Source organism: Cibotium barometz, chromosome 4, assembly GCF_041138505.1.
Source record: "Cibotium barometz isolate CiBa-2024 chromosome 4, ASM4113850v1, whole genome shotgun sequence".
NCBI classification, from domain to species: Eukaryota; Viridiplantae; Streptophyta; class Polypodiopsida; order Cyatheales; family Cibotiaceae; genus Cibotium; species Cibotium barometz.
In genome coordinates, this window is record NC_141049.1 from 44448912 (window position 1) to 44593090 (window position 144179).

General features: G+C 44.5%; 1 protein-coding gene across 3 annotated transcripts; it reads left to right on the forward strand.

Moving 5' to 3' along the window:
- The first annotated feature begins 6792 nt into the window (after positions 1-6792).
- Positions 6793-83369, forward strand: ATXR2 (histone-lysine N-methyltransferase ATXR2). 3 transcript variants are annotated; one of them, XR_015264581.1, is made up of 16 exons: positions 6793-6994; positions 53671-53749; positions 53905-53990; positions 55299-55681; positions 55788-55900; positions 65018-65049; positions 65483-65628; positions 65821-65908; positions 73416-73464; positions 73629-73683; positions 80071-80140; positions 80239-80308; positions 80608-80684; positions 80907-80963; positions 82525-83115; positions 83226-83369. XR_015264581.1 is itself a non-coding variant. In XM_086789807.1 (15 exons), exons 1-15 carry the CDS (start codon positions 6896-6898, stop codon positions 82645-82647), a joined length of 1527 nt encoding a protein of 508 aa, XP_086645933.1. In that variant the 5' UTR covers positions 6793-6895; the 3' UTR covers positions 82648-83369. The 3 variants fall into 3 exon arrangements, 1 of the variants encoding a protein (XP_086645933.1); XR_015264582.1 differs by having other exon boundaries at positions 6793-6985; XM_086789807.1 differs by having other exon boundaries at positions 82525-83369.
- The last annotated feature ends 60810 nt before the right edge of the window (positions 83370-144179 follow it).

Consider the following 144179-nt stretch of genomic DNA (forward strand, 5'->3'; position numbering starts at 1 on the left):
CGGATCAAGCTTATACGCAAATTTCAGTCATTTTAGTTAAAAAGCGACGACCTTTAAACCTTAATAAATGCACGACCGGGCGTCCGATTGACGAATGGTCTGAACCCCAACGACCGTGAGAACCTCCCGAAAAAAAAAAATTACCCCCATGGCGGTCCGGCACGCAAATCGAGACGGGCGTCCCAAATTTGGATACCCCACCCCAAAATTTAGGCCGTACACACTTACTAGGGTGCCCGTACCATGGCTGCCCAAGAACCAAAGGACGGCCGCCCACTGTGCGGTCCACACGTACCCCTACGTGGACACCCATGCTGCCCCAGACCAGATAAGGTACCACTCCTTTTCTTGGCAAACCGACACCGTACCTTTCCCCTAGACCCATGCAGGCCACTGATGGTACACCGTCCTTTCGTCCTTGCTTTGCGCAGTGCCCGTATTCGTATCCCACAGCTATATAAACCCTTGGGGTGTTCCATAGGCTACACGCATTTCTGCACAGCGTATGTCCTGTACTTGCTGTAGTACAGCTGCCCCTTGCAGCCACCCCTCTCACACCCCCTCATTTGCCTCTTTTCAGATAAGCCAATTTTCCTCCATCCCCCTCTTGCTAGGAGGCAGTGTCCTTAACTCTTCTCCCCCCCCGTGTGAAGAGACTTATAGCAGTCCTCACAGCCCTCTCCACGTTTTTGCTCTTAAGGACATCTCACAATCCCCCCCATTTGCGTAGACTTTAATAAGGGTTTTTTGCCTTAAGAAAGGGTTCGTGCACCGTAATCTTTTGCTCATACAGTGAGCAAACGATCTCAGAATTGAGATCCGACTAAAGCGTTTCGATCGCGACAGCGAGCTCTACAAGGCGACACCCAAGATGGCCTCTTCTCGGAGACTTCAAAATATTACCTCAAGAGGAGTGCGCAACAACGAGATTAGGGACGATGCTCCCAATGCGACTCCAACCCTCCCTTTTCAAGCTCCTCAAGGAAATGGTGGCGAGGTTAGCTTGGTTATTTTTTTAAAGAAGAGTTTTTCCTTAAATTAGTGTTAATAGATGTGTATCTTTTCCTTTTAAAATAACGACATAAAATTGTATGAAGTTACGAATTATGTGATGCTGTATTCAATAAATTGCATTGAAATTGTTATCTTTAAAGAGTGCAAGTTTTTTTTTTCTGGCTTCAATGCTAACACCATTCCGTGCTTGTGTAGCCGGGCGGCGTCGTTAGCAAAGCCCGGGAATGGCCCAAGGTATCCCTCATACCATTGGGAGAATAAGGATCGTCGATTGAGGCAAGAGATTATGATGCTGCCTAGTTCTGAGGGCCTAGGCTACTGCAGTGAATAAGCCCACCCTAGTGTGCAGACATCCCTTTGAGGGGCGGGAGGATCGAGCGATGGAGCCTGAGAGGGCGACAGGCCGGCTTGAGTCCTCGCCAGCGGCCGACGATGAGGTGTATGGTCCCGTAGGATTTTGCCCATCATGTAGAGGCTGGAAGGCCGAATTCTAGATCATCGGCAGTATAAGAATAAGAGAGCCGGTTTGGCTTGTATGGAATTGATTCATGTATAAACTTTTTATATATTTATCTTGTCTTTGGCATGATTGTATTGTGTAAAAAGGCTGTTTTAACAAACCTTGTGAAAAAGGGCCTTAATTAAGGAACATGTTTATTTATGTCAAACAATGTGGTAGAATTAATTAGAAAATAAATTGACGCGTGAGTAGGGTGGAAAGTGAGAGGATGGAATGCCCCGACGGCACTATCCTATGGTGGACAGGTGGACCCGATTAGTCGGGTAGCTTTCCGACAGATTAAGTGAAAGCCCTACGCTAGATAAATAGGTTCTTGGGCAACTCTATTCTAGAAGACTAGGCCAGCGGGCGGCTGTGCCTTGCATAGATGAGGAAAAAAGCGTTGCCTCTAGAAATCAAGTCTAGTAGTTGCCCAATTTATGATCAATTACCCTATGGGTGATTTGATGTTTAGAAGATCACGCTCCCCCTGCGGGATAGAACTAGGTCTTACCTATGAATCGTATCCTTGAATCTTTACATGGTCAAAGTGTCGATGAATAGGAAATTTTCTCCAAGTTAAGACTTAGTGGACTATCTTACGTGTTTCCCCCATTTTAGAAGGGGAGAACCTTACAAATACAAACGAACGTAGACAGATGTAACAATCTAGGGACATAGATCAATGTAGACAATCCAAAGATATAGATGAATGAAACCGATCATAGACGATCCAGAATCATCCAATTTAGCTCTCCGATTTGTAGACAGTCTATCATTAGACGACCTATACAATATCTCCAATTGCACATGATCCAACATTAGACGATCCAATTTCACTCTTCAGTTATTTGGAGGATAATCCAGCATTAGATAATCCATTATGTCTCAGAGATCCAACATCAGAGCATTCGATTTGTCTCTTCGAACAGATGATCCAGCATCAAATGATCCAATTGGGCTCTCTGAGCAATCCAGCATCACTATCCGATTTAACTCTTTGTAGACAATCTGTTTGGGATCTCCGATCACGAATGATCCAATAAGTTCGGCTCTCAAACCGCAAATGATCCATCATTTTGATGATCTGACGATCTAGCATTCCAACGATCCAACTATTCAACATTCCAACAATCGGACCATTCAACATTCCAATGATCCGACGATCCAACATTCCAACTATCCGACGATCAAGCTCTCAGATCACAAACAATCCAATGTTCCAACGATTTGACGATCTCGTGTTCCAACGATCCGATAGTTTGATTCAAATCTCACATCGTATAATAACGATCCCAGAATGTAGACCATCCAACATTCCAATGATTTGACTAGCTAGTGTTCTAACGATTCTAACATCCTAATATTTTGTTCGAGTTCTTAGGTCTCATACAAGAACATGAGCTTGCAACTAAGAGGAAGGAGAGCTTCCTTTTTCAACATTGACTTATCCTTCACATGAGATTGATAAAAGCTTTAGCATTAGTTCATGTACTTCATTGTAAGAGAACCACATCTCAACACTTGTGTATTACATGTTTTTTTGTCACATTTTAATTTAGTATGATGCAAGGGTAGGCTAGAGAAGAGGTGCCAAGTTAGAGAGTTTACTTGAATCTTCCTTGCCGCCGTAAGTGTGGTAAGTAAGAGGATTAGGTATCTTGAATGAGGAGACATTGAAGAGATGCACGGCATTAAAATACTTCAAGTCATTGGTTACATGATACTTGCCTTACCAATCAATATGGACAAGGAATGATGACAATATCAATTGCAATGCAAAAGAAATGGTTTGCACATCTATGAGCTATGTTTATATGCATGATGCCTTGGAAGCCAATGTTGATGCACATTTTTTGCCAAAGCACACTTAAGGTGATTATGGATGAGAAGGACTATTGAGATCAATGCACTTTTGTGGGTTTAGGTGTCGGTACAAGCTAAGGTGATGGAGAAAATGCATTCATCTCGTATTTTGGACATTTGAGTCTTTTTATGACCTATGATAAGGTAAGAAAGATCTTTTATTCGGAAGGGATGTGGAAGGATATGCATATGTGTCAAAGTGCATACCTTATCAACTCAACAAGGATCCAACACATAAGCCTTGGGGTTTACTTTAGCCCTTGCCTATTCCTCCCTAAGGGAGGGGACTCACATTTCATCATGGGACTTTGTCATACAAAGAAGAGATGGGAGAGCTTGTATGCAATTATTGATAGATTAACAAAGGTGGCACATTTCATCCCTATAAAGGTCAAGTACATATCATCTATGGTTGCAAAGCAATTTGTGGAGTATGTGTTCAAATTGCATGATATGCCGTAGCAAATTATAAGTAATTGAGCTATCAAATTCATGAGCTTATTTTGTAAAACTCTATTTGAGACCATGGGAACCACGCTGATTCCTAGTACCGCTTACCACCCCGAGTCCGATGGTCAAACAAAGAGACCGAATAAGTGGATGAAGACATATTTGAGACACTAGTGCTATGAGACTCAACATGCATGGGATGATTGGTTGGCTCTTGCCAAGTTTTCTTACAATAGTACTCATCATGTGAGTATTGGCATGTCATCATTTGAAGCATTATATGGGTAAAAGATCAATGTACCAATGATGGTCAAGAAAGAGAGTGTTACCCCAAATGCAAAAGAAGAAGCGAAAAAGATGCAAGCATTGCTTCAACAATGCAAGAGTAATATCAAGAGGTCACAAGAAAGGATGAAGCACTACGAAGATAAGAATATGAGGCCATTGGAGTTCCAACAAAGGGGAAGATATAGTTCTCTCAAGGACAACACTAATACCAAGTTGACTCATCGCTTATTATGGTCTATACAAAGTTTTTAGGCGAGTTGGAGAGGTTGTATACCAACTATTGTTTCCACTGACTACTGAGATACATCATGTATTCCACGTGTCACATTTGAAGGGTTATGTTGGACTAGAGGTGCTACCAAATGATGAAGAAGGAAAGTTTGAATATGTGCTAGAGAGAATAGTGGTAAGCGAGAAAGAGTGAGTGCTTCACAACCATACTACTATTGTTTCCACTGACTACTGAGATACATCATGTATTCCACGTGTCACATTTGAAGGGTTATGTTGGACTGGAGGTGCTACCAAATGATGAGGAAGGAAAGTTTGAATATGTGCTAGAGAGAATAGTGGTAAGCGAGAAAGAGTGAGTGCTTCACAACCATACTATAGCTGAGTATTTGACCAAATGCCATGGATTACTTTTGAAGAAGCTTCATGGCAACCCAATTCTACATTGGAAGGATTTGAAGTACTTTTGGATAAATATCATGAGTGATATTGATGCTGAATTTGCTTGCTAGAAATTAATGTTATGAGAGTTTGGAGGCCCCATAAGTAGAAGATTTTAGGTCTCATGCAAGAAATCTTTCATGGAACTTACATATGGATATGGGGAGCCATTTAGGAGTAGATTTGAGAGCATATAATGCAGTTTTTGGAGGTGTGGGAGACATTTTGCTCTCGTGGACAGATTTTGGAGCCATGTACATTAAGCTACTACATGTTATATAGGGCTTACATGGTAATAAAGTTGCGTTCCATGTTGTGGGTTGAATATTCATGGTTTCAAGGTTGAAACCAATGGGAGGGGATGGTTTGTAACTTGATTAATCTTGATTTATATATATTTATATAGGCCAAAGGCCATGTGACATTAATTATGGATGTTGACCTAGGGCTAAGGCCCAAGACAACAAGGGTGGACAATAGTGTAGTGTGTAATGAGGGCTCAAGTATAAAAGGCAACTGCGAGCCTAATGAGATATCATTTAACCAATCAAGATTATACATCTTCTTTCTTCTTGAAAACTTCAATGGTGTCCTTCTCCCATATGAGATTGCACATGTGTGTACTCTATGTTAATGTGCATATTCCTTTTCTTTGCAGAGGGGTTGCCACAAACATATTACATAGGGGCTCAGAGTAGGCCAAAATAAATCCAATCCACATCTCAAGGACGATGACCAAATTTGATGAATCTGGGGATCCCATTCATTACAAGTTTGATCAAATTTACGATGCCATAGGAAGGATTGATGATCCCACCAAGCTCTGTTTATTCAGACTTTTCCTTGAAGGAAAAGCAGGCCAATGGTTTAGGTCTTTAAACCCAATTAAAAAAAGCCAACTACAAGGTCTTGAGACGCAACATGGGATTCTCACCCACCAGTGGAGTATTGCATGGATTTATAACCTCAAGAAAGAGGAGGGTGAAACAAAGTGGGACTACATTGCTAGGACTAAGTATCTCCAAATAAGATGCAACCCCCCCCTCGGGCCGCGAAAGACTAGACAACTTGTCGCTTATGATCGATTTATGATTGATCTCAAGAGTAAGAGAGGCTTCATAACCATCTCTACATGAGATTGGGGGTGGAGAAAGGCATGGTTTTTTTGCAGTGGCAAGTGGAGTTGTGGGAGGAGAGGGCTTTTGCTTCAGGGCCTTGCACAAGAAGGCCAGTCTTACATGCACTCCCCCACAGCAACACACATGATCTCCATTCTTATGAAGTAGTACATTTGCACATAGAATGTCAGTAATCTTTGGGTGTCTCTCAGATAGACATCTTTTGCACTCAGAGGGGGGCTTGGTGTAGGACATTAATATGAAGTGGGGATTGTTGGCAAGCTATTCTCTCCAACAATAGAGGGAATCCTAAATAGTAAGTTGTATTGTAAATCACATACTCTAAATCTGATGGTAGAAAGTATGTAAGTGTGCTTGCACTGTTGATTTCTGTAAATCCAGCTTCTATAATTCGATTGGTTGCCTGAAGCATGTTTGGATATTAAATGAGAGAATATTTGAAGTATCAAAATGGTTGTTGTTGTTGTTGTGTGTGTGTGTGGAGTAAATAGGGTCGTTAAGGAGGCTGAATGCTGACAACCTAGCGCCTGTATTTTGTTGCAGGTGGGATTGGAAGATATGCAGGGGTGGCTCCAGTCGTGAAGTATGCGCATGCCAATCTCAATGGCAGGGAGCCCAATAACGTGACGCCCCGTCACTTTTCAGTTTACAGATTTATGTGGAAATATGGAACAGCTAATTTGGCATTAATATGGGTAGTCTGTTTCTTTTTTGGGCGCTCACTAGTGCCCAAAATGTATAACGCCACTGTCCCGTCATTTTATTGGCTCCGTTACCCTACAGGAGGGTCTAGCTCATTGTCCGTGTAATCATGAGGGTTAAATCCTACTTAGCTTGTATCCGCCCCATGTCCGGCCTCCCAAGAGCGTAGGTACTTTGCGTTGAGGAAGAAGGGCCATTTAGTGTGTAAACATAGTTTGTAAAACCCAAAGGGCTTAGTGTGATAGCACAGCAGAGCGGGGTAAACATGCCTCCAACGGAGGTACCCAGCCATGAGGCTATCGATGAGATGCACGGCCTCACCATCTCCCGTATGCTTGCGGAACCCAGCGCAGAGGCAATCCGGGTTAGTTTTTTAAATACTCTGCATGCGTGCATGTGTGTGTGAGAGAGAGAGAGAGAGAGAGAGAGAGAGAGAGAGAGATTTGCTGAAGGCCAACGTGGCCAAATCTGTGCAATAGGAGATGCAATGAAATCCCCTAGAGTTATCCATATATAATGGAAAATGAAATGTGAGTTTTGAGTTAGTGATTCCGGCTGAATTACTCTCTTGCAATGGTTGCAAGTTCACATTGTATATAGACCTTGGATTTGCAGAGGCAGGTTAGAACCTCGTCCTTTGTGAGGGGCTATGTTCATGCATCCATGGAGCATGTCCAAGGTAACCCTGCAGGCTCCCTGTGGTCTCGTCTCGGTACTGGATGAGGTTCCATAAACCCTGGGCCTATGAGATGCTGTGGATCTCTGAGATGCCCTAAGACAAATCCATGGTTGTCTAGATGTAGCTAACCGTCTGGAGGTTGTAATGAGAACTCCTTAGGGTGGGGGTCTCTCAAGGCATCTTTCATGAACATCGCCACACACATTTGTAGGCAATTGGGCTACTCATGATAATTCACATAATGACATATCACATACGTATATATATTTGGGGGTTTTTCAAGCAACATTGATCACACACAATGATTTTTCTTTGATCACACACAATGATTTTTCTTCTGACATATCACTAACCCATTAGCAAATCACAACAAGAGGCTACTCTGATGCTTCACAATTGCTTGAATCATGGAGCATTGGCCTTATCCACACTTAGGGTTTGGAATATCCTGGACCATATCTTTGCCTTTTTGGAAGGCCGTGTTATTGCCAAAGGCCGTGGGGAGGCCCTGGCAGTTGGCAGTCCTAGTGGATTTGGAGAAGGTGAGGGTTGGTTAAACCTTCCAGATGTGCATGGTGGGGCTTTGCCTACCTTTGAGGAGGTGCTATTTTTAGAGGTTTTTAATCGGTATAGACTCTAGAGTTGCACAAAAAATCCAAAACATTTGAAAAGCAAAGGTCTTGAACTGAATCTTGAATGTATTGATCTTGGAGCGGGAGGTCCCTCTTACGCCTCTACCGAACGACTACAACTCTTTAAATCTGGCAAGGACTTGCAAGAGCTGGCCATTGAAGGCTGTACTTCCCCTCCTCTCTCTCTCTCTCTCTCTCTCTCTCTCTCTCGTTTTCAGATATCTACTCCTTAAACAAATGACCTTCTCTCCTCTCACATGTGTCAGTAGGTGTGCATAATATTTTATAAGAGCTGAGAGGTAGGGTTCATTAGGTGTAGATGGAAGGAGGTTTGTGAGAAACCTTAGTAAAAGTTTAGAAATCTCAAATGGTAGAGTTTAGAAACTTAAAAGGAGAAGTGTTTTTCTTACTCTCTAGAGTGTCCTCTAGTGCGCTAAGAAGCCCTGAGTGTAGAAATGTTTGATTTAAATATGGGTTGAAGGCCCATTTATAGCAAATACCGTGGTCTAGTTGGCCAGCCTTTTGCAAGCCCTAAAAACATGTCATAAAAATTATTTAGCGCTATTCTTGTAAAAAAAGCCACGAAATTATGGCTTTTAGAGACTTTTGTAAAAAATTCATCTCGCTTTAAGTATAATATTTCAAAGAAATATCTACTAGGGAAATTCTCTCAACACAAGGTTATCAAATGCTAAAAGAGTATTAAAAACATAGTCTTTCATGGTAATCATTAGATATTTTTCGTGAAAAAGTTCTAGTTTGAAGATGTTTTTAAAATTTTTTTAAGCACACTAGAAATGCAATATAAAAATTCTTATGAGTTCAGACCATTGGCATGTACCTTCTACAAACTAAAGACACTTTTTATTCAGTCTCCTTGAAGATAAGGCTATTACAATCATTTTATGCTATTTTTAGTAATTTTAAAAACTATAAATTTTCCTAATACATGATTTTTTCCAAAACTTTTAGCATAGGTAGATGCATGTTAATCAAGTTGTTTCATGGGATTTTGAGTTGATTCATTTAAAAAAAAATTAATAAATTAGTCTTAAGCCACTTTTGTGGCTCAATTACAAGACTATTGTTAACGTGTTCACATTGTTGTAAAAAGCTATCCAATCCTTGGCTCCATGGGGAGGTTGGTGTGCAAATGCCAAGGCTACCCAAAATTGGTCTAGAATCGCCTTGAGGAGCCTTGAATGTGCTTGGCTACGGGCTGTCCACATTAGCCTTGGTTGTTGTCCACCTTGTAGTTATAGGTGGGTCATATTCTCCTCCACTAAAACTAAAACTACAGCTGCCCCGCAGGCTGCCAATGAGGTGATAGTCCAAAAGGTGAAGGCGTGTAACATGCGGAAGCTTACAAACAGGATTATACTTTGATAATGAATATTCAGCACCTTGGTTGCACAATGTAGCGGAGATAAGAGTACAAGAGAAAGAAAGAAAGAAAGAAAGAAAGAAAGAAAGAAAGATATATTAACGTTTATAAGAGACCAAAGTGGCCTATGAGACCAAAGTACCAGTACTTTTCTGAATTTCTTTCTTTGAATATTCACTTAACTGATTTTTAAATTAGTTAAGAATTCCAATGAGGAATAAATTAATCATTTATCTGAATATTTCGATCTCGATAGATTTCCTGAAATTTTTTTTTTACAATCCTTAATTTCTCTCTTAGATTATTTAATTATTCATTTATCAAATACTCATAGAATTTAAACACAGAATTTAAGAGAATTCTATTGGGTTTGCATAGACTTCAATGGTATATTCACATGACTAATGCACTTGTGCCATATGTCAATTTGCAATGATACCTATTCCATGCGTAAACATGGTTGCATTTACCTTATGCATGTTCACATGCAAAGTAGACATCCTGCCATTTTTGTTACCCATTGAAACCAAGCGACATTGATATTTATAGTCTTCCACAAAACATGCTTTAGGATTAAACCTTACTTGCATATCTTGCTCAACCATGTGTCTAGCAGAAACCACGTTCTTTGTGATATTTGGAACATGAAGTACATTTACCAAGTACTTCATTTTGCCATTCTCCATAGACAATGACACTTTACCAATAGGCGCAATGGGATGCACAATATCATCACTTGTTTCTAAATAACTTGGTACCTTATCTAAAGCATACCGTTATTAGAAGGTGTTATGGCTCATCCTAACCCTTCTTGAAACACATCCAAAAAGAGCTTACCTGGTGAACCGTAACTGTCATGAGGATCTTTCCAATGGCCGAGCTTGTAACCCTTGAGGTCTCCAAGCTCTACAACTCCTTGAGAAGCAATTCCACCGCGTCTCCCACGAGCGTTGTCACATCGCCGCGTTGCACTACGGATCCTCGTCCCTCCTCTCACCTCACTTCACTCACACATACTCACTAGCATGCATCAGGGAGAGAGATTAGCAAGAGCAAGACTCAATTGCACAATGGGAGAGTATGTTATATTATGAGAGAAATAGTCAAGTTTGACAGACACAAGACACCCAGTTTGCTTCAACCCTTACCCATTCCACAGGAACCATGGGAAAGCATTGCTATGGATTTCATTATGGATCTGCCAAAATCGGCACATGGAAATGATGCTATATGGACTATTATAGATCGTTTTAGCAAACAGGCACACTTCATTCCTGTGAGGAAAACAATCAAGCCAGAGCACATGGCAAAGTTGTTCTTAGCTCAGATTTTCAAACATCATGGCATGCCTAAGTCTATTGTGGGGGATAGAGATCCTTGGACTACCAGTTTATTTTGGCGGACATTGTTTGATAATATGGGCACAAAGTTGAGTTTTTCATCAGCCTATCATCCTCAGACGGATGGTCAGAGTGAAATAGCAAATTCAGTTGTGCTTGACTTGCTCAAATGTTATGTATCTGAGCAGAGAAGTCAGATTGGAAAAAGTATTTGCCATTGGTTGAATTTGCATACAATAACACAGTGCATTCTTCAACTAATAAGGCTCTATTTGAGATAGTCTATGGCAAGGTGGTGCTTTCACCTATCTTACGAACAAAAGATGAAATCTTTGCAGCAGATGAGTATGTCCGTGATTTGGATACTGCGTTTGCACAGGTTTGGACAGCCATAGAAAGATCTCAAGCTAAGCAAAAAAAAGCAGCTGACAAACATAGGCGAGAGGTGGTTTTCAAGGAAGGTGATTGGGTATTACTAAAGTTTGAGAAAGCACGTCTTCGGAAGCGGCCAGGTAAGGAAGGCCGATTTTCTAAGCTTTCAAACAGGTATTCTGGGCCATTCCAAATTTTGCAGAAAATAAATGAAGTGGCATATAGATTGGTATTGCCCGATCACTGGAAAATCCACAATGCCTTTTATGTCAGTTTGTTAAGGCCTTATGTGGGACCACCTCCTATGGAACCAGTTTTGGAAGATCCACCTGAAGTGGATGAACTTGAGGAGGTATTGCAACTTGAGCAGATAGTTTTTCATAAAGAGCGCAAGCATGTAGGTGGCAAGCTAGTGCGCAGGTATCTTGTGAAGTTTAAAAACTATTTGGCTATGGATGCAAAATGGATGGACGAGGATTATTTTGCGGATTATCCTGAACTTCTGAAGGCCTACTTGGAAGCTTTTCAGTTGCGGTGAACTGCTTAGAAGTAGGGGGGAATGTCACAAAATTCCTTACAACTTCTATTTTTCTACTGTTCATGTGTGGCATGTGGAGCCTGACATGACATACATGTATGGTTGGTGTAGCTTGACATGGTGTGTCTGTGTGGCATATGGAGCCTGACATGACAGTACAAGTATAGCTGGTGTAGCGTGACATGATAGTACATGTGTGGCTTGTGGGGCCTGACATGGTGTACATCTATGGCCATGGAGCTTGACATGATGAAAGTCTCTGGGTGAAACCGGCCTCTGGTAGAAACCAAAGTGCGGTAGACTAGCAGTCACCCGTCCACTTGTAGTCTAGATATGAAAACAAAATAGATTGGAGCTAGAGTGCCCCAAATCTGAAAATAGAACGACACCTGTTGGCCCCAAAGCTTGGCACCCCTTGCGGTATTTCTTTATTCAATTTCAAAAATGTGAGGCTGAGTACAACAAAATCAGCCAAGAGAGTACACCTGTATGTCCAATCTGACAGCCCACAATACCTCTTAGCACAGAGGATTCACACACAGATCTGTGTCTCAAAACAACACTCTGTGCCTCCCTCTGATCAGCCAAGATCTTTTAGCAGGGCAGCCATGAGCATACATCTGGCATATCTCATGCACATGATTCAACATCCCAGCACAAACATACATTCACTGTTCAATCTCTGTCTCCACCCTTTTCAATCTGCCATACCCCTCCTCTCACAAGGGGCCAGATAGCTCAAATCTGCAAACAGACATAAGCCAATGGAAAGAGAGAGAGATGAACAAATTCAGAGCTTACCAAAATCAGCTCGTGGATCTGCACCGGAAGAAGTGATTGTACCAGTCTGTACTTGCACACTTGTTTCAACAACTTTGCTTCACACGTGTGGGTGTACCTGCCTGTACCTTCCTCTCTTGCATCCACTTCAGTGCTGTATCTGCAGCTCTCTGATGCTGCGCCGACTGTTCCAAGAAAAACTCCGCCTGTACCAAGAAGAGCGTCGCCTGCAGCTGTACGGCTCTGTCTGTACCAGAAAAAGCGCCACCTGCACAGCTGTACTAGTGCGCCTGCTCCTGTTGTACCCGACTGTACTTGATGGTATAGTTTTGTACCTGCAGCACAACCACCTGTCAGCAGTCGTACAGGTAACTGTACCTGCTGTCCGTACAGTTTCCAAAAGTGGAGTTGCCCCTTCTCCAAACTTGTCCTAGGGCCCCAACTTTAATAATTATTAAAGTTCCCTAGGGGCCACTAAGGCCTAGGGGCAACCATACATATAACATTAAAAATATTAATGTTCTAGTTCCCCCCTTCACACCTAGGGATGTCCACACATCATTATCTCTGTCCGGGCACCCCACATGTGAATCCTTTAATATTTTGACTCAGCAACCACCATGCCCACACTTGTGCTGTTCCATTTTCACAGGGCCATGACATACCCCCCTCTTGAAAAATGGCAAGCGTCCTCGATTGCATTCTGGTGATACAGCAAAATATCGAAAGTGAAATATACAATATGGCAAGATCAGCGTCCCAATCTCTCTATGCCAAGCACATGTAACATCATTCACTGCAAACCAATGGCGTAGTAGTAGTCCAAGTTGTATACCACTGTGAACCATACACAACCACAATATCCCATGTGACTAGTACACATATATCATAGAAGTCCCATAAACAGATGTACTGTCAGCCATCAGTACCTTCGGGTGAGATAAAAACTGCACCAAGCGACCTCTAGATGTCATCTGACCCTGTCTGTATCAAGGGAGTGGAGGTGCTACCCCCCTCTTGAGCATCAGGTAATGCTCCAGACCCATGCTCTGCTGAACCTGAATGAGCCACAACAAGAGTCGGCTCTAACTCAAAGGCATCGAGATAAAGCTGCAAAACCTGAGGTGAATCTGTTAAGTCACCTTCCTCCATCCACTTTGCATCCATCGGTGAATAGTTCTTGAACTTCGCAAGATAGCGTCGGGAAACTTTACCTCGTACCTTTCTTTCCTTATGTGCCAGTATCTGCTCTGGAATAAGAACCTCATCAAGTTCTTCAACTTCCGGCTGAGCCTCATCTGATACATCCTCAGGCACATCCCCACGGAAAGGTCTAAGGAGACTCACGTGAAAAGCATTGTGAATCCTCCAGTGATCTGGTAGCTTCAAACGATAGGCTACCTCACCAATCTTTTCCAATACCTGAAAAGGCCCATAATAACGCATGCTCAACTTAGGGAATAAGCGCTCTTTACCCTTCATCTTCTTGAGTCTAGCCTTTTCAAAGCGCAAAAGAACCCAATCATCCAATGCAAACTCTAAAACACGTCTGTGACGGTCTGCGGCTTTCTTTTACTTCTGCTGAGTTTTCTGGAGTGCCAACTTAACTCTCCGATAAGCTTCATCCATATTTTCCACATACTGATCAGCCTCAAAGATCTTATCCTTTGTATGCAAAATGGGTGGTACCTTCTTCCCTCCTTCCACAATCTCAAAAGGCGCCTTGCCCGCACATAACACTTGAGAAGATCCAACAGTGTAGAGTTAGCCTCTTCTGACTGACCATCTGTTTGTGGATGAAATGACGATGAAAACTTGAGAGTTGTACCCATGTTGTCAAATAACCCTCTCCAAAACAAACTCGTCATCCGTGGATCACGGTCACTAATGATAGACGTAGGCAAGCCATGATACTTGAAGATGTTCGCCATGAACAACTTCACCATATGATCCACTTTGATCGTCTTACGCACTGGAATGAAATGAGCCTGCTTACTGAACCTGCATATGATAGTCCAAATGCCATCATTGCCCGTTTGTGTCCGTGGAAGATCAAATATAAAATCCATGGCAATGCTCTCCCAAGGTCTATCTGGAATAGGTAAAGGCTGTAATAACCCTGGTGTCTTCTGACGGTCAAACTTTACCTTCTGACATACGATGCATTGCCTCACAAAGGCATCAACATCTCTTCTCAGGGTTGGCCAATAAAAGAAAGTCTCCACTGCTTTTACGGTGGTGTCAATACCTCGATGACTTGCATACGGTGGAGCATGACTTTCAATCATAACCTTGAGTCGCAATGGCCTGGTAACACACAGTCTGCCATGCATCAATAAAAACCCATCTCTCAGAGTATAGTGCTCATGCCGCTGACCCTCAGACATCTGATCATACACCCTGCCAAAGTCCTCATCATGGGCATACTGCTCTTTCATTTCATCAAGCTCATGATGATAAGCAAGTGAAACTGTAGAGACCTGTGGCTTGCGTGACAAAGCATCTGCCACTACATTCTTTTTGCCTTCCACATGCACAATCTGAAAGTGAAACATAGACAAAAAGTTTGCCCATCGCATATGCTTCTCTGAAAGCTTAGTCTGTCACGTGCATCCCGCACTTGGATGCCACGTAGACATTTCTGTACAGTAGGTGCAGGACCTGGGATGGTGAACTGGTCCCATGTGAGCCCAGTCCGGGACGAGTCAGCCAGGGATCCATCTCAGTCGTCCGAGGTCAGGTGTGCATCGTCCTGCACATGAGTCCAAGGTCAGGTGTGCATTGTCCTGCACATGAAGCAGTGCCAGTCCGCGCTGTGAGTCTCCCTCTGGAATGATGTCAGATGTGCTGTGTATCTGGTTTGCAACTGGATGCCAGGCCTCTGTAGGCATGTAGTTTGCATGTAGAGATGGGGCCAGCCCATAGGGCTACCCCAGTGCAAGGATTTGCAGCTTGCATACTTAGTCTGGGCATGGGGGAGGTGTAGAACCACCCCCAAGGGGCCAGGAGGGCCCAAGCCTTGCCCACCAGCCAAGGCAAGGGCTGGGAGGGGCTGTCGGCCAGATGTACTACTGCTGGACAGGCAGTCGTCTGGGTCCAAAGCCCTAAACAGCAGGCGGCCAGGTGTAGGGAACTGTCCCACACCTCTGCGCAGCATGCCCAGCAGCCAGGGTGCTGCCCAGAAGCATGCGCAGGCTGGACAGGGTCTAATATAGTGTGAAAACAGCATTATTTAAAGTGTGTGAGTATTTTATTAAAATACTCAGTCGTGGGCTGTCTTGAAGCCAGCCGACTGCATGAAGGGAGGGGTATAAAAGCCCAGCCAAGATCTCATTCATCCCATCTCATAATTCACCAAGTGCTCCAAGCAACCAAGGGCCAGGACAGCCAAGAACATTGCTAAAGCTAAGGGGTGAAGGACTGAAGGTCAAGGGCAGATTTTCCAGCCAAGAAAAGGTCAAGTACTTTGTATTTGTTTCAAATTTACATCATTCTAATAAAGCAAATACACCATCCGTGGTGGGGGCCCTACAGAGGGTAATTGGGACCCAATACTGTGTCCTTCTCCATCTCCCCCTTCTCTCTCTATTTTTCTGCACATCGTCTTTCAGTTTTGTGCGTTAATTCCGTCGCGAAAAGAGTGCTGTTTTCTGAGTTTTGAAGTACCGATCCTTCTCCGAAGCTTCCGCATATTACAGTGGTATCAGAGCCTACTTCAAGGACAAAGATTTAGCAAAGAAAACCAGAAAATTTTTTCGCTCGTGTGGTTGGTTTTTAGACGCCGGTGGACTACCCTTTTCGGAGTGACTCCTGTCCCTCGAAGGACGGTTGGTTTTTAGCCTCCGGAAGCCTCCGGAAGTCTCCCACACAGATAGTGGATGGTCAGATTGCGTTCCGGAAAGGAATTGCATATTCCCGCTATGGCGAGCTTTGGCGACGAGAGAGAACCAGAACCATGGGACCAGAGTGCACCAGGCAGCCCAGCTAGGGCACCCGGCTTGAGTGTACAAGACATGTTCCAGCAGATGATGCGAGCAATCGCAGACCAGACAACCAAGTTGGATGAGCAGAAGGCGCGGATTTTGGCTCTGGAGGAGCGTTCTCGCTCTCCAGCATCGCGTTTTCCATCTCCTCCTCCCTCTCCTTCCGTACCTCAGATACCAGATCCTCGTCACAGGGACCCTCTCGAGGGGTCACAGCTGCAGCCAAGCTCCTTGCTTGAGATGCAGATGCGTGCATTGGAGATTCGACAACGAGAAGACGAAGCCATGCGACGAGTGGAACACGAGCGTTACCTCCGAGCTTTGGACGCCAGATTGACACCGGCGGCGCCCTCGAATCATTTTCCCGAGAAAATGAATTTCAGTAAGTATAATGGTAAACTCGATCCCACTACTCTGTATTCATGGTTACATCAATTTGAAGCTTACTTTGCCGCAGTTAGGAAATCAGATATTGACAAAGTGATCTTAGCCAGTTGGTATTTGGAAGGTGAGGCCATTCCTTGGTGGACTCAGTGGGCTCATGCCCACACCAGATCAGGTATGGCAGCTTATGGGTGGGACGAGTTCGTCCGTGACCTTAAGCAGCGGTTTTTACCGCCCCACTACCTTGAGCGACTCGAAGACGAGTTCAGGGGTGCGCGTCAGAATGTGCAACCAGTCCTTCAGTTTGCCAATTTCGACCTTGTGTCTACAATTAGGCTTATCTGATGCGGACAAGAAAGGGCAGTTTTTGTATGGCCTGGACACGCAAATCCAATGGGAGGTGCGTATGTTTAGGCCAGCCACCTTTGAGGACGCACTCTCGCTTGCGCAGAGTGCAGAAATGAAACACAATGGTGGCAAGCCCAAGACTTCCCAGCCGGCTTCTCCCAAGGCTAACGCCTCGGGGGGCAAAAGCCAGAACCAGACGGGGTCTTCCCCAGGACAGAGCCCGGGAGCCTTTGGCTCCAAGAACTCGAACAATGCGTCTAAGCTTACTCCAGACCAGAAAGCGGAGGCAGGCAAGACAGTGGCAAGTTGAGTGCTGAGGAGCTTGCTCAGTACAGGAAGGAGGGTAGATGTTACTTTTGTCACACAAAAGGACATACTTCTCGGGATTGCCCGAAGAAGCCTCCAAAGGCCGCCGCCGCCTCCACAGCTTCCGTGGTGAGCACAGCTCCCACTCAGACCCCAGTGGCTACCCCTAGTTCTTCAACCCCCGGTGCTTCAGTTGGAGCAATTATTAGCCGGGAGCTCGAAGATAAGCAGAAGGGCGCCCATGACCAGGAGTATGAGCGCAACGAATTGCTCAAGTCCTTTAGCTACATAGGTGGCCAGAGAGTCGTTGTCTTGCTTGACAGCGGCAGTACGGAGGATGTGATCACGGAAGAGGCCGCTAGGCGTGCCCGTTTCGAGCTAACTCCGGTGGACAAACAAGTTGAGGGTTTTAGCACAGGTATGACAACGAGCGTCAAGTATGAAGCTCTAGGTGCTAAATTAGTGATTCAGGGCATAGAGTTTGTGCGTGACTTTATGGTTGCCCCTCTTGTAGGAGCAGACATAATTTTGGGTATCCAGTGGTTTCACAAGTTTCTTCCTGATGTCAAGTGGGACAAGCACACATTCCAGATCGATCGGAATGTGTCAAACACCCCGGTGACCATTAAGTGTGAGCTAGGTATTCCAAACTTTCCGCTCATAAGCCACTTGCAGGCTAAGCGAGCAGTCAGGAAAGGCGCACAGTGTGCGATGATTTACATCCAGACAGCCCAGACGGTGGCCAGTGCTTCCGAGAAGTACTCGGTTCTCCATGAAAAGTTCCAGAAGATTTTTCTTCGGGACAGTCTCCCTCCCCAGCTTCCCCCGTCCAGACCGGAGGATCACAAGATTGACCTCCTCCCTGGCTCGGAACCCCCGAGCAAGTTTCCGTATCGCCTTTCTAAGGCAATGGAATCGGAGTTGGACCGCCAACTCCAAGAATTGTTGTAAGCTAGCTTCATCCGCCCCAGCGTGTCGCCATTTGCAGCACCGATCTTATTTGTCAAGAAGAAAGATGGGTCTTCTCGGTTGTGTGTCGATTATCGTGCACTCAACAAGCTGACTATCAAGAGCAGATTCCCGATGCCTCGAATTGACTATATTCTCGAGAGGCTGAATGGAGCTAAGGTGTCCTCTAAATTGGATTTAAAGAGTGGGTACCACCAGGTTCGGATTGTTGAGGGGGACATCCCCAAGACAGCTTTCCGTACAGAATGGGCCCACTATGAATTTGTGGTCATGCCATTTGGTTTGACGAACGCCCCAGCTACATTTAACCGCATGATGATGCGTATTTTCCGGGAGTTGATTGGAGTGTGTGTGTTCATATTTTTGGACGACATACTCATATTTTCAGCTACAGTTGAGCAGCATGACATTGATGTGGAGAAAGTCCTTAATTTGCTGGAAAGCAACGAGCTCTATATCAATGAAAAGAAGTCAGAATTTTATCTATTCCAGGTACATTACTTGGGATATATAATCAGTGCCGAAGGCATTCGACTTGATCCGGCTAAAGTGGCCGAGATTGTTAGCTGGGAAGTACCTCAGACTGCTTATGACATTAGATCATTTGTGGGTATATGCCAGGCATATTCCACCCACATTGACAAGTTTTCCGATCTCTCGGCAGACCTCACCGATCTGCTAAAGGGAGTGAAAACAAGGAGGCAAAAGATTCGAATGACTCCACGAGCGTTGGAGGCATTCGAGAACCTCAAGGTGGCTTTTTCAGAAGCGCCTTGTTTAGCCCTTGCCTCATGGGACGAACCATTTCAGGTGATCACCGATGCGAGTAACATCGCAATTGGAGGTGTATTACAACAGAATGGTCATCCAGTAGCTTACATGTCTCGTAAGTTACTGCCCGCCGAAAAGAACTACTCAGTCTATGATCGTGAACTTCTAGCAGTAATACAGGCCTTGAAACATTGGAAACATTTCCTGTATGGTCGTGACTTCGAGGTTCGTACTGACCATCAGGCATTGCGCTGGATTCAGACGATGCCAAGTGCACAGTGGAGTGATCGACAGCACCGCTGGAGTCAGATATTCCAGCAGTTTGGTGGCATGATTGAGTACCTTCCAGGAAATGCGATTCAGACCACTCGACTTGACCTTGTTGGTACTGGACTAGAAAACATGAAGCACACGTACGCGGATTCCGAGGAATTCGGTACTCAGTGGGAACAGGCATTGGATGCCACAGGACCATGCCATTTTCTGATACGCGATGGTTGGCTTTACTACAAAGGCCGATTGTGTGTCATGAAATCATTCCGGGCAGCTCTTCTCCATGATGCCCATGACGCCATTACAGGTGGTCATAGGGGCATGAATTCGACTCTGGAGAAGTTAGAACGGCAATACTATTGGCCAAAGATGAGGCGTGATGTGTTTACATATGTACAACGCTGTGACATTTGTCAAAAGGTGAAAGCTTCTCGTGGAAAGAAGATAGGGTTGTTACAGCCTTTGCCAATTCCTGAGGGTCCTTTCCAAGACATTTCGATGGACTTTGTCACAAATCTGCCTCCCAGTCCGAGTAAGCGTAATACACAGTGTTTGACTATTGTTGACAGGTTCAGCAAATTTGTGATGCTTATTCCTTGCAGTGCCAATGTGACCGCCGAGGATGTTGCCCAGCTATTCATTCGGCATTGGTATCCGATTGGTGGGATTCCTAGGACCATAGTGTCAGACCGAGATGCCAAGTTTACCAGTCATTTTTGTTTGATAATTTTGGTACTAAGTTGAATTTTTCCAGTGCATTCCACCCACAGACAGATGGCCAGACAGAGATATACAACCAGTTGGCCTTTGATGTGCTGAAGTGTTATGTCCACGATCAGCAAGGTAAGTGGGAATCGTTTTTGCCTTTAGTTCAAGCTGTTTTAAATGATTCTTTTTCTTCAGCTATTGGCAGGACTCCATATGAGGCAGCGTTTGGAAGGCCTTTCCAGTCGTTGTTAACCAGGACGTCGTCTTCAGTACCGGAGGCGAACAGAGTGACGGAGTCTTACCAGGAGATTCTAGAGTCCGTTAAAGACAGATTGGCTAAAGCACAAGAGGCCTACACTCGACAGGCCAATAAAGACCGAAGGGACATGAAGTTTTCGGAAGGAGATTGGGTATATCTTCGGATTATGAAGCAAAGATTAAAGCAGGTGGGCAAGCGATGCCCAAAGTTGTCTTTCAGGAGCTTCGGACCATTCTCCATCCGGAAAAAGATTAATGAGGTGTCTATGCAGTTAAAGCTACCTCCGAGTTGGACTATGCACGATGTATTTCATGTCAGTTGGTTGAAGCCATATGCAGGTCCACCCCCTTCAGAGGTCAAAGACGAAGCGGAACCAGACATCATTGATGAAGCAGAAGTAATGGTTCCAGAACAGATCCTTCTGCACCGTTTCACGCATGGCTCAGGCCGAAGACTACGACAGTTCCTCACGAAGTTTCAGGACCGAGGAACTCATGAAGCGGTATGGCTCGACAAAGAATTTTTCGACGACTATCCGGCATTATTGACGGATTATTTGGAGGCTATGCAGCTTCCGTCAAGTTAAGCAGAAGGGGATGTCACGTGCATCCCGCACTTGGATGCCACGTAGACATTTTTGTACAGTAGGTGCAGGACCTGGGATGGTGAACTGGTCCCATGTGAGCCCAGTCCGGGACGAGTCAGCCAGGGATCCATCTCAGTCGTCCGAGGTCAGGTGTGCATCGTCCTGCACATGAGTCCAAGGTCAGGTGTGCATTGTCCTACACATGAAGCAGTGCCAGTCCGCGCTGTGAGTCTCCCTCTGGAATGATGTCAGATGTGCTGTGTATCTGGTTTGCAACTGGATGCCAGGCCTCTGTAGGCATGTAGTTTGCATGTAGAGATGGGGCCAGCCCATAGGGCTACCCCAGTGCAAGGATTTGCAGCTTGCATACTTAGTCTGGGCATGGGGGAGGTGTAGAACCACCCCCAAGGGGCCAGGAGGGCCCAAGCCTTGCCCACCAGCCAAGGCAAGGGCTGGGAGGGGCTGTCGGCCAGATGTACTACTGCTGGACAGGCAGTCGTCTGGGTTCAAAGCCCTAAACAGCAGGCGGCCAGGTGTAGGGAACTGTCCCACACCTCTGCGCAGCATGCCCAGCAGCCAGGGTGCTGCCCAGAAGCATGCGCAGGCTGGACAGGGTCTAATATAGTGTGAAAACAGCATTATTTAAAGTGTGTGAGTATTTTATTAAAATACTCAGTCGTGGGCTGTCCTGAAGCCAGCCGACTGCATGAAGGGAGGGGTATAAAAGCCCAGCCAAGATCTCATTCATCCCATCTCATAATTCACCAAGTGCTCCAAGCAACCAAGGGCCAGGACAGCCAAGAACATTGCTAAAGCTAAGGGGTGAAGGACTGAAGGTCAAGGGCAGGTTTTCCAGCCAAGAAAAGGTCAAGTACTTTGTATTTGTTTCAGATTTACATCATTCTAATAAAGCAAATACACCATCCGTGGTGGGGGCCCTACAGAGGGTAATTGGGACCCAATACTGTGTCCTTCTCCATCTCCCCCTTCTCTCTCTATTTTTCTGCACATCGTCTTTCAGTTTTGTGCGTTAATTCCGTCGCGAAAAGAGTGCTGTTTTCTGAGTTTTGAAGTACCGATCCTTCTCCGAAGCTTCCGCATATTACATAGTCTGCGTGAGGAAATAACGCAAAGTCTGATGATCTGTTTGTACAGTGAAATCAGCCCCAAGCAAGTAGTGTTTCCATGTAGAAAGAGTGTGAATTACAGCCAACATCTCTTTCTCATAAACCTGTAAATGCTTCTCGGCATCTTGCAATATTCTACTCTCATAGGCGATCACATGTCCCTCTTGCATTAGAACTGCACCAATGCTACTTCCGCATGCATCACACTGGACAACAAAAGCCTTTCGGAGGTCCGGTAACACCAATACTGGATCCGAAGTAAGCTTTTCTTTGAGCTTTTTGAATGCTGTAATTTCCCGATCAGCCCATCTAAACGGAGTTGCCTTCTTTGTCAAGGCGAAGCAATTTCAGCAAAGTACCGTATGTACCGCCTGTAATAGGAGCACAATCCTAGAAAGCTGCGTACATCATGCACGGTCCTCAAATCTAGCCAATTAAGAATTGCTTCCACCTTTGCCGGATCCATACGGACTCCATGCTTAGACACAATATGCCCCAAGAAATGTATCTCTTGCAAAAAGAACTCACTCTTTTTGCCATTAACAACCAGCCTATGGTTCCTGAGTTCTGCAAACACAATGGCCAAATGCCTTCTATGCTCTTCCGTTTGTGAATGCACAATCATATCATCAAAGAAAGTATCCACAAACGCTCTATGAGGCCTGAAAATCCTGTCCATCATTCTGTTAAATGTGGCAGGCGCATTTGTCAAACCAAAGGACATAACCAAGAATTCATACAACCCAAACGTGGTTCGGAATGCTGTCTTATGCACATCCTCGGGTCTAATACGTATCTGATGATACCCGCTTTTTAAGTCAATACGACTAAAGACTGTGGAGCCCTGTAAGCGGTCCAAAATGTCATCGATCCTCGGTATGGGAAATCGATTCTTGATGGTATTCTTGTTCAGCGCCCTGTAATCAATACACATGCGCCAAGAACCATCCTTCTTTTGCACCAAGAGTACAGGTGAGCAAAAGGGTGATGAGCTAGGCTGTATCAACCCTTTATTCAAAAGCTCCTGCACCTGACTCATAATCTCTTCCTGTTGGGCTGCACTAACACAGTACGGCGGTCTATTCGGTGGAGTACTACCAGGAATTAGATCAATGGCATGATCTTCTGGCCTCTCAGGAGGAAGTTCTCCTGGCAATGACTCGGAAAAACAATCTTGGAACCCACATAAGAAATCAGTCCTGTCCTTATCTAACATAGACAAATTAGACTTAGACTCATCATCTTGTGCATCCTTTACATAAATCAAGTACGCAGAAAGATGCTTTTTCATTACTGATGAAATTGCCGAAGCAGATACAATAGGAACAGATTCCCCTTTGAGTTTTACATCCAATACATGTTCTTTCCCTCTATGAGTCAGAGTGATTTTCCTATTGTATGTGTCCACCACCGCATGTACTCTGTGGCACCATGGCATCCCCAACAAAACATCACAGCCATCCAAAGGCATAATGAAGAACTCTTCGCTGTCCACATAACCGTGCAAATGAAGCCGAAGCTTCCCAATGATAGGAGTAATGGGTTCTGCATACCCTGGACAAGCCATGTTAGCCTCATATAACGGCCCCATCTCCTCTGCACGAATCCCCAATCGGCCAGCCAAATCTGGTGAAATGAAGTTGGCTCTAGCACCTGTGTCAAAGAATATCAAGGCATTCTGATCTCTCACTTTGCCCCATGCCTTGCACAACTCTGTCTCTTCACCACCTGGCTGTTCCCCAACTAGATCTGGAACTAACCCTGCAGAAGGTTTTGGTTTCTTTGACTTGGGCTCTCCTTTATTGTCAGAGTCCTTTTGGGACTTTCTCTTGGGACAATTAAATGACATATGTCCCTCTTTTGTATAGTAAAAACACTTCCGAGCATCCCTCAAAACTGGTCTTTCCTCAGAAGTTCTCTTGGGCATTGGCAACTTCTTGTATCTCGTCTCTGAAGACCCTTTAGCATCACGAGAAGCATGCCCAGATTTTTCAGCTTTCTTGCTCAAGTTCTTACTGCCTTTAAACCCAGATGATCCTCCAGTGAGTAACGCATTAGCTGTCATAGCATTCTCTATCATCTGTGACATGTTCGTTACTCGAGTCTTGATACAATAATCTCGCACCTCTTTGGGCAGCCCACAACAATACTTCTCCACCTGCTTAGATAAAGGCACTGCACGGTAAGAAGTCACTGGGAGTAAAGCTTCCCAAAACTTCTTGTTATAATCTTCCAAATTTTCACATTTTGAAGCATCCAACTTGTGCCATGCAGTCATAACATCCACCTCAAATGTAGATGTGAGCCATACGGAAGAGAAAACCTGTTTAAATTGTACCCAAGTAGTGGGTGCTATGCCCTGCAGAAGAAGAGTAGACCACCATTGCAAAGCATTGCCTTTGAGAAAAGTGGCAGCTTTCCTCACTTTAGAGGACTTTGTGTAATTCCCACCAGAAAAAGCAGCATCAAATTGCTGTAAAAAGGTGCAGTGGCAGCTTTCCTCACTTTAGAGGACTTTGTGTAATTCCCACCAGAAAAAGCAGCATCAAATTGCTGTAAAAAGGTAAGTGCTTTTAATTTATCTTTGGCTCCACTGAATGTATCAAACTTCACAGTAGCTCCCCCTTCCTTATAATCTTTCGCCTTACCCATAGGCGTTAGATTATCATATGGAAGTGGCTTCGCAAGATTGCTGCCCCCAACATTCATGCCCATCATAGGGTCAACATTACCCATTCCCACACTTGGCATGCCATACATTCCAGCCATGTTTCCAAACATTCCGTTATGCATACCTGGTTGCATACCACCATACATATTCGCTTGCATTCCAGGTTGCATGCTCCCAAACATATTGCCTTGCATTCCGGACTGCATACCACCATACATATTCCCCTGCATACCAGGCTGAAAATTAGCTCCAAAAGGCCCTGGCATACCCATGCCTCCCTGAGGATAACCCCCAGTCATAGATTGAAACACAGAGCCACCACCAAAATAACTTGGATGCATAGTCTGCTGAGGAATAGATGGCTGTCCAAAGAAGGAACTCTGAGAGTTAGCACCATAAGCATGCTGCATGTTCGAAAACTGTCCAAAAGATGGATCCTGTGGGATGGCACCACTATGACCCTGAGGAGGGTTCTTAGAACGAACCTTCTTCTTCTTCTTTTCGGGCTCTGTACGGGATCTCATAAATTCAGCAAACTTCTCACTTTGTGTGAGCTGCATAAATACATCCATAACACTAGCCAAACGATCTTTAAACCGAGCATCATCATCCTCTTTACCAAGTACATCTTCTAGCTGTGTTACATCCTCATATTGCTCAACATCTGCAGCCTGTTCTCCTGCAAGATTATCCTCGCATTCATTTCTCTCAGGAGAGGTCTATTTCTCTTTCTCTTCATGATAAAAGTACTCGTCTTCTGTATCAGACATGTTGCTGAATTTTTCAGCGATGACTTTCCTCGAGTCAACCACGAGCTCATCCCCTTAAGAAAGTTGATGATTGGTCCCGGCAACGGAACCTTGAAACCGGCCTTTGGTAGAAACCAAAGTGCGGTAGACTAGCAGTCACCCGTCCACTTGTAGTCTAGATATGAAAACAAAATAGATTGGAGCTAGAGTGCCCCAAATCTGAAAATAGAACGACACCTGTTGGCCCCAAAGCTTGGTGCCCCTTGCGGTATTTCTTTATTCAATTTCAAAAATATGTGAGGCTGAGTACAACAAAATCAGCCAAGAGAGTACACCTGTATGTCCAATCTGACAGCCCACAATACCTCTTAGCACAGAGGATTCACACACACAGATCTGTGTCTCAAAACAACACTCTGTGCCTCCCTCTGATCAGCCAAGATCTTTTAGCAGGGCAGCCATGAGCATACATCTGGCATATCTCATGCACATGATTCAACATCCTAGCACAAACATACATTCACTGTTCAATCTTTGTCTCCACCCTTTTCAATCTGCCATACCCCTCCTCTCACAAGGGGCCAGATAGCTCAAATCTGCAACAGACATAAGCCAATGGAAAGAGAGAGAGATGAACAAATTCAGAGCTTACCAAAATCAGCTCGTGGATCTGCACCGGAAGAAGTGATTGTACCAGTCTGTACTTGCACACTTGTTTCAACAACTTTGCTTCACACGTGTGGGTGTACCTGCCTGTACCTTCCTCTCTTGCATCCACCTCAGTGCTGTATCTGCAGCTCTCTGATGTTGCGCCGACTGTTCCAAGAAAAACTCCGCCTGTACCAAGAAGAGCGCCGCCTGCAGCTGTACGGCTCTGTGTGTACCAGAAAAAGCGCCGCCTGCAGCTGTACTAGTGCGCCTGCTCCTGCTGTGCCCGACTGTACTTGATGGTACAGTTCTGTACCTGCAGTACAGCCACCTGTCAGCAGTCATACATGTAACTGTACCTGCTGTCCATACAGTTGTACAGCGCCGCCTGAACCTGCTCAAACCCTTGTCTATGCCGCCTGTATCAGCAAGTCATGCAGCAGAGAAGACAGTTGTACTGTACTTGCAGTTGTACAGGGCTGTACGGGCTGCACATGTGGACTGTACGGCTGGTTTGCACAGAAAAACAGCAGCAAAAAACAGCAAAACAGTAGTCCCACGTTGCTTCTCCTCTCCTCCACGCCTAGACTTGCACGATTGCCCAAAAGCTAGAGAGAGAGAGTGAAGAGAGAGAGGCATGCACTCCAAAAGTGGAGTTGCCCCTTCTCCAAACTTGTCCTAGGGCCCCAACTTTAATAATTATTAAAGTTCCCTAGGGGCCACTAAGGCCTAGGGGCAACCATACATATAACATTAAAATATTACTGTTCTAGTTCCCCCCTTCACACCTAGGGATGTCCACACATCATTATCTCTGTCCAGGCACCCCACATGTGAATCCTTTAATATTTTGACTCAGCAACCACCATGCCCACACTTGTGCTGTTCCATTTTCACAGGGCCATGACACTGGGACTAGCTATCTTGGAGATCTTGTGCATTTATGTTCTGGGAAGGTTCCGGAAGGATCATGAGCCCTGTACATTTTATCGGATACAACTGAGCAGATGGGTGTTTCTTCCAATATATTTGCACTCATGTGTATGCATGACTTTGATTTTTTCTTTGGATGACTTGTCTTGTTTGCCTAGACAATGCTTGAGATTTCTGCCTGTGTTGTCCATGGGGCCGGGGACGCCTGGGCACCCTGTGGACGTGTATGTGCACACCTATTTGGGACCGACAGGTGGTCTACATGTGTTTTGCAGGTGGTAAGTATTCCCAAAAACTCAATTTACAGCTTTATGAGTTCACATGTTAATAATTATGGGCAGGTTCACACTCACTTATAAGTGACCGGACAACTTATAAGTGAGTACACATTGAGCAGGACTTATTTAATACACGTGGCGGCCAAAGACAGGGCACTGGACATTATTTGGACCTCCTTCATGTAGGCGCCCCTTTTTGGACCAAAAAAGCACATGTGTGGGCTATTTTCAGTGGGGAACCCTCTATTATTGAAAAAAAACTCCAGATTGGAGGGGGGTGCATGCTTTTCAGGGTGCATGAGGGCTGGTCGGCTGGTTTTCAGCCGGTTGGCAAGTTTCTACAGTCATCCATCGCGATTGAAGTTCACTGGATGCATGGGAGAACTAGCCGACTCCTTCTGCATGTTCTCCACTACCGGCCGGCTGATTTACAGTTGGAATAGAGGCTGGACAGAGGTCAAAAAACAGGGAGGAAGAGCTAGTCGTGGGCTTCTAGACAGTTTTCCTGCCGACCGGGGGTTTGCAGGCTTGTGCACAACTGTTGGACGCTTTCTTCTGTGGTTACTGAGGGCTGGTCGACTGCTGAAAACAGCCTTTGAGGGCTGGTCGACTTGCTCTATGAGCCAGACAGGAGGAAGATGATGATGGAGTTGTCCCAGGCTGATGTGGGAGTGCTATGGGCTGTCCATAGTTGTCCTGCATGTGCTTGATGTCGGGAATGCTCACTTGTGCTGAGAATTGTCAGCAAATTCAGATTATGTGATGTTTTCTTGTTTTCATATTGTATTGGAAGAAACAGGTGTAGCCAGTGGTGAACCATAAAGGGGGGGGGGTTCAGCCCATATTCGGGCCCCTAGTGTGGTGTATTGTGCAGATTTGTCATCTTGTTTTATCTCGCATGCTTATGTGTATTTTCAGATTCCATGATTGATTAGATTTTCCGTGTTTAGTTGCCCCTTCCGTTTACAGGGAGGGTGGTAGATGCAAACTATACCCGTCTCTGTCCAGCACCTTGTACCCGACTGCATCTGCTGTACCCGCCTCTGTCCAGCATCTTGTAACTGATTGTATCTGCTTGTACCTGTCTCTGTCCAGCATGTACTTGATTGTACCTGCTGTATCCGGTTGTACTGACTGTACTTGGCTATACTTGCTATATCCGACTGCACCTGTTGCACACAGCTGTACCTGTTGTATTAGCCTGTATCCGATTGTAAGTGTTGATGTACTTGCTGCTGGGGTAGCCAATTGTACCTGCAGTTGTACCAGTTGTTGTCCAGCATCTACTGTTGCCAGGACCTTCCTACAATTTGGGAGTGCAATAAAAAGGGAATGAGCTTGTCTCCTGAGAATTGAATTTGAATATTTATTAGGTATTTATCTTTGTATTTCAGATTCGGTAATTATTAAAATTAAATATTGTTTGTACAAGTCTTGTCGGGCAAAATATCACACCATGTTGCCTTCATTAGTAAGGCCATCAGGACGGTGACTTTTTCCCATGATTACCCTGACAACGCCCTCACATTTTGGAGGAGCCAGTGAAGGTCATTTGGGATATGAGGAAAACTGGGAGCAAAGCTGATTCAGGAGCACCAGGTTTTGCTTCCTCTGCGGTGTTTCACCTTGCCAGGCGTTAGTACGGGCGTGCTTGTTGGTGAACGGTCCCGGAAGACTAGTGAGGGCAAGTGTTCACCCAGTGAAGGTGGGAGATTACCTGTTACTTGGTCTACTCCGACAACTGATTCTTCACCGACAACATCTTATTGTTTACCAGTTGTATTCACTCCTTGTTATGGAGAAATTTGGCCTAGGGCCCGTGAACACTTGTACATATAAATACTCCAATAAATACAACAGTATTGGGGGGGGGTGGGGGGCGCTTTCCGGCCCCAGTGATGGTGTCAAGTGTTCTTTGTTATTTTCAGTTTTAAGGTTGTTAGTGTTGTCTATTGCTTGAATTAGTTAAGTGAACTAAAATATGTGTATTTTATCTTCCGATTTGTCAGGCCTCCTGTAGGGAGCGGTTATATGGACAGCAACAAAACAGTCCCAGAACCACCGGAACCTCCTACCGGAAGGGTAGGGACTCGTGGAGGAGGAAGAAGATGTAGAGCCACTTGTCTGGCACCACCACATGCAAGAAACTCACCACCAACTGATGCTGAAGCAGAAAATGCAGCTAAAACACTTCACAACCTACCTCTGTAGAGCAAAACGCAGCCTTGAGGGCTGGCAGACAAGAAGCAGATGGTGGCTAGACCAGAAAACGCAGCAAGGTACAGAAACACAGCCATTGTAGGTGACTGATTTGCAGCTGGAGAAGCTATGGAAGCAAAACGCACAGCAAAGTTGAAGACGATGAGCAATTTGCAAAAGGATGGACCAGCCTGAACCTAAGCGAGTGATACCATGTTGGAGAATGCACATGTGGAAGCATAAACTGAACAAGAGAGAGAGTAGAGAGAGCTTGTGGACAAGATCACCTTTTATGATAGCAATAGGCTTTACAATGGCAATAGCTAGCAAGAGATGTTGAACTATGTGCGAGGGAATGGATGATGAAGTGTACAATGGGAGACCTTCTTTTATAGTGCAGTGTGGGAGCTGGCCGACAGCTCCACGACTCCTAAAATAGGAGAAAATGAATTAAATACCCAAAAATGGGTAGATCCCATAAATACACAATACACAGAGATGCACTAATTCTAACAATTATGATACTCCGGCCCTAGTGATGGTGTCAAGTGTTCTTGGTTATTTTCAGTTTTAAGGTTGTTAGTGTTGTCTATTGCTTGAATTAGTTAAGTGAACTAAAATATGTGTATTTTATCTTCCGATTTGTTAGGCCTCCTGTAGGGAGCGGTTACATGGACAGCAACAAAACAGTCCTAGAACCACCGGGAACCTCCTACCGGAAGGGCAGGGACTCGTGGAGGAAGAAGAAGATGTAGAGCCACTTGTCTGGCACCACCACATGCAAGAAACTCACCACCAACTGATGCTGAAGCAGAAAATGCAGCTAAAACACTTCACAACCTGCCTCTGTAGAGCAAAACGCAGTCTTGAGGGCTGGCAGACAAGAAGCAGATGGTGGCTGGACCAGAAAACGCAGCAAGGTACAGAAACACAGCCATTGTAGGAAACTGATTTGCAGCCGGAGAAGCTATGGAAGCAAAACGCACAGCAAAGTTGAAGACGACGAGCAATTTGCAAAAGGATGGAGCTGCCTGAACCTAAGCGAGTGATACCATGTTGGAGAATGCACATGCGGAAGCATAAACTGAACAAGAGAGAGAGTAGAGAGAGCTTGTGGACAAGATCACCTTTTATGATAGCAATAGGCTTTACAATGGCAATAGCTAGCAAGAGATGTTGAACTATGTGCGAGGGAATGGATGATGAATTGTACAATGGGAGACCTTCTTTTATAGTGCAGTGTGGGAGCTGGCCGACAGATCCGCGACTCCTAAAATAGGAGAAAATGAATTAAATACCCAAAAATGGGTAGATCCCATAAATACACAATACACAGAGATGCACTAGTTCTAACAATTATGATACTAGGTAATCCACCAGTGGGAATTGTTTTTTCTTGGCAGTTCGTGCATATCTTGGATGAGTAAAAAGCAATCCCTTGTTGCCGCATCTACCTTCGAGGGTGAGTATAGGGCAACCTTCACTGTTACGGTAGATTGTGTGTGGCTGAGGAGATTATTGGGGTTGATTTTTGTGAGTGTCAGCAGACACCTACTACTATTCTCACTAATAGCTAGAGTGTTATGGCCGTGGCACAAAATCCCGTATTTCATGCACACCAAGTACATTGAGATCCATTATCAGTATGTTAGAGAGGGATTACATGCAGGGGAGATCAATTTATCTTACTGCCCTACAAAAGATAATGTTGTGGATCTATTTACAAAGGCTTTGCCTGGAGAGAATTTTGAAGCCTTCCGAAAAGCTTTAGGCTTGCTCTCATATAGAGAGTAATTTGCTACCTTGTACAGGCTCACACTTACACTATAGGGGGGATTTGAATGCAAATGCACACTTGTGGTAGTGCTATGTGTGAATAGCACCTAACCAAGGGCACTTTTCTCCATGTGGTTTTTTCCCTTGGATATCTAGTGTGAAGAGATAGTTTATTGATTGCTTTGTACTTTCATATTATTAGTATGGATGGATATATGTGGAAGGTTGACTCTATTTCTTGCACCAATTCTCACTCTCAACATTTGTGTGCTCTGTCTATCTCCATCTCTCTGTGGCTGTGAGTTGAAACCCTAACTCTCTCTCTCTCTCTCTTTTTTTTTTTTTTTTTCGTGAAATGGTGTTTTATATTATATGTAAAAATGTACATCAACCACATGGCTCACACAGAACCTATGCCCCCCCCCCCCCCCCAAAAAAAAAACCCCCCCCATAGAAGATCCTCTAAAGGATCATGACCATGCAAACCTGTACACTAATAAGAAAGCCTCCTAGCCAAATAAGCATCCCAGATAAAAGCATCAAAGATGAGCCAGCCGAGCCGCCGTAGACCATAACAAAATAACATCTGCATCCAGTAGCTGAACTGAGAGAAGAGAAGAAAACTCCCAAAGCAGCAAACCGCAGATACGTAGAATGTGCCCATGTATTCCAGACAAGGAATCAAAGATGAACCCATTCCGTGTAGTCCAAATATGCCAAAGTCCTGTCCATCTAAGGAAATGGAATATCACAAGGTGACTGTCCGAAGTAATGACTTGAGGACAAATCCCAAATATCCAGTGATGAGCCGAAATAGTAGACCTCTCTACTGCCTCCCAAATGCGAGAGACAAAAGACCAAATTTGACGGGCCACTGGACAACTTATGAACAGATGCATAAGTGTTTCAGTGCATGTCGTGCAGAAGAAGCAAGAGGCCAATGTAATTTTACGACGGCTGAGTTGATCCCGTGTAGGTAACCCAGACTTAGATCCGTACGTCGTACGGATCAGATCGTACGTACGATTCGTACTGTACGGTACTGTACGTATCCGTACGATCAGGTACGATTTTTCCCTGTTTCTGCCTGTTGGAAGTAGCCGTTTTTCTGCCCGTTTTTTGTCCGTTTTTTTGGCTGTTTTCCTTTCATCTCTCTTGAGTCCTTCTATAAAAGCCTCAAGGACCAAGCCTCTTCTCCATCTACTCCAAGCCTCTCCTCCACCACCCTCCATATACTCCAAGCCTCTACTCCAAGCGGCAAGCCTCTCCTCCACCCTCCTCCACCCTCCTCCAAGCTCCTTCCATCCCACTTGAGCCTCTACTCCAAGTTCTCTTCCTCCAAGCTCTTCCCATAGTTCATCTTCTCTACGCTCTCTCCTCTACTCCACGCTTTAGCCCTTCTCTTATCCATCATGCCTCGGGAGAAGCATGAGGCTTTTGATTTGCATTGCCTCAATGTGGAGAAGGACACCAAGAAGTCCAACTCCCATCATTGGACATGCCGATATTGCCGCAAGTCATACACTAGTGGTGCAACAAGGCTTCTCCAGCACCTTTCAAAGATTGGGGGACAAGTTGCCCCATGCAAGGAGATTCCGCAAAGCATTGCCGATGACATTTCGTGGAAGATGAGCGGTGGCTCAAATTCAAGTAGAGGAGCATCATCAACACACGCACCGACACCACCACTAGCACCACCATCGGCACATGATGAAGCGGCCACCGGCTCTTTTATTGGTGTATCCTCCACTGCCACTTCCACGGTTTCACGGTCCACCTCCGCACCGGGCAAAAGGCAAAGGGTGGTGGAGCGTGAAGGGGTGCAACCCTCTCTCCACCAAGTCACGGGTAGTGTGAGAGGTTCGGTTGCATTCCTTAAGAAGCGGCAACGCCTTGCGGAGATAGAGATTGCTCGCACCATTATTGAATGCAATCTTGCCTTCAATGTACTCCAAAAGGAGCAATGGAAGAAGATGGTGACGGCGATTGCGAATGTGGGCCCATGTGAGGGGTGGACGGGGGTCTCTTACACGGCTATGCGCACGAGGAAGATTGATGAAGAGAAGGAGAGAATTGATCGAGCCCTTGACCCGATTCGAGCCGCATGGACGAAGTATGGATGTTCTATTCTCACAGATGGATGGAGTGATCAAAGGAAGCGTGGCATTATCAACATCCTTGTGTCTTGCCCACTTGGCACATACTTCTTGCGTGCGGTTGACACCGGGAGAAGGGGGAGAAAGACTACCGGGAGTTTCATCTACCGCCATATTAGGCAAGCGATCATAGAGGTAAGCATTATTTTACTTAAGTGTGGCTGATTTTGTCATTTGTGCAAAGCCCTCAACTCATATGATTTATCTACCATGTAGGTTGGGGCTCAAAACGTGGTGCAAGTCATCACCGACAATGCATCAAATTGTCGACGCATGGGCCGCTTGCTTGAGGTGGAATTCCCCACCATTGTGTGGACTCCATGTGCGAGTCATTGCATTGACTTACTCATGGAGGATGTGGCGAAGCTCGGGTGGGTGAAGAGGATTGTGCAACAAGCTACATCTATTGTCAACTTCTTCATGCTAAAGGTGAAGGTGCTTGCTATGTTTCGTGAGCATAGCAGGCTTGACTTGAAGAAGCCATCAGCCATCCGCTTTGCCTACATGTGGCTGGTTTTGGAGCGTCTATACGATGTGAGGCCCGCCCTTCGCCAGACAGTTGTTTCCACCATGTGGAACGAATGGGATGAGCACGTCACTGAAGAGGCCAAAGCCATGCAACGCTTTTGCCTAGAGGAGAGATTTTGGACTAGAGTCCGAGCAATTGTCATTGCTATGACTCCATTCTATAGGCTCTTGTGGATGACAGATTGCGAGGGGTCCACCATGGGCCTTCTTGTCCACTTCTTTTTTTTTTTTTTCCGAGAAAAGATCCTTTCATTAGTTAAGTAAAAAACGCCCGTAGGGCTACAAAAGAGATCTCTCCTGCTCCTAACTGAGAGAAGAGCAGTGAATACATCATGGCAGCCCGGGAGACTCTCCCTAGGTGCTGCAAAATACAAGCATCAGTCTAAAGGACTGAGCGGCTAAATCATACAATGGGGGGGGGAAAGAGCCAAACAGGTGGCCTGTAGTGCCAACGGGGGGATCCCGTGTGTAGGGTGTAGAACGGGCCGCAGCGCCAAGTGGTATGAAAGGCCTGGCGCCGTAAAATCGCCTCATCTGAGTCTCCCCTGATGCGGTCGTACTGTCCTCGCAGGGTGTGGATCAACTCCTGCCAAATCCCCCGAACAGTCTCTGCTGGTGGCTCTAATCTCCCCTCAAAGGCCGTGAAGCACCGGGCCCTCCAGGTGAACCAGATGGTGAGGCTGCTGAGGAGCTCCCATCGTAAATCCCTCTCCTGTGTCCAGCTGGCGGACGAGAAATCCGGTGCCGGAACCAGGCGAGGCTGGCCCCTAATAAATCTGATGGCCTGACTGCCCTGCTCCATCTCATAGCCCATCGCAGGCCCTGACGAAGTCGACCAAGCAGCGGAACCCCACGTAAACATACCCTCTCTTCTTCCGAATGCTCAGAAGAAGCGGGGCAATCTGCTGCTCAGGTGACAAATCGAGGCCAATCTGGCATCCCAAATACCGCACTGCTGTGCTGGGAGGAATCCATCTAAAGCCGGGGTCCGGACTCCATGCCGGAGTGGGAGCACTACTGATCCAAAAGGCCACTGTCTTGCGCCAATTGATCAATGCTCCCGAAGCTGCACTAAAAACCTGGAGCGACTGCTCTGCCCGAATAAGATTGGCCTCTTGGCCATGCAAAAATAAGCCCGTGTCGTCTGCAAACTCAGCATCAAGCAAATCCTCCCCCCGGACTGGGAGCTGAAGTCCTCTCAAACCAACCTCCTCTGCCGTCAAATACATACTCATAGCCTCCGCAAAGAAGAGAAAAAGGAAAGGGGCGAGAGGACACCCCTGACGGACTGATCTGGTCAGCTCAAAACTCGGCCCCCGACCTCCTGCAATCAGCACCTGGCTGCGAGCTGTGGAATACAAAGCTGCCACCCCTCTGATCCATCCTGGCTCAAAGCCCAGGCGTAGCATAGTGCCCTCTAAGAATCCCCAATCAACTCTATCGTATGCCTTCTCAAAATCGAGAAGCATCACGACCAAGTCCTCGCCAAGGAACCTAGCTCGGGCCGTCGCCTCCCAGAAAGTAAAGATGTTGTCAAGGATACTGCGCTCCTTGACAAATCCTGTCTGAGTAGCATGAATCAACTCCCCCAGGAAGGGCTGGATCCTCAAACTCAAGGCCTTTGCCAAGACCTTGTATACAGTATTGAGGATCGTAATAGGCCTCCAATTCCGAATGTCATCCGATACTCCCTCCCCCTTGGGGATAAGATAGATCAAGCCCTCTGAAAAGCTCTGCGGCATCACCCCAGTGTCCAAAACATGCTGAAAGCCCCTGCGGAGGCCTGGCCCCAAAAGGTCCCAATAGCGCATAAAAAAGGCCGGCGTCAGTCCGTCCTCCCCTGGGCAACTATGTCGCGGCAGGACCCTCAAGGCCTCGGCAAGCTCAATCTCTGATAGAGGCGCACCTAGAACTGTGCGCATATGGTCTGTGACCCTCCTCTGCACATGGGCCCACACAGTCTGTCTGCATACATCTCGATCCTCAGTGGCTGGCTCCGCTGAAAGCAAGTCACGATAAAAAGCAGTGGCAATGGCTCTGATCTCCCCGAGCTCAGTAGCTATCGATCCATCCGGTCTACCAAGCTGGCGAACCCCTGCTCGCGCATGACGGGGTCCAGTGATCTCAAAAAACTCCCCAGTCACTCTATCACCAAGCTGCGTCCACTGAGAGGCCTGACGACGATAGTAAAACTCATGTCTCTGCTCCTCTGCCTCTCTAACCTCCTGGCGTGCCTGGCTCAGCTGGGACGCCACCCACTCACATGCAGGCTGCTGCTCCTGAAGGCGCTGTAGCGAAGCAAGGCTGCGTCTCAGCCGTTGCTCCCGCTCTCGAATCTCTCCCAGTCGTGTCAAAGCTGCAGCGTGTAGAAAAGAGCTGAGATCAATGAGTCCCTGGGCACACTGGCCCGCTGCATCCTGGCCAGAGCACTGACTATCATGCCAGATCCTCTCAATGTCCTTAGCGAGACTGGGGTCTGCAAGTACCCTCTCTGGGATCCTCAACTGCAAGCTGGGCTCCCGTGTCCCCTCCTCCAAAGTCAGTATAACTGGCGCATGATCTGAAAATGAGGTGCCAGCAAGAATGCCGACGGAGCCCCCTCGCTCCCCCAACCAATCGCCCACATAAAAGCGATCAATCCGAGATAGATTAGTCCCTCCCTGCCGGCGATCCGACCGAGAGAAACTAAGACTGTCCTGAGACCGGGAGAAAGCCCCATGCTGCCATGCATCAGTGATCCTCAGTGTCATACAAAACCGGTCCCAAGCTGCAAGCTCTGTGCCGTGCACTGTAACATGACTGCCTCCCACCCTATCTGCCGGGTCCTCAAGCATGTTGAAGTCTCCCCCAACACACCAATGTGCGGCCTCTGGCAATGCATCTGTAACCTGAGTCCAGAACTCTGCTCTGGCACTAGCATGATTGGGCGCATAGATGTTGAGCACACCCAATAGCTCATCATGCATCCTCAGAATGACATACTGTGCTCTACCAGGCACAATGATCCCTCGATCCACAATGGCCTGCCGCCATGCATCTGCAATAACCATGCATACTCCTCCCTGTCCACCCAAAGGACCAAACCCTGCAGACCAGAAAGTGTCCCATCTACCAGGCATCACCGAACCATATCTCCGGATCCTGCTCTCACCCAAGTGGTGCTCCTGCATCATCAGAATGTCAATGCTGCCACCAACCAGGCATCTCTGTAGCTCCTGCCTCAAGCAGCCTCGATAGCGTATAAAGTGTGCTCCGCCAAGGCCCTGAACATTCCATGAGATGATCCTCATGGATGTCCTACTGAGGTGGATGCTGTCTCAGCCGTGCGGCGGGCCTTCGCAAGCGGCTTGGATGGAGAGTAGTCCCCATCCGAATGGCTGCGAGTCTGCCCACCCGGTGTACTGCAAGAATCCCGGATCAGGCGCCAGTGGCTGTGACCCATGGCGACTGCCTCCTGCTCTGACATAGTAACCTCGTGAATACTCACATATCCTGGGTCGCGTGCCAAATCTGCAACTATGCGCACGACCAAATGCCGAATCCCGGATGTATCCACACCCCCGGGATCCAAGACAAAATGAGCCAACTCCCAAAGTCGGCCTAGCACATCTGTAACCTCCAAATCGCTCATGTGATGAGAAAACTCAACTGCCTGAGTCTTCAACGTGCTGAGAGCGAGCTCTAGAGTCCACTCCCGGTCACAAGGTCCACAAAGAGGGAACGAGAAGGCCACCGCTGAGTCTAGTGCCTCCTCCCCGCGGGCCGGAGGTATCACTACATGCACTCGGATGGGTGCTGGCTCATGGGGGCCCTCTGCTCCAAAGAGCCGTGTGAAGGTATAATCAAACGCCGCCGAGCGCTGTCGAATGCCGAGGCGACTCAGCCGACTGCGGATAGATGAAATCCGTGAGGCCCTAATCGGCATAGGTCTCCTCTGTGATGCTCGAGCGAGGTCAGTGCTCAGCGCCCTCCGGACTGCAGGTGAGCGCCAGGGAGCAGCCAGGACCTCCCGGGAAGGCGAGGCGGGCGGAGGGGGAGGAGGGGGAGGCGAGGGAGGAGGAGAGGGAGCCGCTGCCGAGACCGGAGCGGGGGCGGGAGGCGGCGATGATGGAAGCGAGGCGGTGGGAGGGGATGGGTGTGGGGGAGGTGAAGGAGGGGGAGCTGGCATCTCCTGGTCCTCGGTCGCTGCAGGGGTCTCCTCCTGAAGGGGAGCAAATCTGTTCCTCACGGGAACCCAGTGAGGCTGAGACTGTGGCTGCTGCTGCAGCGGTACCTGGGCGTGCTGCTGTGGCTGTCTCCCTCGACGGCGCCCCTGTCCAGGCTGCCACTCCGAGGTCTCTGTGGCCTGAGCAGGTGTCCCTGAGGCAGCCTGCCGAGCCGAATCTGTGGGCGGGCCATCCGTGGCCTGCTGCTGTGGTGAGGACCGAGGTCTCCTGCGAGGGCAGGCCTTGGCCAAATGACCGACCTGCCTGCAAATGAAGCACTGGTTCGGGAGCCCCGAGAACTCCACTCTCTGATCTATCCACCCCCCCCCTATCCTAGGTAGCTGAATGACCTTAGGAAGGGAGGAGATGTCAGATACCAACACTCTGACCGAAGGTAGCCCAGCTGCTCTGGCCACCACTGAAGCTGCTGAGGGGCCCGTCTCAAGAACCGAGCCCACCAATGCTCCGAGCCTGGAGAGGAGCGGAAGATACTCCCGGCGGAGACCAGGGAAACAGACTGTAATATGGAAGAGGCGCTCTCCCTGCTCCGCCGCAGCTGGATCAAATCCATGCTGCTAAGGCCTGAAGAAAGCCCGAGCACCCCTGATATCCAGAGGACTCATGGCAAGGACCTTGGCAACACTCTGGGCGGCCTCGAACTCGATCTGATAATGTCCCCGGCCCAAGAGCTGTACATCAAGGATCTTGCCCACATCTGCAAGAAGGCGAGCCTGAAGTAGATCCCTGATCTCCCCTCTGCTGGGGCGAGTGCCGACTATACGGCAGATGGTGGAGTGAGCCTGAAGGCGTTCCACCTCTGCGGTGAGGCTCGCTTCCTCTTCCGGCGAAAGAGAAAGCCTGATGGGGATGACCTCGGGGGCGGGCGAGGGGGCTGCGGAAGAGTCCCTCTGAGGCGAGGCGGGAGGAGTCTCCATCAGAGTCTGAAGCTCAAGCGAAGGCGAGGTGAAAGCGGAAAACCTGCAAGAAGCGGGCTGCACACCAAGAGGCGGAAGGACGGATGACGATGAGGGAAAAAAAAACAAAAAACCCCCAAGGGGTGAAAAGCAGCACGACAGAGGAGGGAGGGGGGGGGCGGCGCAAAGGGGGGAGGAGAGGCCCAGAGGGGGGGGGCGGCGGCAATGCGAGAAGGAGGGGGCGGGGCGCTGCTGAATGGAAACGGGCGAGAGGAGGCGAAGAGGCGGGGGGGGGGGCAAACACGCGGCAGCGGGGGGGGATGACGAAAAGGCGGCAGCGGGGGGGAAGGCGACCAGGCGGCAGCGGGGGGGAACAGGCGGCAGCGGGGGGGGGGGATGGCGACCAGGCGGAGCGGGGGGGGATGGCGAAATGGCGAAGAAGGGAGGGGGGCGAAATGGCGAAGAAGGGGGGGAAGGTGAAGCGGCGAGTATGGAGGGGGGGGCGGCGCAGCAGCGAGGAAGGAGAGGGGGGGCGCAGCGACGAGCAGAGGGGAGCAAGCGGGGGGCGGAAGGAAGGCGCGAGGAGGGGGGGGGCGAAGGTGCGCAGAGCAGGGTGGTATCGGGAGCTTCAGCGAGCAGCGAGCTCTTGTCCACTTCGTTAGAGTTGCCCTTGTGGAGTTGAAGGCTTGCACAGACATTACATTTGACGAGCGAGCACAAATCATGGAGATTGCACAGAAGAGATGGAGGTGGATGCACAAACCAATCCACGGGTTTGCAGCATTGGTACATCCAGCCTACAAGTGTCCAGTAGTTTGCACCGATAGGGAGCTTCGACAAGATCGGGATGCATATATGCTTCGAGCTGTGCCAGTTGATGAGCACAATGCCTTTCTAGAGGAGTTGGGCTGCTATGTTGATCAGAGAGGTCAAACCTCCTTTTCGTCTCCCACTTGCTGGAGGAGGGAGTCACTTGTGAAGCCCCTTTTTTGGTGGGACAATTTTGGGTATGGACTAGAGCATCTCCAACCCATAGCCTTAAGGGTCCTAGCCTAGGATTGTTCTACGGGTGCATGTGAGAGGAACTGGAGTTCCTATTCTCTCATACACACGAGGATACGCAATCGACTGAGCACACGATAGTTGGAGCAGTTGGTCTACTGCCGCACTAACTTGCGCATGATGCAGGGCATTCTTAGTATGGGTAGTCCCAAGCAGGTAAGTGACAAGTCTAGACTCTAACTTGTCATGACTCATAACTTTTAAGTTTTGTGTACACTGTACAGACTCTAACTTTTGTGCCTTAATGTGTAGGTCAATGTTGACACTTTCACGTTGACGAGTGAAAACTTTGCAAGTGTCAATCAACAACCTGATGAGGAGGAGGAGGCAATCTTCATGGAGCTCTATAGTGAGCTTGTGGCAGCAGATACTCGCAGCACCAAGAGTCAGCATGGACGGAACCAAGCAGTTGGAGTTCAAAGGCCTCCACCTTCGACATCGGCAGAGGGTGGCCTTTGCACATATGTGAGGCGGGGATCCTCGAGCTCCAATCCCCGCCTTCATGATGATATTCCATTGCCCCCTCATGATGATACCCCACTGCCTAGAGAGCCCTTGTTTGATGACGACGGCAACCTACTTAGCGAGAATGATCCCCAGAGTGTCTCGTCCACCTTCGAAGAGTCCTCTTCAGAGAACTCTCTTGATGGACACTCTAGTAGTGATCATGTTGATGATCATGGAGATGTTGGTGATGATGTAGACTTTTGATATGTTATAGCTCTCTAGGCATTGGGTATCTATCTCCTTCTAGCGCATTGATGATGTATTGTAGTATGTAGTATCATGTATGTACGCATGTTGGCGGTCGCCCATGCCATGAGTTTTTGGCCTATCCTTTTGTAGCAATTTTGTACTCTAATGGCATGATGACATTATGTTCATGGGTCTACTATTTTGTAACTTCTTGTCTACAATTTTTAAGTTTAGGAAGTATTTTTTTTTAAAAACGTACTAATATCGTTCCGTACCTCAAAAAATTTTAAGGTACCAATTAGTACCGTATTTTATCGTACCGTACCATATCGTACCTTTCGTACTAACTAAGCCTGAGGTAACCCTCCCACGAACATCCTCCAAATGAAAACCTTACCTTGGTAAGGGAGTTTAGACTGCCAACCACGCATAAGAGTTTTGTGCCACCATGATTTAGACTTGTGCAATCCCCACACCTTATTAGCCTTGGGTGAAACCCAGTCGTTCTCTGATACGAGCTTATGATAGACCTGGTTAGCTGAAAGTGATATCAAGTCACCAGATTTACATAGTGCCCAATCAAGCCAAGGCTGATCTACAGATGGCCGAGGCAATGGAGTAAAAGGCTCAACTGCATGCATGATGTCAACCCATAGTGGCTGAAATGTCCAAGGAACCCTAAAGTGCTGCCGAATACGACGAAACGAATATGGCTTGTCACGACCAGGTATCACAGCATCTCGGATTCTAACCAAGCCTAACCTGACCATGCGGTTGAGTCGTATGCGTGAAGCATCTCTGTCTGGCCAAACAATGACACGCGACTCCACAAATGTTTCGAACTACAAAGAGTTCAAAAGTAGTCTTTCATGACCAAGATCCCACCGAGCCAATAGTAGAACTTCATGCCAAGAAAGGAGAATATGCGATAAAATGTGAGATGAGCGAATACGGACAGGATAAGCCGCATTCACAATGTCCCACCATGAAGCCTGCACACATGTCCGTCCATGTGACAATCCCTCCAACTCAATCAAGTCACGAGCCATGAATACCCAAGGCTGCTCCTGCAAACACATATCTTGAAAAAGCGCCCACCTACGTGCCACCATATGCAAGCGGACATCCAGTAAAGCAGTCCCACCCATTCTTTTGGGCGTCATAATGTGATTCCAAGCTATCCATGTTTGACCCACCCATAATATTTCCTTGCCTCTTCCACAGCATAAACCGAATGGGAGCAACCAAACGGAGAAGAGATTTGTGCGTCCAAGGTAGCAAAGGCAAAAAATAGGAAATCATGCTAAGCATAATAACATGAGCTACCTTAACCCTCACGTGCATAGGCCACCCTTGAGCTTTCCAATACACAAATTTATTCGAGATCCGAGCAAAAATCTCAGCAAGAAGCGCTTGGGGGTCCACATCCACACCCACCGGATACCCAAGATGACGAACAATGTCTCCTGTATGCACCACATGGCCTTGCCACCCTAATGCCTCAAGATCAAATTCCGTGCATACAATGAGGGCTGATTTTGTTGAATATATTTTCAGCCCAGAAGCCAATGCAAAATTATTCCAAGCTTCCATTGCTCGATCTATATTGGCTTTTTCGGCCTTGAGAAACATAGAAGTGTCATCCACAAGGGCTTGAGCAACCAATTGCTTGCCATGAGGGAGATGCAAACCAACCACTTCACCATGCGATGCCATAGCATCTAGGCGAGATAACATAGGATGAGTGGGAATGGCAAAGAAAAGAGGGCTAAGAGGACAGCCCTGCCGGAGAGAACTGGTGAGAGAAATACCATCCGAAAGTCCTCCATTGAGCATAATCTGCGTGATAGAGCCAGAGCCAAGTAAATGCACCAAATTAGCCATTTTGGGACCAAAGCCCATGGCTGTCATTAACTGCGAAAGGAAAGACCAGCTGACATGAGCAAAAGCTTTTTCAAGATCCAGCTGCACCATCACAATCTCTTGCTTCTTTGCCTTGGCATAATCCACTCCAATTTGAACATTAAGAATATTATGCAAAATATTCCTGCCATGCACAAATCCATATTGATATGGATGAATAAGAGTAGGAAGCACCTTCTGCAAGCGATTGGCAGAAATCTTTGTAAAGATTTTATACATAATACCCATAAGTGAGATCGGGCGCCATTGAGCCAAAGAAGTAGGCGAAGGGACTTTGGGCAACAAACGAAGTATGCCCAACTTCCAATCGGCAGGCATATATCCCTTATCCCAAACCCTTTGACAAATAAGCGTCAAAGGCTCTGCAAGCTGATCAGCATATTTTTGGAAAAACTCATTTGTCAAACCATCCCAACCAGAGCTCTTTCCCATGGGAAGTTTGGAGAGAACAGCATTCACTTCCCCTTGAGTAACAGGAGCATCAAGCTGAACCGCCACATTAGGGTCAACTTGATATCGTACTTCAGCAAACAATGACTCCCTTGCAGCCAGGATAGCCGGCGAGACATCCTCTCGAGGGGCAAGCAAATCTTCATAAAACCTGATGCAATGCTGAATAACCTCAGAAGGTTGAGTAACAAGGTTGCCTTGGGCATCCATCAGCCTAACAATATTCTCACGCATATGTTTTTGATGCAACTTATCATAGAAGCGATGAGATTGATAGTTAGCATCCCGCAAAGCATCAAGACGTGCAAGTAGTTTAAAGCGAACATATTGTGTTTCCTGCATCCTAGATAGCTCCTTTTTCAGCCATTCTATGGCATCCACAACTTCAGCATCCATAGAGTCAGTAAACATGAACGCCTGCAAGCCCTTTAAAAGCTCAAGAAGAGCCACATACTGTTTTTGTATAGAGGCATTAGCAAGACCATAATGCCGCGCTAATTTCCGAGTGTTGGTAAGGAACACTGGCCAAGCATGATAATTAGCCATGGACACTCTTGTGGAGAAATGTCGTATCAACTGACGCATATAAACATCAAAAACTTCATGCTCCAAAAAAGTGTGATTTAAGCGCAAAGGCAAGCGTCCCAACAAGCCTTTATATGCATCCACAGGATGATAGACCATTTCAAACACAAGCGGCCAATGATCCGACAAAACCTGTTGCTGATCAACCATCATAGTAAGAACCTCTGGCAAAAAGAGATCTTGATGTAAAATATACATCCTATCCAATCTAGCATAAGTGTCCCGAAACTGTTGTGAGGCATAAGTGTAACCCCTTTCATCTGGATGCAACCAAGACCACATGTCTTGTTTTAGTGACCTTGCTGCAAAAGCTTCCCACGCCATTCTCTCCGGGTCATCCATTACAGAATGAGGCGACGTGGCTTGCTCCCTGGAGACACACATATTAAAGTCTCCCATCACAAAGCCAGGATGAGAGATTGAAAGAGCACACAAGTCATTCCACAGCAAACGGCGTGCACGAGCATTATTTGGAGCATACACCCCTAACAACCATAAAGGCGTATCATCCCAAACAATCTGTATCACTAGAAATCTTCCATGAACATCTTGAATCACAAGAGAAGGCTGAAACTGCGAACGAACAGCAAACATAACACCTGACTGCGAAGCAGGATGTCCGCTGTAGAAAACATGAAACCCCTTATATACATAGGATTTGCCAGCCAACTTATGCTGCTTATGTTCAACTGCACACAAAACATCCCAACCATGACAAAAAGTTATACGCCAAAGCCTGAACTGCTTTTGGCGCGAAGAAATACCCTTTACATTCCATTGTACAATTTTCATAAGCCTTCCTAGAAAAGGAATCAACAAGGCCGTGTACTAGGCCCAGGACAATCTGCCAAATCACGAATCTTTTGAAGCATTGCATTTTTAGACATGGTATTTGTGATCTCAGACTGCCCTTGGAGTTCCCGAGCACGTGCCGAAGGGTAATGACCATCCCATGGCGAGATGACCTCACCCTTCGAACCAAACACAAGAGGCAATTGTTGTTGTGCTTCTTTTGTTAGGCGACTTCTAATAGGATAGCGTTCTACTCTATCCACCCCAAGAGCCCCTGTACCCTGAGAAAGTTGGCCTCCCGGCCTCTCAATCCTGGTCTGTTGCTGGGCACCTGAACCCAAAGGGCGACGAGCATATGTATGTAAGGGCCCCTGATGAGAACGCAAAGGCTCCCGCCAAACAGCATCTGAGAAATCCCCCCGCGGGGCAATAAATCGTGTCTTTTTACCACGTACTTCCACCCATGGCTGCTCAACCTCATTCTGAACATCCACATGTACATCCATGTAAAGGAGCATCATGCTCATCTTCCACGGGCAAATGCCCATCAACGGTATCCTTGGTAGCAACAACTTGTTCTTTCTTAGGACATTCGGAGACAAAGTGGCCCATCTCACCACATTTGAAACAGTGGCCAGCAAATGTATCCCACCTCAATTCATACATTAAAGGTTGCAGCCCAGCCATATTGACACGCAAATGTGTCGGCCTAGGTCTCCCAGTATCCCACAACATGCATAGACGATTTCGGTTTCTAGATGTCATTCGAGGCACCACCAAGACATCACCGATACCTCGCATGAGACCTGGTAAAACACGCCAAAACATTGGTGGGAATTGTTTCACTTCAACCCAAACTGGGCAAGCCTGGCGCAACATATCTTGGTACTCTGCCATAGGCTTCCACGGAACCACATGAACCAACTGCCCATCCAAAAAGAGTGGCACCTGCTCCAAGACTGCCCTACGGGCTTCCGAAGTGCGAAAAAGTATTTCATAAAAGCCTCTCGGACCATCATAAATCTCCTCAAGTGCCTCAGGTGACACCAAGCGGCCCAACCATGCTCTAAGACGAGGCAACAACGGAATACGCCCAGTAAAGAAGAAGATAGTAGCACGATCATGAAAATCTGCTAGCTGTTGTAGCAACAAAGGAGTCTCCATCCATACATCAGCCACACCACCATTATCTACTGCAGCCATTTGCACGCTATTTGCCTTCACATATTCTTGCAGAAGCTCATCAGTGATCTGCAGCAAATGTGCAAACTCCGGAGAAGGTACCTGAGAACTTTCCTCTGCATTCTCTCCAACATTCACCGGAGTGTAGCTTGCATCAACATCAAGCCTTTGATGTTTTTGTTGCTCTGAGGCATCTGAAGCATAACCCACATCCTTCTCGATCATCTCCTCAATAAGATCCATGTTAAGGCTATTGGCAGCCATGCCACCAACAGCAGCAGCCGGGTCATCCAAATCCATGTACAAAAGCAAAGAAAACCCGTTCTCTCAAACCCTAATTCAGCACCTGAAAACCCTAATTCAGCACCTGCAAACCCTAATTCAGCAGTCGTGAAGGACGACAAAGGGTAGAGACCTACACAGACCCTCTCTCTCTCTCTCTCTCTCTCTCTCACACACACACACACACACACACACACACACACACACTCAGAAAGGGATGTACAGAGAAGAGAAACGAAAGGAAGAAGAAGACGGGAAATGCTGCAGATCACCGGGGTCGCAGGACAGAGGATGCACTGCAGGTCGCACATCTAACGGACAAGTTGCAGCTCGACAGGTCGTAGGTCGCAAGTCATAGGCGTGCAGGTCACACAGGTGCACACAGGCGCATAGGCGAAGGTCACACAGGCAGCAGCTCGCAGAGGGCACATACAGGCCTAATCTCTCTCTCACTCTCTCTCTCTCTCTCTCTCTCTCTCTCTCTCTCTCAAGGGCCTGAGCGAGTGGAGTACTCTTTCACAAGGGCAGTGAAAACTGAGTCTGGGTTGCTCAGCAGATTCTGAGGTCTGTCAAACTCTTTCACCCTTCCTGTATTTCAAAAAAAGTTTGATAAGTAGCAAGCATACCAAGGTTGCGCGTGTGTATGCACACGTGCGTGCTGTCTCTCTCTCTCTCTCCCATTTTGCCTCTCTGCCCCGCCTGCCTTCGCCATCTCTCTCTCTCTCTCCCACGCTTTATCTCTCTTCGCTGCCTGCTCTGCGCCCAGCCTTCCTCACTGTTCCGCCTCTCTGCCTGCCCCCGTTTCCCACCCATTTCGCCTCTCTGCCCCGCCTCTCCCATTTCGCTCGCCTGTCTGCCTCTCCCATTTCGCCTGCCTGCCTTCGCCATCTCTCTCTCTCTCTCCCACGCTTTATCTCTCTTCGCTGCCTGCTCTGTGCCCAGCCTTCCTCACTGTTCCGCCTCTCTGCCCATTTCGCTCGCCTGTCTGCCTCTCCCATTTCGCCTGCCTGCCCCCGTTTCCCACCCATTTCGCCTCTCTGCCCCGCCTCTCCCATTTCGCTCGCCTGTCTGCCTCTCCCATTTCGCCTGCCTGCCTTCGCCATCTCTCTCTCTCTCCCACGCTTTATCTCTCTTCGCTGCCTGCTCTGCGCCCAGCCTTCCTCACTGTTCCGCCTCCCTGTTCCCACCCACCCTTCCTCAGCCCCCAAGGCAGCAACATAATTCTCTCCCCCCCCCTCCCTGTTGCTGCTGTTTCGTGCTGCTGCCATGGATTAATTTTCAGTCCATTGGCTGTGGGAAGTTCTGCAAAAAGTCATGGCCAAGACCGGGTTTAAAGAGGAGCTCGTGAAGGTGGAGGACAAGCTCGGCACAATTATCAAAGAAAACAAGAAGATGGTCGACTCTTCTGTTACCGCAATCATAAACCGCCTCTCCAAACTCGAGAAGGGATTTGACAAAATCCAAGAGCTCGAAGAGAGATCTTCCAAGCAAGAGGCTGAGATTTCAGCCTTAAAAGAGGAACTAGTGGAGGCCAAACTGCATGCTAAAAGTCAAGCGGCTGAAATCTCAGCCCTCAAAAAGGAGTTGGAAGCCACTTCAAAAAGCAAGCTTGAGGATGGAGAATTTCAGCCCTCCTTGATTGAAGAGCTGAATACCATCAAGGAACAAATGAGGATCATTCGAGAGGAGGAGGAGCAACATAAAGAGAAGACATCTTCATGGGTGGAGGTGATCACAAAGACACAAAAGAAGATGGACGAGGCCGAGAAATGGATCGAGGTCGCCAAGAAAGGGAAAGGTAAAGAATCGCCAGCCATCCCCACTCCCACCATCATCAACATGACCCTTGAAGAGGAGCAAAGGAGGAAGACCCGGGCCTTACATGTACGAGTGTCCGGTCTAAAAGACCGTGATGATGCGGAAGGGGAAACCAAGGAGCTCTTCTCTATGATGGGCATTGAAGCCACGCACACAAAGGCATGGAGAGTGGGAAAGAAGAGGGAAGGTAGTGGCGAATCTTCTTCTAAGGAGAGAGCACTTATCATTCGTTTCCCCTCCATGGAAGCGAAGAAGGACTTCTTGAAGAGACGTCCTATACTCAAGCAAATGGGAATATTTCTTGGAGATGACCTCACACTCTCGCAACTTGCCCACATGAAAGAAGTTATGCCCGAGATAAGGGCAGCCCGAGAGAAAGGGAAAGTGGCCTTCTATAGAGATGGTAGAGTGGTGATTATGGAGAGGCGCTCTTCATGACGGCGCGAGACCTATGGGACTACACTCAAAGTTGCTACTTGGAATTGTAATGGATCTGTACGCCTTGATGTAGGGGCTTTTGAGGATAGTTTCACTGGGAGGGACATCATCTTCTACTGTGAGACACATCAGGCTCCTGGACAGTCCATGCCACATGTTAGTGGATACCGATGGGAGACAGCTTGTAGACAGGAGACTCGTTCAGAGCATAGAGGACGGGGCTCAGGAGGAGTGGCAGTATTGTTTAGAGAGGAGCTACAGCCACTGATACATATAGTCCGCAGAGATGAGCAGGCTAGGTACATGTGGGTTAGACTGAGGGCAGAGACCGGCAGATATCTCTACATTGCTATATGCTATTTTGCTCCTAGTACATCAGTGTATGCATCACCTAGCGGGCAGTCTCCCTTTTCTATTTTGGATGATGACATTTGGGAGTTCTCCAGGGATGGTGACATCATTCTCTTGGGGGACTTCAATGCCAGGACCGCCCATAATCAGACAGTATTTTATGATACCTCAGAGGAGATGTTGAGGGAGCTTGATGTTAGGGATATGGGCCTATCTAGACTCTCACAGGATGAGGAACATACAGTGTATGGGCGGTATTTGATAGACATGGGGACTGCACATGGATTGGCCATCCTGAATGGCCTACAGAGATTCCCGACATCGGGCGGTTTCACTAGCTTTCCACATCGGCATGGTGCTAGTACAGTGGACTATGTTATGGCTCAGCCCAGTCTCATTTCCTCTTTTCAAGATTTTATGGTAGGCACTAGGCCGGTTGGAATAGCAGTGGATCATGCTATCTTGTCCTTCACTCTCACATTTCAGTTCAGCACCGCTCCATTGGGACAGGTCTCCACACACATTCGTTATACCTTTACGAGAGAGACTGACACCGTATACACGGATGAGATATACAGACGCCTATGTGCCGAGGAGCCGGGACGGCCATTAGATGAGCTCACTCAGATATTGATAGAGACGCTTCATGCTGCAGCATCAGAGGCATATCCCCATAGTCAGCCTACACAGAGACGATCTGGGAACATGCCCCAGAACAGTTGGTATGATGAGGAGTGCAGAGAGATGAGGATCAGATTACAGAGAGAGGTGCTCATGGGTGTTACCACTCACAGACAGTCACGGATTACCTTCCGGCACCTAGTGCGACGGAAGAAGAGGGCTTATCTTGCTCAGTTAGAGAGGGATTTGTACCAGTTGTTTATGAGTCAGGACTCAGGCGAGGCATGGAGACTATTCCATGAGCATTCACCATCACCAGCCATTACCTCCACAGAGATTTGGGGCGAGTATGCAGCATCCCTGTACACAGCACCAGGACAGCCGCCCCTGCCAGACCCATCGGAGCCATGCCCAGAGACGTGTGCTTTCTTTACTGCTGAGATGGTAAGGAAAGCTATTGACAGGATGAGGACTGGGAGAGCATATGATCATGATGGTTTGGTAGCAGAGCACTTTATTCATGCCAGAGATATGCTTGCAGAGCTTATTGCTATGATGTTTAACCGAGCCATGTGTGAGGGTTTTCCTGAGACTTGGAATATGTCCACGATTGTGCCTATCTTCAAGTCAGGGGATCCTATGCTTCCTGGGAATTATCGTACCATCATGATTGGTCACACATTGGCTAGATTATATGCATCTATTCTTGAGCAGGAGTTGAGTAGATGGGCAGAGAGAGAGGGCATACGTGCATCAGGGCAGGCAGGGTTCAGGAGAGGTTTCTCCACTCTTGACCATATCTTGACACTCAGAGCTATTATTGAGGAGGGTAGATTATATGGCAGGAGGATTTACTGTTGCTTTGTGGATTTCCGCAAAGCTTTTGACACGGTACCGAGAGCCAGACTGATGCGCAGACTACAGGAGATGGGAGTGCCCACAGAGCTGATTTGGGGAATCATGGCTTTATACAGGACAGTTGTGGGGCAGGTACGTACTACCCAGGGTGTATCTGAGATGGTTCACTCCACTATTGGGGTGAAACAGGGCTGCCCCCTTTCCCCCACCTTATTTGGGATGTATGTGGATGAGGTTTCGGACTATGTAGAGCGGGCGGGTGACAGAGGAGCACAGCTAGCAGGGACATGGATTCCGCTGTTATTGTATGCTGATGATATTGTGCTGATCTCAGATTCTCCAGAGGGGATGCAGCGTCATTTGGATGCATTGCACATGTTTGCAGAGGACAGTGGATTGTCTGTTAACCTTGGTAAAACCAAGGTGATGGTGTTTAACACCACAGCACAGTGGGTTAGGAGGTCAATGCCCACCTTTACATATGGTCAGGAGACAGTGGAGTATACAGATGCATATACTTAACTTGGTGTGGTTTTTAGTGGCCCACTATTTTCCTTGAGGAGAGCAGCGGAGACCAGATTGACCACAGCTTATGCAGCATTGGGGAGACTAGAGAGGATGTGTTCGTAGGTTCAGTTTCGGGAACCTCGAACAAAGCTCTGGCTCTTTGACACTTTGGTCACTTCAGCCATGCTGTATGGAGTGGAGATATGGGGACCCTCAGTGGATCACCACAGCCGAGCTGGTAGCACTGATGGATGGAGACGTATGGAGAGGTCCTTGGTTTCTATGATTTCCGGGATGATTAGGGCCAAGGCCTCCGTACCACATGATATTATCCGTGCAGAGATGGCTGCCCCCCCATTGGTAGTAGAGGCACTCACTCGATCAGTTTCCTTTATACATAGCACTTGGGCTCTCCCTAGAGACAGATATGCTCGCTTAGCCCTGGAGTCTTCACGACAGTTGGCATCACAGGGAGACGGATCATGTTGGTATGCACAGATGACAGCTTGGTTCCAACTGCATGGCTTTAGTATGGACAGGCTATCTCCATTTCAGTACTCCCTGGATGCACCCTCCCTCTCTCTCACACGGGCAGAGATTACCAGACTTATCAGGCTAGACTTGACTCAGCTGGACACTAGGAGGACATGGATACAGCCGACACTACTTGGTACGAAGATGGCTTTCTATAGAGATCATCTTCTCCAGCTCACGGAGGATGGGTTTGTGATTAGACCCAGCTACATGGATACTCATCTTTCTCATGGGGTACGGTGTGCTATTGGTCAGATGTGCACATCCTCACACCAGCTAGAGATTGAGACTGGCAGATTCAGAGGAGTACCAGCTGAGGCCAAGATTTGTCAGCTGTGCCAGATGGAGCCAGAGACAGAGTTACATTACATATGTCACTGTCCGGTATATTATGAGATACGAGGCCGTTTTCACTGCCTGTTCAGAGAGGGCTTTGGACCACTTTCTAGAGTCATGAGATACCAGGATCAGAGATGCCTCGGATTGTACTTGCTAGAGCTGCGTAGACATAGAGAGGGTCTCCTGAGAGGGAGGGGATCAGAGAGGGAGAGACACCTACAGAGGCAGATTACAGACTTCTTTCGACCAGAGATTGAGCAGTCAGGTCAGCAGGCATTGCAGCTAGCCCCAGAGTACAGCCGCACCAGAGGTACACTGATTGATCGGGCTATAGAGCTGGGGCGGTCCAGGCGCCCCAAGATGAGAGGTCCATCTCGACACCGGCGGAGACTACAACAGAGGATCAGGACCATACTAGCACGGCATGGGAGACGTCCAGTCAGAGTACTCACCATGGAGGACATTGAGGATATCCGCCATCGACCGATGAGAGACATCTTTGGATAGTGATGTGTATGATGCTTACCTTTGTTGCTGGAGTTTTCCTCCCACATGTTATCCATTAGGAGCTCCTAGTACCGTACTTTTCCTCATAGTTGTTTCAGTTTCAGTTAGTTGTTTAATTGTTTTTAGCTTTCCTTACACAGACATTGTATCAGATCCACCAATTGTTGTAACCTTTTTGGTCTCATAGGTCATTTTGGCCTTTTGAAGACGTTAATATATCATTTCATTTCATTTCATTTCTCTCTCTCTGGCTTTCTAGCATTTTCATTGAAAAGCTTGCCATGTCTCGGATTCCACTCCAAATTTGGTGTTGAGATGTGTGTATTTGTTCCACTTTTTCCCCTTGCCTTTATGCCCTATCCTTGAACATGACGGCAAAACAATAGAGGAAACTATTTCAACATTTCTTAGTGTGAGCTTCACCACAAGCATAAATGGCCTAATGACAAAGAACTTGACTGTGACATCATAGCGAAATGATGAAGATCTTCAACATCTACCAATATTTCTAGAACTCTTTCAACTTTAGAAGTCTCTTATTTAGCCGAGATCTTATTTTAAGTGGGAGGGAATGCCTAACTCTCTTTATTTCTCATTAATCCCTCATTAACTGGAAGGACACCAGTGAAGAGTCATACCCTGTCATATGGGTCACCTATGAAGAAACACGTCTCTTTCAAAAGACATAATTATTCATTCAAGAGTTACTCCCTTTTGTCAAGGATGTGCCTCTTCATCTGTAACTCTTCAAGACCTATCTAAGAAAGGTCCCTATCTCAATGCAAACACACAGCTTTCTGCTTTTTGCCTCGTGTTTACTCAAGTATTTAAGTATTAAAATCTTTAAGTATGTTCTAATAATGCCTAATTAAGCTAAAAGCTGAACATCCTATGTGGCATCTAGAGCTCTATGTTGGAATCTCCTTGCCCTTTTGTTGGTGGACTTGAGTTTGTGGCTTGGGACTTTCGGGGTCTCAAGGAGAGTAGCAATATACACTGCATCCAAGAGCTTGCAGGGCTAATGTACCTGCAGATCTGCGTGAAGATGGACTCAAGCTGTCCACAAAATTCTCTAATCTAATTCTATTAGGTAGGGAACACATATGATGCTGGAAAAGAAAAAATTTGCAGGTATCCTAGGCTCTAAAACGCAGCCAGCAGTAGTTCTCAAATGTAGTATCCACGTATCCCAATCAGGCTTGGCAGTGACCTCGTTGTTTACAATGTGTCCTATTTGCAGTCCGGAACCACTTTCATGTGAAGTAAGCTGAATCAAGGATAGGCTTTGATACCAATGGTAGAGCATCTAGTGCTTGTGAAAGTGTTTTACAGCGAGAGAAGTGCAACGGATATCCATAAACACAAGCACATACTAGGAACTCTAATTTTATCCTTGTATTATATACAGAGATCAGCTGCTGATGTGTGCCTATAAAGGGCCCATCAATATCCTGTATTGTGCTCTGTTGCTGCCTGCCTTCCCCTTGAAAGCTTTAATTTTTGAAGTATCAAATTAGTCCCTTTTTCCTCTCAAAAAAATGTTTAGGATATTGCTAGGTCTATATAAGAGCACAATATTAAACAAAGTGGTGAATGCAGGTTTATTACTCCAGGCTCGCAGAGGCTTGCAGCTATTCAGGACTAGAAGTGAAGTACATTGGGTCTGACATTGGAAAGGGTACTATAATTTTCCTTTGCTTCTCAAGGGACTTGAATCATTCTGTGTTAAATGCAATATCTTTTCCCTTCAATATTGTTTGGAATGTATGCTTTTGTTAGATCAAAATGCGCGTGTACATTTACCTGGTTTTTAGACTTTGTAATGTTTTGCAGGTGTGTTTGCTACACAAAATTATGAGAAAGATGAACTTGTCCTGAAAGAACATATGCTTGTTGGGGCACAACATACTCAAAACAAGGTAGTTTTGCATGAAGAAGTTAAATTGTTGTTCTGAATGAAAATGCACGATGTTCATCAGTATGCAGCATTGGGTGAGAATCTCAAAGGCTAAAGTAATTATATTGGATCGTAATATGCTAGGCATTTAGGTCTAGGAAGCCAACTCTAGCACCTATTGTCTGAAAGCCTAGTGTAGCATGGTTCCACACTGTGTGTTCACCTTGAAATTGACAGAAGCTACTCGTGAAGAGCTTGATGAAGGATTATGCTAGAATTACCATGAAGTGAATAAAACCTTGGATTGTTAATAAGAGCTTCCGTCTTAGAAAGGTTAGGTATATACAGAAGAAGTCCAGATATCATAAATAAGGATAAGGCTTAGGTAATAAGAGCTTCTGTTATAGAAAGGTTAGGTATGGTACATAAGGTAAATGTACAGTAGAAGTACAGATAGTACAAATAAGGATAAGGTTTAGGTACATTGCCCTTTTTCAATCAAGAAGTATAATTATGGTGTATGCTGATGAAGAAGGTATATGGGCTAAATGGAGAAGCATGTGGTTTGCATGTTGGGGGGAGGGGTGGTGAGGGATAGGCCAATGCCAGAGCAAGGGCTAGAGCTCCTGAGTTCAAATGCGCAGAAAAACATACTGCCTTCCCTGCATAGCCCAGAGGTCTGCCGTGAATGTGTTCATAGTGGCCGCAAAGAATGTGGATGAGGCTGGTAAAGATAACATGCATGAATTCAGCGGGAGGTGTTGTGAACCCTTGATTCTCTTGCAACGCTGGGTTCACATATTGCCTATTTAATACCTTTATTGAACTTTTGGGCATGTGGGCTGCATAGAAAGTATTTAATAGAAGCATCATAAAAATAGTACCCTTTCTCCCCCAATTTTTTTTTTTCTGTTAAAGATGTTTGAGCCTTAAGGATGATTACAAACACCTCCTATGGAGCTAGACTTACTAAATTTTGAAGAGACTTCAACTGTCCTAGACCTCACAAAAGCTCGACCGTAATTACGATTGTAGTGCACATTCCAAGATCCTCGCTTCACTCTGGATATGTATGGTCACATGGTGCATTAGAGGCAGAGATATCTTTGAGAGGACTAGATTTCATGCACGACTTGATTCATGATCCAGACTTCTTAGGAGGGCAGTATTGAATGCATAAGCCACCTCTGAATAATCAGATGTGGAAAATAAGTATGGAGAAGTTAACTTTGCATGATAAAATACAATTATGTAGCTAAATGGAAGGTTTTTGTTTTAAGACATTGTGTGGTTAAGGTGATGTGTTGTTCTTGCTCTTGAACTTGTGCAGGCAGATGCTTTGGTTTGCAGCTTTTGCTTCTGTTTTATCGGCTCAATTGAGCTACAAATTGGAAGACGCCTTTTTTTGTCAACGCAGAAGGGGAGAGAAAATACTTTTGTTGGTGGGGATGAAGAAGGGCAACGGCTGCCACAAACCGATCATGCTGGCACGGATTGTGATGATCCAACAGCTAACTCACATGCTGGTTTTTGTTGCGATGACTTTGATCAAATGGATTGCACTGAGAAAAACAAATGGGGTAGTGTAAATCTACCTTCAGGTCTTATTGAATCACAAGTGAGTGAGAGCATCCGTCTTCCGTATTCTGATAGCTTTCCACTGCCATCCATTGTGAAGTGTTTTGGTGGCTGTGAAGACGAACTGTTTTGCAGGTAAACTTCATAATCATGATGTCACTTTTAATCATCAGTATCATTGTGTGATCATAAAGTGCTTGCAGAAAAAAGTTTGTAATTACTTACAAACCCTGTATGCCAGTGAAACATGTGCAAAAGCAGCATGGGACTCTTATCATTCGTTGCTATGCATTGGTCCAAAATCCCTTTGCAAAGAGAAGGATCTGCTTTGCAAGTTTATCCACCATGCTGATGGTATGTATTAGTGTACATGTGTACTTCATTTCGTCATCAAAGGATCGTACACGGTAGAATTGCTAAAAACTTTGTTTGAAGACTGTGCTTTCCTCATTGTTTTGGCATTGGGTTCTCCAGTGAGGGAATGGTGCTGGAAGTCTGATCTCTCATTGTTAACCCAATCAAGAGGGGTTCTAACCAATGTCTTTTCCATGGCTAGGCATTACTAATCGTGGTTGCAGCTATACTGTTGTATGGTGTTGGACAAGGCCTTGGGCATGCTGTCCCCTCCCTCTTGTTATAAAAACCTATGGTTTTTGATGGCGGGAAAGTTGGTACCGCTTACCATGGGTGTATGGGTTGATTCAGTTAACCCATGACCGGACAAACTTGTACTCCAGGTACTATACATGAAATGAAGTGCAAACGGGATGCGCTGACAGCTTTGTAGCACAGAGTCAACTACTGACTATTGGCAAGCACTGGCACAGTTAGTTTGGCTAGGGCTGAACGCTGCAAGGGTTGTCCTTGGTGGGACTCATTACATCGCAGTTTTCTTCATTGTATCCAACTCCGACCTTTATGTCAGGCTGGAATTTTGGATTGGTGAGCAAGTTACCTTTTAGGAATTCTGTCATTCTAGTAGTAAGGGTCTGCTACATGCTACAGGGGTTCGACATTGGCTTAGGTTAAGGGCTAGGGAACTTAAGCGAATGCTATGGTGGGATATATGAATTTGAGGTTAATCTTACACCGAATTGTCTCCCGCTTAGATTCATGAGGACATGAATCTAATAGAAGGGGGAGGTAATGTTACATCCCTAACTGAGCTTTGGGGCAATATTAACTGGGGGTTAGGATAACCTGGGTTTAAAGTGCTAGTAAGGATGAGGTCTGGATTGGCCTAGAGTCAATGCCCACAAGTGATCTAACCAGGTCCCGTTCCATGCCGAATAGCCACCCTTGCCTAAGGCTACACCAGATCTAAAACTTAACACTATGGCTCCACACTCAATTATGTCCACATCCACTCGCTTATACAGGTTCCAAATGCTATTGATTATGTCCACATCCACTTGCTTATATAGGTCTTAGGCGCTATTGACACCCTTGCACTTCTGGGATTATTAACAAGCTCCGTATTAGCCAACTATGACCCCATGTTACACCTTGCATGACTGCATGGCCCATAAAGTATCGCCATACATCGTAGGCAATCCATGACAAGGATGTAGCACCCTCTGGGATCTAGCATCAAGAGTTGGGAGTAGCCTAGGACGAACAACTTGAAGCCTTTGTGTGGACTTCAAAAGAATTAATGCAATCCCAAGCAGAAGAGGAGGAAGAGGGCCACAATATGGGGGAGACAATTATCCATTCCATAAGGGACCAAGAGTGGCATGATCGAGTATCTCCTAAGCAAGGCAAACACAATGGCTGATGCACTTAGCTGTTTGGTCCAGGCAAGAAAACACAGCCAAGTGGTTCTTCAACATCAAGTATCCTGGTGGAGCCAGAATGAGGGCAGCCATGGGATATAGAGCCCCGCGTGGGGATCATGGGATAAAGAGTGCCGACTGTATATAGGGGTATTTAGGGAGCCTATAAAAAGACTAGTTCATTCCCTTTTGTAATCATCTGATCCAAGGTTTCTGGGACAGGTCATATGCATAGGTCTTTCCTTTTGTGAGGCCACAAGGCCAGGATCTATGTATATATGGATGAATATATAGAAAACGCTTTTCACCAACATCTCTCCTCTCTGCGTTTTGCATAGTTCTTAGTACAAATAGCTCTTCCGCATGTGACAATCAAGCTTGACGCTCTTCATATTCTTGACAAGAGCTGCCGTGCCAGATCTCATTCTTGTAGGGGTTTGAGCTGTTAGGGTTAGGGTTTGGAAGGTACTTTAGCAAGAGGCGTGAGAGACAGAGAAAGGAACACGACTGCTCATGTATTGAGAGTTGATAAAATGAAGTACAATAGCCACATAAAGATGTGACCTAAAAGTTGTGTTCACATGGTCCGGCCATAAAGTATGCCATGTGGACCAAATCACTTATAAACCATAATAAGTGAAACTAAGCTAAAATTGGGGGAAAAAACCTCCACTAACTAAAGTAAAAAGTGCCCCAGTAACCTACTGATGATCACTAGCACTCCCTTGGGTGCATACACAGCATAAAACCCAACAAACTCCCCTGGAGTGATATGTGATCACTGTACATCATCCACCAAAAGGAAACAAATTCAAAGCAGTGTGGAATGCTTCGAATTTCGGACGTGGTAATGCCTTGGTGAAGATGTCTGCCACATTCTGATCTGTAGGACAGTAGATCAGACTGATATCACCTGCCTGGAGTCTCTCCCGAACAAAATGATAGTGAATCTCAATGTGTTTCGTGCGAGCATGAAAGACAGGATTCCTGGCCACGGCAATGGCACTCTGACAATCACTATAGATAGGTGTAGGCTCCTCCACTGAAATATCCATATCAGTCATAAGACGACGCAGCCAGACACCCTCAACGGTAGTAGTGTAAGTTGCTCTGTACTCTGCCTCACAGGACGAAGTGGCCACTGTGGTCTGTTTCTTGCTTAGCCAAGAAATACATGAAGAGCCAAGAAAGAAACAATTGCCACTAGTGGAATGTCTGGTATCAAAATCACCAGCCCAATCTGAATCGCTGTAAGCATATAACTGCATGTCACCCCCCTCAGGATAAAGCAATCCAAGAGACAAGGTACCCTGCAGATACCAAAATACACGCTTCACAGCTTGCCAATGTGACAATCGCGGACTGTGCATGAATCTGCTCAATTGAGATACGGCATACTGAATATCTGGCCGTGTAGTACACAAGTAAATAAGGCACCCAACAGCCTGAGCATATGTAGTGGCATCAAATAAAATACTGTCATCCTGTAGTGACAGTTTCATCCCAGGCTCCATAGGAGTGCTAATAGGCTTGCAATCCTGAAATTTAAACTTCTCCAGAAGCTTAGCAACATACAGAGATTGCAACAACCCAATGCCTCTGTTATCCTGCACAAACTGTATGCCCAAATAGTAGTGTACGAGCCCCAAATCAGACATGTCAAATGTCTGTTGCAGTATCTCTTTAAAAGCTGCAATTTTGTCATCGTTTGATCCCATGAGCAAAAGATCATCTACATAAAGACTGATGACCAGCAGATCTTTCTCTTCTTTCTTTACATACAAAGTGGCTTCTGATGGACTGTTCACAAAGCCTTGAGTGAGCAGGAAAGCATCTATTTTTGCATACCAAGCTCGTGGAGCTTGTTTCAAACCATACAAGGCCTTTTTCAGCTTGCATACTTTCCCTTCATGACCATGTTCTGCAAAACCTATGGGCTGATATACATAAACTTCCTCCTCGAGGTCCCCATGTAGGAAAGCAGTCTTGATGTCCAACTGGTGAACAACCCAACCACGATGTGCAGCCAATGCAATGACACACCTAAGTGTCGACATACGGGATGTAGGAGCAAATGTCTCCTCATAATCAATGCCCTTCTTCTGTGCATAGCCCTTTGCAACTAGACGGGCTTTGTACCTGTCAATGGATCCATCTGCATGTCTTTTCAACTTATAGACCCACTTAGTACCAATGGCTTTCTTGCCTTTGGGCAGATCAACCAAATCCCATGTTTGATTCTTTTTAATAGAATCAAGTTCATCCTGCGTGGCTTTGTTCCAATGCACATTGTCTCGTGCATCCACAAATGAATCAGGCTCATCATCATCCTGTAAACTGGCTGCCATAACCATATTTAAATCCATGATGTGTGCATGCTCATTGGTCCGTGTCTCCCTACGAGTACGACCAGCAAGAGGACCCTCTAGATGGCTGTCCTGTAATGTCCTCAAATACCATCTAGGTATGTGTCTGACCTGTGGAGCATGCTGCCCCATATTTGGCTCAACTTCTGGCTCAATAGCCTGCTGAATTTCTGCACCATCTTCATGATTAGCTGGCTGTCCTGTACCCTCATGGGTTGGATCACCAACTGTGGAATGAAACTCCATAGGTAGTAGACCTTCAAACACATCATTTTCAGCCTGATTTACATCATAACCAGCCATGGATATTTCTGATTTTTCATCAAAAATCACATCCCGACTAGTGAATATCTTCTTGGATAGTGGGTCATATAACCGGTAGCCCCTGCTCTCACGGCTATACCCAACAAAAATACATTTTGTGGCTTTATCATCCAACTTCCTCCTCAACTCTTTGGGTATGTGTGCATATGCAAGACACCCAAAAGTACGAAAATGTGATACCGAAGGCTTGCGGCCATGCCAAGCCTCAAAAGGAGTAATGGAAACCAATGCCTTTGTGGGACATCGATTCAAAATATGACAAGCACACATTACAGCTTCCACCCAAAAGATATGTGGTAGCTTCTTTGCCTTTAACATACATCTGGCCATCTCCATGAGTGACCGATTCTTCCTTTTTGCAACCCCATTCTGCTGTGGAGTATAAGGAGTAGTATACTGATGTTTGATACCTCTACTCTCAAGAAAGGAATTCAACATGTGTGACACATATTTCCCCCCTCGGTCAGAACGGAGAGTTTTAACCTTGCATCCTGACTCTGTTTCAGCAAGTGCTACAAAGGCCAAAAATGCATCATATACCTGTGATTTCTGTGTCAACAGATAGACCCAGTATATACGAGAGAAGTCATCAATAAATGTAACAAAATAGAAGCAACCTCCTAATGACTTCATTTGCATGGGACCACAAAGATCACTGTGTATAAGCTGCAACTTTGCAGTTGCTCGTAGAGCTTGATCACGTGGGAAGGAAAACCGATGCATTTTACCCAAAATACAATCTTCACATATGTGATCTGGAGGCTTTTCCATAAGAGGTAGGTCTGTGAACATGTTATGTCGCTGCATAAGCATAAGACTACCAAAATTTACATGCCCCATGCGAGCATGCCATAACTCCGCATCAACCATAGCTGGAGTAAGAGTGAATGCATTATAAGCAAATTGATCCACTGGTTGAAATGCATCCAACTGATAGAGTCCATGACATAATGTACCAGTAAAAGCATCAAGGTCAAAGCATTAGCTTTGTCTGTGACCATGCATTTGTCATCATCAAAGTGGACTTGCATACCACAGTGTGCTAAAGAAGAAATGGACAACAAATTCTTCTTTATCCCTGGTACATATAAGGCATTTGTAAGGCGAAGAATAGAGCCATCAATGGCTGTGAGCTGAATCTCCCCAATGCCACGAACTGGATATGAAGCATTATTGGCACACTGAACAGTTTTGCCAACAGGGGCAGGGCCTACATGACAAAACAAATCCCTGCGAGATGTGATATGCTTTGAAGCACCACTATCAAAATACCAAGTACATGCATGTTCAGTCACACTGAGTGCCTGTGAAGACCAAGAGGCATCATAACTGCATGTGTAGAAATAGTAATCCCTGTCTTCAACAAGAGAAGCAGTCTCCGGAGGAGCTTTAGAGGCATCATTTACAGACATCCCAGATTCTTTTGCCTTCTCTTTGGCAATCCTCTTCCTACACTCTGTGATGTAGTGACCTGGCTTCTTACAGTAATGGCATTTGCCCTTCTTCTTGGGCTGTCCATCACCTTTCTTGGTATCTTGAGATAAACCACCATCACCTGAATTCTGATTTGAACTCTTTGGCTGAGATTTGCCTTTCCCTTTTTGACCTGTCGTCGTAAATGCTTGTTCAGCACTTGTGTTCATATTCATGTTCTTCCTGATTTGCTCTTCTTGTAACAAGAGAGCAACAAGTTCCTGATACTTAAGGGGCTCAACAGCATTCCTCATGCTGAGGTTCAAAGAGGTATGAAAAGCCAAGTAGGATCTTGGCAAAGAGTTTAAGATGGTGGATACAAGCTGTGTCTCAGGAATAATCTCATCCACATTGATGAGTTGCTCTCTCAAATCCTGCAGCTTGTTCAAGTGGCTAGACATATCATCTCCTTCATGCATTTTCTGATTTCCTAGCTCTCTTTTCAAAAACGAGATCCGAGCCTCATTACGAGCAGCATACATCTGCTCCAAAGTCACCCATGCATTCCATGAAGAGCCAGCTGAACGAATTTGTTCTTTGAACAGGCAGTGGCTGACCTGGTGCCTGTGCCTGTTGTCCTCTTCCACGAGCACCCCCTTGGGGAGGAGTCTCTGGAGCCAATGGACCTGGACGTGGTTCATCACCACTAACAAAATCCCAAAGACCTTTTGCCACGAGCACATTTCTCAGCGCAAAACTCCACAAGGAATAACACATTCCATCCAACTTGTCTTCCTTAGACAAGTACGTGAACACATCACTCTGCTGTTGATTTGCCATTATGCCAATGCACAATGTTGTACCTGTGTATCAAAAAACCCAATAGCAACAACCCTGAAAGCAACTGTACTCCACTGAATACAGCTTACCCAAATATGCCTGCACTCTCAATCCTCTGAATGTGCAACACAATGCACCACTGACTGAGTAGAGCAGCAAAAATGGCTCACACAGTGCCAAAATGCCCAAAAATGCCCAAAGTTACTGCACCCAGAACCTTGCAAAAAACTTGTAGAGATTTCTTTGCAAGAAAATCTGCGTGTATCTGCCAGAAAATTTTCACAGAGAAGATGCCCAAATTTCAAAACTTGTAAAGCTTACCACAAATGTGATTTTTGCAGGTACAAGTCGACTGTTTGCTGTACGGAACAATAGTCAGGTATAGGTCGAGTCTCGACTGTACGGCTACTGTACAGAGCTGCAGGTACACGCAGCAGGCTGTACGGAAACAGCAGTCGACAAGAGCTGGGCGTGCAGCTGATGGCGGCGAGTGTACGGACAGCTGCAGGGTACGGAACAGAACAGGTCGCCTCTGCAGGTACTGTATGGGTACTAGGCGACTGTGTACAGAGCAAAGCAGGCGCCTGTACGGAGCAGAAGGACTGTACGTGCAGCTGACGGGTACAGAACAAAACAGGCGAAGACCTGTACGTGCAGCTGACGACTAGCAGTACGGACAGCTGCAGACGAATCAGTACGTGCAGCTGACGAATCAGTACGGGCAGCTTGGCGAACCTGGTTGTACGGACAGCTGAAAGCGATAGCTGATAGCGAACCTGCACGGAGCTGTGTACGGAACAACTGTCTGTGCAGCTGAGGGCGACTGTGTGTACGTGGCTGCAGCTGAAGTAAAAACAGGCGAATGATAACAGGCGAACTGTACGGACAGCTATGCGAACTAGCTGTGATACCAAATGTAGGGGTTTGAGCTGTTAGGGTTAGGGTTTGGAAGGTACTTCAGCAAGAGGCGTGAGAGACAGAGAAAGGAACACGACTGCTCATGTATTGAGAGTTGATAAAATGAAGTACAATAGCCACATAAAGATGTGACCTAAAAGTTGTGTTCACATGGTCCGGCCATAAAGTGTGCCATGTGGACCAAATCACTTATAAACCATAATAAGTGAAACTAAGCTAAAACTGGGGGAAAAAACCTCCACTAACTGAAGTGAAAAGTGCCCCAGTAACCTACTGATGATCACTAGCACTCCCTTGGGTGCATACACAGCATAAAACCCAACAATTCTCTTGCCAATAACACTCCCAACTAGCTTCAACACTTTTCCCTTTGGGTACTGGTTATGTCTGGAAAATGCCATCGATACCTCTCCATCATATTTTCAAGGTGCTTCATCGGAGTACTGGTCATGTTGGGAAAACATGCAGAAGAGGATTTTCAGCTGTAGGGTTGGCTGCCAAACTTGGCAGTACTTGCGCTCGGACCTCATTTTTTAGGCAGTTGCAGCTGTAGGGTTGGCTGCTAAACTTGGCAATACTCGCCCTCAGACCTCATTTTTTAGGCGGTTGCAGCTGTAGGGTTGGCTGCCAAACTTGGCAATACTCGCTTTTGGACCTCGTTTGTAGGCGGTTGCAGCTGCAGGTCATGTCCAGGGGCATCCTTTTTAAGGCATGCACATGACATGTTATAGGCCAAGACTTGGCGGGTTGGCTACTCACAACATGTTTCTACTCTTAAAAATTAATGTTTTTACAAGTAATGAGGTTGAGCGTTAATGCTTTGCCTGCCTTGTTCATACATACATGATGCTGGGCTTGCCTGCCTGTTGTCGCCCTTGCTGGGCTACTTGTAAAAATTATTGTTTTTTAGAAGTCGATTCATGCTTTGCTTGCCTTGTTCATACATGGTGCCGGGCTTGCCTGCCTGTTGGCACCCTTGCTGGGCTGCCGCCCAACAACCTGCCCATATAACTGTCTGACCTGGTCCTGGCTGCTCCCACATGTGAAATGTTTCTGTTCTGGGGCAGCTCGCCTCCGACGGAGGCTGCCAGTGTGCTGAATGGCACTAAATCTTAGCAAATATTTTGGCCTGGATCATATATGGAGAGAGAGGTGTCGCAAGGATCGTGCTGATCGTGTTCAATATGGCTGTGGCAGCAGAATTTCTTTAAAGTCAATCTTTTTATCGAGGATTACACAGTTTAGATGGGAGGCTTTCATGTGTATTTGGGGAGTTAGCTTCTTTTTGTCGGACAAAGTATTTGGTATTCTATGCAAAAGCTATCACACTCTGCCAATGAGGTGATAGCCCAAGTGGTGAAGGTGTTTGCCTAGGACCAGGAGGTCGTGGGTTCAAAACCCCAGAAGGTTCTTCCTTGGTGGCATTGCCTATGGGCAGATAAAAACCGCCTACGGGCGGGTGCATACAGGCGGTAAAAAAATGGTAACTACGGGAGGATCTTGGGCCTAAGGCTAGTCGAGGGGGAAAAAAAGCTATTACATTCCTGTTTGGCGGCAGAAGATATTTTTGTTGTTTGTCAGATGTAATGCTTCTTGTTTGGTTGCAAATCAGCCTTACAGTTACTTTGATTGAATGGTTTTATCCTATAGATTGTATGGACTGTATAATTTAATCTGAATCAAAGGTTAACAGAGAGTGTATAGCTGGTTGGCTTGGTTTGAGACATATACTTTTATTTTTCTGATACTAGCTTTGCAATGCACACACAATTGATATGTTCCATGTGGCTTCCATGATATGGCTTTAGCATTCTGACACGAGCTTTGCATCGCAGAAACAAATGATATCTTCCTTGTGGCTGCCAAGGTACATCTTGAGAGCTCATGTCATTGTTTGTTTTTGAAAAGAAATTACCTGTTTCTCGATTAGATTTATCTGCACGCTTGCAGTTTGGTCTTGAATTTGAAACTGAAGCTAACTGCAAACCTTAGCAAAGCTGATTTTAATAAGAATCATGAAAATGGATAATAAACACTGGAGGTGGGCTAGTCTCTATCTCTCTCTCTCTTAGGCTTGGACACATGCTCTTCAGGAGGGTGGATGTAGAAAATAGAGCACCTCCTTAGATTGTTGCATATTAGATTCCGAAAGAATCACCAAATGGCCTTATGAAGAAAAGCTAAGTGCATAAGCTGGCTCAAAAAAACTACGGTGTTAGAAAATGTCTTGTTATCTTCAGGTTACATTTGGTGAACCTGTAGCTTAACCTATTTTCTATTGTATGGCTATCTTGACACAGGTGATATCTGCAACTATTCTTAAAGCTTCAAGTTTGAAGAATCAAGCACATACAAGGCATTCTGAGATCATGTTTCCTAGCAAGAATGTGGCCACATCAGCATTGCTTGAGGCATGGGAGCCATTTTCCATGGGCTTTAAACGCTTGTATGATAAATGCCTTTTATTTTCTGTAAATGCAAAGAGCTTGCAGTTTTTCTGAAACTGCCCATCTGCAAGACACACATTACTCTTAATATGTTGGTAAAAGAAGAGACTGGGTTGCATTTGTGTTGTTGAGATAGGGATTTCGGCCTGTGTATACTTAATTATTAATAACATAGCCTTAGATATATGCAGGTGGTGGAATTCAGTCGCTTTACCTGCTGATTTGGGACTTGGTGATGAGTTGGAATTTCGAAATCAAATCAAAGAGCTTTCTTCACATGTTAGTGTCTCGCGTGCTTGGTACCTGTCTCTGTAAACAAGCAAGGGAAATATTTCCCTTACTCATTCAAGCTTTAGCTGCATTCATGGTCAAACATGGGGCTGGAGAGAGAGAGAAAGAAAGAAAGATATATTAACGTCTTCAAAAGGCCAAAGTGACCTATGAGACCAAAATAATTACATCAAGTCCATGTGATATAATATCTGAGTTACATAAAAAATGGAAATGCTAGGAACTAAAAAAGAAAAGCTAAAGCTGGTGCTAGAACTAAGAGAATATAGCTCTCTACCCTCATCCTAATATATCCCTCATCGGGAGCTTCTGCATGGTGCTCAGGGTGGTGGGATTGAGCTGGCAAGAGAAGGTCCTCCTATGGTGGGAGAAGATGGCCGTGATCTGCCTGAATCGGGGTGGTGGGCGAGGCCCCCATGGGTGAGGGCGTCGTGCTCTGCAAAGCTTAGAGGCTCTGTCTGATCACACTCCTCTCGATCAGGCTCGAACTGCTGCCGCCTGGGGTTCGGGTGATAGGGCGGGGGCTGCTGTAGAGGTCTCTGCATGGGATCTAGATGGTGGGGGAACTGCTCTAAAAGTCTGTGCCTGGAAGATGTGTGTAAGTGCCATGAAGTCCAAACCATGTAACCACCTGTGCACACCAACACTGTGTATCCCCATCCCGGGCTAGCTGTCTAGAGGACACAAAAGCTAAGCAAGGGTATTTGTGTAGAGGGAGGTCCCATAATCTGTGTAGGAATGTCACTATCTGGAACAGGGCCTCTATTAGCTAAGCAAGGGTATTTGTGTAGAGGGAGGTCCCATAATCTGTGTAGGAATGTCACTGTCTGGAACAGGGCCTCTATTACCATCGGTGGGGCTCCCATCTCAGCCTTTACAATCGCATGTGGCACAGATGGCTTACTACTGATCATCCGTAAGATCATCACAAGAGGTCTCTCCATATGTCCCCATCCATCATATACATCCTCATTCTCTAGGCATGTGGGCTCCTCCTCACCCTCCATTTTTGTTTTTCTCCTCCTTACCCTCCATTTCTATGTCATTGGGTTCTTTTTTCTTCTTCCTTCTCTTGTGATATAAGCTTGGCCCCCAAATGCCAGCCCCATATTATAGTGTAGGAGTGACCGATGTGTCAAATAGCCATAGCTTTGTTCTAGGTTCTTGGAACTGTACATGAGCACACTTCTTCTCTAACGATCCCAAGCTCCTCATAAAGAATGCTGGACCGGTAAGAGTGATTCCCAAGTACACATATGAAGTCCACTGTCTCTCCTCTTTATGTAAACTGTGGGGCAGATCTGCCAATCCACTGTGGTGTGGTGTGGTGTTAAAGATCATAACCTTGGTCTTGCCAAGGTTCACAGTAAGGTCCTGTGCCTCACAGAAGGCTTGCAAAGCATCCAAATGTCTCTGTAGCCCTTTTGGTGAATCTGAGATGAGGACTATGTCAGCTGCATACAAGAGGATCGATATAAGAACTTCTGCTAGTGGTGCTCCCTGCTCTCCTTGTCTGTCCAGCCAATCTGACACCTCATCAATGTAGAGTCCAAAGAGGGTAGGGGGCAATGGGCAGCCCTGCTTTACTCCAATCGTGCTGTGTGTGATCTCTGAGTCTCCCTTGGGGCGCGTACTCGGCCTGTCACCAACTCATATAGGGAGAGAATCACCCATGACATCTCCACTGGGACTCCCAAGTCCTGTAGTCTCCTCATCAGCTGGGCTCGTGGGACTATAACAAATGCCTTGTGGAAATCTACAAAGCAGCTATAGATCCTCTTCCTGTGAGCTCTCCCCTCCTCAATGATGGCCCTCAATGTGAAAATATGAGCTAATGTGGAATTCCCTTTCCCGAATCCTGCCTGCTCTAAGTCACTGTGCCTCTGCCCATCTACTCAGCTCATGTTCCAAAATAGATCCATAAAGCTTGGCCAGCGTGTGACCAATCATGATAGTTCTTTAGTTATTTGGATCCATAGCATCTCCTGCCTTCAGGATAGGTACGATAGTGTTACATGACCAGCTGTGAGGAAAGCCCTCACAAAGAGCCCTGTTAAACACATGGACTAGTATGGGTGCCAAAACGTTCTTGGCCTGGGAAAAGTGCTCAGCTACCAGACCATCATTATCCTGTGCCTTCCCATTCTGCAACCTGTCAATGGCATCTCTCACCATGCTCAGACTGAAAAGGGATGATTGTGAGGGGCAAGCTCCTGGGGGTTAGGGTATGGGTGGCTGATTAGGGACCTGATAAAGGGAGGTGGCTTAAGTGTGCCGGGTATCCGGCGAAGTAATCGGGGTTTGCTGGTGAGGATCTTGGAAAAGCCTCCAAGGTTCCTTACAGTCATGTCCCAAGAATAGTTGGTATAATTCGTGTTCAAGCTTGGCTAGGTAGGCTCGCTTTTTCCTTCGCATGAGGCGATGGAAAGCAATGTGGGCCTGTCTCGGTGTGGAGCCCTGGGCTACCTTGTGGTGAAGGCGGGTTCGGGTCTCTTAGCATTCCTCATCATACCAACTATTTTGTGGGATGTTTCCGTAGGGTGGCTTGGAGGTGAGGGAAAGCTATGGATGCGGATGTGTGGAGTTTGTCGGTTAGCTGGGTAGTAAAGTCCTCCATGGGACCATTTGGAACTACGTCGAAGAGGTTAGTGATGGGAATAGACGGGTGAGGTTTCTTTGGTGAAGTGGTACTTTGGGTAGCGGGGATAGGGTATGGTGGATGGCTGAGTGGTGTATCTGCAGGTGAGAGAGAAGGCCAGGTAGGCATGATCAGCTACAACTCCAATAGGTCTGGGTGAGACAGTGAACCCCGAAATGAGAGGTATCAGTGAGAGTGAGCCCATGAGATAGTCCAACGTACTAGATCCATGTCTCTTAGGGTAACATGTGAATGTTCTTGAGCCTGGCCAACGAGCCATGCCATTAAATATGGCCAATCCATGAGCTCCCCCCAAGTTGAGTAGGTAGTCTCCGTATGTTGTGCGTGGTGCCATATCTGCTGAAGTTTGGCTAAGCGTAGTTCCTAAATATCGACCTCCTGGTACATGGGGTCCTCTGTCACAATAAAGGGCACGTGAACACTGGCAGTCCCGGCATTGAAGTCCCTTGTAAGAAGGATGTCTCCTATCCTGGAGAACTCAGCTATGTCACTGTAAAGGGCCTGGTAGAGAAGAAGAAGAAGAAGAAGAAGATATATTAACCTCTTGCAAAAGACCCAACGGGTCTATGGGACAAAAGTTGTACAGTGTGTCCATGGAATCTCATCATGGAAAAAAAGACAAATAACAAAAAGGACTAACACTAATCCCTAGGTAAATGTAGATATGGGTCATCATCGTCATCCTCATCATGGAGGAGCACCATCCTCATCCTCGTGGATACAAAGTGGATGTAGAGGATATGGGGGTGTGAGTGTGGAGAGGGAGCTATAAATCGATGTGTGGTAGGGATCCATAAAGGATGTCCAGCATTGGCGAGGGGGTGAGGATGGCCCCTAGATCTGCAGGGCCGAGGAGAAGCTGGGACGAGGTAGTAGCTATAGATGCTCGGTGGCAGGTGAGGATCTCATCAATCTGGGGCTGGTGAGCCTGGGGTGCTTGAGGTCCAGGAGGGTGAGGCCATCTGGCTCTCCAAAGTGCATTGGCATGAGCTAGGGTAACTCCGATCGAGGGGCAAGATGGTGGGCCCCTCGTCAGTACTGTGGTGGCCTCATCCGTCTTTGTGTCCTCCTTTTGTGGCAGGAAAAAACTGGTGATGGTAGACTGAGATGGGTGCCGGGGTCGGGGATATCTGAAGAGTAACTCTCTGTGTGGTTGGATCTCCAATAGGAAGAGTCAAGATAACGCTGATTTGGATACTCCATAACCCGAGGTAATGGCCCGAACCCCTCAATGTCTTATCCCCACTCTTAGGGATAAGATAGATAAGCCCCTCAGTGAGTAACATGCACGTTCCTAAAAGGTGAATTTGGGCATGTTCCTAGATTCATCTAGGTATATATATATATATAGAACTTGTGTCCCACATCTCTTGGAGAGCAGATGTGATCTCAGCCCGAATCTCATCCCCAAAAGTAATGAAAAAAACAGGGGAGAGGCCATCCTTCCCTGGACACTTGCCCATGAGATAAGGCTGGACACTTGCCCATGAGATAAGGCATGAAGAGCATGACTGAACTCTGTATAGAAAAAGGGGCATCCAGAACGGCACGCATCTCCTTAGTGATCAAATGTGGCAATGCATTTTAAACCTTCCTCTGTGCCCTATGTCTCAAATCAGAGTGCGGCTCAGCACTAAGAAGCTGGCGATAGAAATCAGTGGCAATCTGTCTAACCATAAGAGGATCTGAGTGAAGAGTGCCATGCGAATCCTGCAACTGCCTGACACACTCTCTGGTATGAGATGGGCTGTGAGTAGCAAAGAAATGTTTGTTGCATTTGCCACCCATATGGGTCCAAAAGGATTCTTGGGCATGGTAACGGTATTCCGCACGCTGCTCAAGAGAGTGATGAGGTTCTGTCCGAACAATACATAAAGAATTTGCAACCCATCGATCATGAGGGTATTTCTCGTGCTCTTTTTGTAAGGCAGCTAGTCTACGTCTAATAGCCCTTTCTAAATCCAAGGCCTCTTGCCTCTTAGAAAGAGCACATCCGTGATAAAAGTCACTGATATCACAGAGAGCACAGGCTAGGCTTTGTGAGGCCTACGAGAAATCACGAGATCTCCAAATATCAAGCATACGACGTGATAGCTCTGCATCTGAAAACAAATGATCAGGGATGTGTACATGAGGTGCTGATCCATGGCGACTCGGATCTCTAATGCATAAAATCACTGGGCAATGATCCGATTTAGAGGTGCCTTCAACAATAAAAGTATGCCCCCCTCTGTCGAGCACCCAATCATCCACATAAAATTTGTCTAACCATGCATAATACATCTTGAATCCCTTCTCTTGTTAGACCATGAATAAAGAAGAGTGGATTGTCTGCTCGAAATGTCATCCTCATGCCAACAATCTCTACCATGAATGGAGAGTATAAACCTCTCCGAAGATGCTCTTTCAACAGGATGCACTAAGCCCTTATGTCCACCTCTTTTATCCATTGGCATTTCAACCATGTTAAAATTCTCACCAATAATCCAATGGTCAGCAAGAGGCATCAACGTAGTGAGAGATTTCCACAAGATAATCCTCTCACCTCTTTGGTTAGGAGCATAGAGGTTGAGAATACCAATGAGTGTAGTAGCCTACATAAGAAGGATCCGCTATGCTCTCGCAAGTAAAATGACACCATGTCCAATGATGCAAGGCAAGACCAAAGCTGAAACAAAGATACAGATACCACCTTTGGTACGAATAGCTAGCTAGTGACGAAAAGGTGTCCCGAGAGAAGTTTGCCTGATCTCCCACACTGACTAGCATCCAGTTTATGCTCTTGCAAGAGCAATACATCCATAGGTCCACGTGTGACTGCACAATGAAGGTGAGTTTTGACAATTTGTTTCCGCCGACGCGGAAAAAATTCCCTAAGACCCTGAATGTTCCATGAGACAATCCTCATAAGGACTCAGAGTAGAAACGACCAGATCTCGTGGTCGACGAAGGACCCCCTTTAGAGACGGAGGTACGTCTTGCATAGGTTAGGGAGGGAAAATCTGACAATGAAAAAACCCTATCTCTCGTTCCCACTCCGAGGAAGAGCCAAGGCTGGTCCTCAAATTTGGAGAGGTATCATGATAGTGCGACTGCGCAACATCATCCTCGAGGGTGCAATCATCCTGTAACTGTAATGCAACATCCTCCTGTGAGGGATCCAAATCCTGTGCCTGTAGAGCCTCATCCTCCAAAGAAGGATCAACATCCTATGAGGCAAGAATTGCATAAGGGTTGTGGTGCTCCAGTAGGGGTGCGGATGAAGGGGCAAGTACAGGGTTCCGAGAGCGCCTTCCATCTCTAACCACAATCCAACGCTGTGTGGTCTACTGTGGCATAGGGGCAACTAGAGTTTGGGCAACTACAGAAGGCATCTGATGGGTAGGAACACGCCGCCTTCTAGCATGGCCCCTCGATCCTGGACAATCTCTAGCAATGTGGCCATGTAGGCCTTGTCGATGACGAATCCGACACTGGTCAGGTTTGCCTGCAATCTCCATCCTCTGGCGGAAATGAGAGCCGTCAGGTCTCTGAGGCATAATATTGTCGTCAGTAATCGATGGATCAGGAACAAGCACAAGGACTCGGGGTACACCATCAGAAGTGGTGGTAACAGCGGAAGTTGAGGCGGGAGAGCTCGGAAGGTCTAGTACCTCTAGAACCTGGCCAAAGGATGCCCCTATGGAAGCTAAAAGCTTCTAGTAACACCGAGGAAGAGCAGGGAACCGTAGTGAGACCGGGGTAAGGTGTTGATCTTTTGCCACTGGATCAAAGCCCTCCGATATTGTGACCAAATCCATCCGCAAGGATTCAAACACGGTAGATCACCTAGAAGGAGAAGACAACGCGGTTCACAACCATAGCCTACAGTCCAACGCCATCACCATCGCCATGATGCCATCGCAAACTAGGAAGGATTGTTGTTCAAAACTTGCCCAAGAAGAAGAATCGCTTGCGTGGAGATTAAAACGGGATTCGGTAAATAGAACGGCATTGGTTCACATCCATCGCCTACAGTCCAACGCCATCGACATCGCAAACCAAGGTCAACCTGCTCAAGAAGAAGAATCAATTGCCTGGAGATTAAAACGGGATTCGAGTCGACAGGGTAGATCGCCTAGTAGGAGAGGACAACGCGGTTCAAAGCCATCGACTGCAGTCCAACGCCATTGCCATCGCCATCGCAAACCAGGAAGGGTTGTTTTTCGAAACCTGCTCAAGAAGAAGAATTGTTTGTGTGGAGATTAAAATACGATTCGAGTCGGCCGCCCACTGTCGATCGGCTCTATGGCTTCTGCCGCAGCCAATCTTTCATCACCCCCATAGGCCGGTTCACAAGACGAGCTCACCTCTCTTCAGCACGACATTCACATTGAGGTCCAGACCACCCTTGTTGCAAGGGTTTGTCTCTCACCCCTCTCGTTCGCAGGCCCGTGAATGGCTTCTCGCAGCTCTCCCTTCGGAGCTGATTGTGCACTGCCAGGATACTCGTTTGCTTGGTCGAGGCTTCTTCCAAGTGGACTTTCATTCTCCAGAAACTACTTCTCAGGTTTTGGCTAGCAACCCCTTCCCTCTTGGCCCTAGGAAGATTTTCTTTTTAAAATACAAGGTGTGGTGGGGCATGGCTGTGGAGGATGTAGGAGGGGCGGCTGATTAGGTACTTGGTAGAGGGATTTTAGTGCCATGTTTGAGGGCAATGAGTGGGTGGTGCTCCTTGAGTGTCCTCCAAGCTTCCTCACAGTTCTCGCTCAAGAAGAGTTGGTATGAGAGAGAGAGAGAGAGAGAGAAAGAGAGAGAGAGAGAGACTGATTCAAAGCTGATTGATCATGTTCACAGTCCCTCAACTTGTTGAAAGGTGCCATTTTTCAAGAAGAATATGCTGCTCGTATCCATCCTGCTACAAGTTTTACAAGCCATTTTCTAAAAAAAAAGTTTAACTGTTGAACGTTGGCAAAGCTTATAGCATGCCTTTTATAACTTCATTTGAAATTATGGTCCTTTGAGATGCACATCTACCTTTTCTTTTCCTTGAACAATGTTTCTTTGAAGTCTTCTCATTACAGGTGTACGGCCACATTATTGGCATGTTTGAGTTGAATAATTTGTAAGTTTCTCAATGTATGTTTGTTTCTTCATTGAGTTACAAAATGGTAGGTAATTTTAAAAAAATCTCCTCAACACAATAGTTTTAGTTTAGGTGGCATAATGCATTAGTAAATCATTTTGCAAATAATGATGATGGTGATGGTAATAGTATTAATGTCGATAGAGGCCAAACATGGCCCATGGGACTAAAACTACAGTGTAAATTCATGATTTGTGAGATCTAACTATGTATGTAAGTGAAAATCTATCTAGTGTTGCCCCAAAAAGGGAGATGAGCACAATCTTGTCACACACGTAAACTATTAATATTATTAAACAAAATGAAATGGCACAAAACCAAATGAGAGAGCAATACTGAAATTTAAATGACACTGCAATAGGGCTAGATTTCTCAAGATACAAACTTCATGGGCATCACATGCCAGATTTCCAATGACATCAAGGATTTCTGAAGATACAAGCTTCATGGGCATCACATGCTAGATTTCCAATGACATCCATGCAATGAAAACATTTGCAAACATGTTTTGTTGTCGAAGTAGAGGTTGATCCCACATCTTTTGCGAAGAACCTCTCTCCCCGATCCCCAGTGTCTTGCCACAAGAAGCTATGCTCCACTGGCATCCATACACAAACACGTGTGTGCCAAGCCGAGCCATAGAAGACCTTAATGGTCAAGCATGCAGATGTACAGTAGGTAGAGAGAATTTGTGAAATCTCTTACCGCTGAATTTTTTGGTTTTGAACAGAAAATAATAAAGGTGGGAACCCATGCGGAAAAGCACAACACAGAAAATTACAAATTATTTTTGGAAGTTTAGGCACTTTTTGGGCGTGTGTTGCAGTGAAGTGGGAATGCTGCCAGTGCCGCTTCTAGGCTACCGCCTCTTCCATGGCTCTATGAAGTCTTCAATGTGTATCTGGTGGGTCCAATTTTGGCCAATTTGGCAAAACCCCCCAAATTTATGGGTAGTGCAGGGCTTCAATTTGTTGATTTTACCTGATTTTGAGGAAAGCCCCAAAATTGGGCCAATGCAGGAGCTTCAATTTTGATTGATTTTTGCAAAGCCCCCAAATGCTTTAATTTGAACTAATTGCCAAGATTTCAAAAAGCCCTAATTTCTTATGATGCAAATGCTTTCAATTAACCGATTTTTGTCAAAAATTAAGAAAACCCCTAATTGATTTTCGATGACTAGTGTTCATGGGAGCTGCTGCTCAGGCCAATATAGTGTGAAGGTGGCTCTGGGCACGTGGGTTATGGGTCCCCACACCGGCAGGAGAGGGCAGCGAAGACAGATGTGGTGGCTGCAACGTGTGTGAAAGAAGACTCCAGGTGGCAATCTCAACTGCTGACATCTATCATTTAAGGTTATTAAGACCTTAAATGAGTTTAAGTGACATAGCTCGCGGAATGTGGCGAAGCTGATGACGAAGGTAGCTGAGTTTGAATGTGGCGCTCCGGCCGGTTGCGTCGACCCTTAGAGGCGTGGCTGGTGGCGATAGCAGAGTGGTTTGGCGATTTAATGGTCAGGTGGCGAGGGCCTGATGCTGGTGGGCGCCTGCAGGAGAGATGGTCGCTGCCAGCGAGCAGTTCGGGCAGTCAAGAGGCAGCTGGTGGGCACTGGGCTGCTGGTGTGGCTGCACAGGAAGGTCGATTCAGCTTTGTCGAACAAGCAGCAGGTTCGCGAGCACCAAGCTTTGATACCAGGCCCTAGGGTTTGCTGCAGTTGCACTCCAGGCTAAGGGGGGAGAGAGAGAGAGAGAGAGAGAGAGAGAGAGAGAGAGAGGTGAACTGTGGAGAGAGAGATGTAACAATGCTCAAAGAGGGACAAATTGCATGACTCAATGATTGTGATTAGATTGAAGTGATCACCAAGTACAATGCCTTTTAGTAGGTTTGGAACCTTATCTTTTGACTCAACACAATCAACTAGATAAGTGACACGTGGCACACTTATCTTATCTCTCTATAAGAGAGTGTTGACACTCATTAACATAACCGTTTTAGGGGCCGGTCACACATACACACAAACGGGTACACAAACAGGTGTTCACACAGGATGATTACACACATGAGGCTGAGAAATACCCAACAATCTTTTCCTTGGTTTAGTTGCTTCTTGGTTAGCTCCATGCTTTTCTTGGCAGTTGGACAGCCCCTGGCTCTTCCTCTTGTGGGGACTCCACGGCAGCCACCCATCCACCTTGTCCAAGACTTCTCTCTGCTTTAAATTCTCTGAAGCAAACCTCATATGCCTTGTCACTTCAGTGGCTTCACTAGAAAGCCAGACCTTTGTATGCAAGCTCGTCAGCAGCAGACCGGCCTGAGGCTAGTTCGGAGACCACCTACAAACTGCCCTAGTGGATGCGCAGGGAGGCATCATTGATATTGAGTTCCTCGGCAATGAATTATCTGGATTGAGTTTGATTCGGCCGCTCTAGCAAAGAAGACCTTATCGTCGAGTCTTGTTGCAGTATGCAGCATTTATGTGTACTTTGCATGGAGTAGGCACGGCTTCTCTCTTAACTCCAGTCCGTCAGCGGGTGCAACTGGCTTCTCGTTATCAGTTTGATTTGCCCAAGGAGTACCTCCAGCTTCTCCCAGTGATTGGGCACTCTATTGGTCAGGCTTTGGAGTCCCTCCGGACTGCAGCAGGGGCAATCATCGCAAGGTCAGCAACACTCCCCACACTTTGAGCTCATTGCTTCACTGGTTTTAGTCAGTTTGTGGAGATAGTGGCTCCTCTTAGAGTTTGTGTTGTCCTGCACCACCCCTGCCCTACCCCCAGGGCAACAGTCTTCTCCTTCCCTTTGAGTGGTGCGTGAGAGGTTTTGGGACAGCATCTCTTCAACAGCAGGATCAGGCGATTGGCTTCTCCAATCTGAATCCATTAGCCCGGCTTGGCTGCCTGCATGGAGGGAGTTGGCAGCCTTTGATGGAGGGATGCGAGAGTTTTACCTCTTATCTTTTTTCACATGAGCTTTACAAGTGAGAGGGGCAGGGCGTCTACAGATACCTCCACTGAGCGGAAGACCATGCTGGTGATGCCAATGAATGGGCCAACACCTAGTGGTCCCACTTGGCGGTCTTGCATTTGCCCTCACTTGGAGCACGTGGGGTCTTGGATGGACACTCCACCAAACCAGCACTCAAAACCTTGTGAGTTGAGGGAGAGCCTTCTAAAACACCTAGCCTCTTTCCCTAGCCATGCATATTGTCTTTTGGAATGTTCATGGCTTCGGTGGCCCATGTGACATACATAAGATAGTTCTTTGCAAGAAGTTACATCATGCCCTCATTGGGGTTGACCTCTATGTGCTCATGGTTCAGGAGCACCAGTTGATAGCGGGGTGGACCAGATGTTGTGGAAAGCTTCAACAGATTGCTCCCCTCCTCCTGAGCACTAGGAGGAAGTTGCGTTTTTGGAGTTTAGCACTCTTATTCTTTGCAGGCAGGGTGGCAGTGGTAAATCACTTCTTGTTGGGCCTTTTTGGAGATCTTGCACTGGTCAAGTTCAATACCTCAGCCGTAATCTTCCTTACGCATGAAGTGACGCAACGCGGGTTAAGGTGGCCGATGTTGTCATTGTTTTACCCCCTGGGCATCATTGATCTTGTAGTTCAGCGCAGTGCTTTGCTGGCCAAGCTCATAGTCTGCAACCTCTAGTTAGGTAGAGAGCTGTGGAAGAATTTTCTTCTAACCTGCATTATAGCCAGCAACCCCTCTGGGCAGAGGGTGCTTGGCCCTATGCCATCAGATAGATCTTCACACCCGCTTTACTCCGCAAACGTTGTTCCTCCATCGAGGACAAGTTTGTGGCTAGCCTTTTCAGCATTGGTTTTTCTGTCCACTCCGTGCTCTTAAAAAACACGCACCCCCCCCCCCACCCCCCCCCCCCCCCCCCCCCCCCCCCCGCGCCCGGAATGTAGCCTCCCTCTGAGAGTGGCCAGCCAGAGAGGGAGGTCCCCTATGCCTACCCCTCCCTTTCCTTTCCCATCTTTTTTCTTTGTTGTTGACCTTAGTACTTACATGATGGTTTCCTTTTTGAGGGCCACTGCCTATCTTTGTACATACTCTTTCTTTTCTACTAATGGAAGGAGCATCTTTTTTTTTTTTTGGGGGGGGGGGGGGGTGGGAAGGGACAGAATGCGACAATGCCTTCATCCTGGGAAGGGACAGAATGCGACTATGCCTTCATCCTCTACCCCTGTGTCTCAACTGACTAATCAGCCGAGCTTGTGGGACTGAGCCAAAGGGACCTCATGTGTCTTGTGCTTGGCTTCTTCAACAATGGATTTAAGTGTGAAATATGATCTCATGCAGAGTGGTCTCGCCGATAGTGTGCTTGGCGTGTGACTGGGACCCCATATTGCTCTGCCATATCAGTGATCACTCACATGTGCCTCTACTGCTGGTCCATATATCTGGGCTATGAGATTGTCAATCATGACGGTTCAGAAGTTCAGCGTATTCATTGGGTCCATTGCGGTGTGAATGGGTATCTTTGACCAGTTTTGGGGTAAACTATGGCAAATGGACTCATCAAAAAGATCGGCCAGGATTGGTGTAAGGTTCTCACAAACGGGGGTGGATAACTCTCATCATCATAAGGTCCTGCGATCTATTTCTTCCCATTTTTGAGTCTCTCGATAGGTTGAGTAAGTGACTTAGTAGTAGTTATAGAAAAGGAAAACTTGGTGGGTTGGGGTGTATCTGGGAGGCTTGTTGGATGCATTGTGACGGGGAAGGTTGATTTCCTTTCCTACCGTCAAAAGAGAGTATCAAGCAATTCTTGCTTTTTTCCTTTTTTTGGCAGAAAATTCTCATGTCTTCTTCTAACAAGATGTCTGGCTGGCATATGGATGATGAGATGACACAGGTTCCTCGTTCCTCATTCAGCACAAGGCCTTACATTCTTCATTTTACCAACCATTCGCCCATGTGTGTGTGTGTGTGTGTGTGGCTTTTTGGGGCTTTCCTGGTTGACTTGACTATGAAAGGGAAGCTTTGTTCGGCTGCAGAATGGAGTGTGCCATCATTAAGGGGGGGTCATTATGGCTGAGTTTGCCCTGCATCTCTGGAGGTTTGACAGAAACTCAGTACGAAGGGCTTTGTGTGAATATATGCTCTTATGTGTGTGTGTGTGTGTGTGGAGTGCGTGTGTGAGAGCATATCTTGATACAGAGTTCTACACCCACTATTGGGCACTGATGACGTTAGTGGGGATGTCGTAGTATCTAGTCCATACTAAGCATTATGGAGTTGATAGTTATATAGTCTTGTGGGTTGACTACCATGAGTATATAACATGCACAGTCTTAAAAGGTGAATTTGGGCATGTTCTTGGATTCATCTAGGTATATATATATTAAGGGGGGGCTTTCTTTGTGGGTGTGGGGAGGGTGTTAATTGGGGCAAGTAGAGTACAGGTTGATAATGTAATTTTTGCCCCCCCCCCCCCCCCCCCCCCCCCCCACACCCCGGCGCAAAAAAAAAAACCAAAAAAAAGGAAAGAAAGAAAGAAGAAGAAAAGTTCCTTCAATCAATCAAAAGAAAGCGTCTGCATGAATTAGATTACATCCCTTCAAGAGATGTTGAAGCAATGCAAAAAAACCTTCTCGTTAGAGGGATACAAAAAAAATGGAAAGGGAGATCCCTATCCGGTTGGCCGTTGGCGAGGGAGGTTACAATGGTATGGGAGGTGGAAAGAGCCACTCTAATGGCCTGTAATGCCAGATTTGTCCTGTCACGTGCACACTCTCCCGAGTGTGATGTGGATGTGCTTCTATTCATTGGCCACCTCAGAGGTCGAGTGGAGGTCGGACAGATAAAGCAAGCAAGGTGGTCTATTTGGTGCTTCAAATGCAACGAGACAAGAGTGGAAGAAAGCGTTTCAGGGGGGTCCAGTGGTGGGCACGCCAGCAGGAAGTTACTTATTGTCTCCCCAATGAAGAGGAAGAGAAAAGGAGCCAGGGGGCAATCCTAGTGCACCAAACGGGAGATAAGAAAAAGCTCCCCACGAGGACCTGGCTATGTGTCAAAGAGTAAAGGGCTGAGATGCCTCGCATGTAAAAGGCGGAGAAGCCCCATCCGCAGCATGGTGCCCTCCAAGAAACTCCCATCAAGGTGGTCGTAAGCCTTCTCAAAGTCAAGAAGAACCGTCATGACTCATATCCTCCTGCCGCGTGTGCCAAGGTGGTTGCCTCCCAAAGGCAAAGATGTTTCGCCTAGACCTTGTTCATGGCCCATTCTCAAAAAAAAAAAATGTCAGCTGATTTGAGTCCTAATTGATAAATTGTTTTTTAGTTCTACACTTTGTCGGATTCTACACTCCATCAGGTTTGCATCTTGCATGGATTCAACATTTTATGTTTGTTTCAGGGATCTTGTTGTTGCATCACCAGTAGAAGACTATTTTATTCACATAGATGAGCTTCCGATGCAAGAAAAGGTATCTAAATTTTCTATATTTGAAATGCACAATGCCGACAATGATGTTTTTTAGGCGAATGAGTCAATTAATCTAGGTAGTGGAATATGTGAAAGCAGGTGGAGGCTGAGAGGATGACAAGACCTTTGTTGGATGCCTTAGGTGATGAATATGATGTTCCTTGTCAAGGTATGCAGTAATATTTCAATTGGGTTATAGATCTACAAGATTGCACACAGCATCACTTGACTATTGAGGGCTTTTGCCTGTGGGGAAGAATTAACTCTAATTTAATTATACTTGAAACTTTGCGCTTGATAGAGTATTGTGGGTCTTAGTTGATGGGCGTCGAACAAAAACAGTGTTGGGTAGCTGAATGGTTTTGTAGACTTAGATTCTGGTTCTGTGTAATTTCATAGTTTCTGAATCTCTTATGCTTGTGTGGCAACAAAACCACCGTTTCTTGTTCTGTGCTGATTTGGATTCAGGGACAGCTTTTTTCCCTCTACAAAGCTGCTTCAATCATTCGTGCTCTCCAAACATCAAAGCTTTCAAGAGGGATGAAGTAAGTCTTTTCAATGAGAACTTTTTCACAAAAAATTCTTTTGTTTGTTTTAGCAGGATAGTGTGGCATGTGCGTGTACATGTGCGTGTGCATTTGCGTATGTCTGTGTGCACACACGCGTGTGTTACGTGTGTATGCAATCTAATTGTTTGTGATATTATTTCTCCAGGATGTAGGTTTTTCTTTATATGCAGAGTCTGATGGCTTTAAGTCATGTTTCAGGATAAAGATGGTCAGGCTGTGCTCCTTGCTACCAGGCCAATCAAAATTGGTGAGGAGGTAAGAACAGACCTTGTGTAAAATTTTAGAGTTATGGCAAGAAGATGCGGATCTCATTGTGTGCTTCTTTGTGCTCAAGTCTTTTTTCCTCTGCATTGAGATTGCAAGGAACATGCCTTCAGTAAGAAGCAGATGCGACTTTTAAGTGTATAACAGAACGGAAAAATTTACAACGGTAGGCTAAGAAAGAGGTCTGCAAAGAGGACTTTTTTCTGTACGAAAGGGCTTATTAGTGTTACCTTGACTGGGTCCGACGATCAGCCGTCATTCAAAACACATGTTGCCATGTGGCAAGGGCATGGCTGTTATAGGATTGGATTTTCTTAGGCTAGTTACGCGAATGTTCCTGCCCATCTAGGCCATCCATCAGGGATGGATGGGCAATCTTCTGGGGTGGGTAATTTCTGTTACCACCCTTAAACCTCAAAGTAATGATAAAAGAAGTATATTTTTGTTGCACTTAACCTTTTTCAGTGAGAGGGCTGAAACTCTTTCATTTAGGGAAGTGAAAGAGCCTCTCTGGTTTCCTTTTAGTTTCCCGCGTGTATGCATTCTCCCCTTTTTCCCCCCTCTTGCAAGTGCCTTCCATCTATTGGTTTCTTGTTGGCACTACCTGTGCAGTGTGATGTCCTCTCTCATATTCACTTTGTGGTTGGCTGGCCAAGCATGCTTGGTGAGAGGATATACTGCTTCAGCTTGACTGGAGAGAGTGCTTTCAGGCTTACTTCCAGGACCCGAGCACTAAGAGCTGACCAGCCTTGATGTATGGCACTTCCTTCTGGGGACAGATTTGGGGCAGATTGGAGGAGGATAGAGAGGTTACAGGTGATGTTCTTCTCCTGCATGATCAGGAGTAAGCTTTTGGTCCCCCATGAGATCCCTCCTCTGCAAGCTATCTGGAGGACTGAAATGCCAATCCGGGAAGGCGGGCACTGTCCAATTACGTAGATGAGAGATGTAAGTGATTGTGTGGAAAAGGGATCTGTCCAGTTATATAGATGAGAGATGTAAGTGATTGTTTGGGAAAGGGCATCCTGGACTAGGGGTGCACCAAACTCAGCTAGAATGACAGGGCAGGTCTTGGTGCTCCCAGGTGACTAGATGGTTTTAGACACATGGTTTACAGATGGATCAGACTCACTCCTCCCATTGATTAACTCTAGACTTCCCCTTCTTGGATCTCTCGCAGTAGCAGATCAACCACATCGTCAGTTTAGATCTGCAATGGCTTCACACGAGCCGGACATGGTTAACACCTCCAGAGCTTCCCACGAAGCTTGAGTTCTCTAGGGAGCACTTTTTGAGGATGGTTTCAAGAAAAAGAGGAAAGGAGATGATTGAGCTAACGTAGTTACTAGTTGTTCTTGCTTTTTGTCATACCTTAATGAAGGAGCTCTAATAACCTCTACATACTTTGCTCGACTTCATGTTTTTGCAAATATTTCTTTGTGGTTTATACATTGGCATGTAGATATATGTCGTCACCACGGGCAGCAGTATCATTGTATCTTATTGAGATGTTAGGTTTGTAATTGGTTTGTGGTTGCCATTTTTATCCCAGATTACGATATCATACATTGATGAGAATTCTCCATGGGAAGAGAGGAAGGCAATGCTTGAAGACTATGGCTTTATATGTAGCTGCTGCAAATGTCTCAGAGACAGTGAGAAAGCAGACCTTTAAGCACAGTATCACATCATGTCAATATTGGATCGACTTGCTCATTCAAATGATAATTAGACCTTTGAAGATACAAATGAGCAGGTTGGAGGTAAGGTCATCGATGCAGCCACATGTGAATTGGTAGAAATCAATCAAGCAATGTATGTTTGCTTTATATGTAGCTCCAAAAAGTTATAGCATCAATCAGCGGTTTAAGGGGTTTGCAAAGAGACGACTCTTCTCAACTACTTTCTCCAAGAACACATGGTGTGTAATTCAGATGAGGTGGAACTTTGAAGAATTTCTGTGCAAGCAAAATGCATGGCTTGAATCTCTCCGTAATGGGCACCCATACATTTAAGCTGTGCTCCACTCTTGTGCTTTCAAAGGAGGTTGTCATAGGATGAAGAAATGGCCCTAATGCAGTAATCAAAGGTTTTGTCCCTGGTTTTGGGATTGGATTTGATGCAGCAATAGGACTCAGAATAAGTATGTAATTCCAATCCAGTCGATTTGATTTCTAATGAATAACTAATTTGAGGAACGTGAGGCTACACATGATGAGGCCTTTTTGATTTATTGATTCATTGTACATGCAGAGCCCAGGTAGTACGCGGACCTGTTTTCATTTGCTAGGTAAGTCTTTTTTTGCTTGCATCTTTTATGACCTTATATGTACCATATTGGTCTTAGACCCATTGGGTCTTTAGTAGACCTTAATAAAACCTCTCTCTCTCTCTCTCTCTCTCTCTCTCTCTCTCTCTCTCTCAGACCATAAATACATGTTTAGAGCTGTTGTGGAAAAATTCCAAACAAAAGACAATGTTTATTGTTGTTTTGTGGACTGTTAGCATTTGACACAATACCCCATCCAAAACTGACTGATCGTCTGAAGGACTTGGGCTTTCACAAAGAGCTTATTTGGGTGATATATGAAATGTGTTGGGGAGAATGCAAAAAATGATAGGTTGGACTGTCAATATATGAAGTAATGTTTGGGTGAAGCCGGATGTCCTTTGTCTCTTTACACTATTCGGGCAGTAAGGAGCAATATATCATAGCAAAAGAGGGAATGGGTAGCCAACTGGCCGGGGCCATGGTCTTAATTCTATTGTATGCAGATGATGTGGTCTTGATGGCATGAACCAATAAAAAAGACCTATACGTGTTGCTTTATTGTTCTGTTCCTTTGTTGTTGACCCAAGAAGTGGAAGTGATAATGAGCCTTACTATAGGTGTTTGAATTAATACATATACTCAGATATGATGGCAATGAGATTGATATAACTATTTCTTACATAAACATCATTGAATTCAGTGGAGCAATGTTTTGTATGGGGCTTACAAGAGCTGCAAGTTTGTGCAAAGGATACACAGCTTGCAGGAGAGGGCAAAGGATATACAGCCCTTTCATGCTGGAAAATGCTGGAAAATGAAGAAATTCCAAAGCTTATATAGGAGGGAAGATGTCACTCTCTAAGGCTGTAAATGAGTAATATTTTGATGAGGGAACACAAGCAGCCAAGTAATTTCAAGTCTCTCACTCTATTTTTTGCAGTGTTCTTAATGGCTTTTTGTGTCTGAAAACTCACTACCATTCATCATAAAATGTAGTATGGTGTCAAAGCTTAGCTTAGTTCTTAGGTTAAGGGCTTCCATCTTCACTTGCCCTTCCAATGTGTTGAATCTAGCCTCTCTCAACATTATATTGTAAACTCACACTACCATTAAAATTTAGCGAGGTGTCAAATCTCAGCTTAGTTCTTAGGTTTAGGGTTTTCCATCTTCTCTTTCCCTTCCTATGTGTTGAATCTAGCCTCTCTCAACATTCTATTGTACTTTCCAAACAGCTTGTAGAACAAATGTACTTTTGTATAAGTTAAAATAAAGCTTTGAAAAATGTTGAAATTGGATATTAATCATAATATTTTTAAACTCTAAAAAACGTTTTGGATAAATAATTATCATGATTAATGAGATAAAGGCTTGCCAATAGTTGCTGTAATTTTTGGTGCCAAAAAGTTACTCTCAAAAAATTCAGTTCAAACATACTTGTATGTTTGAAGGATTTCATAAATTTCTTAGAAGTTTCTTTTGTAAAGTTGTAGCATACATTGTGTTTATTGGTCCATGAGTTTTGAGCATAAGAAAAGCTTGAGAAAGGAGATTTCATCTTTGCACCAAGAAGAAATTTAAATGCGAATTGCATGTTATCATGAAGTGGCACTTTGAAATCATCATGCAAGTCACTTGCAATAGATAGCTTGAATATCAATTCCTACAACTACTACATTGCCCTATAAGTAGAGATAGACCCACAAGTAATTGGAAATTGAAATCAAGGACATTATTTAAGTGGAAGAGATAAAATACAAACAATAAGTAATGATATTAAAAGTTTTGATCTTTGTGTGCGTGTGTGTGTGTGTGTGTGCGCGCACGCGTACATAAGAACCTACATTTGAGTGTACAACATGCAAGCATGGATCTGTCATAGTAATTATGCATGCTTATGCTATTAGTGTAAGCAATGTAGAAATTCTACACACACACACACACACACACACACACACACACACACACACACACATTATATTTTCATATGGTTGGAGGGTTGGCGTAGTCTCTCCAAAACTTGAAATGTGTCCTTTCTTGGCCATTATTTCTTGAAAGCTTTTGAGTTTTAGCATCTTGCAAATCTTTGAGTTTTAAAACTTGAAAATCTTATTATGCACTTTGTCAAAGCTGTAAGCACCATGTTATTGAGTGTATAGCAACATGCAAGCATGGATCTTACAAGAGCACATCATAGTGCTTGTGCATGTTTGAGCCATTAGTGTAAAAGATATGTAAAAATTTTGCACTATTGTGAATACTTATATTAACAATATATACACATAAATTAACCATATTTTCATATGGATGGAGAACTGGCACACTATCTCTGAAAAATTCAAGACCAAATGTGCCCTTTCTTGGGAATGTAAGTCTTTTTTTAAAACTTGAATCTGAAAAGCTTAATATCTTTATGGAATATTAATATGTACACACACACATGTATGTAATATATATATATGTGTGTGTATATGTATATGTATATATGCATGTGTGTGTCTGTAGAAGAGATAGATAGATAGAAGTGAAAAACACACACAATTACACACATACATATATGTACACACACACACACACACACACACATATGCATGTATGTGTATATGTGTTATACACGCACACACACACACACACATACATACACACACACACACACACACACACACACACATAAACACGTGTATGTGTATGTGTGTACACATATACATATATGTACACACACATATATATAAATGTGTATATATATATGTGTGTGTGTGTGTGTGTGTGTGTGTGCACACACACACACACACACACACACACACACAGATATGTATGTATAAACATGTGTATATACGTGTGTCAAAAAAGAAGTGTATGTATACACACACACACACACACACACACACACATATCTCTTGTATCTGTCTCTTACATCCTTCATCCCTCTCTACTGCCTTGATTGGAGGGGTTAGATATTAGTTGTGGATGCCCCTCTCTCTACCTAGCCTAGCCGCTTTGCTGACATTGAACCGGGCATTTAGTTTGCATCATTTACCTCCATGTGTGGAAGCTAGTGCAACCGTTTATGACAATAGCTAGTAGCATGTTTGCTCCAGTCAACATTGTAGTCAAAACCCCAAGAGTAGCAACCAGTAACCACAACACATCGCTTGCTCCAGTCGACTGCTCTAGTGACACCAAGCTCCACCTGTAAAATGCATCGAGTAAAAATATGCATCAGTTGGTTAAAGTGGATGGGTTGTGATCCAAGGTAATGGGTTCCATCCATGGTTGCCTACATTGCATGGTGTAACTCTTTAACCTGTAGGTGTGTGTGTGTTTGTAAAAGAGTATGCTGGGACCCTCATGTAATAAAATCGCCCAACTTAAAAAAAAATAAGTGAGTAACCTTACATCAAAAAAAGCAAGCGAGTAACCTTGTCTCTAAGTTTTTTTTAAAAATTTAAGAGGAGGTTCGCATGAGTAAGCTTTCTAGATTGGACCTACTTGTTGGATGAAATCATACGGTTGAAAGAGTAGATTTGAAAACTTGAAGATTGTGTTGCAACCTTGGAAAAAAAGCCCACTATAGATAGCCAAAATGCAGAGCAGCTTATTGCTAAAGTAAAGGAAGAGGTGAAGGAAGAACTAAAGGATGTGAAGGAATAAAGTAAGGGAAAATTTTCAAGAGACACTTGGTAACATACAAGCAATGGTTGGAATTGAAATCAAAATTTTCAAGGGAGAGTTGCTCATATGGTTGCAACCGAAATGGAAAGAACACAAACTAAGGGAGTAAGTGGTGCAATCATGTTGGAGGATTACTAAAAAAGTGGTCTTGTACTTGAATTTCAGTTGTATTAATTCTCTCTTATGCATAATTTATAGCAACAGTTTAGGACTCGTGTGTGTTGTGTATGTGTGATTCCAAGACCGTTCTACATTTGGTATCAAAGCCTAGGGAACATGCAATTTTTTTTCTTCACTGGCACTCGTGTGCCTTGACTGCTTTGATAGGGTAAAGTGCTTAGATTCTAAGAGTGCACTAGTTTGGGTTTGGGAAAGTGAATATTTGGGTTCTCTTCATTGTACATGGGTTAATTGGGATATATTGTCCCACCAAATGCTTACCTCATCATACAGGGTTGAAGTACAACGTTAAAATTCCTCACTTGATCCTTGATCACTTGATATTTGTCATGGATTCACAACTCACTGATTTGCTTCTTAGCATGAAGGCATCCATGGACATGTAGGCAGCTAAAATGGAGGATATATCTGCATGTCTCAACAGGATGGAGTCGTCACCTTGAGCACCTAGTTTTCCGGATCTAGAATCTACAAGGGCCTATGCTTCGGAGCAAGTATTCGACGATTCCAAGGATGAAGTGGCAACACTTTCAAAGGAGGATATCTCCCTCCTTTGGATGCACGCAAGGATGCAGTGGATGAGCTTCGCTTTCAATCTGACAGTCATGATTCTTGTTGGGTATTTGGAGCCTCGTGTGTGTGTGTGTATCTCATGTATGAGTCATCTTATGTGTGTGTATGCCTATAAAAGCATTGTACATGATAAGCTTCAACATATCAATCAAATCCCTATCATTGAGTCCTGCAAATACTCTCTCTCTTGAGCTTTGTTCTCTCTCTTCTCCCTATCTCTCTTCTATGGCTTACCATCAAATGGTATTAGAGCTAGCTTTCCCATATGCCTGTGTCTAACCTCGTCTCCCGACCTCCAACCGAACCGCCATAAAACCGACCACCCGTTAGCAGTGCCCCTACCCGTTTGCACCAACCACCCGTTAGCACTGTCCCTACCCGTTCGCACCACCGCTGGCGGGGCTGGGTGGACTGGGGGGCAAAGACCCGGCGGCTGAGCCGCCCAAGGGCGGGGCACAGCACCGCCGTGCCTTTTTTTCGGCCTGCACCTCTTCGCTTTTGCGCGCCTTCTTTGCCCTCCTTATGCAGCTTCTTCGCGCGCTGTTCCCACTTGCTCTTCGCACGTGCCTCCTTGTGCTATGTTACACCTGTGCCTTCCACCCACAGCTCCATGTCAAAGTCTACCATAGCTGCTCTTTGGAGCCTGACACCTTCCACTCTAAGAGATACCTATAGTAGCCTTCCCTCTAGGCCATCATCACTAGCCTTTGAGATGCCTTTACTTCAACATCATGGCACTATCACTGGCAATAATCGACATATTTTTTGGCGTCGCGTTTCCTACCTTGTAAACCAAGATGCAACTCTTGCTTATGCGAGAGGGAGTATAGGAGATAGTCTTTGGAGATTTGATTGACAAATGCATGAAAGTGCAAGAAAGCATTTCACGACGTGAAACACATCTACATTTCATGGCATGAGACCCTACCCACCTTAGCGTCATAAATCTCGGGATTGCCTTTTTAAAGGTAGTGCATCTTATCCTGATACGACTGACACAAGGAAACTGAAGAAATCTTATCTCGTGAAATGGACCCATTTCACGACGTGAAACGTATATGCATTTCACGATATGAAATACATCTACCATCTCACGACGTGAGACAGGTCGAGTTCACAGATTAAAGGATTGTCAGATCAGGGGGCAAGAGAGAGTCATAAGTGCACTATAGTAATCTCCCCGACTTAGGTTACTGCAAATCTAGCTTGAAATTGCAAGGTGTGAAACACAAGCTATTCACGACGTGAGAACCAGTTCATGGTGTGAAACCCATTTCATGACATGAAACATGAGTCTGACAGCCAATCGAGCATAAAAATTGGAGTAGTGAGAGGGCCTGCTAAGCTATTTTCTCATGCACTTGAGATCATGAAAACGTATGGGAGGCGACCCTACCCTTGACGATAGTGCATCTAATTACCCAGGATCTTCCTACCAGAAACCAGAAAAGTGTTGGTTCAGGTCGCTTTTTGGCGAGCACTTAATTGAGTGTTGTAGCTTGGAGAAATCTGACCACTGTAGAAACTAGTAGCAAAGAATCCATAGAAGAAGCAAATAAGGTTCTCTGAACTGGGAGAGGAAGGGAAACCCGCTTCTCCTGTGAAATCCAACGGAATATTTGATATAGCCAGGGGATTTCATAATAGAAGATGAAGCTCAATCTGTGGATAAGGGTCCATCAACGAGCAGACATGGTCCAAAACTGGACTTAACAACACCTATAGCCCTAGCGTCTGGCCCAAGGAACACTAACACCTTGAGACTTAGTGGAATTACTCCTAGGGTTAGGCGAGACAAGGAGAATACTGCCAAGACAGGTGAAATCTTCTTCCCCACATTTGAGGCAGTGGAGGTTGACATGAAGATGGCTGAAGAAGCAGAGCGTCAATTGCGACTTCTGAGCTTAAAAAGGCAAGAGCTCGATAAGCGTAGAATGAGGGCGGAACGAAGGAAATTTACTTCTATTACGTGGAAAGGAAGCAGAAACATCTAGGGATGCCACAAATAACATGGGGATTGGAATGACAAAAGGAGGGATACTAAAAATAGAACCCATAAATGAGGAAACCAAGGCTGAGGAAGACCTCGGAATGCATGAAGAAGTAGATGATCAACCTAGGGCATCTACAGGAAGAGGATCGGCTCTACACACGGGAGGAGATAAATGAAACGATCAATAATACCACATTCTTGCAGAGCATGGAACTCTTAATTCAACAAAGGTGGGTTGAGGCCACTAATGATGAGCTAGGTGATGAGGAATTACCTGGACCCAACAATAGACCCAGATTAGATAGAAGGACCTATGCATAGGGAGAGGACGAGGTATAGGTAGGGGGGATAGCTCCTCAAAGGCCAATACCCACGCAGATCTAAATATACGGCCATAAGGGCAGATTTGTTGAATATGGCCTTGAAAATGGGCAGAGGCATGGTTAGGGAATTGGGCACTGCCCTTGAATCCAAACTGTCTCCGATGAAGCCGGACATCATTTCAAAACTCATACAAAAGTTCTCAGGAGAGAGATGGGGACCCAATCCAATACCTAGAGATCTTTGAGTCAACATGTGAAACTTGTGGGCCAGTGAATGATGTGACCATGATACATGCCTTTTCTCTAACTCTAGAAGGGAAGGCCCACCAATGGTATCGAACCTTAAAGCCTAAGGACACAATCAATTTCCTTCGGCTTAAGAATGCGTTTATACCAAGCTTTGCTTGAAGTGGTGATAGGTGGAGTCCTATGGCGGCTTAACTCCATGGTTTAACTCCATAACATCAAGTAGAAAGAAAATGAATCCATGAGGCATTATGTTTTCCAACTCAAGCACCTTAACTCAAGATGCAAATTGAGGGAAAGGCTAACTGATGATCAGCTATTGCCCTGTTTCCGAAGAGGAGTACGAGATCATAAGATGCATAATTATTTGGTGTTAGCCAGATTGACTACTCTAGATACTTACTGCCTATAAGTTGGCTATTGAGTATGAAGATAACATGCTTGAGTTACCGAACTAGAAGATGCCAAGGCAGCTTTGGTAGTCACGAGTCTCTAGTCATTAAGACGTGGGACCTAAAAACAAGCAAGTTAGCAACATGGCAGTTGAAGAACTGAGTACTGCCATCTTGGAGAAGTTAAAAACCAGGGATGAGAGGAAAGCATCAGCAGAATGCCCATCTCTACCCCTTGGGCACGGCAGAGTGAATTTGGTGCTCAATCTGTAGTTAAAATCATACAAGCATTGAATGTCCTCACCTAAGACTAAGACAGTTGCTCTATTGTGCTCATTGTCAAAGACTAGGGAACCATGATATTGCCATGTGAAAATACTTAAGGATCCAACCTTTAACACAATTTCTAGCACCCAGAGCGCCATTAGCTTTACCAGCACCACCAATGTAGCCCAATGTGGCTGCAGGGCAACCAAATGCGTTCTATTTACTGAGACAAATGTTCAGGATGAACGAGGTGATGCCATTACCGTCACTTGTTCTACCACCACAGCCACCACATGCCAAGATCAACCAGGTGTTGATTGAAGACCTTGGAAGATGGAGAACTGATGCACAAAGTAGAAGTGAATAACGACTACTACGAGGAACCAAACTGAGATCACACCAAAGTATTATTTCCTACAAAATAGCAAGCAAGTTTTAGTGTTTCAGACCATGGTATAGTGGAAGGGAAAAGACATAAACTCGACTATGAGAAGAGGACCCGTACAATGTTTTCATTATAATGGACCTCATTGAGTATCAGAGTGTCCTTTGAAAAATGTAGCTAATACTCGTCAATCTCAGTTGATAGTGGCACTGACCCACACCATGCTAACTCTTTCCTGTGTCAAGTGTGGAGTTGATCATCTGATCAACGAATGCCCTTATTGCATCATTAATGGTAACGCTTCTACATCTAGCCATGTAACCATTAGGGCTATAAGTGTGCAGCCTAGAAATATCACTCTAGTAAATGTCTTGACGCGCACATAAGCCAAACACGTGGACAAAAGGATAAACCCAAAAGGTGTTACAACTTCTAAGGCTGGAAGAAGGAGAAGAGCAAAAAAGGTGGGGAAGGGTGACACCTTAACATTAACCCATTCCTAGGGTTAACAAGAGCTAATATCATTATCTTATATTAAGGAGTCAAGGTAGATACACCAAAAGGTCATACATTCAAGATATGAAGCAATGGTGTCCAAATCTACAACTTGGATGAGCGCCCTGTAAATGGTCTTATGAAATACGTATTGTGTGGTAGAAAGTTAGGATGAAGTCCCAAGTGATGTACTTCATGGATATATTATGAGAGTAGTCCCAAGTGATGTACTTCATGGATATATTATGAGAGTAGTCAGTGTAATAGTAATAGGCCTATTATGATCCTAAAGTGCCCGACTGGCCACACTTTAAGTGAGTGTGAACACTTATGGCCATGTATATAAGTGAATATCTCTCATAATATAAAGGACTCTCCCGATTGTGGGCCTAACACTTGGCTGGTTCGTGTGAGGTCCACGATCGTGGGCCTCCCACGTTCTAGCCATGTGTAAGGCCCACGATGGTGGACCTCCCACATGATCGTGGATGTAGACCTCCCACGTGGGAGGCCCACTAGTGGGCCTCACACGTGGCTGCCACATGGACTGCACGGTGGCGCAATCCATGTGGGCACCATGCCAGGCACACGTGGCGCCAATTAGTTGGCACCACATGTGCCGTGCCCCGGCCATGTGGCACACTATAGTGTGCCACGTGATCGTCAAAGTCCACGTGGAGCCTTCGCTCACCACGTGGTCTGGCTAGTACACATGGCCACGCCATGTGTAATGCCCATGCTGCTCGGGCATTACACGTGGCCAGTCCATGTGGACTGCCACGTGCACTAAGCAATCCACGTGGACTGCTTAGTCCATGTGGCAAAGCCACGTGTAATGCTTATGCTCGGGCATTATGCATGGCCAGTCCATATGGATTGGCCACGTGGACTGGCCAGTCCACGTGGTGACGCTGCGTGTAACGCCCACATGCGGGCATTACATGCACTGCGATGGCCTCGTGGCCTTTGCTGTGTGTGTGGCGCCACGTATGTGGCTGGCCATGCAGGCCAGCCGCGTGGCCATGTAGGCCCACATTGCATGGCCAACTGTGCAATGGCTATTAAGCCGTTGCACACGCTGTTGAGGGCTTACAAAAGCCCTCAACAGGCCCTCGCCTCCCCCCCTCTCGCCTCTCTCTCACTCCCCCCCCTCTCACCTAGCTCTCGCTCCCCCCCTCTCGCCTCTCTCTCACGCCCCTCCCCTCTTGCCTCCCTCTCGCTCTCCTCCTCTCGCCTTCTCCTCTTGCCTCTCCTCCTCTCGCCTTCTCCTCTTGCCTCTCTCTTCCCTTCTTGTCTCCCCCCTCACTTGCCCTCTCTCTCTCTCCCTTCTTGTCTCCCCCCTCACTTGCCCTCTCTCTCTCTCCCTCACTCCCACTCTCTCGCTCGCCTTCCTCTTTCCCTCGCTCCCCTCTCTCTCTTAACCCTTCAACAACCGCCGTCTCAACAAGCGCACCGGCACTAGTGAGAAGCAGTCTCAACAAGCACGCCTCAACGGTTGGAACGCCCTCAAGCAATAACGGTCCTCACTTGTCCTTAACGTCGAAGGAAGAGTTCTCGATCATGAAAGTTCTCCAGGTAGACTTCATATCGATAGAATAGCAATTCCAATAGCATCATATGTAATTGGAATAAAAAATTAATGTAGTTTAAATACTAATTTAAGATAATTGCATCACATGTTGAATGACAAAAGACTAATTTAAGAAGTATTGATGGTAACATGGATGCGTATTCAAGACAAAATGCCTCCACGGACTCGTCTGCAAATGAAAGGGTTCACCTGATCATAAGATGAGATCATTCTCTCGCAAGATGTGGACTGTGCGCTTTTGCCGCACAGGTCGTAGCTGGGGACTTGCCAGACACCGTATGCGAGCCACGAATGGCTACAAGCATACAACCAGGGAAGGAAGCTCAAACAGAATGCCAAAGGGTGTGTCACTCACCGCTTAACTGCTGCCTTGAAGGATTCCCGCGTCGCAACCGTGAAGGAGGAGCCGCCGTCGCCGCTCTACCGCCTCTCCGCCGCCTCGCCGTGCCGCTACACAGTGCGCTCGATCGCTCTCTCACTCTCTCTCTCTCTCACACACGCAGGAGAAGGAAAACAAGGAGATAAGGCAAGAGCACTCTTCTATTCACAACACATGAGAATGAGGATTTTAGGGTTACATTTGACTCATATAGGTGACTTGGCCGTTCACACTTGGGCGCCCATACATGGCCGGCCGACCCTAACCCTTATCCTACTGATATCCAAGGTGCGCCTCTCATCGACGATCACCCAATCCCTTCATCCTTAACATATGGTGCCGACAAGCCCGGCCCATGACTCAGAATATTTAAATTAATGACGTAAAATATAGTACGTCGCCATGTCCGCCATGGGTTAACATGCCCCCCTTCCTGATGTAGATTCCGTCCTCGGAAGCTATGGTATGGTAAGCTCAAGAGGGTTGTTGTGGTAGACCGTCTGCAAAACAGGGAAGTAGAGTGAAGGTATGCTAGAATTCAAAAGATATAAAGTGTATAAATTCAAGCATGTGAGACCACAATGGATGTTGCTATGAGAACTTAGTTTAAAAGTCACATGAGTGAGCTAGTGTAGCAAATTAATAGGAGTTTAAAATTATTGAAAGGAATTCAAGAGTTAGCAAGGTGTCACAGGTTAATCAAGGTTTATAACTGGCCTAAGTCAAGGAAAATAACCAAGCTTAATAAATAAACAGATGACCACACTGTGTCTACTCTAAGAACAAGTTAATACCACACGTCTAGGGACACAAGAAACATCACAGTTACAGGAGCCTTTTGCCTCTTTTTTTTTTTTTTTTTAATGCACGTGACAAATTTTACACACAATGGCGACCTTCCTAAGGCAAAACTAACATCGATCCTGGTACCATGTTTAACACAAGGCATTATCCAGGAATCTATTAGCTCACTTTAGGCAAGGCTACCCCCTACCAACCAAGGCATCGGTCTGGAGTAGAATACTCCTCGCCTACCAAGTATCAATAAGGCGATAGGCCAACATTAAAGCACACTAACCCTTGTATTGCCATTTATTGTAGGCTTTTTTTTTTTAATCTATTTCTTTTGATCTTTGCTCCTGAACTAAAATGTGTTCTTACATCCTTTCGACAAGGGGTAAAAGCTATGTCCTAGAGGTCAACACACACATGGCCAGGTGTCAAACATTAAGATGGTTTGACCCTAGACCTAAGACAATCGTATTCCAAGGTTAACTAAAGACATCATGCTGCCTAGGAATATTTCCAATAAAGTTAAGCTCATTAATGTTTTACACTAGCATGCAAGCAACTTCAAAAACTAAGTAGTACAATGACAATTTCCATGTGGTCATGCCGTATAGTTTATGAAATTAATTGAACAGAAAAAACGAAAGAGAGTGGGTATGGAAGAATTACACCTGAAATTGGAGATCTCCTTGATTTGATGAGACAGCTTGCAATGTGATGTAGATATATTTTGATGATCGTTGCGGCAGTCTCAAGATATGGAAGCGAACCCACCTCAAACTTTTTAACCTGTACAATCAACTAACAAGCACTATACCTCGAGAGGCACATCAGTGTGAAAATTTCAAGACTCGTTTAAGGAATCTAAACTAGAAAAAACTTGAAAACACTAACCTACCTACCAATCACCACACTACTACTGAGAATACGGTAAGAGGATGTTGTAGAGTCCTGGCTCTAGTCCTAAGGCTAAGCCTCTATCCGCATCATCCAAACAAATAAAGTCAACCTCAGTAGTGCCATGAGTTTCATCCGTCCATTCATCATTGTTAGATATTTCCTTTTCATTTTCCCATCCACATAAACTCATCAAGAATATAACCATGCGAGGATAGTCATCTTGTGGAAAAGGAAAGCATTGGGCTATCGGGGATATTTCCTCTACGGAGTAGGGGTCAGTCATGGTCAATAGGCGAATTAGCCATTCTAATTCTTCAACATTTTCCTCTCTGGCCAGTACATCTATATGATCCCATTCAGTTTCAATAACAGGATAGCACATGTGAAATATCTGAGAAAGGTACAGATGATACCTCTCATCAAAGGCGGGAGTGGATGAAGTGTATGATGATCGTGCATCTCCCATATCTGCAAACACAGATATAGCATCAGTAGGTTTGTGAGACAGGTCAATCTAGTTCTTGATTGTATACAGATATTTATCCTCTTTTTGTGCTCTTGCTCTTTTTACTATTTTTTGTTTTTCTTTTCTTTGTTTTTGTTTTTTTATTTTTATTTTTTAAAAATGTATGAAGCTATATATATACATCCCCTTGAATTTGGCAATTACATGGTCAGGGGAGAAGGTTAAGGAGGAAGCATTAGAATGTCGAGCATGAGTACATGCTCCCCCTTTCCTTGGGTAGATCATATTATTTGCAATGATGTTGCAGCCTCTTGGAACCAATTTGTCCAGCGGGTCATAGGTTGTGATGTGGGCAGATAGCTTTTTATGACCCTTGTGGCCACATCCAATTGTAGAGATGGTAGTGTACGCTCCCATTGACGAATGGAGGAAATGGTTTCCGACGATACTATTACAAGGGGAGACGTAGACTCATCAGTTTTTTGTTGGGTGTTGACAAGAGTAGGTGTAGAGCATGTAGAAACTTCTATATCAGCGTGTGCCTGGCATGAGGAGCTAGAAGCTTCATGTGGCTCCCCCCTTCCTGAGCTAGGTGGTAATGATCGATATCGTTTGGGAATCCAAACTAACTCTGGAAGAAGTGGTGTGGAGCACTCTGTTACCTTTCCCTTACCACGATCTTGAATTATCGTTGGGGTGGCAACAATTGGTTTGCAAGGTTTTATAGGTGATGTAGAGGGATTCAGCTTATGTTTAGGGACCCAAATCTGGTCATTTCCCTCATAGTACCCTTGGGCTACTAATAATTTTTTAGGGATCCATCGCGATGTTACATTGCCCTTTCTCGGGTGGGCAGCTGCTTTCCTTTTACGAGGCTTCTTGGTGGCTGAACGAGATTGAGCAGGGAAAGTAGCTGTTAACGAAGCTTTGGGGACCCATTTGTATGTACTCTTTGGCATAGTAAGCGAAGCTTTATGGACCGCCTTGCCTGTTTCCACTCTTGGCGTTGAAGCGTTAGAGGGGTGGCCAACAATCGAAGATGGTTTTGCCACTGGACTTTGTGATTTTTCATTATCTAATATTTGAGTGGATGACTTAGGTGCGGGATTTTGAGCGGTCAGACCTAGTGTTGGTTCTTGCGTTGTGACTTGTCTGGTTGCCCAATCGATATTGCACTTGGTGGCCATCATCCATTTACGCCCTAAGATTACAGTCCCTTCCATGGTACCAGCAGGCATAACCAAAAAGCTTTGAATTATGGTTCCCTTGTCATAAGCAACCGGAGTGTGCAGAATTCCTGAGACAGGGGTTTTCTTCTTGCTGATTCCTTGAACTTGGATAGAACTCTTGGATAAAGGTGGTTTTCCCAGTTGACACCACACGCCATATGATAGCAAATTGTGTTGAGCTCCTGTATCCAATAATGCATTATACAGCACCTCCCCGTAAGGACTCTGTAACTCAATTGGGTATCTTAGAGGTGGGTCAGATTCCAATGCATCCTCCTCTGCTTCCTCGAAAAATACTTGCGTAATTCCCAAGTTGGCTTCTCGTTGTCTCCTAGCACGCTGTTGACGTTCTTTGGCTTCGACTCTTGCTTGTATCTTTTTAAGCTCAGCCTGTTCTTTAGCTGCCTTCTTTTGATGGATTGCGTGTAACTCCTCCTGGCTCAGGGGGTCATAGTATCGTTTGAATTTACTCCCATTAAGGAATCCAATGGTTTCAACTCCGTCGAGAGTCTCCACTCTGATGGTACCTTGCGGTGTAATTTCACATACTCTATATGGTCCCTTACCAGCATATTTGAGCTTCTTCTTTTCGTTTCGCACTCCATACATCAGGACTTTATCCCCAACCTTGATGTCCTTGTCCTTTAGATGGCGATCAAACCATTTTTTCCTCCTATCCTTCTCCACAAGGGCATTGTATACAGCCAATTGTCTTTCTTCATTTAGCCGCTCAAGGATATACAAACGTTCTGCTAAGGGATTACCATCCCAACCCTCTTGAGTAGCAACACGAATACTTGGAATGACAAATTCCCACGGCATGACTGCTTCTTGGCCATATACCATTTTGAATGGTGTACAATTAATAGCCACTTTGTACGCAGTACGATAGGCCCATAAAGCTGTCGTAAGCTTTAGATCCCAATCCGTGCGATGAGCTTCAACTGTCTTTGTCAAAACAGAGATTAAAGTCTTGTTGGTACTCTCGGCTTGGCCATTCGCTTGCGGATAATAAGGAGTAGATTTGTGATGGGATATCATGAAATTTGTTGTGAGCTTCTTAATCACGTCATTTATAAAATGCGTTCCATTGTCGCTCACAAGTTCAAAAGGACAACCGAAGCGTGTGATTATATTTTCAAAGAGGAACTTGGCTGTTGTCCTCGCATCTGCCTTACGTGTCGCTTTCGCTTCAGCCCATTTGGTCATATAGTCAGTGGCCACAATAATATAGCGAGATTGTGTGTTTCGGGCCGCTGGGCTAATTGGACCTACAAAGTCTAAACCCCACTTTTCAAATGGTTGGTTTACTTTGATTGGATGTAGAGGCATCTGATCTTTCCTCTGGGGTTTCTTATATCGTTGGCATTCATCGCAACCCTTCACAAAGAGTGATGCATCTTGGAACATAGTGGGCCACCAATACCCTGATTGTAAGATCTTTCGCGCAGTTAAGTCTCCTGAGAAGTGACCACCGGCTACACCCATATGTGCCTCTTGCAAAATGTATAGATACTCATCTTCTCGGGCACAACGCCTAAGAACGTCATCCTTTCCTCTTTTATAAAGAGTCCCGGCTATCAGGCAATAGGGTTCGCATTCTTTGATCAGCTTTCGAGCTAGATCTTTACGAAGCTCCTTGGGTGGAAAGCCATTAACCAAAAAGTTAACAATCTTCTCACTCCATTCAGGCATTGTCTCCACCATGAACAGGGAAGTGTCAGGTAAGTCATCATCAACCCCTGTAGGAGCCTCACCATTGGGTATGCGAGACAAATGATCAGCCATAACATGTTTCTTGCCAGGTCTCACAACAACCGTGAAATCAAACTCAAGAAGAATCAATAGCCATCGTGTGATTCTTCCTGTGGAGCATGGTTTATTTACCAGATACAACAATGCTTGATGATCCACATAGAAAACAAACTTGGTGGCAAGGAGGTAATAACGAAATTTCCTTACTGCATATATCATTGCCAACCCTTCTCGCTCCGTAGTGGTGTAGTTCATCTCAGCATCGTTCAACTGGCGACTGGCAAAGCTAATGGGGTAGTCTAGCTTATGTTCTCCAGGTTGAGTTAACACACACCCAATAGCAAAGTTTGATGCATCAATATGCACATGGAAGAGTAAATCCCAGTTAGGCATTCTCAAGATTGGAGCACTCGCCAAGGCCTTCTTTAATAGCTCATAGGCACGGTCACATTCTTCGGTCCAAATAAACTCGATGAGAAGCTTATACAATGGTCGAGCTATCTCGGCGAAGAAGAGAATAAACCTTCGATAATAACCAACGTGGCCCATAAAGCGTTGGACTCCCTTGTAGTTGGTGGGTGGGGGTAATTCCAGAATGACCTTGATCTTACTCTCATCAGTGGAAATCCCATTTTTGGACACTATATGCCCTAAGATAACTCCGTGTTTAACCCAGAATTGGCATTTGAAAGGATTCAAGGAGATGCGATATAATCTACACCTTTCAAATATTTTTCGTAAACACATCAAGTGCTCGTCCCAAGAGGAATGAACACAAAGATCATCTAAGAAAGCTTCACAGAAGTCCCTTAGATATTCCTTAAAGGCCGTGTTTATCAATCGTTGGAATGTTGCAGGTGCATTGGTCAAGCCAAAAGCCATGACGCGAAAGGCAAACACTCCAAACTCCGTGATAAATGCTGTTTTAGCTTGGTCCTCGACTGCAATTGTGATCTGATTGTAACCCGAGTACCCATCTAAAAAGCTATATGCCTCCTTGCCTGCCACTCTTTCAAGAACATGTTCAGAATATGGCAAGGGGTAATGATCCCTTCTGGTGGCTGCATTAACCTTTTTGAGATCAACGCACACTCTGAGTTTCCCATTCTTCTTTGGCACGATGACTATCGGAGAAACCCATTCTGAGTGCTCAATTGGGTATATGAATCCACATTTTACCAGCTTTTCAATTTCCTCTTGTACAATCTTTGCGTACTTAGGATTCATTGGGTAGGGACGTTGCTGGACTGGTTTAGCAGTGCTAATCATTGGAATCGTGTGTTGCACCACCGAGGGTGGAACACCCTTCATATCATGATATGTCCAAGCAAATATGTCCTTGAATTCTTTAAGAAGCTTCGTAAGTGTAGCTTCTTCCGCCTTGGTGAGGTCTTGAGCAATATAAACTGGTTTAGACTCCTCACCCGGATCTGCTAAGTCTATCTCCTTAACTACCGCAGGGCCATCGTAGACACCGCTACTCCCATTGGTAGGCGTTCGTTGGGCTTTTGTGTAGACTACTTTACGTTCCCCTGTGGTGAATGATTTGAAATGCTCGGGTGCGGGGTGTAAGTCTACTGGTTCTTGTTGTGCCAGACTTTTTTCTTTCAATTCCGCTTCCTTTTGTTGTTGAGCCAACTCTTGGTTTTGCCGCCTTCTTGCAGTACGACTTAGTTTCGGCTTCTCTTCGATTTCTAATTGGGCGACGTCATGAGGTTGCGGAATACACCACATGACGCTTTGGAGGTATTGTCCCCAATTATCCGCTATCTTCCGATGAGCATCAATGGCTCCTACATAACTAAGCCATTCTGCAGTGGATCTTTCCTTGTTTATTGCAGTTCGTACATTAGCTCGATAGCGTTGGCGCTTATGTCTCGTTTTCTTCTTACCAAGTTTTTGATTTTTGTTTCTATCCGATTCGGACTCACTTGGTCGATCTTCACTTTCGGATGAACTGCAGGAGGCCACTGTCCTAGGCCTTGAGCACCTTGCTTCCACATTTGTGTGAATATTTGATTCATTTTCCCCATCAGGCTCAGGGTCAGTTTCTTCTTGAGATTCATACTCAGAGTTGCATTGGTCAGAGTCTTCGCTACTTTCAGTGTCGGTGGAGTTTGCCACGTTCTCGCCATCAGGAGTCATGTGCATAACACCTATCATGTTTATTGGCACTAACGGTGGCATATCTTGCCCCTCAGGTGTTACCCAACTTGTGCCTCTATTTCCCCATGTGTCTATGGTTGCCGCTAGGTGTACCCAATCCACGTTATCCGACTCAGTCATACCCGGTAGGACATCCATATAAGGAGAATCTTTCCCATCATCAGTCTCTTTTTTGCATGTATAGCAATACCTTAATGGGGCAGAGTGAACAGTGGTATCCGATCGATTATCGATGATAACCTTGCTTCCTAAAGGATGTGCACGACCATTCTCAAGATCAACTCGAATGACAGAGTCCTGGAATTGTAGGTAGACATGGTTTTTCGACCAGTCATGTACCATTTGTGCTTCCCTCATGAAAGGACGTCCTAAGATCATTTGATATGACATAGGATGCTTGGAGAAATCCATTACAATGAAGGTATGTTTTACCTTGTATCCCAGGACCTTGATCTTAAGGTCCCTTAACATTCCAATAGGTTTAGCTATGGTTCCGTTTGCCATCTTAACCACTATGTTTGTGACTTCGAGGTGAGGCCTTCCCATAGATTCCCAACAGTTTTTAGTCACAATGCTCACTCCAGCACCACCATCAAGGATTCCCTTTAGAGTTAATCCCTTGGTAGTAATGGGGAGGGTGGCATTAGATTCGTCACCTTCAAAGTACTGTCCCAACTTGTTCACAGGTATTTCCACGACCGAATCTTCATCAAAGTTGGGTTGTAGATCCCAATGCTCCCCTTCATCTTGAAGCGTGTCGGGTCTATCCATATTTGCAAATTGTGGTAGCCCCGCCTTTAGTTCTCCATTGAGAAATGCCCGAAGAGCTAAGAATAGCTCAGGATCTCCGTATAATTTGGATATGATCGTGGTTCTGATCTCAGAGGACATGAAATCCATTAGCTTAGACACATTCAACGGTACTTTTCGAGACATCGCCCCTTGACTAGGGACTGGTGAAGATGGAATCACTTCCTCTTCGATGGGGTCAGGCATTCCCTCACTAAACATTCTTTCCAGCAAGAAGGGTGGTTGCCCACTTCCAGATGTCCTATCCTCACTTTCTTCCCGAATGATACTAGGTATAGCTAACGGTTTATGGTTCCGGTGAGGCTGAACTTGCGTAGGAAACACTGTGTCTGGAATTTTGATTTTTCTCGGGTTTGGCTCCAGTTCTCTTTGTGTTTCTTCCACCAAACCCCTTAAGTGTTGTACTTGTTCAATCTCCTCAACTGGGTTTGGGTAAGTTCCAATCTTTTTCTTGAGGGTTTTTGGCCCACGTGGCTTGTCTTGGGGAGTCTCAGTCAGTTTGGGTGGTCGAGAGGGCATTAACTGACTTGGTTGTGGGGCCGAGGAAGTTTCCTTCTGTTTTCCCTTATTTATGTACTCGCTTGATTCCCCTTCATTGAGCTCCCGTGTGGGTTCCTCCCTTAAGGTAGTGGCTTTGGTCCCCATGGTTTCTATTGAATCAGAATCGTCTTCAGGATCATTCATATACACGGGGTCGTCTCCTGTCCCTATGTTAGTCTTTGAACTGGGCTTGGAGCTTGTGGCATTAAGCGATCTCTTTCGCCGTGTTTTCTTTTTCTTTGCCTGAGCGATTGATGCAGTATCCCTCTCTTCAAGAATGTAGTTTTGATTTTGAAGCATTGACCGTGTAACTACATTCGCGGGTACAATGGGTGTGGTTCTTCGTGCTTGGTTGGTGACCTCAACCAAATTCAATGGCGTAATCTTGGGTGCATTAGGATTATGTGGACATTGAGCGATCAAATGATCTATGCCACAACGATTACATGTAAGTACCGGCATTCCCGATGTGCTCCCTTGATTTGGTTGCATCTGAGTAGCGATCTTTTGTAACCTATTAGGGCACTCCGCTACACGATGCGGTCCACCACACTCGTAACATTGAAGAGGTGGTCTCCTCGCCATGGTATTAAGGTTTTGCCCTCTTGTGGCAAGAGCAGCCGCTTGATATACAGGCTTGACTTGCCCGAAATGATCCTCCATGTAGTACTGGGGAATCATTTCAAACGTATCAATCCCGTATGGAGCAGTGGGGTCTATCTCCTCTTCATAATCCCCACATGCACTATGTGACTCACAACCCATCTGGTTTACAGGGGTAATCCTTGGATGTGGAGGTTGTGGTCCTAGCACTGGCGGTGGTAATGGCACAGACTGGACTACATTCGGATTCCTTGGAACTATGTGCTGTGATGGTTGCTCGATAGGTTGTGCAGGCATTAGCGCGGGTACTTGAGGTGTGTTTGGCCAAGCTAGTGGTGCCTGGTTTGCCAACATTCGCTTAAGTGTTAGGCAATCTTTAGATTGATGGCCATACTTACCACATGCATTGCAATTCCCATTGAATTTGACTCTGAATGTGGGACATTCACTCGTGCTATGTGGTCCTAAGCACACCGAACACCATTGTTGCTCTCTCCTTGGGTACATATGGCTATTCTGAGGAGCTCGATTACCCCTGAAGTATTCTTGGAGAGCCTTAGTAAGGTCGGTCACAGACATTTCAGATATCTTGGGCTCCTTGGCAATTGGTTTTACCGTCATTGGCTCGTGCCCAGATACTTGCGAACTAACGGATTTTGTTTCTGAAGACACCTTTTTACCTGCAATCATCAAGTTGTCTTCTAACTGGATTGCATTGGCAGTGACTGCTTCCCACGTTGTAAGACCTCTAATGACTAGGCCATTGTAAATGTCCTCGTGGCGCAATCCTCGGATGAATCTATCGAGGAGTTGGTTGTTATTGAAGCGTTCATCGGGAGTGCAGCGAGAATTTAGATGCTTCAATCGACTTATAAAGTCTCTCACTGACTCCCCTTCCTCGCGTTCAGCTTTTTGGAGTTGAGATGCTACCCCCCAAAGCACACCCTCGCGTATGTATTCTTTCAAGAACAATCTCTTGAGAGTGGGGTAGTGAGTGCGCTCTTCAACCCTTAAGGTTCGATACCAATCTCCGGCCTTCCCACTTAAGGTTAAGCCTAAGGCTTTACACTTATGGAGCTCATTGTGCTCTTCCAAGGAATCACACACGTGTTCAAAGACTTCAATGTGCTTCCTAACATCCTCGTTACCACTGAAGTTTTGAGTGAGCTTAGCCACTTGTACTGCCTTGCTTCTAGGTTCTCTCTCAGGCATGCCCCGCATGTTTTCCGCAATGGATCGTCCGATCGTCTGAGCAAATGCTGCGAGATCACCTAAGTGAGCAGGCATAGTTGGTGGAGGCACTTCTGGGATAGCCTGGCTGATAGGAGTTGGCGTTGGTCTGAGTAGGTTGGCAAATGACGTAGGATATGATATGTGGCTAGGCCTAGCTCCTCTTGGATAAGGGTGGTGATAAGGCAGTCTTGGAGCATACGCCATCGGCATACTAGGAGGCGTAGGAGCTACATGAGCATGAGTAGCAATAGGTACATAAGGCCGATAGGCACTGCCACGCACTGTTGTAGGTACTGTTCCACTAGGTAGTGGTGTCGTACTAACTACAGTGGTAACAGGTGCGCTTTCTGTCATGCTCATCATTGGGGTAGGCATTGCGGATTCCTTAATGGAAAGTTGAGCCAAGGTTGGAAAACTAAAGTTACTACTCGTGGGCTCAACCTGCATTGAGACTCCAGGCGAAACAACATATGAAGGGTCTATGGGACTCACCGAGGGAGTCTCCAATTGTGATAGGGTTGGTTGTTTGGCCTTGCCCGTATCCAAAAACCTCATAGGGCCAGTGGAAACTAGGTCCACTCCCCTATTTTGCCTCTCAATTTGGATAATTCTATGAATCACCTCACATATCATGTGTTGTTGCTCCTCTAGATTAGTGGCGCTAGATGTAGATCGTAGGACTTCTAACCAACCTACATGGTATGTGTAACCCGTGTATAGGTCCGTTAGAGTCTCTGTGTGTAGATCATATTCCCAATTTTCATTGAGAAATATCCCATCTAGACTTGGTGTGCCAAACGGTTCTCTTGAAGTGGACGCAATGTCACTTCTTATGGATTGGCTTCTAGGGACCTCTACTTTAGGAAGAGCATCGGAATGTGGTAGCTCAGTAGGGCCCTCATTAAACGAAGTGGGTAGAATATCCACATGGACACTCTTTGGGAGGATAGGGTCCACATAAGATGTGAATGGCGAATCTACTACCCCTCCTTCCTCATTTACTTCGCTTGTCGCATGCTCAGAGCGTGTAGCTCTACTAAAGGTCTCTATTAAACGACTAAACATGCTAGATCCGGGCTGTGGGGCCCACACTGGCATGTTTTGGCTTGTCTCCTCAGGGTTCTTGGTAGGGTGTCCTTCCATGGCTTCTGAGTCAGAGGACGAGTCACTATCCACTATTCGTGGATCTTGGGTTGCACTCCCTTGGGTTCCAGCCGAAGGCCAAGATGCCAACGTGGAGGGATGGTGTGAGCCTGCGTAGACTGAAACGCTTTCTAGTGGTTCAGGCTCTAGCACCCGACCAGAGCGTAGATGCATGTGACGTGGGTACCCTACGTGCGTTGGTAACTACCCTTGAAACTCACACAAGTGGTTTCTTAGGTGTTTCGCACCCCGTTTTTACTTGTTTTTGTGTTGTTTTTAACCCGTTTTTGACCCCCTTACTTACGGTCGAACTTGGACTAGGGCGTGTGATAGCTCGAAACGAGCGTATCGTTTAAAGGGTCCTAGTGTGCTTTACAGCACCGTGTTTGCCTATCCAGAGCTCTTGTAGTCCTCAAAACAGTCCGTTTCCTTTGGGGGAAAGGGGCAAAAGCCTATTTGCTTGTGGAGGAAAGGGTGAGGGCTTTATCCCACATGCTCACTTTACTCCTTGGGGAGTGGGCTACATATAGGGCACGACTTCCCATAAGCTCTCACTTGAGAGAAAGCTATGGAGGCTCACTCTCCTATATATATATATCAAAAGACCGAGACCGAGACCGAGGCCGGGGCCGTGGGTCGTGGGTCGTGGGTCAATTGGGGTTCTTTCTTTTCAAAATTTTTTTCTCCAATTAGAAAAGCTTTCCTCTCCACACGTTTGGTTCTTTCTTTGAAAATAAAATTTAATTTTTTCTTTTTTCTTTTTTATTATTTTCTTATTTTTTATTTTCTGTTTTTTTTTTTTTGTGGGATAAGTTTTCTAGGGTTTCCTTACGGTTCAACCTTGGCCGCGGCGCAGTTCGCACACACAACACAGATCTGGGGATTCAAAAATCCCTCTCACACGCAGAAACCAGATAACAGAACGTACGCCCACACGCGGAGCGAAAATATAACAAAAGAAACAGGAATACAGAAGACAAATTGCAGAAACAGAGATTGAAAACCACAGAAACACCTCAACAGCAACACAGACGCCTTTCCTACAGTGTAGATTAAACTTCACGCAGTAGCCGAGCTGCAAACTGGAGCTTGGTGCAGGGCAACTCCCCGGCAGCGGCGCCAAAAATGTGCGCTTTTGCCGCACAGGTCGTAGCTGGGGACTTGCCAGACACCGTATGCGAGCCACGAATGGCTACAAGCATACAACCAGGGAAGGAAGCTCAAACAGAATGCCAAAGGGTGTGTCACTCACCGCTTAACTGCTGCCTTGAAGGATTCCCGCGTCGCAGCCGTGAAGGAGGAGCCGCCGTCGCCGCTCTACCGCCTCTCCGCCGCCTCGCCGTGCCGCTACACAGTGCGCTCGATCGCTCTCTCACTCTCTCTCTCTCTCACACACGCAGGAGAAGGAAAACAAGGAGATAAGGCAAGAGCACTCTTCTATTCACAACACATGAGAATGAGGATTTTAGGGTTACATTTGACTCATATAGGTGACTTGGCCGTTCACACTTGGGCGCCCATACATGGCCGGCCGACCCTAACCCTTATCCTACTGATATCCAAGGTGCGCCTCTCATCGACGATCACCCAATCCCTTCATCCTTAACATATGGTGCCGACAAGCCCGGCCCATGACTCAGAATATTTAAATTAATGACGTAAAATATAGTACGTCGCCATGTCCGCCATGGGTTAACATGGACATATCACAAGTGGCCACATCAAGCGAGGTGACAAACACCTCACAATTACAGCTAACTATAGAAGTTGGTTCTTCAATGGCCGTCGACAATCGTGTGGTTACCAGCATTGCCACGATTGTAGAAGAAGAGAAGTCTGTGAAAGAGAGTTTTGGCCAAGTGGTTGATTGACACATCTCATCAAATTGGGTGGAGGACCACTTGGTCGACAATCAAAACCACCTTCCTAGAGTGCCGCTTTGTCGCCTCCTTGTAAACCCAGCAATCCGCATGAACTACGATTTTGTTGAGGGGCTGATCAATCAACAATGGTGGCATTCATTGTCTTAGAGGGATTCCCAGGCAAAGCCCCCATTCCATTTGATTGTCGAAGTGCAGCCAGCAGCCCACGATCTATCATTGCTAGGTGAATTTGACACGATATTGGAGGAGATCGAAGGATGGAAACACATGGTTGTTCGTTTTTGGGATGGCAACCATTGACTCCAAGCTTGGCAAGAATGGATGAATACCAATCGAGTTGAAAAAGAGAGGATTCCCAAGGTGAATTGCAGAGTGGTCTGGTTCCTTGAGGAAGAGGAGGCTGAGGTCTTGCTGGTTTTGTGCATGATTGTTAAGGCTCACCCTAACCCTCCTTGAAACACATCCAAAAAGAGCTTACCTGGTGAACCGCAAAATTGTCGTGAGGATCTTTCCAATGGCTGAGCTCGTAACCCTTGAGGTCTCCAAGCTCTAGAACTCCTTGAGAAGCAATTCCACCGCGTCTCCCGTCGCTCGCGAGCGTTGTCACACCGCCGTGTTGCACTACGGGTCCTCGTCCCTTCTCTCACCTCACTTCACTCACACACACTCACTTAGCATGCATTAGGGAGAGAGATTAGCAAGAGCAAGACTTAATTTCACAATGGGAGAGTATGTTGTATTATGAGAGAAATTCACTTATATACATGGCCATAAGTGTTCACACTCACTTACGGCCGAGCACTTTAGGCTCTTAAGAGGCCTAATGCTATTACAATGACTAATCTCATAATATATCCATGAAGTACATCACTTAGGACTTTATCTTAACTTGCTACCACACGCTCTTGAAGCGGGAATTGCCATAAATACTCCGTCACACCATTACGGGCGCCCGTCCAAGTTGTAGCTTTGGACACTATTGCTTGATATCTTGAATGTATGACCCTTTGGTGTATTTACCGTGACTTCTTGATGTAAGATAATGGTGGTAGCTCTTATTAATCCTAGAATTGGATTAACATTCCCCCCTTCTTGATGACGATCGCAAACCTTTGTGTGGGGAGAATGAACAAGCTTTGTCGATGGCTTTGATGTTGAATGACGTTCAATGGTTTGTGTTCCTCCGGAAGGAATAAAAAAAGCTAGTTAATGAATGAAGAGGTTAATGGTGTATTGGGAATTCCAAACGGGGTGGGGGGTTTTTACGAATGATTGCATTTTTATATTTGTGTGAGCCTCGTTTTTTTTTAATAGCTCACTTTGTTTTTGGCAATCATTGGCAAGGTTATATGTGATTTTTGTTAGTGGAGACACTAAGAGATGTTAATAATGGGAGAGAAGAGAGAGAAGGATCCGGAGGAACGTAGACTTAATCATCAGAAAAAAACGAGATGGTGATCTTTAGTTCCTCATTTGATTCATTGAAGCGACATTCATCATTTGAAGTATTTGGCTTGTGAGATGATGTCCCTTTGTGTGGCAGGATTCTTGTCAAATTTGTTGAGTAGGACCTGATCTTGTCTTCTTCTGCCCATGTGCTTTTTATATTTTTATGTATATTTAAGTGCTCTTAGAAGCAAATTTTTATGAAGTACAAGAATTGAGTCATATAGACTCTTATTGAACTACTCTGTGTTGAATTAGCCACTTGTTGGTGAGGATTGAAAGAATTACGTCGACTTGCGAGGCTAATATAGAGATCTTCACTAGGGATGGAAAATCATTGAGTTGTGAAGATTGTGGCGTCTTTTGGAGAGGTTTGTAATCTGAAGGAAAATTCCACGTGATGGGTTGTACCATTGACCAGGCTTTCGTCCATCATAGCCCCCCCATCCTCCAGAGATGTACCTGGAAGTTGTTGATGGTGAGGCATTGGTGCAAATGTTCTCCTGTGCATGAGTATGGATATGTACTCATGGAGCAGCTGCTACATTAATTTAGCCAAAATAATAGGAAGCAATAAGCTTAACAATTATATAGTAGCTATTATGTGATATGGCTTAATTTGTGATGAGTCTTAAATCGTGAAAGTGTAGGTGTTTAAGCCGTGAGATGGAACTCCTTGAATTTGTAAAATTTGACCTCATTCATTTTCTTTCACGTGAATTGCTATGACGTGAAACACTGAGGTATGAAAGACCAAACGTGAAAGTCATGATGTGAAATTACAGACGTGAAAGTCATGATGTGAAAGTGCAGACATGAAAGTCATGACGTGAAAGTGTAGGCGTGAAATTGCAGGGGCTGATATGGACCGTGACTTTACCACTGTGTTTGCACTTGCTTAGGATGGATCATTTATCATTTCCAGAGGGGTGACAAGAGCATTGTTATTTTGTTCTTGATGTGCTCTTAAGTCTTCATATTTGATCTTGAATTTATTGCTGAAATGATGTCGAGGCATTAGGGAAGACTGCTGATTGTTTGCTTGAACAACAGACAAGCTCTTGTGTTGGTGCTGGATGCACGAGTGGTTGAGGGATTTGCTTGCTGTTTCTTGGGCCTCCATTCTTGTTGAACTATAGGTGACGTTGTTGGGGTTGAAGTCGGTGGTGAGGTTTTCTTCACACATTGTTCGATTTTGGCAACCATATGATGGAATTACCATCATAGTATCCTTGTTGTTAAAGTACATGCAGCACTGGCATCTATCTTTGATGAACATTGTAATTTGGTTGTTGTGCTGATGTGCATGGTGTTGAGGCTTTCTTCTTTGTGCAAGCTTAGGAGACTTTGTGATGCACTTGGGGATCCAAGCTTTGGTATTTCTTTGGTAGTACCCTTGTACTTGCAACAATGTTTTTGGTACCCACACTTGTTGCATTGGTGGAGTTCTTTGACGAACTCGCATAGGCTTTTGTGGACGGTGTTGTGTACTCTTGTTCTTCCTTGGCTTTTGAGTGCTTCGTTGAGGAAGAGGTTTTGACTGTCGAGGCACACAAATGTGATTGGCACCTTCATAGTAGCCTTGAGCTACAAGTAGCTGATTCTCCACCCACATTTTGATACTATTTATGTATCATGATTGTGGTAGTCTCGGTGGAGTTCTCTTTTGGGTTGATGTGGAAGGTTTGGGGCCCTCCTTGAGTTTGGTTGGCGCTGAGGCTCCAGGTTTGAGACTCATTGGCATTGTTGATAATGAGGTTAGAGTCTCTTGTGGAGTGGTTTTCAATGACGAGGCCTTTGAGCATGTGGTTGTCTCCTTTGGTGAGGTTTGTTGTGATGAAGATGCATAGGATCCGGAGCTTTTCCTTTGAGTTCCATGTTAGAGATAGATGGTTGGGCTTTGGGAAATTCTTCAAGAATAGCTGCTGATTGCAAGGTTTTGGCATCGAACTTCATAGGTGAGGATGGGGTTGAAGGAGAGGCTTTATAGGAGGTGGTCGTTTTGACGCAGATGGTAGAACACCATATTGGGGAATATGGGAGTTTCCCACAAGTTTGGGACACGTGGTCAAAAGTTTGGATTAACCATAACTTGAACACCACTAATCCAAAATGAGCGCTTTATAGCTCTTTAGATTCCATTTTTCAAGCGCTTTCCAATGATAGGTCATATGATAGGGTTTTGAGAAACTTATAAACATGTTATCCATGTCCCCCTTTTTTAAGTATTAAAAAATGGGAATTGGAAAATTCCCAAATTCACTAATATGGTGTTGTAGGTCCTTGTGTAGAGGAGGCTTGTATCCTTTTGCGTTCAGCATCATAGATATCCATTAAAGTTGGATCCTCTTCCTTGCAGTATGGTATTGTCAACTTCTTGTCGTTGACCATCATGATGACTCTATCGCTATAGCAAAGCACAGTGGTGCTTGGGCAACAACAGTCCATTTATGCTCCAAGATCAAATCTGCTTCCAACACATACTCAACCACAAAAAACATGCAAGTGAGGGGGTTAGTTTCAATATACGCTGTAAGTTCAAAGTACCCCAAACATGGCATGTTCAAGTCTTGTGTAAAGGTAATCCTTTCAGGATATGCCGTGAGTGTTGGTTGACCTAACAAATCCCATAGCTCAAGGGTCATGAGATTGTGTTCTCTTTTTGGATAAAGCTGTGCTTGAGCTATGGTGATTTCAATTGCAATTTTCAATCCAACCAAAATCCTAGGGGTCTTTTCAGTAAGATATGTTGGAAGTTCCAGATCGTGTAAAGTTTCTTCCTCCCGTAATAATAGCAATTGTACATTGCATGCAGGAGTGTTCAAGGTGACTGTTTGCATGGATTGATCTAGTGAATACAACAATTCACTTATCCAAGGTCTGCCAATGATGACATCATACTCAAGGGAATCTAGGGTGACATGAAATGTAAATTCCATATCGCCACCATCGATTGTTCGAGTAGTGTATCTAAAGTAACCTGGAACTTCAATGTTTTGTTCATTGGTTCCTTTTGCAAGACTATTGCTTATCGGGGGGTGAGGTTAGGTTGTCTCCCAATGACACCCAAGTGTCTATTATCATGATGTTATGACTTGCTCAAGGGCTAATCAATGCACATTTGCGCGTTGAACATCATTGCTTGTAGGGAAATCCAACCATACCATGATAGAGTGTTCCAAAGGAACCATGGGTGTTTTGGTTAGTGTTTCAGCTTCAGATCCTGTGTCTGTTTCATATTCCCATTCACTTTTATCCTCTGTTTGGGTCTCAGCTTTTTCAAGAGTACCCAATGCATACAATGGCACACTTGGCCCTCTAACAATTCTTAATGAGGGCTGTTTGGAAACTTGCGAATCCTGATAGTCCTGTTTTATGTAGTTCGTTATGTCCTTGTATAACTTAGGTTGAGCCATTAAAGGTGCAAGTGTTGATATGATGCTGGCTTTATCCATGAGAGAAGAGCATTCCTCCGAATGAGGTTTTGAGAGACGTTTTTAATCTTGTAAGGGAATTATCGAATTCCTTACGTGCTTTCTCAAGCCTATAGTTCATACAATCTATCTCAAATGACTCATGTGTGTAGAGAGTATGTCTTCCTCTTGAAAGGGAAAGCGGTACTCCTCTAGGATTTGTATGCTGGTTGCTGTTTTACTTTTGGCATTATGAGGCTCAATCACAACCGGTGACCCTGTAAGACATTCAACCATGCTAAGCATGCATATGTCATGTGATCATTATTATGCATTTTGGGGTGGTTGGGTGGGTTCTAGTTTCTTGATTGGTCTATGTGGTCCACTGAGCGAAGAGTAAGAACTTTTCTCATCCTCACTTAATGATGTACTAGAACTTATTTCATTCTCTGACTTCCTTTGGTTTGTCAGTTTTTCAGTATGTTTACCCATGCGACGAGATCAAATTTTCTTTTGGGTTTTTGCATTCTGTGTCGCACATATGGGTGTTGAAGTTTGTGTGGTGGTCTTTGATGTGGATGCTTCTTCATCGTGTATAGCTTTTGGCTCTTTTGTGTTTATGTCCCCTTTTGGGTTTATGTCCTCTACAGACTCCGTTTCCCTGTCTTTTACTTCAACCTTGGTTTCGACAGTTTTTTGTCCCTTGTTTTTCTTGGGTTTAGAAGGTTTTGTTTTCTCTTTTGGGTTCTGTTTTGAAGCATGTTCTTCTACCCATGTTGAGGTATTGTCTTTTACATTCTTTTGGATTGTTTATCGTGCCTTGGCTTGTAAAGCGTGTAAGCACATTCAATGGCACTCTGACCAGTTGCCCATTTTGTACACTTAAGATGTTAAGAGTTGTATTTTGTGAGACAAGTTGCATTGAAGCAACTTGTCTTGGGCAATCTTGGAACATGTGATCAATGCCACATAGTTCACACATGGGTCGCAAGGTGTCAGTGACTATGGGCATGGAAGTATTCGAAACTATGCAGTCTACCACCTTGTGCAGTCCACGATAATAGAAACATTGAAGTGTCCGATTAACTCCTTCTTGAACAGTTTCTACCCTTTGGATTATTTCTGTTTTGTGCACGGGAGGTTTTGAGTCCATTATGGATGAAGTAGGACACTTTTTAGTATCATGGTCAAAGGTTTTACAATAGATGCAGTATAGAAAAACAGGTGCCTTGTATGCACAATGAGGATTGGGATGGTCATAGTGATTGCATTCAACACAAGGCATTTCGCTCGTCATTTTTAAAGGCATTAAGGATGTCTGATCTTGAAGGTTTTCATCCTCTCTTAGAGATGTTGGCTGTAAGGTTTTAAGCAAGGCTGCATAGAATTCGGGGAATATCATTTTCGAGATCGGTCTTGCTTTTGCCAATTGCTTCACTTGGTTTAGATGAGGAACACCTCGTATCATGATCATCTTCTAGCATGTTGTCATCTAAGCGTATTGCTTCTTTACGACATTGATCGAATGTTTCTAGATTGAATACAATGATCAAGTTATGTAAGCTGTTATTCTTTAAGCCCATCATGAAACATCTCCTCAATTGAACATCGTTTAATTTTTCCCATGACTCACAACATGAGTCCAAGAGTTTTATCTGAAGGATAAAATCTTTACTGGATTCATGCGTTCAATTAAATAGAGTTCTATTGTTGCACTCCACCGATCACCTTGTCTGGAAAAGCCATGTATAAAGGCTGATTTCAAAGTTTTGAAGTTGGTCTTGATCATCGGCATCAATGCCATGAACCATCGACTAGCTTTTCCCTCTAAGCATAAGTTTAACACATGTACCTTAATGGGGCAGTTGGGATTTCCAAAGGCTTCACATCTCTGTTCAAACTTTTGAATGAATTGAACAGGGTCTATTGTTCCATCATATTTGCCCATAATTTTGGAAATTTGTACGGCCATATTTTTGTAAGAGTCATTGAGGCCGTATGTGAGTACTCTTGTTGTAAGAGACTCATTGAGTCCTTGGGCCACCCCCTTCCTAGACTAGTCAGTATGTCCAAGGTGTGGGCATCTAGGAAAGGGTTGGTACTTATAGAATTTGCGAAAATGTTAGGCAAAGGGCCAAAGCTTGATGGGATCGAATTCATTAGAGGGTGTAAAATCCGATGACACGCTTGTTATAGGCATGGCCAATGGAAAGGGGAGGAGAATTGGTGGCATAGATCTCAATGGCTCGAAGATGTTAGCTATTGGGTTCAGTCCTTGTGTGATCCGTGTGGCAATCTCTCTATCGTGGCCGTGTAAGAGTGCCTAAATGCTCCTTAATGAGCAATTATAGTTTTTTTTTTGCTTTTTATAATTTTCCACAGCCCGTTTTACAGCCTCAAGAGGCTTCGCGTACTCTTCGTTGGATCAAACGGGTGGCCGTTTGCCCTAATTAGCTTAGGTGCTATACGCACGTGAACCTTAGATATTTTTTCGAAAAAAGCATATGCTAGAAACTTTCCAGATGGAAGAGGAGGTCCTAAAACCTATTTTCCATCTCTATCTCAAAACGAAATTGTTTTTTTAAGAATATTTTCCGTGTTTCTCTGCACGTTTTTGAGGGTGATCCAAAAGGAATTTTGAAAAACTATGTATGAGGGAGTTGTAGTATTTTTGGAGTACTACAACTTTGTTTTCCTTTTATTCGTTTGTGATTTTGTCGTTTAGACCCTCAAAAAGTAGCCCGAATATGGCTCGTCATCGTGTTCGCGCTATTTTTTTTACGATTTTCATGGTTTTTGGGCTGTTTTTTGCCTCGACTTTCGGGTCAAATTTTGATGTTGCTGGTTGGAGGCCAAAACGATCGATTTTGACTTCGGACGACCAATCCAAAGTCGAAGAGCTCGACGTCAGCTTTTTTATGAGCCCTAGAGCGCCTTAATTAGATATATGGTTTAGGAGATACGGGCCTCCAAACAAGGGTGGTTTCCAGAGTCGCGTGAACTTTTTTTTTTGGCTGCGTGAACTGTTTCACGCCGTGAAATACTTTCACGTGTGAATCGGACTTCAAGTGGGATTATTATTATTATTATTATTATTATTATTATTATTATTATTATTATTGCCGCGTGAACTGTTTCACGCAGTGAAACACTTTTCAAGCGTGAACTGGACTTCATGTGGGATTAAATTTCGTGTTTTTGTTTTTGCCACGTGAACTTCTGTTTCACGCCGTGAAACACTTTTCACGCATGAATCGGACTTCACGTGAGATTAATTTTTTTTTTGGGCCCCGTGAAATTTTGTTTCACGCCCTGAAAAACTCTTCACGTGTGAATCGGACTTCACGTGGACGTGGAGATTAAATTTTGATTTTTTTGATGCGTGAACTTTTGTTTCACGCCGTGAAACACTTTTCACGCGTGAATCGAACTTCACGTGAGATTAAATTTTGATTTTTTTTTGTTTTGTTTTGTTGCGTGAACTTATGTTTTATGCCATGAAACACTTTTCACGCGTGAACTAGACTTCATGTGGGATTAAATTTCATTTTTTTTGTGTCACGTCGTGAACTTCTGTTTCACGCCATGAAACACTTTTCACGCGTGAATCGGACTTCATGTGGGATTAAATTTTATTGTTTTTATTTTTTTTATTTTTGCCGCGTAAACTTCTGTTTCATGCCGTGAAAAACTCTTCATGCACGTGGAGATTAAATTTTGATTTTGATTTTTTTTGCCGCATGAACTTCTGTTTCATGCCATGAAAAACTCTTCACGCGTGACTTGAACTGAACTTCACATGGAGATTAAATTTTGAATTTTTAATTATTTTTGATATTTTTTACCGCGTGAACTTTTGTTTCATGCCATGAAAAACTCTTCACGCGTGAACCAGACTTCACGTGGAGATTAAATTTTGATTTTTTTAAAAACGTCGGATTTCTGTTTACATGATTTTTTCGTTCACATCATTTTTCGTTTACGTGATTTTTTCGTTCACGTGATTTTTCCATTCACGTCATTTTTTCGTTCACGTGATTTTTCCGTTCACGTCATTTTTTCGTTCACGTGAGTTTTTTTTTTTGGGAGTCTAGTGGGAAATACGAATTTCTCTTTTTTTGGGGGGGAATATTTTTTTGAATTTAGAATGAAAGTGATATGGCCATTTTCCCAAAAAAGGTAACTGGAATAAAAAAAGTCAATCCTTTAATGGCACACCTTACACCCTTCATAAATGACCCCCAAAATGGATAAATTGACAACTCGTGTCTCATTGAATGCTCATTAGCCTTAATGAGTTATGTAAAAAGGTGATTAAGGATTAATCCAAGATTAATCCTTTCACTAATCTTTCCCTCTTTTATACTAATCAAGGACTCTAATTAATCACTAATCCCTAATTAATTCACACAATTGAGCACGTCATTGGATAGAGCAAGGAAAAACTAATCTATGTGCATCAACAATTGTATAAATTAATCTAAATTAGGTGATTAATTAGACTCTTTATTATAGTCTCCTTTTTGCGGCAAAATTAAGCAAAGAGAGTCAAATTTCTCCAATTGATCAAACAATTGCTGTGATTAGGTGTTTTGATGCATCTAGATGCTCTCAAAACACTCAAAAACTCCAATTTCGACTACTCAAATGATCAATTTAGACCCCAAGTAACACATTTTCTAAATTTTAAGCCTCTTTGAACAAGATTAATCACTCTTAGTGACAAAAACCAGTCCATAAAGAGAAATTAGTCAAATTCAAGGATTTTTTGATGGTTTTATTTTTTTTTGAAAGATTAAGCTACTCCTAATGCTTGCTAACACTCTAATCTAAATAATTTCAACAAAAAACACACAATTAAACTAAAATTAATGATCTTAGATCTATGTTTAAACTAAAGAGAGCTAACATTCACTAAAAAATGCATTCTCTTGCATTGTTTGATGCAATGGATGCAAACTAAGACTAATACAAACTATGTGCAAGCCCTAAGAACACGAAAAACCACAAAAACAACAAGCTAATCTAAAAATTAAGCAAAAAGCATTCTTTTCAAAAACAAAAAAGAGAGCTATTCTACACTAAATCTCACACAAATCACCATCAAATCCACATCTTTTTCATGGAAAACCACTAATCAAGATAATGGGCAATGGGTTATGCGTATATTAGAGACAAAACGATGGAAAAATCCAAGGGATGGCTCCCTGGCAGTGGCGCCAAAAATGTTAAGGCTCACCCTAACCCTCCTTGAAACACATCCAAAAAGAGCTTACCTGGTGAACCGCAACTGTCGTGAGGATCTTTCTAATGGCCAAGCTCGACCCTCGAGGTCTCCAAGCTCTACAACTCCTTGAGAAGCAGTTCCAATGCGTCTCCCCACATCGCTGCATTGCACTACGGGTCCTCGTTCCTCCTCTCACCTCACTTCACTCACACGCACTCACTAGCATGCATTAGGGAGAGAGATTAGCAAGAGGATTAGCAAGAGCAAGACTCAATTGCACAATGGGAGAGTATGTTGTATTATGAGAGAAATTCACTTATATACATGGCCATAAGTGTTTACACTCACTTAAACTGTGGCCGGCCGGGCACTTTAGGCTCTTAAGAGGCCTAATGCTATTACAATGACTACTCTCATAATATATCCATGAAGTACATCACTTAGGACTTCATCCTAACTTGCTACCACACGCTCTTGAAGCGAGAATTGCCATAAATACTCCGTCACACCATTACGGGCGCCCGTTCAAGTTGTAGCTTTGGACACTATTGCTTGATATCTTGAATGTATGACTCTTTGGTGTATCTACCGTGACTCCTTCATATAAGATAGTGGCGGTAGCTCTTGTTAATCCTAGAATTGGATTAACAATGATCAACAAGTAAGTGCATTGTACAATGTGTATATGAAATGAAGAAACATTGTGTATGTCATCTTTTGCCTTGTTTATAATGCATGCAAACTTTTCAGGGTCACCACCATTCATGTACCGAACACAATGGGGTTGATTTTGCAGCAATGTGATGAGCTATGGTGGATCAAATGCAAAGATCAACATGATGAGAAGGTGATTAGAAGATGATTAAGATGAGATTAGTATATAATTAAACTAATAGCTTAATGTAGGCATGTATACTCAAAAACCAACAATTTCTCATTAGGCCAATGCCTCAATTTATAGGTTTTGCATCCACAAGATGCCAAGCATCTAATCCCACTGATTTCTCCTTGATTTGTGTCACCTCTCCTACATCTGGAGGCACCTTTACCTAGAATCTTCCCACACCCCTATATTCACTCATGCTATCCTTGATTCTCTCATCAGTAGATTCTTCTCACCTTTTCACTGCTACCCACTCAATTACTGACTCCCTTTTACGATCTCTAGCTAAGGGCTTGTTCCCGCACACACCCATTAACTTGTATATTTCAACACCTCCCCTCAGTGAATAATTCTAGCACACTTGGACCCTATACCAAGTTTCCCTCTTACTTTTGGTAGCCCGCAACTAGTGCCTCAAGTCCCTAACTCATAGTCCTTGATACTCTCTCTCTATGTGTCCAAGGCTACTATACAAGTGCCCGTGACCTTGACGAAAGTACTCACACATACATCTACCACATGGCCTACATCATCGGTGGCTCAGAGGTGGTTTTACCCTGTTGGGGTAGGTTACATTGGGTTGTGGGGTTTCTCTCTCTTTCTCTCTTAGAAAAGATGTCATGACTCCTCTACCTTAGAAGTCTCCATGAAGTTTTTTAATGTCGATCCTTCCTCATTTGGTTTGCTGTAGGAGTCTCTAACCATGTGTCCTAGCTTCCCACAGTTGTGTGGCAAGTGAAGGTCCTTCCTCCTCCCCTACCTCTTCCTCGTCCTCATCCTTGTGTAAAGCCTCCTCGGGTGTAGAATGCTTTCTTATCTCCAGTTATTGGTTCCAATCCTTTCTTCTCTTTGACCTTGTTCTCTTGTGCTAATAGAGCTCCTTCTATCTCACGCAGTTTCAAATCCGATACATTCTTTAAGGTTGCCACAATGTTCTCATACTCTCCCTTGTTCACACTCTTTAGAAGCACTGCTAGTGTGTGGTCATCTTCTACTTTCTTCCCAATGGCTACCAGTTGTTGCTTAATGCTTTTGTATTTGTTCAAGTATGTGGTTAGAGGTTCACTTTCCTTCATGTCAAGTTTGTAGAATTGCATTAGCAGATTTATCTTTGAATTCTTTGCTTGAGTGCCAAATAATTTGTTAAGTTCATCCCATGCATCTTTAGCTTGTTGTATCCTTGCAATGTGGTGAATGATTTCATTATTTAAGCTAAGTGCAATGAGTCCTAATGCTTTCTCATTTTTGTTCTTCCACTCATTCTCTCCATTCTCGATTGGAAATTAATCTCTTCCCTCAATTAGCCCCCATAGATTCTTCCTCTCATGAGCAAGTACATGGTCTTTGTTTGCCATGTATGGAACTGCTCCCCATTAAATTTAGCTATTTCTTGTGCAGTGCTCATGATGATGTGAAGGGGGTCTTACCTCTTGATCCAATTCAAGACTCAAGGTAGTGTCTACCCTTTTACAACTCCATTTTGGTGTTAAATGATGATTACAACAGATTTACAAGCATGAATACACCAAAAATTGCATAAAGCCAAGGGTAATTGATTTGTACTAGATGGTTGGGGTATCAAACCAACTTCAAATTACAATCTAAAGTGATAGAGATCTGTATCAAATACCCAATGGTAAGTTTGAACCATCAAATGCACCAAAATGTAGTGGTTAGTGCTAATGAATCACTGATTAGTGAAATTAATCCCATGTTAGTGTGCAAAAAATAGAGTGTACGGGGAGGCCAAATCTGGTGCCTTAGAGTTCAAATGAGCTCAAATCCTTTCAAAGGCATCAATAACAGTTAGTCTAGTAGAGGATCAAGCCCAAAAATAAAAGATTTGACTAAACATTGAATGCTTAATCTCTGTTTTACCAAAGTCACTTTGTAGATTTGATGTAGAGCTCAAATTGATTCCACTTCTCCTTAAAGAATTTCTAAAATTTGAGATCATAGGCTTGTAGAGCAACCTTGAAAACCATTGGGGCTAAGAGGAATTATCTTGATTCACCTTGTGTAAGTGTAGATCTAAAATTTCCTTCCAAAAAGAGGTGCCTGCAAATCGGTGAAAAACTACAGCAACCGGCGATTTGGCAACTTGAAGCAATGAGCTCAAGCGTGGGGAGTATAGCTAGTTGTGGCTAAGAGGTCTTTGCCTAATTTTAAGGCTAGAGGGAGATTAAGCCTCTCCACTAGTTGGGGGTGCATAGAATAGATGAAAGAAGACTAAAAAATGGCATTAACTTCTAATCATGATTAGCAAGGTAGTTATGCTAAAACATTAGATGAATCCTAGGCTATGGGCTTTGATACCAAGTTTTATTTGTAGCAATATGATGAACTATGGTGGATCAAATGCAAAGATCAACATGATTAGAAGGTGATTAAAAGATGATTAAGATGAGATTAGTGCATAATTAAACTAATAGCTTAATGTAAGGCATGGATACTCAAAAACTAGCAATTTCTCATTAGGCCAATGCCTCAATTTATAGGTTATACATCCACAAGATGCCAAGCATCTAATCCCACTGATTTCTCCTTGATTTGTGCCACCTCCCCTACATTTGGGGGCACCTTTTCCTAGAATCTTTCCACACCCCTATATTCACTCATACTACCCTTGATTCTCTCATCAGTAGATTCTTCTCACATTTTCACTGCTATCCACTCAATTACTGACTCCCTTCTTTTACGATCTCTAGCTAAGGGCTTGTTCCCGCACACACCCATTCACTTGTATATTTTACGATCTCTAGCTAAGGGCTTGTTCCCGCACACACCCATTCACTTGTATATTTTACGATCTCTAGCTAAGGGCTTGTTCCCGCACACACCCATTCACTTGTATATTTTAACAAATGGCACATAATATATTCATGATGCAGCGTGTGGGTCTTGGCGATCCACAATCATTGTTTTAAAAATTTAGTGATGCTCATCGTGCATGGGCCCAGAAAGCACTTACTCATCGGGGACCCAACAGATCCAAGTGGTTGAAGCTTCCCATGGCACTCTTGTCACAATTAGTTTTCAAGGTGTGTGTGTATTGCAGTATATTTTGATTTTGAAATATATTTCTTAATGTTTTCAATTCGAAGTATGACAGTAGTAGCTGGCATGCATGAAAGAGCCACTAAAGACTCTGGAGTAGGTATCACGGATGCCTTGAAATCTTACATGAAGTCTCATTTTGAGAAGGCATTTGTTAGGTGGAAGGACAAATGCATGCTATCTTGGATCCTGACCAGCAACCACACCTACCATGCACATCACGACACCTCTTGCAGGTATAAAGAACCTTAACTCTTTTTTTTTCCCCTTTGCATGGTGGAGAAGCTCTTCTGCTTCTTGTATTGGTTTCTTAGACCTTTCTAATGGCTGTGTATTAGGTGGTGGAGAACTAGTGTACGTGATCGAGTCTACATTCCCGACGGCACCCTTCAGACGCATGGGTGCTGTCTGAGGTGGAGGAGAGAGGATTGTAACCCGAAGAGTGGATCGATGACCGAGCTTCGGGGCAAGGACACATGGATACTTTGTCCATGGTGGTTAGACTACCGAGAGGGGGAGTTTCCTCCTCCTCCAGAGGAGGCAAAGCAGTTTCAAAGTACATTTCCTTGTGCTCAGTATTTAATTTGTACAAGGTATGAAGCCTATTTTATGGGAGTTTATAGTTCTAATGTTGGTTGAATGTAGTGGCCAGAAAGGGCAAGAAGCCTGCCATCATCGAGCAAGAATTGACCCCCGTGAAGAAAAAGGGTAAGAAATCCACACCTCCATCATCCCAAAAAAGGTCATGGCTAGACTGGGAAGGGGATGACTTAGATGAGAAATCTAAGGACAACCATTCCAAGGATGATGAGCATGAAGATGAGTGGTAGTCCCATGCACAGGGCAAACAGTAGGTGACCCCTTCGCATGGCGATACCCAAGAGTAGGATTCAGAGAGTTCAAAAGATGATGAGGTGGACCTTTTAGGATCTAGTAAGTAAACTTAATGTGTTAAAGCATTCATTACATTATTTATTTATCAATGCTCATAACATGTATTTGGTGTTGTGTAAATTTAGACTACCGTCCCATCGTGGTGAACCCCTTGCACACTTAGTTTTGAGTTCAAACATTGATCACCTCCGTCTCACGCTTATGGGAAAGCGAAAACACAGGTACAATCTCTCAGTAGTGCAAGTGACTCTCTCCATTCATAGCATTTGCACTCCCCTTACATGCTTTGTTTTTTCAAGAATCTTGCAGTATTGCTACGTGTCTCCACAAGGGCACTTTAGAGGTTCCTCGATGGAATGTTTTTCGGGAGATACTTGTGGAGTCGGCTTTTGTGCTTGCTACAGAGTTCCTACCTGTCGATTGCACTATGGTGTGCACTCTACGTGTGGAGCACTTGGGGATTGCAGTGCGGGAGGCAAGAACTTGGAACTTCACATTGCGAAGGACTTTGTTCTTGTGCATCCCGAGATATCTCTATGTCATGTCAGAAGATGGCCAAGAAGAGGTGAGTGTGCAAGATTCTTTGGTTTTTGTGAAAGTCAAGCTCAATGATTTCCCTCCCTAAAGTACTTATACTAGTGTGTGCAAGTAGGTCTCTGTTCTGGTCATCACCATCTTCATGCACCCCAGTGAGTGTACGACCACTCGTCCTAAGTATGATAGGCGGGGAGGCAAGGTAGCTACAGATTGCAGAGGTTTTGAGGTTGGCGATGATATCTTCTTGGAGCCGAAAGCAAAGAAGGAAACCTCCCCATACCAATTGGATGTAGAAGGGGATCCCATTCGATATACTGTTGAGAGTAGCGAGCCTTTCACAAGGTAATCATGTACATGATTCAAGTAGTGATATAATCAATGTCTTAGACATTGACGTCCATTTGTACATATGGTAATTGTGGGCTTCTACTATGGTAGGTGGTTACTCGGGACATTCAATAATCACGGGGACGCTGTCCTAGATTGCTTTACTGGTACTGGATCCATGGCTAGAGCATGCAAGACATTGCAACGATATTGCATCAGCCTGGAGAGCGACGAGGTGTGCCTTAGTTCATGTCTACGACCACTTGCCGTTGTGCATGATGATTTGGGTAACCAGTTTTTCAGGGGTGAGGTCAGTGAGATTGTTCGACGAGAACAACAGGTGGACATGGGGGCACCATATCATTCAGACCTTGTGGTACCCATGAGACCAACACAGTCTAGTGCTTCGTCATGGCCACCTGGTGTTCCAATGGAGCCCCAATATTGATATGTCTTGCCACATACATCCCCCGTAGCTTCATTTGCAGTTTCCTCATGGGCACCACGACCTGATTTTGCAAGGCCACTTTTTCCACCTGCACTTGCAACATTTGGTAGAGGTCCCTACCCCCCCATACCACCTCCCTTCTTCCATCGGGGAGTCCGACATCCGTACTGATGTTCCAGTAACTTGTAATGCCATGAAATATATTGGTTTTAGACATTCACTCAAATTATGACAATGGCCATGTTTTTGGCTTCTTTCATGGCTTATATTTTTGAGACATGATGAAATTGGAGTGAGATCTCAACAACATGAGAGAGAGAGAGAGAGAGAGAGAGAGAGAGAGAGAGAGAGAGAGAGAGAGAGAGAGCATATGATGGAGACATTAAAATAATAACAATTTTGATTAAAATATTTTTTCTTATGCTTAAAACAAGAATTCTAGTGCTCGAAAAAGTAAAATTTTATTCCTTTTGAAGTTATAAAAATAGTAGAGATTGCCACCTTCTAGACACATCCCATAACACTCTCCCCTTATATCTTCATATTGCAACAGAGTCCTTGTGAACTCTATGGTTATGGCTTCATCTAAGTAAAGCCGGCTCTTCAATCTTTCATGCAACTCAAAGAAAAGGAACCTAGATCGGATGTCATTTTGGAGGCATGGACAACAACTTTTGAAGTAAATGAGCTCTACAAGAAGCTGAAAACATGCCAAGCGGTAGACCTTGCAGGCAAGAACATGCTAGAGGTGAAAGCAGCTTCAGTAGACGGAAAAGGCGTAGGTGTTTGCCATGCAATGTTGTGGCCTTGTAAGGGAACATAAAATAGAAGTTTAAGATCATAATATGGTGACTTTGTAAACGAGTTGCAATGGTAGTTATAACTTGATATGCATTGATAATTGTAAATGAGTAGTGCTCTTGTATCCATTCACTCCTCTCCTCTACTGTCACCATGAGTCATAATGAGGAAGACCATAGAGAACTGATAAACACTTAGAAGTGTAGAGAGAGAAACCGCTCACCTAAACACCAAAAAGCGCTTGCTTAAAAAATGCTTACCAAAAAAATATACCCCCTCAACATTTGACCCGAAAACGACCACTAAAAATTGCCCAAAATAGCTCGAAAACGATTGCGAACCATATATGGGCTACTTTTTAAGTGTCTAAACGACGAAATCACGAAAAACTCAGAGAGACAAAGTTGTAGTACTCCAAAAATACTACAACTCTCTCATACAACGTTTTTCTAAATTCCTTTTGAAACACATTCAAAAACGGGCTGCGATATAGGAAAAATCTTTTTGAATTTTTTTTTTCATCCCGAGACAATGTTGGAAAATAGTTTTTGAGACCTCCTCTTCCATATGGGATGCTATTGACATGCACTTTTTCTGAAAATATCTCTAAGATCGTTCATGTGTAGCGCCTAAGCTAATCAGAGCAATCAGACACTTGTTTGACCCAACGAAGGGAACGCCAAGCCTCCTGAGGCTGAACATGTGCTTGCTCATTAAGGAGCTATTGTTGTCAACATCAGAGATATGGCAACAACGAGGTAGAGGGATTACGTGGACTCACACCCAGATTGAACCCAATTGGCTGATATATCTTCGAGCCATTGAGGTCCATGCCCCAAATGCATCTCATGTCTACAATAAGCGTTTCATTGGGTTTTACACCCCTTGTCTCATCAATCCCTCTAGGATTTGGCCCCTTGCCTAGCACTATCACAAGTTCTAAACCTTTAAACATGCTAGGCACCGATCCTTTGCAAACCCTAGATACCCACACCTTGGACGTATTGACTAATCTAGGAAGGGGGATTGCCCAAGGACTAAGTGAATCCCTATCTACATTAGCACCCACACACAGCCTAAGTGACTCATACAAAAACACGGCCAGAAAGATTTCCAAAATCATGGAAAAATATGATGGAACAACTGATCTTGTTTAGTTCATACAAATGTTTGAACAGTGATGTGAAGCCTTTGGAAATGCAAACTGCCCCACCAAGGTACATGTGTTGAACTTATGCTTAGTGGGAAAGGTTAGTCGATGGTTCATCACATTGATGTCGGCAATCAAAACAAACTTCAGGACCTTGAAAACAACCTTTATCCAACCACAGCTTTTCAAGACAAGATGATTGGTGGAGTGCAGTAGTGAAAGAACTCTATTCAATTGAGCGGACGAAAGAACTCTATTCAATTGAGCGGAAACAAAATGAAACCATTAGAGATTTTATCCTTTGGATAAAAATCTTGGACTCACGATGTGAGCCATGGGAGAAACTAAATGATGCTCAATTGAAGAGATGTTTCATTGATGGGCTGAAAGAATAACAACTTACACAACTTGATCATTGTATCTAATCCAAAAACATTCGATCAATGTTGTAAAGAAGTAATATGTTAAGATGACAACATGATGGAGGATGATCACGATACAAGATGTCCCTCATCTAAACCAAGTGAAGAAATGGCTAAAGAAAAATTGATTTTAGAATTCTCATTCCCTGAATTCTACATAGGCTTGCTTAAACGTTTTGAGCCAGAATCTCCAAGAGAGGATGAGTCCCCTTGAAACTAATCATCCTTAATGCCTCTCCAAGTGATGGGCAAAATGCCTTTGTGTTCATTACAGTTACTATGTCTATCCTAATCCCCATTGTGCGTACAAGGCGACTATCTTTCTGTACTGTATATATTGCAAAACCTTTGGTCACAACACACTCCAATGTCCCAATTCATCTACAATTAACTCAAAACCTCCATCTCCAGTGCCCCAACCAAAAACAGTCCAAAGAGTAGAAACTGCTAAGCAGTTAAGCAAATACTTCAGTGTTTCTATTGTCATGGACTGCACAAGGTGGCAGAATGAATAGTTTGGAATCCTTCCATGCCCATAGAACAGGGTTGTAAGGATTCACAAGTTTCCAAATAGACCTCAGTTAAAACTATAAGAGGACCGAGTGTGCCATTGTACACATTGGGTATTATTGAAAAAGTTGAAAGCCAAGCAGAGGATGAAAGTGAATGGGAATATGAGACCGAAATGGGATATGAAGCTCAAATAGAAATTGAAACATCCATGGTTCCATTGGAAGATTCTATCATGGTACATGGTTAAATTTTGCTAACGGGCAACAATGATGTTTTAAAGTGCAAATGCGCGTTATTAGCCCCTCGAGCTAGTCATCACATCATGACAATAGACACTTGGGTGTCATTGGGACAGCCTAAAATCATCCCTAAAGACAATGGTCTTGCAAGAGGTGCCAATGGACAAAACATTGAAGTTCCAGGTTACTTTAGCTATGCTACTCAAACAATCGGTGGAAATGTGAAATTTAGATTCCATGTTATCCTAGATTCCCTTGAGTATGATGTCATCCTTGGTGGAACACTCAGATTCAATTGATGAATCCATGCAAACAGTCACCTTGAGCACTCCTACTGCTGCAGGTATTGTGAAATTGCTATTACGGGAGGAAGAGACCTTGGAGAAACTGGAACTTCCAACATATCTTACCAAGAATTATGGTTAGATTAGAACTTTCCACTACACTCACCATAATTCAAGCACAGCTTTATCCAACACGAAAGTAGAATGTCATGACCCTCGAGTTATGGGTTTTGTTAGGTCAAACTAACACTCACGGCTCATCTTGAAAGAATTCCATTTACACAAGACTTGAAAATGCCATGTTTGGGGTACTTTGAACATACAATGTATATTGAAACTAACTACCTTACTTGCAAGTTTTTTGTGGTTGAGTATGTGTTGGAAACAGATTTAATCTTGGGGCATAAATGGACTATTGCTGCCTAAGCACCATTGTGCTTTGCTAGTGATAGGGTCATCATGATGGACACAAAGTTGACCATACCATATTGCACGGAAGAGGATCCAACCCTAATGGATTTCTATGATACTGAACGCAAAAAGTTACAAGCCTCTTCCACAGAAGCCCCTCTCTACACAAAGACCTACAATTTGCATCAATGGCCGACTCTAATAAAGCATCTACTCCTCTGATTCCATCTTCACCAAACAACAAGAGAAAGAGCTTCTATTTCTAATGCCAAAACCTCGCAATCAATAGTTATTCCTAAAAAAGTTTCCCAAGTGCAACCATCTACCTCTAAAAAGGAACTCATAGGGAAAACCCTAGATCCCATGCCTCTTCAACCACCAACCTCACCAAAGGAGACGGTCGCATGCTCAAAAAAATTATCATCGACAATTCCTCCATAAGAGACTCAAGCCTCATCAATAACAACCCCCATGAGTCTCAAACCCACAATCTCAGTGCCAACCAATGTGATGGAGGCCCCCAAACCTTCCACTGTAACCAAAAAGAAAACTCCACCATGACATACAAAATCAAGGTATCTTCATGGTATCAAAATGTGGGTGGAGAAGCAGCTAATTGTAGCCCAAGACTACTATGAAGGCACCAATCCAATTTGGGTGCCTCGATCATCAAATCCTCTTCCTCAATGTAAAAATCAGAGGCTAAGAAAGAATGAAAGTACTCCACAACACCATCCACAAAAGCCTATGCGAGTTCCTAAAAAAACTCCAACATCTCAACAAGTGTGGGTACCAAAAAGCTTTCTGCAAGCACAAGGGTACTACCAAGGAAATACCAAAGCTTGGATTCCCAAGTGCATCAAAAAGTCCCTTAAGCCTGCACAAAGAAAGAAATCTCAGCACTAGAAGCATCAGCCACCAATTCATAGTGTTCATCAAAGATGGGTGCCTGTGCATGTGCTTTAACAACAAGGATACTATGATGGTAATCCCATCATATGGTTACCAAAATTGAACAAAGGAAGGAATGCTTCACCAACACTTTCAATCCCAATAGCTTCACCTAAAGTTCGACAAGAATGGAAACCAAAGCAACACCAAGCAAGCCACTCAACCCCTCTCGTGCATATAACACATACACAAGAGCTTGTGTGTTCAGCCAACCGCAATGGTGGTAACCAACCAAAAGCTATACCTACTACTCGACAACAATTGCATCACAAATTCAAGAATCAATTCCCACGTTTGACGGAGACTTATGAGTGCATCAAGGACAAACTAACAATGCTCTTTTCACCCCTCTAGATGAGAAAAGCATGAGTGTAGAAGCTACACGGCAGACATAAGGACCTATTCTCTCAAAAAGGAGAGTAGTCCCACAAGAACCTGTTGCTCGCTAGGTGGTAGCAAAAAAAAAAAGAGACACACAAGGGAGTCACACATATGGCCTACCTAAAAATGGTAGAATATCACAAGCGACTCTCAATGATCTTCACGAGCCAATACATTTTTGTTAAGCTTATAGCTTACTATTCTTTTGGCTAAGTTAATGTAGTAGCTGCTCCATGAGTACATATCCATACTTATGCACTGGAGGAAATTTGCACGAAGGCCTTATCTCATCGAGACAACTTTCCAGGTACATCTGTGGATGGGTTGACCATGGTGGGCAAAAGCCTGGTGGATGGTACAACCCATCACTTGGAATTTTCCTTCAAATTACAAACCTCTCCAAACGAAGCTATAATCTTCACAACACAATGATATCTAATCCTTCGTGAAGATATCTATCTAAGCCATGCAAGTTGACGTAATTCTTTCATGCCTTGCCAATAAGTGGCTACTTCAACAAGAGCAGCTCAATAAGAGTCTATGTAACTCAATTCTTGTACTTCATGTATGCTTGCTTCATAAGAGCACTTAAATATACATAAAATCATAAAAATCACATGGAAAGAAGCATGAAGGAAAGAAGCATGTAGGAATAGGTCCTACTCAACAACATTTGGCAAGAATCTTGCCACAAAAAAGGACTTCATCGAAGGCCAATTTTTTCAAAAGATGAATGTCTCTTCATTGAATCAAATGAGGAAATGAGAATCACAATCTTGTTCTGAAGATTTTGTCTATGTTCCTCTAGATCCTCCTTCTCTTCTTCCCCATTATGAACATCTCTTAGTTTCCCAACTAACACAAATCCCATGTAACTCTGCTTATGGTTGCTAAAAAAACAACGTGAGCAAAGAATACCCAAAAAAGCTGACAAAAATATAAAAATGCAATTACTCGCAAAACCCCCACCTCCTCCCCATTAGGAATTTCCACTAACCTCTAACCTTTTCATTTATTAACTAGCCTTTCTTATTCCTTCCGGAGGAACAATGACCATTGAATGTCACTCAACATCAAAAGCCATCAACAAAGCTTGCCAATTCTCCCCACACAAAGGCCTTCAACGCAATCACGGGGATGCGATCGACATCAGGAGGGGGGAATGTTAACCCATTCCTAGGGTTAACAAGAGCTACTACCATTATCTTATATCAAGGAGTCAAGGTAGATACACCAAAAGGTCATACATTCAAGATATGAAGCAATGGTGTCCAAATCTACAACTTGGACGAGTGCCAGTAATGGTCTTATATGGAATACTTATGGTGATTTCCACTTCAAGAGCATGTGGTAGAAAGTTAGGATGAAGTCCCAAGTGTTGTACTTCATGGATATATTATGAGAGTGGTCATTGTAATTGCAATAGGCCTCTTATGAGCCTAAAGTGCTTGGCCGGCCATAGTTTAAGTGAGTGTGAACACTTATGGCCATGTATATCAGTGAATATCTCTCATAATACACAGGACTCTCCCATTATGCAATAGAGTCTTGCTCTTGCTACTCCTCTTGCTAATATCTCTTTCTAATGTATGCTAGTGAGTGTGTGTGAGTGAAGTGAGGTGAGAGTAGGGATGAGTACACGTAGTGCAACACGGTGGTGTGACAACGCTCATGGGAGATGCGGTGGAATTGCTTCTCAAGGAGTTGTAGAGCTTGGAGACCTCAAGGATTACGAGCTCGGCCATTGGAAAGATCCTCACAATAGTTACGGTTCATTAGGTAATCCCTTGTTGGATGTGTTTTAAAGGGGGTTAGGGTGAGCCATAACACTTGGTCATAATTTAGAATGGATCCGAGAAAGATACCATTGACATCGGATCCACCTAGTCAGAGGAAGGAGGTGATCTATTGCCGAGATTGGATGACTAGGCACATAAAACTGCAGAGGAGAGTCTACAAAACCCCCAAGGGTGTTAGAGAATATCCAAATGCGGAGGAGGAAATGAGAAAGCTCGAAGAAGCTAAGGCCCTTGTAGAGGAGTGTCAATGCAACCATGAAGTCAAATTGAGGGCTAACAAGACTAGGGTTACATTGTATCCACAGAATGAGTTGCTAAGAGAAAGGAAGTTAGATATGCCAACTCCAATTTAGGAAGAGTATGAGAAAGGGACTAATAGATATGATGGGCAAGGATGTTTGTAGAGGCAGATCAAGAACTGTTGAACCGTTCGTTCCCTAGGATTGAGTATGAGACAAATACGTGGAAGGAGACTTCACTTGCTAGAGAACCCAGGGATATAGGCTGTCTCTCAGTAGTATTGTCCACAAACTATCAAAATGCCGCTTGGACCATTGCTACATAACATGCAAGTGACAGATGTCAAGGATTGGGTAGAAGGAAGAATGAACCCAATGACCGCTTCAGAGGAGATCCAAACACCTCTAGTGGAGAAAAACATAGTACTTGAGAGGAAAGGGAAGCACCCAGATTCATCCAAATACCTATCACTAATTGTTGGGAAGGTATTATGAGGGGTGATGACACAAATACCACAATTTCAATCTACCATAACGGGTACCAAGCAGTTATTATTCTAGATGGAAGTGCGGGTGTGAACATTATCACCAAGAAATGTTGGGAAAACTAGAGTTAGAAAGAGCGAACCTTAAGATGGCAGATGGAACATCCTCAAGGCCAATGGGATTATTAAAAAAACATTAAGCTTAAGGTCTTTTGTTCCGTTACCATCATGCATTTATTGTAATGGACTTTTTGCGCACCAGCTAGATTCATATGATATTATCTAGGCCAGACCCTTCATGAGTGAAGCCAATGTGGTGCATGATTGGGTATTAGATTGAGTATATATACGAAAGGATTTCCAAATTTTGAATATCGATCTCCATACGTGTAAGGCACACCCAATGGTAGGGAAATTGTTTGGAGATGATTCGGTCACAAACAAAACAAACCACATCCTTACAAGTCTGCCAACTAGTTAAATAACACTCACGTGAAGAGGAAGAGAATGAGATGTGCGTGTTTCTTCCACCTACGGATTTTAATGAAAAGTGGATGCGTGTACTTGCCACCATAGATGTGTTTCCCCTAGAGGAACATAGTATGTTGAATCGGGAACCATTCCTACTACCTCAGTACACATGGTGAATGTGTAATTCATGGAAGAGGAAATAGAGGATGAAGCCTCAAGCACAGAAGTACCTGGGCTACAAGGTCACAACAGCACTAAACGCATCATGAAGTGGTAGAAACAAAAGAGGTATATCGCTCAACGCAATGCTCTATTTGCGAAGTAAACCCAAAACACCCAATGGCTAAGATATCTCAAGGTCACTAAGGTGCAGGATGAGTTCTCTAAGAACTGGCTAAGGAATTAAGTAAGATCACCTTAGAAGGGAAACGAGAAGAGAAATCTACTCTTCAAGAGCCTGATTGACCTAAACTTACTAAGGTTGGAAGAAGAAAACAAAATAAGGCTTTGAAGCTAGAGGCAAGGAAGGTGATGGCTCAAAAAGAGGATGATGATGACAATGAGCCAGACTTGCACTCACTGCTAGACCATTTCAAAACTTACACCATTGATGAGAGGAAGGTAGTCCAACTAATGGCCAAAAGAGTGAAGGAAAATGGCCATTCCATGTCTTACGATGGACTAACAGAAGTTAAAGAGGTAGACATTGCTAAGCTAGGGGAGGATCCCAAACTTGTCTACATTGCTAATGACTTGACTACCTAGTGAAGAAAAGTATCTCATTGCTCTCTTGAAAGATTTCAAGGATTGTTTTGCTTGGAAGTATACCTTGCTAGATGAATCCTAAATATGTATTTATTATAAAGGAGGAAATTGATAAACTCATAGCTACAGATTTCATCTACAAGATTGAGCACACTAATCATGATCATGCCAAAAAAGAATGGGAAGCTTAGAGTGTGTTGATCTTAAAAAGGTCAATGCAACTACTAGGAAAGACCACTACCCATTACCATATATGGAGCACATTTTAGAACGAGTAGCAGGTGAAGAAGCCTAGAGCTTCTTAGACAATTTTTCAAGATACAATCAAGTGTCCATTATTGCACTGGAGGACCAATATAAGATGGCCTTTAACACAATGTGGGGGACCTATGCTTATAAGGTTTTGGTCTCACTAATGCCCCTGCTACATTCTAACAATTGATGTGCATGGCCTTTAAGGATTACTTGCAAAAGTGGCTTGAGGTATTCATTGATGATCTTTGTGCACATTCACGATGGACTGAACATCTGGCTTGCTTAAAGAGGGTGTTTTTGAGAGATGTCGATTATATCGTATATCCTTAAACCCTTAAAATGCTAATTTTGGGTCAAGCACGATGTTATATATTTGAAAAAATTGTGTCTAAGGATGGTATTTCCACCGATGAGAGCAAAGTAAAGTTAATTATGGAATTAGGGCCACCAACAAACTACAAGGGTCTACAACGTTTTATGGGGCATATTGGGCACTATGGAAGATTCATCTATGCTGAAATTTCCAGACCATTGTATAGATTTCTCATAGTCTTTGAATGGACTGAAGAATGCCAAGCATATGATCATTTGAAAAAATCACTGGCTAGTGTGCCAATTTTGAGACCAACCAATTGTTGAAATATACAAGTGAATAGGGTGTGTGCGGGAACAAGCCCTTGGCAAGAGGCTATAAAAGAGAATCTGTAAATGTGAGAGAACTTGTGAAAAGGTGAGAAGAATCTACTGGGAGAGAATAAAGGGTAGCATGAGAAGATTTAGGAAGTGTGGAGATATTCTGGGAGAGGTGGAGAGAATCAAGCAAAAGAGGTGGAGTGAATAGGGAGAAATCAGTGGGATAAGTTGCTTGGATGTAAACTCTATAAATTGAGGCATTGGCCTAATGAGAATTTGCTGGTTTTTGATTATCCATGCCTACATTAAGCTATTTGTTAATTACTCACACATCTTAATTATTTACTAATCACTTTGTTAATGATGTTGATTCTAGTATTTGATCCACCATAGCTCATCACATTGCTGTAATTTTAACATGGTATCCGAGCCAAGCCTAGAATTCATCAAGTTTATGAGTCCATTATCTAGTTAATTAGGATTAGTAGATAATTAGAAAATCAAATTTTTAGTTATTTTTCAATTAGCCTCTGTACCCCCAGCTGGTGGAGGAGCTCTATCTCCTTGCACACTCAACATTAGGCCAAACCCTTCTAGCCCAACATAGCCAACTCAATGATGCTCCAGCCAGTCGAATCAACGCAGCAAACCGCCCACGCAAGCGCACGATTTTTGCTGAATAAGAACTGCCATTTAGCAAATCAGTGATTTCTACTTCATCAAATCAAATTGGTCTAATTTCTCTTAGCCCCAAGTGTTTTCAAGCATGCTCTACAAGCTGGTGAAGTCAGAATTTGATTTGATCTATAGTGAGATCCAAGCTCTTCATCAAATCTGCAGGTGACTTTGGTAAAACAGAGATTAAGCATTCAATGTTCGATCAAATCTTGTGTTTCTTGGCTTAATCCTCTACTAGACTAATTGCTATTGATGGCCTTGAAAGGATTTGAGCTCATTTGAACTCTAAGGCCTCAGATCTGGGCTCCCCGCATACTCTATTTTTTGCACATAAAACAGAGGATTAATTTGCTAATCAGTGATTAATCAGTGCTAATCACTCTATTTTGGTGCAATTGAGGGTTCAAATTAACCATTAGGTATCTGATTCAGATCCTTATAACTTTAGATTACAATTTGGAGTTGGCTTGATACTCCAACCATTCCGTACAAATTGGTTACCCTTGATTTAATTCTGGTAAAATTACATTAAATTTGTGGTAATCATCATTTTGCATTTAACCCTTGGTTACCCTTGATTTAATGTAATTTTTGGTAAAATTATGCTGATAAATTTGTGGTAATCATCATTTTACATTTAACCCTTGGTTAATGCCTGCAAATCACACTGAAATTCAAGATTATTCATAGCCAGAGTTGCATTTGGAATGTGCATAAGAATGAATGCTATACGCATTATGTATTGGGCACATTATATCAGTGTAAAAATGGGATCAGACATTGCCCTTGTCCAGAATAAGGTAAAAGGTAAGACCTCCCGCATAGATTTGGGTTTGCATTGCATAATGATACAAGATAAACATCAAAAGCCCAAAAGAACTGTCAACAAAACATTGGAACATGTTGCTCACATGGAGCAAGAAGAACTGACGGACAAGCTCATGGCCCCAGCCATGAAAGAAGAAGAACATCTCTTTCCAAGAAGAGGATCCACACCGAGAAGAAGATCTAGAGGAAGCATTGAAGGAAGACATGGACACGAGAAGAGAAGCTGCCTTACAAGAAGACTGAAAGAAGAGGAAGACACGGACGTATGAAGAGAAGTTGCCACCACGACAAGAAGACTGAAGACAAGAGAAGATGTGAGGCTCCAAAGAGTGAGGAGCCATGTGAAAATCTCAGAGAGAGAGAGACAGAAAAACCCCACAACCCAATGTAACCTGCCCCAACAAAGTAAAACCACCTCTGAGCCACCGATGATGTAGGCCACGTGGTAGATGTATGTGTGAGCACTTTAGTCAAGGTCGCAGGCACTTGTAGTAGCCTTGGACACATAGAGGTCCAGGTGTGCTAAGTTCACTTGAGGGGAGGTGTGCTAGGCACTGGTCGGCGGACTATCAAGTAAGAGGGAAACTTGGTATAGGGTCCAGGTGTGCTAGGATATTCACTTGAGGGGAGGTGTTGAAATATACAAGTGAATAGGGTGTGTACGGGAACAAGCCCTTGGCAAGAGGCTGTAAAAGAGAATCTGTAAATGTGAGAGAACCTGTGAAAAGGTGAGAAGAATCTACTGGGAGAGAATAAAGGGTAGCATGTTAAGATTTAGGAAGTGTGGAGATAGTCTGGGAGAGGTGGAGAGAATCAAGCAAAAGAGGTGGAGTGAATCAAGGAGAAATCAGTGGGATTAGATGCTTGGATGTAAACTCTATAAATTGAGGCATTGGCCTAATGAGAATTTGCTGGTTTTTGATTATCCATGCTTACATTAAGCTATTTATTAATTACTCACTAATCATATCTTAATTAAGCTATTTGTTAATTACTCACTAATCACGTCTTAATTATTTACTAATCACATCTTAATTATTTATTAATTACTCACTAATCACGTCTTAATTATTTACTAATTACTTTGTTAATGATATTGATTCTAGTATTTGATCCACCATAGCTCATCACATTGCTGTAATTTTAACATGGTATCCGAGCCAAGCCTAGAATTCATCAAGTTTATGAGCCCATTATCTAGTTAATTAAGATTAGTAGATAATTAGAAAATCAAATTTTTAGTTATTTTTCAATTAGCCTCTATACCCCCAGCTGGTGGAGGAGCTCTATCTCCTTGCACACTCAACATTAGGCCAAACCCTTCTAGCCCAACATAGCCAACTCAATGGTGCTCCAGTCGAATCAACGGAGCAAACCGCCCACGCAAAGCGCCCGATTTTTGCTAATTAAGAAGCGTCGTTTTTCTGCAGAGCAAATTAGTGATTTCTACTTCATTAAATCAAATGGGTCTCATTCCTCTTAGCCCCAAGTGTTTTCAAGCATGCTCTACAAGCTGGTGAAGTTAAAATTTGATTTGATCTATAGTGAGATCCAAGCTCTTCATCAAATCTGCAGGTGACTTTGGTAAAACAGAGATTAATCAATGTTCGATCAAATCTTGTGTTTCTTAGCTTAATCCTCTATTAGACTAATTGCTATTGATGGCCTTGAAAGGATTTGAGCTCATTTGAACTCTAAGGCCTCAGATCTGGGCTCCCCGCATACTCTGTTTTTTGCACACAAAATAGAGGATTAATTTGCTAATCAGTGATTAATCAGTACTAATCACTATATTTTGGTGCGATTGAAGGTTCAAATTAACCATTAGGTATCTGATTTAGATCCTTATAACTTTAGATTACAATTCGGAGTTGGTTTGATACTCCAACCATTCCGTACAAATTGGTTACCCTTGATTTAATGTAATTTCTCGAAAAATTATATTAAATTTATGGTAATCAACATTTTGCATTTAATCGTTACCCTTGATTTAATGTAATTTTTGGTAAAATTATGCTGATAAATTTGTGGTAATCATCATTTTGCATTTAACCCTTGGTTAATGCCTGCAAATCACACTCAAATTCAAGATTATTCACAGCCAGAGTTGCATTTGGAATGTGCATAAGAATGAATGCTATACGCATTATGTATTGGGCACATTATATCAGTGTAAAAATGGGATCAGACACTACCCTTGTCCAGAATAAGGTAAGAGGTAAGACCTCCCGCATAGATTTGGGTTTGCATTGTATAATGATACAAGATAAACATCAAAAGCCCAAAAGAACTGTCAACAAAACGTTTGAACATGTTGCTCACATGGAGCAAGAAGAACTGACAAACAAGCTCATGGCCCCAGCCATGAAAGAAGAAGAACATCTCTTTCCAAGAAGAGGATCCACACCGAGAAGAAGATCTAGAGGAAGCATTGAAGGAAGACATGGGCACGAGAAGAGAAGCTGCCTTACAAGAAGACTGAAAGAAGAGGAAGACACGGACGTATGAAGAGAAGTTGCCACCATGACAAGAAGACTGAAGACAAGAGAAGATGTGAGGCTCCAAAGAGTGAGAAGCCATGTGAAAATATCAGAGAGAGAGAGACAGAAAAACCCCACAACCCAATGTAACCTGCCCCAACAAAGTAAAACCACCTCTGAGCCACCGATGATGTAGGCCACGTGGTAGATGTATGTGTGAGCACTTTAGTCAAGGTCGCGGGCACTTGTAGTAGTGTTGGACACATAGAGGTCCAGGTGTGCTAAGTTCACTTGAGGGGAGGTGTGCTAGGCACTGGTCGCGGACTATCAAAAGTAAGAGGGAAACTTGGTATAGGGTCCAGGTGTGCTAGGAGTATTCACTTGAGGGGAGGTGTTGAAATATACAAGTGAATAGGGTGTGTGCGGGAGCAAGCCCTTGGCAAGAGGCTGTAAAAGAGAATCTGTAAATGTGAGAGAACCTGTGAAAAGGTGAGAAGAATCTACTGGGAGAGAATAAAGGGTAGCATGAGAAGATTTAGGAAGTGTGGAGATAGTCTGGGAGAGGTGGAGAGAATCAAGCAAAAGAGGTGGAGTGAATCAAGGAGAAATCAGTGGGATTAGATGCTTGGATGTAAACTCTATAAATTGAGGCATTGGCCTAATGAGAATTTGCTGGTTTTTGATTATTCATGCTTACATTAAGCTATTTGTTAATTACTCACTAATCACGTCTTAATTAAGCTATTTGTTAATTACTCACTAATCACATCTTAATTAAGCTATTTATTAATTACTCACTAATCACATCTTAATTAATTGTTAATTACTCACTAATCACGTCTTAATTATTTACTAATCACTTTGTTAATGATGTTGATTCTAGTATTTGATCCACCATAGCTCATCACATTGCTGTAATTTTAACATGGTATCCGAACCAAGCCTAGAATTCATCAAGTTTATGAGCCCATTATCTAGTTAATTAGAATTAGTAGATAATTAGGAAATCAAATTTTTAGTTATTTTTCAATTAGCCTCTGTACCCCCAGCTGGTGGAGGAGCTCTATCTCCTTGCACACTCAACATTAGGCCAAACCCTTCTAGCCCAACATAGCCAACTCAATGGTGCTCCAGTCGAATCAATGCAGCAAACCGCCCATGCAAAGCGCCCGATTTTTGCTAATTAAGAAGCGTCGTTTTTTTGCAGAGCAAATCAATGATTTCTACTTCATCAAATCAAATGGGTCTAATTCCTCTTAGCCCCAAGTATATGGATATGGTTGCCATGAGCTAAGGCATCCAATGCTTGTAAGTATCTACCCCCTTCTACACCTCATACATACTCCATCCAGAGTCTGTTTAGATCGCCATCTAAGCTCTACTTGAGAGCGCATGGGTAGACAGCACCATCACTTGTACCTCTTTGGTATAATCAAAATTTTAAGTTCTCTCCATTGTGTATCTATTGCATTGTCTATTGTGCTTTGTCTTGCTATCTCTTTTCGCTCTGCCATATTCTTATATGGTATCAGAGCTTAGGTGCTCTTAGCACGAATAGTGCATAAAGTTTAGTCTTTCTTTGCATAAAACCGTAGGAGTGATGACTTCTAGCTCTGCTGTGCTGCACCAGTCTTGCGCATTTGTCCACTTGTCCTCATGGAAGGCAAGCTTGATGGGACAAACTATACTCTTTGGAAATTCAAAATTAATGCCATTCTAGACAATTATGAGCTCCTAGAAACTATTCTGGGAATGGATGTAGAAACAATGGGAAGTCCTGACCCTCTGTTCTCACTCTGATTCAACATACTACCAAGGCTGCAAAGGTTTGGATCATACTGAGAAATCAGTATGAGACTCGCAATCAGACCAGGATTTTGAACCTGGAGAATCAGCTTGCTGTTGAAAAGTTTGCTGAAGGAGAAGTTGCTAAAGCATTTATCTCGCAGATAAAAAATCTATGAGATCAAATGGCTACTGTGTAGGGATTACACACACTAGTGATGAGGATTTGGCCCGGAGGTGCATCCAAATTCTTCCACATTAGTATGACAGCTTGGCTACATCACTAAACACTCAAGTTAGAGTACCATCTTTATCATTTGAAGAATTTTAACTATGCTACTTGACGAGGAGATGCGGCTGAAGACCCGCGATGGTAGTGATGCTGCATTTTCGGCCAATGCTAAAGGCAAAGGCACGACATCTTCTGATGAGAAGAAGAAGAAGCCAAAGAAGAAGAATTTTCAAGGGAGATGTTATTACTGTGACAAGAAGGGTCACGCTCTCAAAGACTATAGAAAGAAGCAGGCTGACTAGAAGAACGACACCTTGAAGTCTTCATGGAAGGGAAAGGACTCATTCAACAATGTTGATATCGAGCTTGAACTTTGGGTCACCATTGAAGAGGTATGTTCATTTGCTCAAGCTCCAGTTGATGATTCATGGATTTTGGATAGTGGAGCATCCCGACACATGACCAGTAAGAAGGGCTGGTTTAGTTCCTGGAAGCCTCTACAGGAACCCATTAGTGTTGTTGTTGGAAATAATGCTAAATGTCTAGCCGAAGGGTAGTCGACAAAGGAGTAAGGTGCAACAATCTCTACGAGCTGAGTGCCCTTACAGTGTCTGATAAGAACACAAGCAAGCTTTGGCATGAGGGATTTGGTCACATTGGATTTTCCGTGCTAAAAGAGATGTAGAAAAAGGGTATGGTAGCTAATTTGCCTGCATTTTTAGAATTGTAGGAACCATGTGAAGCTTGTATGATGGGCAAGAAACAATGCAAGGCATTTTCACAAGAAAGCAGCAATTGGGCAAAGACTCCTCTAGAGCTGGTACATGCTGATCTTTGTGGTAAAATGTCTACTACTGCATTAGGGGGATCTTCTTACTTTATGCTATTAGTCAACGATTACAATAGGAAGATGTGGGTTTATTTCCTTCGGGATAAGGCTGAAGATTTTGGCAAGTTCAAACAGTGGCATAAGCTTGTGGAAAATGGGACAGGAAAGAAGGTGAAGAAGTTTCATGTACAGATTGAGGAGGAGAATTCCTTTTAACGGAATTTGACAGCTACTACAAGGAGAATGGCATCAAGCGCCAACTCACCATTGCTCACACACCTTAGCAAAATGGTGTTGTAGAACACCGTAGTCAAACTATCATGGAGATGGCTTGATGCATGTTGAAGGCAAAGGGTTTACCCAATACATTTTGGGCTGAAGCAGTCAACACAGCAGTTTATGTCCTCAATCGGAGCTACACAAAGGCACTCAAGGATGTTACACCTCAAGAGGTCTACTCTAATAATAAACCTTCAGTTTCTCATTTTAGAACATTTGGCTGTGAATGTTATGTGCATATTCCAGATGCATCCAGGACCAAGCTAGATGCCAAAAGCAAAAAGTGTATCTTTCTTGGATATAGTGAAGAATCGAAGGCATATCGCCTCTATGATATAGAGGCAAAGAAGATTGTGGCCAGCCGAGATGTGGTATTTGTAGAATAGCCACACTGAGTGGAGGAAGGAGGTCCGTCCACTCTATCATCAGCCGGAGAAATAGTCCACCATGAGCCCAACCCACTAGTCAGATTTCCTCTTATGAAGGAGGAGTTTTTAGAGGATGAAGACTCACACATCACACGAGCCTGCTGCTACACCACAAGGAAAGCCACTTCCAAAGTGGGCACAACATCTCTTTGATGAGCGTAATCCAGTACCTGAGAAGCTAGAGTCTTTAGCAGATGGCTCACTTGAAAAATACAAAGCTAGGTTGGTTGCACAAGGATTTGCATAGGTAGAGGGTTTTGACTTTGATGAAACCTTTGCTCCCACAGCTCGTATGAAAACTATCAGGGTGGTACTTGCTTTGGCTACTCACAAAAAGTGGCCAGTTTTTCACATGGATGTCAAATAAGCATTTCTGAATAGCCATCTCAAAAGGAGGAGTTATATGTAGCTCAACCACTAGGTTTTGAGATGTCCAGATCAGAAAATAAAGTTTACAGGTTGAAGAAGGCTGAAACAGGCCCCAAGGGCATGGTATCATAGGATATACCAATTTTTCAAAAAGATTACGTTTATAAAAGAAGTGCTTCTGATGCTAACTTGACACCATATTAGATAATTTGGGAAAAATCCCATTCCCATTTGAAAATTGGGAGCATGGTGAACTTGTCCAAAAGTTTGTCAAAACCCCCTCATGTGACATATCATCGGAAAGATCTTGAAGAGTAGAATCTAAATCTATGATCTCCGACAAATTTGGAGTTAGTATGTTTAAGATATGTCCAAAACTATATGGAGTAATTGATTCCCAAAATGTGAGATTTTTTCCAAATTACCTAATATTGACTTCAATATGTTCTAAAAAGTCATGGCAAAATTATTTTGGTTGTCTTGTATGTAGATGACTTAAACATTTCAGGTGATAATGAAGAGATGATCCAGAAGATAATGGATATGCTGAGCCATGAGTTTGAGATGACAAGCTTGAGTCTTATGCATTTTTGTTTGGGGATTGAGGTCTGGCAAGAGTCAGGTAAAATATTCATTTCACAGCAAAGGTATGCTTGGGATATTCTCAAAGCATTTGGGATGACAAACTGCAAACCTATGTCTACACCAATGGAAGTGATCATGAAGTTTTCTACAGAGGATTCTTGATCACTTGTTGACATCAAGAAGTATAGGAAGTTGGTGGGGAGTTTGATTTTTCTCACTAACACTAGACTTGATATCAGCTTCATAGTTGGTGTATTGAGTAAGTTTTCCAACAAGCCACGAGAGATTCATTGTAAGGAAGGGATGAGGGTACTTAGGTACATCAGAGAGGTACTCTTGAGTATGGCATCACTTACAGCATGGGTGACACTCTGACAGGTTATTGTGACTCAGATTGGGTAGAAGATTGTGATTCTAGGAAATTAGTTTCTGGATATTGTTTTTTGCTCGGTTTCGGTGCTTTCTCTTGGACCAGCAAAAAGCAACCTACAGTGGCACTTTCTTCCACAAAGGAGGCTGAGTATAAGGCAACTTTCTTTGCTGCATTTGAGGTAGTATGGCTGAGGAGAATCTTGGTTGACATGGGAGTGCAGATCAGGGAGGCTACAGTCCTGAGGTGTGATAATCAGAGTTGCATGGCTATCTCCAAGAACCCTGTGTTTCATGCTCGCACGAAGCACATTGAGATTCAGTATCATTATGTGTGGGAGCTGATAGAGGATGAGATAGTGGAGCTGGAGTATTTCTCTACAGAGCAAAACTGCGCTGACATCTTCACCAGGGCGCTTGGGAAGGACCAGCTCACTTGGCATCTTCATCGACTTGGCATTGGGCCAAAAACCTAGTTCTTCGGGCGGACATTGAGAGGGGGTGTTAGTATACACTCAATGCTCGCCTCTCAGCACATGTATCTCACTTTGATGTATAATGCACATTTGTTAGGCCCCCATTATGAGGAGTAACCATGGTGCATATGTATTTAGTGGGGACCCCAGCTTAGACGCCGATGGGGTGATTATTGTGACCATTGATGATGGTTAGGAGATGGTCAGGGGTACGAGTGTTAGTTGGGGTCTGGGGCATCGCCCCGACGAGGGGGTCCCAGGGGGCCTAGTGACCCCCCTGGCGGGCGGGAACCCCCGAGGTGACGGTATGAGGAATATTCCCTCGGATACTAGGTCCATCATTAGTGGGCAGTGGTGGTCGGTGGGTCGCATTCTTGATACGCGGGCGGTGACTGTGTCTATGCAGTGTAATTGCCCTCATTGTATACACGACTACCACCCCCTTCAATACCTCATAAATACTCCATCCAGAGTCTGTTTAGATTGCCATCTAAGATCTACTTGAGAGCGCATGGGTGGATAGCACCATCACTTGTACCTCTTTAGTATAATCAGAATTTTAAATTCTCTCCATTATGTATCTATTGCATTGTCTATTGTTTTTTGTCTTGCTATCTCTTTCCATTGTGCCATATTCTTATAGGGATAACAACATGTTTTGGTAGACCATATGTCAAGGATTCCAAATGAAGAACCTGAACTGGTGTGGACGATGACCTTCTAGATGCATGTCTATTCAAGATTGATATGGTTTCTGAGTGGAGTGAGGAAATATCCAGCTTATGGTTTTCCACAGGATTGGCCCTTGAACAAGGATAAAATGCATTGGCTTATTAAGCTGGCTACACCATATCAACTAATTGCGAGAGAACTATATAAGCTAGGTAAAGACGATATCCTCAGAAGATGTGTGCGAGAAGATGAATTCGTTATAGTATTAGAAGAAGCACACTTGGGAATTGTTCGAGGAGATTTAAGTCATAGCTCGCAAACAAGGTCCTTCAAGCAGGTCTATGGTGGCCTACGTTGTTCAGTGACGCCATATAATTTTTAAAGAGATGTGAAGAATGCCAACGATTTTCCATTCCGCAACAAAAAGACAGGATACCACTTACCCTTATAATTATGAGACAACGTTTTGAGAAATGGGGCATTGATTTTGCTGGACCCATTGGTCCAGCAGTGTATCCATCATAAGCTTGATATGTGATCGTGTTGCCACATATTATTTCACCAAGTGAGCAAAGGCAAGAGCCTCTAAAAAAGTTGATGCTCAAACTATGGCTAAGTTCTTGTATGAACAAATCATTTCCAGATTTGGTTGCCCGCTAGAATTAGTCAGTGACCGGGGTTCACATTTCATCAATGAGGTGATCAAACATTTACTCACGGGATTCATTCTGGTACATCATAAATCATCACCTTACTATCTAAAGGCAAATGGCCAAGTTGAGAGCACACTAACAATATTGTATGTGCTATCTTGACCAAGACCTTAGAGGCCAGTCGAACGGATTGGGAGCACAAAATGACTGCAACATTATGGGCCTATCGTA

What these genes read in the sequence shown, in the direction of transcription:
- ATXR2 (XM_086789807.1), top strand. Translation starts at nt 6,896, where the DNA reads ATGCCTCCAACGGAGGTACCCAGCCATGAGGCTATCGATGAGATGCAC. An exon ending in CACAACATACTCAAAACAAG is followed by an intron (nt 53,991 to 55,298) that starts GTAGTTTTGCAT and finishes GAACTTGTGCAG; the next exon opens with GCAGATGCTTTGGTTTGCAG. An exon ending in CAATCAAAATTGGTGAGGAG is followed by an intron (nt 80,964 to 82,524) that starts GTAAGAACAGAC and finishes TTTTTATCCCAG; the next exon opens with ATTACGATATCATACATTGA.